Below are 136332 nucleotides of genomic sequence, written 5' to 3' on the forward strand. Positions count from 1 at the left end.
GAAAGAACCCAAAGCACCTGAACGATGAAGTAATAGTGAACAAAGTTGAAGGAGCGATCAGGTAGAAGTTGTAGGAGGACACCAAGGGAACTCCATGGAACTACTTGGTTTACTTATACTTGTACTGCTTTTGAATTACTTTAAATTCATATTGCATTGAGCTCTATTGGGCTCAAGCGTTTAATTGAAAATGAATTGAGCATCGTGTGAGAGGACCTGAACACATCTCACCCAGCAGTTTTTTGGTAATATACAGCTAATGTCAAAAAATTTTGGCCAATTATGTATTTCAATTGCATAGAAATGTTAATCCATTTGAATTACATAGTTTTAATATAAATTAACTATAAATTAACAAATTTGATGTGAAGCAAGTGATAAGACTTATAAATAGTAATAGTTATTTTATAAACCTGGCTACTGTGTGAGTACATTGAGTTTATTATCTAATTTTGCCCTCATTATTATAGTTTATAAATCTTATTACTTGCTTCACATTAAGTTTATTTCATTATTTTACATTAAAACTATGTAATTCAAATGGATGGAAATTTTCTATGCAATTGAGATACATTAAAAAAAAGTAAGTGTGAGTGTGGCCTAAAAAAAAATCTTTGAGTGTATTTTACAGTATGTAGCACAAATGTGGTCTGATGGCCTACATTTGAGCACAGGGTGGATGAATCATTGCAGTAGACCTGTACTGCAAAGCAAGTGGTACTTTTTTTTCTATTGCAGGGAAATTTCAGGCAGGGTTTAGTGGAAGAGGACAGCAAAATGCTGTGAAAACAGGAGGCACCACCTTCTCAGAAGCTTAGTGCGCCTAACAAGCAGCCTTGTCTTTAACTCGCAGCGCTCAGCCTGGTAAGTTCAAATGATCATTCACATTAAGTCTGCTCTTTACTCATGTACCCATTAAAAAAATGTACTGTGTGTTGTATGTATGTAAATACCTTGTAGTATATCTATATCTATAGCTATATCTATATCTATGTTTGTCTATATTTATCTCTACGTGGTTTCAGAGCAGCTGGTTTCACAGTGACTCAATTTTATATGTGTGGTTTTCCTATAGTATACAGTATCTCTGATAGTGTCACACTAATCCCGCAGTTGGTTTTGTGCCTTTTGGTACTCAGTGCTGAATTGATAATAATTTATAACGTACAGTTTTCAAATCGATGTAAATGCACTATATTAATTAAATTGTAATTTTCTCCAGGATAACAATAGTATTGTAAGAATACTACACTGCAAACTAAGAATGAGGGTAGTGTAATGAATGACAGACTGCTGAATCAGTTCAGAAAGATAGAGATCAGGAGTAACAGCGATAACTCTAACATAATATATAACTTATATAACAGGTTGACCTTTTCCACATAAACAAACATAAAACCTACACAATCCGTGGAACTTCCTGGGACTTTACCGGGAGTGTTTGAGCCCTGCCTTCTTTGTCTTAGCTCTTTAAACTGCAACTCTCACTTCCCTTTATACCAATCTGTTCAGTCAATTTCCTTGTCAGGAAACGTGTCAAGAAATCTTAGTTGCTGTAGAAAGTCAGTGTTCCTGAGAACATGAGCCATGCCTGAGAAATCTCATGGGACTTGAAATGTAACCTGTTTGCCTCCACAGACAAGGACTATGGTTGTGGCAGGCTGGATCTCCTTGCTGTTTGCTCTGCTGTCTCCGGCAATCGTTGTGGCACACAGTGAGTACTGATCATAATGACTCTTCAGAGTCCTTTACAGACTAAAAACAGCTTCTACTGTCAGGAATCATTTTTAAAACTAGAGTCTGGCTGCTTTACAGGACATGTATAACAAACATACATAACAACATTTGCTGATCCATAGCTTTGAGTATTTTCACTTCCAGTCAATAGGTGAAACTAAAAACCATGACTGATTTTAACCACATATTAAATGATTAGCTGGTGGTTGCAGCATAGGACTTGCCTTGTGTTACAAGGCTGCTTTTGCTGTTTATAACCTGTTAAACCAGCACTTGAGATCTTGGGTCGAGCATTAGTTGTTTCCTTCAAAAGTGAGATCTCCAGCAAATATTGCCGGTTTTTAGCATACATTTTTACAGATAATAAGATGAACTGTTTGTAACATGATTGTGACAATTAAAGCTTTCACAAATGTATCTATTATAAGTATAATGTGTCTATTTAATATTTATTAATGCCAAAGTGTCATTATGAAATAACAAAATATCACCACAAAAGCAGAGTAATCCACAAACATTACAATATGTGGATAATTTATCTTTGATTTAAAGAGAAACAAAATTCAAAGCTCTCAAATGGTCTCTGTGGCTTCTCCTCTAGTTTTAATATAAATTAACAAACTTAAAGTGAAGCAAGTAATAAGATTTGTTAATAGTACTAATAAACTCAAAATAACTGCATTCATTTTAACTGTTGGGTTGGGGCAAACAAATTGGCTTTATTAATAATTAATGCATAAACCTGGCTACTGTGTAGTGGAAGCACATTGAGTTTATTAGTACTATTACATAGTATTATGTAATTCAAATGGATGGCAATTTTCCATGCAATTCAAATACAAAAAATAAGTCCTGCATTTTGGCCTAAATCTATTTTGAGTGTACACTGACTTGTAATCAGGTGAATAGTGTTTCTGTCATTCCCACTCTGTGGGCTGTAAGTCTGTTCTTGTCCTGTAAAACTGCGTGCTCCAAAATGTGCTCCGGGTAAAATCACCCACGGAAAGTACGTAACACTTAGTCACACACCACCAACTATTTCACTGATTTTGGTGAAACTGGATCATATTTAATGGAGAAAATCTTTTCTGGTTTTGCCTCTGCAGTCCTGTGGCTTCTGTGCATTAACTTTCTGTGATTTACCGAATTCCTTCATAGAAAGTAAACTGCTGTCAGCTGTACATAATGTTAGCTAATACTAGCTCATTTTGTTAGCTGGGATAGCCAGACTGAGCTCCGAGCATCGGGGAGTGTTAGTGTTTGTACCATAGCCGTTTTGGACCATGGAAAAGAGGAGGTTTTTTAGGCCCTGGGGTTGGGCAAATGCTGATGGGACAGAAGCTGCTGTCATGCCAGAAACAGAGCTGTCGACAATGTGAAGAAAAAAGGAGTGAGTGACCCAGCAAGAGGCCACCAGATAAGAGTAAATGTGGGATTGACTTTTAGTCTTTGGTGAAATAAAAGGCTGAAAGAAAGATGTCAAGCTGGGCTTCTTGCTATTGAACTAGTAAGTAATATTAGCTGGCTGCTATGTCTTGTGTCATTGACCTTGGTTGATGCTTGGTGTTGTGGAGGAATTGCTGGTCAAAGGTCAATGGTGAGGTCAGGAAGGAAGAAAGTGTTCAGGAGCCTCTGATGTTGTATGCTGTATTATTTATTGACGCTTGGCCAAGGAGAATTAGAGACACTCTCAAAGTTCATCAGAAGTGCCTGAGTCAGTCTCACATTCTGCCGAACTCTTCCTGGTGGATAGACTTTAAACCCCAAGATAACACCACAAATACTGTAATTCATATGGTAGATAGAACTGATTAATACTTTTATAGCTCTGTTATTTTGTTTCAGAGGTGCAAACCCATTCGGTGGGGGCTGAAGGAAGATACTTTTTGTCAAAATCAGCTTTCACGTGGATTTTAACATGGGAACAGAATACAGGGAAAAGCTCAACGTAGGCTTAATGTAATCTTACTGTACTACAAAAGTAAGCAATAAATATGCAATATTAGTGTAATTTACTCTAAATGGCCAGTTACTCAGTTAATAAATAAAGTGAGTGGTTAATTTTCTCATTACTCAATGCAATCACACTTCTTTTTACATCCAATGGAGCTGCCCCTGCTACTAATCAGAAAGAATGGAAGTTTAAGACACTTGCATGTTGGCTTCACTTCACAGACCCAGTAGCTCTGTCCACTAATTATATCGTGTCAAAGTTTCCAGTGTGCCCACATGACAAACAGGACTCCTTTTTGTGTGTGTTTTCATTTTTGCCGTGTGCACCCTCATGCTAGGAACGCTGCATCAGGCAAAAACTTAATCTGCTCCAACATCCAGCTGAATTTCTCCAACATTTAAGTCATTTTGCAATCTCATTATATAAGTAAACAGAGACTTCAGTGTAAGTAAGTTCTGCGTCATTTACTTTCACACTTTTATGGTTATGGTTGAGTCTCCAGGAAGTCTCTTACCTGAAAGACGTCAGCATTGTGTCACAGAGGAAATTGCTTACTCGAATTGCTCACTCAGCTGTGAAGTTATACAATAAAAGACATCTTTACATGGGAGGCCAAAGCTAAAAATTTAATTTCCTTTGAAAACAATTATAGTAGTTTATTGCAGCTTGGCCATGTTTTTTTTTTTTTTTTTTTTTTCAGTCAACTGATGAACTGACAACTTCAACCCAAACCTCTCTGTCTCCGCAAGATCATTTTCATTCAGTCATAAAATGAAGGTCAACTACTGGCTGCCTGATGAATAATACAATGGTAGTCTTGTATCATCAGTAAGTAGAGTAAAGCATACAACATCAGTAACTGATAAAACATACAGAAATGTATAGTTCTGTAACTATACATTCATGTGATTACACAAGAAGTACAAAATCTTGCCAGAGGACAGAGGTACTTCTAGCAAGGTTTCACAAGTTTTGAAGCAGAAGGCCAAAATGGTAATCACAATTAATATTCAATTAATAGTGCAGTCAACTCAATTCTTGTAACTTTCAAAAATGCGGTAGAGAAGTTGAAACTTTACTGTGTGGAAAAGGGAGCACAGATGAGGCAGGAAACATAGACACGAGACAGAAAATGTGAACACTAGGCAAAAAACATAGACACAAAGTAGAAATTGGGGTCAAGAACACATGAAAAGTGAAATCAACTTGAACAAACTAGGAGCGGGGGTTAGCACATGCTATATAAGCAGTTTTGATATATGCTATGCCAGCAGTTTTAGAAAACCCAGCTCAAATAATTTGATTGGATACTAAGAATCATGTGATCTTGAAAATGGGTGGTACCAATTTTGCACTATTATAAAAGATGATGTTTTAAACAAACAAACAGTTTTTCTTCATGAACGAAATCTGGTTCTATATTCTGTAAAGAGAATAAAAACCTCTGCTGCACTCAGCTCTGAAGCTCTCAGGTGCCTTCTTTGAAGATAAGACTTAATTTATGAAATGTTGCAGGAGTCAGGACTTAGTCTCTGGCTCAAGATCCAGACTTCTGATACATAACAAGTGGCATGCTTAAAATTTGAGGAAAAATACCAGTTGACACAGAGCAGTTAATAATGGCTAAAATATCTGAAGCTGAAATACAGCTTAGTCTCATTTGTAGGGGCACATTCATTTGGATTTTTTTTTTTTTTGTATTGATTTATTGCCTCGGTGATCAAATAAAACACCTGTAAGAGCAACCGCCTGTCAATCAAAATGGCCACTCTGTTAATTATGCATACATTTACAATACCTGACGCCTTTATCCAAAGCTACTTGCAGAAAAGGCTGAATGCAACGACTGACGCTTACGCTGATGCTTCAGCAACTGCCCCTGCATAACTTAAAAGCCTAAATATAATTTAATCTGTTGAGCTAAATAGAAATTCAGCATCATTACAGTGGTCTTGAAGAAGTAAATTAGCTATAGAGCAAAACTGATTTTTGTACCAGACTGTAAACATTTATTTCTGCTGTGAAGTCGGACATTTTTAATATGGGGGCTTATGGAGATTGACTCGAGCTGTAGCAACATCAAGTGGCCATTTAAGGAACTGCAGTTTCTGGGACTTGCGCATTGACTTCACTTCACAGATGATCTCTTTTTGAAATCTTGAGTCAGAATGCTGGGCAGGGTCTTGCTGGGGGAACCAAAACCCATGGCTAAAAGCATGAAAATTAAGAACATTAAAAAATCTATTTACATCCCAACAAAAAAGCAATGAAAAGCTTTTCTGTTGGGATGTAATGTGTGCAAATGATTGCAGTCAACATATTATGTGCAAAATATACTATATCAAACCTATTAAACATCTCTGGCCCATGGCTGTATCTTTATGGGAAGTGTCATTTTTACCTTTACCCACCTGGGACTGTAATAGCGCTGCAACAACAGGGCTTCATCTTTACAATAGATACTTTATTGATCCCTTTGGTCTGAGCTCACTGCTGCTGCCAACAGTTTTTTTTGCTGTTTTAGCCAGCCATATATTATTGTCAGATGATGGGATCCGTGCTTGATATCTCTGGTCTGTGTTTCAAAGTCAATTCTTAATGTCAGTTCTAGATTTAGATTGCGTTGGCTTGATGAAACATCTTCAACCTGGTTCAGTTTGTCGGCCTCATTCAAGACACGTTTTTTCACTCACTGGCAAACTGCTGCAAACAAACAAGCTAGAAATACACATTTGCAGGTGGCAGTAGAATTAGCTGCCATACCTTGTGCTTGTTCTTTGCCTTTCTCTGTGCATAAGCATCCACCGCCATACTAATTCCCAGGGCTCATCTTGGTATTCTTTGGATTGGACTCCGGCCTTGTCATGCACCAACTATTTAACAACATCAACACTGCCTTCTGCTTTACTCTTGTTATTTCACTCTTTTCATCCACTGAAATATTTAATATTTATTTTTCCTAATTTGCTCCTTTCCACCAACTTACTCATAATGCTACAACATGGTTAAGTTAGCCCACCATTTGAAAAAGTTCTCATTATCCATTAGGATCATAATTGGTTAATAAACTACAGAAATATTAACACAAACACAACAAACAAAACTCTATTAACACTCATACAACCTATATGTTATACACTATAACCGACTTTAACTAACCTCAAAAAAACTCAAGCGGCTTTGCTCCAATGCAACATTATAATGTGTGCAGCAGTGCCACCATGTGGTGGTGAGAGTAAAAGCATGAGGATGTAGAACTCTAGACTCTCAAGACCTAGACCTACCTCTAAAGGAAATAGTAACATGCACTTTAAGCATGTTGTTACTGACAATGTTCTTACTTTTTTTATTTCTTAAATTAAAAAACAAAAACATAAAGTTCATAGCATTAGCCATCAACTAGTAGTTCATCTTTCTTTGGAGGTTGGAGGTGTGTGCTGTGCTGTACACTGTTTTACAGTTGAAAATAGGGACAGTGCCACTGAACAGTCATTTCACTGCACATTACTTTTTTTTGAAGTATGGGTAGTAAATGTTCACAGTCATTTTTAGATTTTCACTACGGGTTCCTTCATTTCAAAGCTTTTGTTGTCTTGTCTTGGACATAAACTGGAATTTGGGTTTAAAAAGAGAAGCATTTTCTTCTCTTAATTAATAATTAATGCTCTTTGATTCTTTTGAAAAAGTGGGGCAAAAAACATGGTGTTATAGCAATCTGTGCAACACTGCATGGAGCTACAGACCATACCTTATAACTTTCACCAATTCTGCAGATTCTTCTTTATTAGTCAATGTAGGGAAATGTTCCAGTTCAAAGTTTATGAATATATAATAATATAATAATATATAACTGGTCACATTGTGGTGCTCAGGGAGACACATGGACATGATTGAATTAAAATCAAATAAAGTGTTGTCTTACCAGAGAGAGGCTTTAAAATCAGAAAATCAATTTTTCTGTCCACTGTTCTGTTGCAGCAGCAATGCCATACATTCACTTCATATCTTAATGTTTTTGTTTTTTTTCCCCTGTGGGACTAAATGACAAATGACTGGTCTCTCCTTGCACTGTCACATTCAGGCCACAGTGAGGAGACAGAGACCTACCATGTAAGCATTGGCCACCTTTTTGTGCTGAGGTGCAGCATCCTTGATGCTTCTACCAAAGTGACCTGGAGCAGATGGGGAAGGGACAACCTGAGCCTGCCTGCTGGAGTGGAAGTCAGGGAGGGGTTATTGTGGTTTATACCCGTGCAGATGTCTCATAATGGATCCTACACCTGTGAGAAAAGGTATAGAAACACTTGTATGACTTTACTACATGATCTCAGTTGACCTGACCTGTAGCTGTCTCACTGTTTACCTGCTTCTCTTTAGGGACGGCACTGGATTATCGTGGATGAAGTTTTTTGTATCAGTGTCCAGTGAACAGTGTCCTGATGCACCTGAGACCATATCTATCTCCCAGAGAGTCAATGGAGGTCTTCCTTGCCAACAGAAAGAGATCTTGAATAGACTGAATAAAACAAGCACCATACGATGGATGAAGGTTGAACACGTGCTGTTTATGTGCCTTTCTTTATGTCTGTTTTTTTTATTAGGTATTTACTAGTTGTAACTACACTGGTCCAGTGAAAGGATGGCCACGGATCATACTGATGTCTTGTGACGTTTTATTTCTCTCTCTCTCTCTTTCTCATCATCAAACACCGTGAAAACTACAAAGAAATATGAATACAAACAGTTTCAGGTCTAAGATGTTTCAGGTGCTCAAACATGTTAACATAACAGAAAAGTAATCTCAGAAGAAATCACAGAAACATTTTACATCGCTCATATTTGTTTTGTCATATTGGTTTGTTTATTTTGTAGCCACAGCAACATAGGACCAGTGCATGCTGGGAAACAAAGTAAAAAATAATAATATCTGTATTAACAACGTAACCTTAGAAAAGAGGCTTGAAATATCTAACTTAACTTAAACAGTGCATTTTACAGTTAAATATCACCCTTTTAACAAACTCATTTATTACATTTGAATTCTTTTCAATGTCTTTATCAACTATGAATTGTACACCATGAAATAATATAAACAATCCTATGAAACCTGTCTCTAGGACAGTTACACTAGTTCAGTCTGATTTTTAGTACAAATAAAGTGTGCTGTTCATTTATTGTCCTCACACAGACTAACCAGTTATAAACCGAGCAGAGGGAAAAGAATGACGAGTAAACAGAAACATCTGTTGTAAACCTGTTGGCTTGATAAATGCAACTCTTGCACACATCAGGAACAGTGTTTCTGGAAAAAGTAAAAAAAGGGGATTTATGGGGGATTATGTCATGGCTCCCAGCTTGTTACAGTCTAATTTTTTGGAATGAATAATGAATCAGAGTCTGTGTTGTCGTTGTAGGATTGCAACCCTATTGAGCGGGAAGGAGAGCCTATCTCTGTGGATGAGGATGGCTTCGTGAGACTGCCTGCACTGACAGAGATGGATGCTGGGAAATACACCTGCCTGGTAGACATTAGCCTGGATGGCAAGAATTACACCTCTGCACGCAGCATTCAGCTGACTATTAATGATGGTATGTACTGTATGTTATGGAATTTTCTATCCTTAGGTTACACAAGTTTCCGTGTGGGCCTTGAGGTCCTCAGCAGTATTAATCGTTTGGCTTTGCTTAAGAACAGTAGGTGCCAGTCTATCTCAACACTGTGGTGGCCAGGGTCAAAGAGACCTATTGCTGCCTTCCTAGACATAATAGATAGCTGTTGTTGACGTTCCAATCTGCGTAAACAGACATCTGTGTCTCCAGACTAGAATATGCTGACAATAACACCTCCATGACTAAAAACATTCTCTTTGACTAATTCTGGGCGTATAGTATTTGTGGTGTTATCTTGGGGTTTAAAGTCGATCCACCAGGATGAGTCGGCAGAATGTGAGACCGACTCAGGCACTTCTGATGAACTATGAGAGTGTCTAATACAGCATAAGACATCAGAGGCTCCTGAACACTTTTTTCCTTCCTGACCTCACCATTGACCTTTGACTTCAGCAATTTCTCCAACACTGTAGATCACTTGAACACTTCATTCTTTATTGTTTTATTGTGATGTTTCATTGAATTCTCCTGATTTGACGTCAGAGTTAGTTATGATGTAATTATTTACATTATCTATAATGCCTTTTATCTGAAATATGTGTACATTTGTACATTTTTCTTACAGCTGCAGTAAATTTATCTTTGTCATTTTAGTTTTTTGGTACATTTTTAGTAGATTGCATTATGTATTCTTTTCTCTTGCATTGATCGTGTGTTTTTATTAATTACAGAATGTTTTCTGGCTCACTTACATTGGCTACCGGTTGTCTACAGAGTGGATTTAAGGATTTTACTGATTAATTTTAAAGCGAGGCCTTGCCCCAAGTTATTTAGTCGCACTTTTAGTGCCCTACATACCCTCTCACTCCCTGAGATCCTCAGATGCATCATTCCTGGTTGTTTCACAGCCCAAATATATCCACAGAGCCTTTGCAGAAAGAGCTCTAAAACTGTGGAATGACCTGCCTGAGGGGATCAGGGTTGCAGACTCTGTTTCAACTTTTAATTTGCTTTTAAAAACGTACTTTTATATAAAAAAAAAAAAGTATGTTCAATATCATATTTTTCTCTAATGTTTTATTGGTTATTCTTATTACTATGATTTGTTTTTATTGTGTTCTGGAATTATAAAGTAAGTAAGTATTGTAAAGCACTTTGTTTTTAAAGATGCTATATAAATAAAGTTAATTATTTTTATAGTTATAGGTTTTTTTGTGGATATCGAGCTGGTGCGCCCTCGACAGGAGGTGGTCATGGTTGAAGTAGGCAAGTACCACTTATATATACACATATAACCCATATTATAACCACTGTCACAGTGTACCGTACATCTGTCAGGTTTTAGTTTATTTGACATGGCAATCAAGAGAAAGTTTCCTGCAGAATTAATACAAGTTAAATGAAGGAGAACTTCACAGATGTCCTGAAACTGTATGCTTGAAAAGAATGCAGACTAGATTTGTAAAACAAGGAGATAACACCGACACCCGCAGTGGTCCTTCTGTCTGAAGGAAGATTTCAAGTTAGTATTCACATTCACACACACACACAGTCTTGTAGATGGCATAATAGGGTTTGAATAGACATTTCAGTGAGAAATAGTGTAAAATGTGTTGAATCAAAACTGCCTCCTCTTCAGCAGCAGTGAAGGAGAACCAAAAACAAACTTTTTAAACCAGTGGTCTGGTTACCAGATGATTAGAATGAATGATTAGTGTTCTTATGAGTACTACATGCTTTGACTTCTACAGGCCTATTTAATTCCTAATGCTAAATCAACTTTACAACAAATCCAGTGCAAGAATACTTTGTTTAACTTGAGCTTGTTTTGTGCATATTTGAAACAGTCTACCAACATGCAGGATTTCTTCATATTGTAATGCAGTCAAAGACATAACAGATGTCCAGTTTTACATAAAATCCTGTCTGATAATGAAGATCATTTTGAAACTGACATTTGCTATCAATTAATTGGGCTCAATAGATCTTTTGTCACAGCAGCCAGTTTGACATGAAATAGTAGGTAAACAGGTGTTACCAATGATACAACTGAGGATCTATTCAGATCAAAAAGGGTCAGGTTGCTGCTGTGGTGCATGTTGGCACATGCATCATAGGAAACACGTGTGACTATTTCATGCCAAAATGGCATGGCCAAAACTTTTTTCACCTGAATTTCATCAAACATGAAGATGTGTAGAGTGACAGTTGCTTTGTTTTTGTTTGCTTTTTCTAGGTCAAAGAGTGAAACTACAGTGTTTAGCCTACATAGGCTTCAGTGAGGACAGTGAGATTTCCGTGTATTGGACTATTGGCTCAGACTTCGTTGAAGAACACAAGGAACTTGTCGAGTCCAAGAGATAGTGAGTTTCTGTTTCATGTCATGCACATACATAGACATGGAAGATAAACACACAACTGGCTGTCCCACCTGTCCGCTCAAGGCAATCCAAACTTTTCTCGTTTGTTGTTCCCCGTCGGTGGTTCCTACCAGAGCAGGGTCGTCCCTCTGTACCTTTCAAAAACTCCTGAAGAGCCAGCTCTTCAGAGAGGACCTTCTCTCCTAGAACTACCCACAAATGGACATGATAAATCTACTCTTCTAAGAACTGTCATAGCACTTATTGCCGCACTAACGCTTTCTTATCACACTATATCTTGATTGTTCCCTTCTCTGTAAGTCGCTTTGGATAAAAGCGTCAGCTAAATGACTAAACACTGCACAAACTGAGTGTGGGTTAGCTGTTGCCACCATGAGTTCAGCAGCAGAGAGACACACAGAGGGATGACAGTTTACCACGTATTTATTCGATACACAATACACTATACAATGCTTGCCGACTGCCACGCTCTTGCTACTGTCTCGTCGTGTGTCTGTGTCCGTTCTCAGCTCCCCCCAGGTCCAGCACACTACTGTGTTAAAGAGGAAGAGTGATTAGACACCTGGTTACAGGTGTGCTAATCCCCTCACCTGGTGCTGCTCTCCCGAGCCCTGTCCACACCTCTGCAGCTGATGCACCACGCCCCCTACACCGCATTGCATTAGGCTGAAAGCCAATGAACAGCATTTGTTAGCCATTAAATCTACAGGGTTTTCCGCAGGGTTCTAAAAAGTATTAGAAGGTAGTGAATCAATTTGATGAAAATTAATTAATTAAATGTCTGATTGCAAAGTTTTTTTTTTTTTTTAAAGAATAGCATGTGATCATTTAGAGTTCACAGAGGCCATTTATGAGATCAATTTATATCCAAGGAGGGGGGTGATGTTTTCACTGGCAGATGTGACCCACACCAGGCCGGGATCTAAACACGGAGCATCGGTTGTCACAGAGCTGTGACGTCATTTTAAAAAACTGGGTTTGTCAAGTTTAGTCAACATGTGAGAACTCGTCTGACACAGAGTCTCCTGTTGTTGATTCATGTGTGAAACAACGCCTCTGCTGTGGACTCCGGCAATGTGACTTATCCTGGTTAGGGAAACGCCCTGAAACTCTGTAATGATTCTCAAGAAGTTTGTGCTTAGTGTGAGGCTACAACATCACTGAATACTGAAAAGTTCTGTACATGGTTAATTGCTGGAGTAAAACTTTAAAAAGTTTAATTTCATAGACTGAAAATTATATTGAAAAGAAAAGTTTACAAGCATCCTCCTGTAAGACACTGCTGGTCAAGTATACTTGATGTTTTCATTAGAGTGGAGCGGTGAACTCTTATGCATTGTCATTTCTTTAGCAGATATCAAGTAGCATAATTCAAATTATGTAGATGGATCTACACTGAAAACTAAAAACAGCCATCTACTCAATTTTATTGGTAAAACATTTTGACACTCACAAAATATTGAAAAAAAAAACTGCTAAGGAGGAAAAACTTGGTTATGGAAAATTTCAAAATCAAAATCACTTTCAAGGAGGAAAATCAAAAGGCTACAAAGCATTAACTAAAATCACTACTAGCAGAACAGTAGCAAACAAGAGTCCCCCAAAAGGTGGAGGCTAGACAATACTATAAAGAACAGTAACAAAACAACTCTCCTAAAAGGTGGAGGCTAGATAATACTACACACTAAACTAAATACTAGAAACCAAAAGCAAGTCTAAGAAAAAGTTACAACCAAAAATCACTCTTACGAGGCAGAAACAAAAACTCACGAACCAACAGATTTAGGCTATGAACAAGGCTTGGCGCAGGCTTGGGTGTACGAACAGAGACGAAACACTTTGGCACAGGACAAAGGGAGATGCAGACAGTATATACACAGCGTAATGGGGAACAGGTGGAAACAATCAGACCAGTAAGACAAAATGTAAAGTAGAAATTTTAGGTACATCTGTATAACTACATTTAGTAGCATGACTTAAAAAAATTGAGTAGATATATTCAAAATCATAAGTCAATGCAATAGTAGCTCTAAGTCAAAACCACTTAGACTAATGAGTACTGTAGATATAATTGAAATGCTAAGTAGATGTAACTGAAAACAAGACTATCATTCAACAAAATGAATCTGCTATATTTAATTAATGCTTTAACTGAATGTGACTTTAGTTATTCCGGTATCTAATTAAAATATCTAATTAAAACAAATTATAAAACAATTTATACATATTAACATTTTAATTAAACGTTTATTTTTCAAATTAGTTCAGTATGACATGTCAGTAAATCCTACTTGACAATTTAACAATGTCAACACTGTAAAAACAGTGAGATGGCTGTCTGCATACACTTAAAAAAGGCATACCTCAAAACAGAATCAATTCTTCAATCCTCCTGTCTGCTTCTCCAAACTAATGCCATCTACTGTAGATAACACACTGACGATGGATAAGTACATTATACAGTCTTGTTACCTAATACTCTCAGCACACAATAGCAAAACAAAAAACAAAAACAACAACAACAAAAAAGCCAGTAAACATTAAATGAAAACTGAGCTCAGCTTACATTATAACATAATAACAGTAAAATAATAAAGGTATTTTATTTAGCTCAACATTTAACCAAGTTTACTCTTGCCAATGAGTATGCTAAAAGGGTGAGTTGAACTCTGCATATGGCTGAAATTCACCAAATAACAGACACTTTACATTAATGTTATAGTTACACAACAGCAAACTATACCAGTCCATAATGCAATTGTGTTAGTATAGAAATCTCAACTCTTATGTAAACATTACAACAATACATCAGTTAAACAGGTATAGACGGGTATACCTTCATTATGACAGTATCATGCTGAACAGTAGTTGCAACTACATACGCAGGTAATTTTTCAGTCTCTGAACTTTGATCTAGCTCCAGCAGTACTTTTGGAAAAACACTGACAGCTGCCACTGACCTGCCACGGCAGCTGCTGCTGTTTTGGGCATTTGTTCTTATTTTTTATTTTATAAAAAATAGTCTTCAGTGTTGCATTAGACTCGCTGGCAGTAGCATTTCCATTATGTGATTTCTACATTAATTTGCAAGGTTTTCTTAATTCATCTCTTAACCTGCTGCAGGTGGCAGCCTCAGCCACCACATTACCTGCCGTAGCGGTTGCCGGTGTCTGGGGCAGCTGCCATTTGTGGCTGCGATAGCCTCTCTGTCTACGCCTAGCTTACGTGTTACCACAAGGGAAAACCCTGTAACATATAACAACATGGCTAGCTTCTCTGTCTATACTCACTTATTTTTGGGAAATATACTTAAATGATGTAAAATAAAAAAAAAAAAAAGTAAATTTAAGACAAAGATTTAGAAGGTATCAAAAAGGTATTAAATAGTTTTTAATTTAACCACAGGATTCTTGCATAAACCCGGATCTGGCAACCAGAACTTAAGCATAATCAAATTTAATCTAATCTTATCTTGACATAGGCTGCATACATTTTGCACTGATTGTAGTATCATTCAAAAAAACAAAACTCCTACTAGCTAAATGTTGCTAATTTAAATTTGAATAAAAGCATACATATCATTTTCATGACGTTCTTGTTCAACTGCCTAATTTTTTGAAACAGTTTGACTGATTGATTTGTCCTGTCCCTTTTAGTATTCACAACAGCGGCAAGGTGTTTGTCGAGTCCACTCTCTCCATCTCTAAAGTTCTTCCTAAGTTCCTGCGTGTCCGCTTTCAGTGCAAAGTACAGAGCCCAGCTGATGAGAAATTCGGCTATGTTTGGCTGCAAGAAGGTATTTCCTTATCTTCTTTTTTTATTCTATATTGTATTAAACTAAAACAGTAATATGCAGTAACATCAATTTCAATATTAATCCACAAAGGAAAAAAATTGTCAAATCTGTTTTGAACTCATGTCATAAAGACATTTTGGAATCAGATCTAACTTCAGCAAACAGTATACAGATTAAATCTTTTATCTTTTTATATTTGAAATGCTCACTCATAAGATTAAATTCATAAATATCACTGAAATTACAAAATCATAATGTTTCAGCAGCAATATTTTTGCATGCAGCCTTAGAGTTTTGAGAATTCTCAAAGTCTCCTGTTTGAGCAGTGGCTCTGTGCACAAAGCCAGGTCCACATCAAAAGTTAACTAATCTGCAAGGAGTCTTGAATTTAACACAGCAGCACCTTCGAGATGAACTTGAGCACTGACTTTGGGCCAAACATCAGTGTCGGACCTAACTGATGCTGTTGTGTCTGATTAGGAGAAAGTCCCTGCAGCTAAAGAAGAGGAGGCTGTTAAAGTAGCATGACCACCTGCACAATATTGTGTCGTTCCCTCTTTTTGCATGGACTCCACTAGACCTAATTAAACAGGATGCAATATGGTCCCAAGTCTCTCAAGACGTTTTAAAGTTCTAAAGGTTGCTTAGTTTATATTTTAGTACTTACGTAAAGTATGACAAACGTTGTGTTTGAAATGTGAAACAAATACACTATACACACTTCTTAGAGATTTCCACAGGATGGATCCTTTCTGAAACCCTCACTTGTTTATTGCAGTTTTGTTTATATGAACTTAAATGTTTAATTTAATTTGTTTTTCTTTCATCTTTGTCACCTCCTCTCTCCAAGTTGACCACAGTGCCTTCCACACACGTGTGGCTCTCTGCCTTGCGGCCTCTGTGGCTGTTCTGGCCCTGGCTGCTGCCTTCTTCTTATTTAAAGTAGATCTGGCGTTGGCTTACAGGAAACTGTTGCAACATTTTTCCAAACAACAAAGTATGTATTACCGTATTATGTGACAACCACAATGAAAACAGAAAAAGAAACCGTTTATGACGGCAAATGAAAAGAACAATATGCTGTTTTTTCTGCAGCTCCAGATGGGAAAGTCTATGATGCCTATGTGAGTTTTCTTCATTCCGACACCCTGAGTACAGCTGAGGCAGAGAGCTTTGCCCTGCAGATCCTTCCTGAACAGCTGGAGAAACAACACGGCTACTCCCTGTACATCAGAGGAAGGGACGACAGTCCAGGAGAAGGTCGGGAACATTATCCTTTTTCCATGTTGGATAGGTTTCTTTCCTCATGAAACATTTGCAAGGCCAATCTCTGTCTTTAACGAGTAGGTTCCTATACACAGCATATCTGCATGATGGATGCAGTTGGAAAAAAGGTGTATCTTATCACCAAACATCTACATATTATGTGTGTTTTTTTAAAGGGTTGTAACTCAAATACCAGTTTTGGTGTACAGTTGGTATTGCACATTTTACTCACAAATAATCAAAATTATGGATACTTACAGAGACTGTGTAAAACATGGACGTCACATCTCTGACCCACAAGTTTCTAAAGAGCCGTTGTGAAGCTCAGAGTGTAGTGGCTAACTATGCAAACTTGAGACTGACCTCTCTGGAAGCAATGTTGCATTACATTATTCGACAGGCATTTCTTTTTGTAATTTCAGTGATTTCAGAGAGAAGAAATGGCTTCTTGGAAGAAGCTAGAAATTAAGCCCAAAAATGCCATGTGGTACCAATACTAACACTTCCCCAGTGCATACTCTGGGCAGCCCGGCTAACAAACTGAGCTGACATTAGCTAATAACACTGGGGAACACAATTTTTGTTGAGTTAGGTCTGACAGCTGTTTTTAACTAATTTTTGGGTGTGGAATCCAAAACAGTCTGTGCAATGATCTTTTTGCTCTCGCCAAACCATGGGGATACCAAATGCCAACTTTTTACGTGTTCCTTTGGTCAACACCCGTAAACTCTCCACACACTGCTTGCACACTTTGTGAGGGGCCCATGGCTTGTCTTGATCACAGAGTTTTACTTTAAAATATAAAAACTATGCTTGTTTGACAAATGCACTGATGTTTGCTTTCCTCTGACTTGGAAAGGTGAAACTAGCACAAATATAGCAAAAGGAGTCAGGGTTGTTTAGGCATTTATGACGAGAAGTAGCGGGAGCAGACATGATCTGAAACAAAGAAAATATATACCTATGTAAATAAAACACTAAGATGGAATAGTTACAAGCTTTGAAAACTACAAAAACAGCATAAAACCAAATAGAACTTACAACAGTATGCCCATGGTTACAAGGTTAATTCCTACTATGCTAGCTTTCTGTTTGCAGATACTGATAGTACTGATCTATTGGGAGCTGCACACACCTCTCACCGCACTGTCTCAGTTGTGACTGCACAAACAAAAAACAAAAAAATTGACGTGCTAGAAAAAATTTTGGAATCACCATGCCAATTTTAGTTTTAATCAGAACAGAAACTATATTTTATGATACATCTTGTAATAATCTAAGTAAGTAATAAGTGATTGTTATTATTGGCGGCGTGATATGATGTATGACATGTTGGTGAGGTTTCAGTTGTCCTATTGTTGAGACGGACATTAAAGTATTCATGCTACACTAATTTAGTCAAAGTCAAGTTTATAGTTAAAGCTAAGAGTAACCAATAGTTGCACACTGGACCAGTTTAATCTAGATTCGTAGGGACGGTTAATGAATTGAATTGGACACCACCATGAGTAACCAGGACACAAAGTTAGGTTGTAGCAAAATTATTGTATAAACATAGCTTTGTAACATTTCACAACAGCAGACTGGTCTTTTACTCAATTAAATGTCTTTTGAATCTGGTGCACCAAAAAAAAAATTATATTTTCCCCCCAAAATGAAAGAGTTTAGTTCAAATCAATCGTCTCCTGAAATCCTTTTTCGCAATCCTACCACGCTGATAAAAGGGCAGATGAATAGTCCTCAATCCAGGTACTCAACATGGGTGGCTCGCCATCTCCCTCGTCAGGGAGAGAATTAAATCCAGTCCAGGATCCAGAATCCAGGGGTATCCAAAAAACCTAGCCTGTGTAGTATAACACGGCTTATAAACATATGCAAATATATTCCACTTTTTTTAACTGTACAGCTTTAACTTTATCAAAATCAATTTTAATACAACCTTAATCCATGAATTTAGGATAATTGTTGTACTGCAATTTTAACATATGAAATGTCAACTTTTACATTTTACAAACAACTTATTTAATGGCCATAAGCAAATGTAAAATAACTGAAATTGTAGATGATTATGAAAACCACTTACAGTTTAACATGAAATGCTCACTGTATTTGAATAATGCATGTAAGGAATATAGATTCCTGTCACAATACTGACACCTGTGGTCGTGCACACCAACAAGGGAGTAATTCACACAAGTTTCATAGTGTATAACCTTAGCTGGATAATTGCTTACTTTAAATGAAAAATGTAAATAATACATATATTCATACACAAATGTTTTTATTTGGCTCTACCATGAAAGAAATACTAAAACAGAACTTTCCACTACTGCTCAGTGGCTAAACACTTGGCTAATGTGGCCTTGTGAAAATAAAAGCATAAACAATGAACAGATGTCAGGTTTCTCCAACTCTTGCTTGTTGAATTAGTTTTTCTTCTTTTACGTGAGGTTTAATTAACGAACGTTTCACTCGCAATTTCAGCTTGTTTTCATTCATTCGCTCTGCGCCGTTGTCTCCCTCTGCACACGTTAGACTGTGTCTCTCTAACCTGAGCGAAAAGGCGCAACTTACTTCATTTTACACCAAAAGTAATTAATCATTCCTCCTGAACCAATTGCGTTATTTGTTATCAAGTTTTTTGCTTACTGACTGAAAATCAGACATCTGAGTTAAGATAAAATAATGACTTAAATACGAAATAGCCAATGTGGAAATAAAAGACAAGAAAATACATAATCTGTCACTGAAAGGAAATAATTTGTGATTTAGTAACACCTAATTTCCCAATGGGTTACACAGCATTACAAGAGCATTTCTGGTTCAAACCTGCTGGTGCAGGCTCCTATGTTAGTATGTACGCAAAATGTACCGATTCGGTGGAAGGACCCTTGTAGTGTAACTGTACTGGTTTTAGATATGATACCTAAACATAAAGCCTTTTATTTCCAGACAAATGTACTCTTTGAGACTTGATATGTTTACTAGGTTTAAAAAACTATTGGTGAAAGTTGTTTGTCCTGTTTAGAGATAATTACATTTGTTTTATTTACCTCTATTTTTTTCTTCTTGTTTGAGAGAACTGACTTCTTGGAAGTTTATCTTGCAGAAATATGTTTTTCTCATAGTGTGTTTCCTGTGTTTAATCTCTTACAGCGGTACATGATTACATTTCTGCTACACTGCGCCAATGCCGCAGACTGATAATAATCCTGTCGACTGAGGAAATATCTGCCGCTCATGGTGAAACAGAGGAAGAGCCATTATGTGATAACCAAGACAAGTTCTGCTATGAGCAGAAAATTGGCCTTTACGACGCTTTGACTCTGAACAACCTCCAAGTAATTCTTGTGGAAATCGGTGAGGAAAGACTTTGTGTAGCATCTGGAATCAACAACTCACTAGAAATTGCAAAGTAAATACATGAATGACATGCATTTTAATACATCTGAACAGTCTCCACTGCTTCAGAAGCAAACACATTATATTATCTATAGATTGAAATTTTGCTGCATACATCTAAGAAGTCCTTTGGCAAACTACATTTTCTTCTGTTATGATTATAATGCATCAGAGCAGTGAGTCTACTTGAATTCTCTTAAACGTGTACACTGTAGGAGAATAGATATGCTGATTATTATCTATTTGAGTCAGTCCAGCTGGCTAACAGCTGTGATCTACAGCAAAACTGGCATGAAAATTATAGTTTTAAACATAATGAAAGCATCCATCATATAAAATTCCATACAACATCCACCAAATCTCCCTGAAAACAGCTGTGCCATCTTGAGATGAGAAAACATTCTAAACCTTATCAGCTCAAATTACACCTTGCCAGCTCTGACTGCATGTGGTGTGCCACTATTTTTTTATTTTTTTATATGTTTTCTGGCCTACCCTTCATAAGAATATCTCACATTTTGGGAAATACACTTTCACAATTCACAATTTCGTCACTTTTCTTCAGAAAACCAGCAGCAGGTTAACTTATCTTAGCTGGACAGACCAGAAAAAGTTCTTTTGTCACATACAGTGAACAAAAAATAAGTTAAAAATAACATTTATGTTAACTGAAATACTGAATGCATAATGTTTTCTGCTGCTGTGAAAGGAGAAAAGGAAAGCTGATAGGGTGCTGATCTTCATCAATGTTCTTCCGCATCATGACTGTAGAGAAGCTCACTTCTTTATTTAATCCAGACCAAAAATGACTAGTTGTAATTTTACAGGTTTGGTGGTTTACTCTCTGTTTTTGAGCCGTGTAGGCTGCAAGTGTAGACATAAACATTTTACTCCACAGAGTTTCTAAGTTTGAGCAAAACTACACAGGAGGTCTGGATTGGGCAACATCCTAAAATTGCTTTACTGGTTATTGTGAAGGTTTGATAAGATAAATATGTTCATAACTTTATACCATAACATGCTTATTTGAATATAAAGTCATCATTCTTTTCTCTTTAACCAGATGGTCCGGTGGATTACAGTTGCCTGCCAGAGTCTCTGCGCTATATCAAGAGGACACAAGGATCTCTGAAGTGGAAGAAACCCTCCTCTGGAACCCACAAACTTAACAAAATGTGCTCAAACAGAAACTTTTGGAAGAATCTGAGGTACCGCATGCCCTCAGTGCCTGCAGGGAGACTCCAGACTATTGTCTAAACGACTCATTCCCTAACCTGTATCCTGACCCTCATTAGGGGTTCTCAAAGCTTCACAGATGGGTCTTGAATTTATGTGGTGTAAGACACCTTTGTAAATTCACAGTAGCCGTTGATCTCAACATTTTATTAATTTCTGGGAAGGCAACTAATGGAACTTGTTATTTTGGATTATTATGTAAGACATGAACTCGAACACTCTTGCACGTTCAAAACCGCATGTTCTCTCCATGTCTGGTTGGTATCTCTCCGGGTTCTCCAGCTTCCTCCCATGGTCCAAAGACATGCACCAAATAAGTGTCCCTGAATTACACTTCAATAACAGTTCTGTGGATAGAAATTGCATTAGAAAAGTATGTAGTTAGAGCTAATAGAGCAATGACCAAGTGTCAGGAAGTAGAAAACACTGAATTTGTCAAAGAAATAAACCCAATAAGCATGATTGTTAAAAAATATATACAACAGACAGGATTGTATGACTCTTTAAAACTCTCTAAAGCTGTATTCACAGGTTTTAAGATGTTAGGGTGCACAGCTAATTTCACACTGATCAAGGTCATCTGCTGGATTTTATCTGGGCACAGAACAAGAATACTTAACAAATAACACAGCTTTGTGCCACAGATAACAGATTTCAATCCTTTGCTCTCATCTCCTTGGTTTGATTTTAGTATTTTTGTACATTTATCTTTTCTTTCCCACCTTGGCAAATGTTTCATGATAGTGACAACAAGGTTCAAAGAAAGACCGAAAACCTTTCAAAAGTTGCTTCACCCGGTTTACAGTCCTTAGATAATGATCAGAACAGAGCGCCAGCATCTCTACAAACATGTTGTGAAAGAACATTGATAAAGATCAGCACACTTTCAGCTTCCCTTTTCTCCTTTCACACCAGCAGAAAACATTATGCACTCAGTGTTTCAGTTAACATAAATGTTTTTAACTTGTTTTTTGTTCTCTGTATGTGTTCAATATTTGACTACAGAACTTTTTCACAGCAGCCATTTTGACATGATATAGTAGGGTGATCACAGGTTATCAATGATACTAACTACTTGACTCCATTCGGGTCAAACAGAGTCAGGGTGCTACTGTGGTGCATATTGATGGAAAGGGAGTTTTTCTCACAGTCATATTCCTGACACCACTTTCTAATTTTGTATTTATTATGGTTGGCATGCTTTAATCGTATTACCTGGAATTCACCCTGATACAGATAAGCCAATGGGTGTTTGGGGACCTGCCAAGTTCTGCCTTTTTATGGAAAACAACCAGACTCAGTCTTAAGTGTTTTGATTATTCCATTCAGAAATAAAATAAAATACTGACATTTTCCAAGCCGTTGTTCAAGTTTGTGCGATCCAGTCTGTTTTTGGGTTCAGAAGACTGCCAAACCTAACAGTCCCAAAAGTATTTCCTGGTGAATAGCCAAGAACAGTGATTGTGCACAGCTTCCCTAAATCTCATCAAAGTGATGTAACCTGTAATGTTTCAGATAATCAACACGAGTGAATCCGTACAACACGAAAACAAGACAGATTCAGCATTGGATGGATTTCCGGGAGTTGTGTTGTAAGGAGCCAAATGCAGCAATAATCAAGATGATAGAGATAGTTTATTTATGAGAAGTGTAATGTAATAAACATAATTACCTTATACAAACAAGCCCAAACTGGCATACTGAGATTGTTTTTTCCCTACTCAGAGGCTTGTTTTAAGGGGTGGAGTCTCTGCAATCAATCTCACATTCTTCCACCCATCTGCATATTGTTTGAGATTTCCTTTGAATGAATGTCAACTTGGTTGCCAGCTAATCCCAGCAGCCAAATTCCTGCTCATTACTGAACTGTCACTGGATTAGTCACTCATGTTGGGAGATAAAGTCTGGATTGCAGTTAGTGTTTCAGTTCAGCCCAAACACCTGAAGCAAAATGATCTGTCAGTGTGTGTGTGCAGATCAACTGTGGAGCTTCTTGCGAAAGTGGGACATATTTGTCTGTTCTCATGCATGTCCTTATCTGTTCACTCCAGATCAGTGTTTTGTTTTCCATTAGGCTCTTTAATGTAAGATTAATGGGCAGGTAGATCTAAAACCTGTGTATGAACTGTAGGTTTATGCCATTGTTGGTGAGAAGAGACTTGCAGAAACAGAAGGGGATACTGGGCTGCTGCCCACTAGTGGGACTGCAGACCGGACGGTACCTAGGGGACATGGACGCAGTGCTGCCTCACATGGACCTTACATGGGCATTTCCCCACTTCATGAGCCTCATGGCCTACAGCTCCCAGGTGTGCACAACGGTGTGGCGGAAGTTCTATCCCACCAAGGGACCCTACAGGGGGACTGGACTCTCCACCCAGAGGTGGTGGCAATGATTTGGAGCCAATATGGCAGAGTAGATTTCACCGTTGATACTCACTTATAGAGAGGAACAGCCTTCTGGGGCAGGATGCCATGGCTCATGCTGGACCAGTCTGCCTTCTATATGCCTTTCCTCCAATTCTGCTCATTTGTGTGGCACTGGTAAGAGTTCAACAGGGTAGCCACGGACTGCTACTAGTAGCCCCCAGTTGGTTCGGGAGGCCATCGTTTCCAGTGCTTCTAAAGCTACTCAAAGGGTGTTGTGGAGAAATTGCTGAAGTCAAAGGTTAATGTTGAGGTCAGTAGGGATTAATGCTGTACGTCTCCCCTGGACCGGGGGAGGGTGCCGGAGGGCCGACAACCCGGATCACCTGCCCGACCTCCATTAGTGGACACTCGCGGCGGAAGTGTCCGGGTTGCCCGCACCTCCAGCACTCCTGCCATGCTGCCCGAGGGACCCTCTGTGGGCTAAAAGCAGCGCCTGTAGCGGCTGGACCCTGTGGCGGAAGAGAAACAGAGGGGACATTAGTGCGAGGAGCAGGGGAGGGGCAAGCGGGTGTGTAATGTGGGGGACCGGGTACTGGCGCGGGTCTCTTGCGAGGTGCCAGGCTGGGACAGCCGGAGGACGCTGGCCGCGCCTCTGATGCCTGGCCCCGGGAGAGGACGTGTGACAACGCACCCACTCGAGGGTGCCAGCCGGCAGCCCCTCCACGAACTGTTCCAGTTCTTTCTCATTGTTGAAAAAGCTGACTCGCAGGAGTAAGTTGAAGGAAACATGATAAGAATCTGCAGGGCCATTTTCTGCAAGACACCTGCAGGTGCCATCTTCGTCCAAAAGGTGGCAGGGTCACAGAGAGATTCCTGCAGGGCAAGGTTTTCTTGAAGCTCAATTAGCTCTGACTGAAGAAAAGCAGCACTAGCCCAACAATAATATAAAAAAATGTAATCATCAAGTCTAATGTTACACTACAGTTCTGTAGTTTATCTGTACAGATTGGAGTCCATTAACAGACAAACATTTGTCTCCTCTATGAAACCTGGTCTGTATCTTCACTGTGCTGTATTCTTTTAAACTCTGATTAACTGTTTGTGGATCATCTGTTCTCTTCATCTCCATAACATGTGTCAGAGAGGGGCAGTACAGTGGTGCTCCCCGTTGCTTGTTAGTCGAGCAAATCAACCCCGTGAGAGGCAATCGAAGTGTCTATCGCTACCAAGAATTCTACCAAGATCTGACCAATCAGATGCCCCATCGCTACCAAGAATTGGGAAAACCTATCACGTCTCTCTGCACCAACCAAGATTTGACCAATCATAATCCGTAGAACTACCAAGGATGGCACAGAATGGCACTCCCTCCAAAAGCCGGCTCAAAAATTTAATCCGGACTGACATCGTAGTTTGAATATTATATGTTTACATAAGTTTACATTACACGCTAGCAGGGTAGTTCATGTGAGTGTAATGTGTGCATGTAATCTAGTTTATCAGTCATTTTCATATCATTAAAGTTATGGACAATTCTCCATTTGAACCATCCAGTTGAAACATAACAACACTTTCTGTCAGGCTGTCACTCAAAGATGTGCTAGCCTATTTTCTTGCCTATGCAATCACGTAAATAACACATAATAATAATAATGATAATTCATAATGGGCAAGCCATCTGGTAGTAAAATGGACGTTACCTAAACGACTGTACAAGATAGAAGTGATATAGACGACACTTTATGAATGAAATCCATGTTTCCATTTTATTTTATTGTTTTGTTTTATTTTTATTTTTATTTGAACATTCATTTAGCTAAAACAGACATTTATGGATCAGTCCATGTATTTGGGTTGTTTGCTGAGCATGCTAGGTCAGCCTCTGTGCATATAAATAGTTTAGTAGTATTAGAAGTTTTTTTAATAGTTTAGATTGGAGTTCAGGATACAACGGTTCAGAGGCTTTATTGTCATATGCAGAGATGCATAAGTTATCAATGCAATGAAAATATGAGTTTGCTGTCTCTGTCCTGTAGTATAATGATCTGAAATAAATATGTACGGACTGCATCCATGATGCTATATTGAAATAGATTACAAGAGTGCTAATTATGCTTATACAATATACACATAATTATGTGCAATATAAGAGGACACACATGTTTTGTTTACCATACAGAATGGATCCTACATTTAGGAGAAGAGGGGATGGTTGTGCCAGATTTAGAGGATGCAAAAAAGATGAAGTAAGAGAAAAGGTCATGGGCCTGAGCTCTGTCACAGCACAAAGTGAAAGAATCTGCGAGGAGGGCTGTCCTGCATCATGGTGGGGACCCCAGTAAAGAGCAACACCTCCTTGAGAGGAGAGTTTATAGGTATCGAATATCTATTTAGCTAAAATAATGCCGTCATCAAGGACTACAACATAAGAGGCCCCCACGACACTTGAGATGACGAGGACATCACAGTTGCAGAGGGGGAGTCTGGTTTGGAAGCAGTTCATATGGATGACCCAACTGTTCCCACCCAGGACACAATATGGCCTCCACAGCAATGCACTCCATCGGCCCTACCTCCAACAACTAGACCTCCAGCTGCTCTAACTGATGTCTACAGCACCATCACTTTAGCTTCACTCACAGCACCACCAATTTAACCCTCAGTAAACAGTTTTACTATTGCCACAATGAATGGTAAGTTTTCACTGAATTCTTAAAGGTGTCAGTGATTGTGATTTATAATTACAAATCACACGTTCATTACATGTGGCTGTCTCACTATAGAAGCAACAGCACTATTAATTTTCATTTGATGACAGTCTGTCTATTTTGTGAACCCCCTCAGTCAGATCATCACGAAGCGCAGGTACGGGTACCGATTCCGTAGTGGGGCAACAATCAGCCACCTGCTTTACATGGATGACATCAAGCTGTATGCCAGGAACGAGCAAGAAATAGACTCACTGATCCACACCACCAGGATCTACAGCGATGACATAGGGATGTTATTCGGATTGGACAAGTGTGACCGGATGGTCTCAAAGAGAGGCAAGATGATCCGGACTGAGGGGATTGACCTACCAGGGGGCAACATAGGTGATATCCAAGACAGCTACAAGTACCTTGGCATCCCACAGGCTAATGGAAACCATGAAGGGGCCACAAGGAAGTCAACCACAGCCAAATACCTCCAGAGAGTAAGGCAGGTCCTGAAAAGTCAGTTGAATGGTAAGAACAAGGTCCAAGCCATCAACATGTATGCACTACCAGTCATCAGATACCCCGCTGGCATCATAAACTGGCCAAAGGAGGAGATTGAAGCCACAGATATCAAGACTAGAAAGCTCCTCACCATGCATGGAGGGTTCCACCCCAAGTCCAGCACCCTGAGGCTATACACTAAGCGGAAAGAGGTAGGCCGAGGGCTAGTGAGTGTCAAGGCCATGAGGGTGCAGAGGAGGAGGAACAGACAACCTGGAGGGACAAAACCCTACATGGCATGTACCACCGTCAGATAGAGGAAGTGGCTGATATCAAGAAATCCTACCAGTGGCTGGATAATGCAGGACTGACAGACAGCACAGAGGCACTAATCATGGCAGCACAAGAACAGGCCATAAGCACAAGAGCCATAGAGGCCAGGATCAACCAGAGTAGATCAGACCCATGATGCAGACTGTGTAAAGAAGCCCCTGAGACAGTCCAGCACATAGTAGCAGGGTGTAAGATGCTAGCTGGATCAGCGTACATGGAGAGGCACAACCAAGTAGCTGGGATAGTATACAGGAACATCTGCAACCAGTATGGAATAGAAGTACCTAAATCCCGATGGGCCATACCACAGAAGGTGGCTGAGAACAACAGGGCCAAGGTTCTGTGGGATTTCAGCTTCCAGACTGACAAACAGGTCCTGGCTAACCAACCCGAACATAGTGGTGGTGGACAAAGAGCAGAAGAGGGAAGTGGTGATAGATGTGGCAATCCCAGCAGACGCCAACATCAGGAAGAAGGAACATGAGAAACTTGAGAAGTATCAAGGGTTGAAAGAGCAGCTGGAACGGATGTGGAAGGTCAAAGGTTGCGTGGTCCCCGTGGTAGTGGGGGCACTTGGGGCAGTAACCCCCAAACTGGGAGAGTGGCTCCAGCAAATCCCAGGAACAACATCTGAAGCCTCAGTCCAGAAGAGTGCGGTCCTAGGAACACTGAAGATACTGCGCAGAACCCTCAGACTCCCAGGCCTCTGGTAGAGGACACGACCTTGAGGATGACACGGATACCACCCAGCCGGGGTGCCATGAAGTCTGACGTCAGCGAAGTTTCATTCAATATATTCAAAGTTTCATTTCATATATTCAGACTTCATTCAATATATTTTATAATTCAAAAACACAATAGCAAATCGAATAACACAATAGCAAATCGAATAACAGAATAGCAAATCAAATAACACAACAGCAAATTCAATACGGAAAGGGTAGGTAACCTCGGGCGACATGAATCGCCGCTGATAGGACTGGTGGTCCTTTGAACCGGAAGTACATGGCTTACATGTTTTCAAAATATGAGCGCTCTTAGTGATAACGTACGCGCTGCTATTAAAGATTATTTTGATGCAGGACATGGATATGCCGCGATACTACAGAAGCGCATTGCATTCACTGGATAAAAAAAAAAAAAATGACACTTTAGGCCCAAGGAAAGGTGCCTCATTGGCCACTGCACTTAAAGTTAAAGTTAGAAAGATATTGGCACTTCCAGGATCAATAACTCTTAAGTGAAAGGTTGTTAAAACACAAAACACGCATATTGTCAACCGTAGTAAGACAGACAACAAGCAACAACCTAATGTTCATCAAAACAAGCCATCCTCTGAGCCATACCAACAACATTAGTGTTTACTAGGATTTTTCATAATTTCTGGGAATTTTTATTAGGAATATGAATCAACAACTTCAATATGATACAGTACTGCAGTAACGCTATCTACGCTTTAAAATCTAGTGCCCGACTACATCGGTTTGTACCACCAGTCCAATCAGCGATGATTCATGTCCCCCGAGGGTACCTACCCTTTCCGTTTTTGTTATTCGATTTGCTGTTGTGTTATTTGATTTGCTATTGTGTTTTTGAATTTGCTTTTGTGTTTTGCACTTCAGGGCCACCGTAGAAAAGGGAAGGAGACTGTGTGCATGTGTATCAATATGTGAATCTCTCCCTCTCTTTCTCACACACACACACACACACTCACACCTCTCTCTCTCTTTCTCTCTCTCTCTCTCTGTCTCTCACCGAGTTGAGCAATTGCAGAGAACATAAAGAAAGGAGACAGTCTGCAGTCTGACTGAACCGAATCGAGCTGTAAACACACACTTTCATGAGGTAAGCTTGCATGTTTATTTGAACTGATTAAACATAAAGCTTTACAGTGTTAATTAGGTGTCTGGGTGAAAAAAAAATAAGGGTAAAAGGTAACTTGGAAACTTACAGATGTGCGGGACAGCTGTATGAAGCAAACAGTCAAAGTCAAATAAAATGTTTTACACACTATATATTAAATTCTGTATTTATAATATTTAGATAATGTAAGACCTTGAAATCCAAATAATTTGGATGGGCAAAAGTAAAGGCAAGTTGGAAGTTTCAAAGTAGGTAGCACAGCATGCAAATATTTACCGCATTTAAATAAAATAACGAATGTAAAATTATGCAAAGGTTTATAGCACAGTGGCAGAGGAGGAGAACAGCCCTGCCAATGAGCAGAAAACTAAAAGAAGAAGAAATACAAAAAGTCTGGGATTTGCTTGTTTATTTTGCTTAGTGATTAGTTATTTGCACAGAGCCCAAGGCAATTATAACAGTAAAACATTTTAATCAATATTTTTCTATTAACCTCTTCAACTCCACTCCTCCTTATAATTTGGGTCTCCAATATATACCACATAGAAGTGTCAAAAATGTGGTGTCATATTAAATAATGAAATTGAAAAGGGCTGACAGATGTATATGATGGCCATTCCTATGCTCTGTTGGGGTTAATGATTTGTAGATTTGGTGAAAAATGTAACCAAAATCTATCCATAATCTATTATGTTTCATGATTGCTTGTATAGAGCATCAGAAAGAAACAGATATCAAGGCAGCTGTTTCTATGTCTATGATATGTCAGTGTCTAAATCTCCTGCTAATTTCTGTTTTTAATTATTAAGAATGACAAAATACCAAAAAGAAGCATTATGCAAGTAAGCAACATATAATAATGTAATAAATACAAACTAACAAGCAGGGTGAACTCACATCCTGTCCTGTCCTGTCACTGTTTCTCAGAATTTCCCATGTAACTAGTGTTGAAACTGTTTTGATCGTTTGTGGGGGTGTGATGGAGCACAGTTACAGGAACACCGTTGTGGTTAATGGTTTTTATCATTGAAGTTCTAATAACATGTTCAACATGAAGCATAATACCATTTAACTCGGAATATACTCTGTCTCTCTCAGAAAATGGATACTTCTCAACTTCTCATCCTCATCTTCCTGGTGATAACTCCAGCTGTATATTCCGGTAGGATACACATTATAATTAAGAAGAATACAAGGCATAGAAGAGTGTATTAAAGGATATGTTTATGTAATGGTAACCATTTAAGAATGAACACTCAAAGTGTCTTGCAGATACACTACCGGTGTAATGTAATGTTTTAGAACACCCCAGTTTTTCTAGTTTTGTATTGACATTCAAGCAGTCCAATGAATAGCTTGAAATTGTACAAAGGTAAGTGGTGAACTGCCAGAGGTTACCCAAAACTGAAAAATAATGTAAATTTCGGAATTATACAAAAAGGTTTTTTTATACACTAAGAAATGGGTTAACAACTTAAAGCTATTCTGCAGCAATGGAGGTTGATCAATTCCCACAGGTATCTCTAATTGATTTCATGATTTGTTTTTTAACTTCAGTTGTTTATTTGTTCTATGCTTTCATTTACAATGAGTACAATGAGACATTGAACTGCAGAATTTCAATAAAAAAACTGGTAAAATAGGGATGTTTTTTAAACCGGTTTTCTAAAGCTGAAGGCCCTCCTAAATAGACAGCCACTACTGTAAAATAATGGAGTTTAATAGCAGGATTAGACTGTGTGTATAAAGAACATGTTCTACAAAAATCTGCATATTTAGAGGAGACGAGGTCAATATAACGGTCATAGATTTTATCCCACCTGTATCTATGTTTTGAAATGAACAGTGTATTTACATTCCTTGTTAAGGAAGGAATGTGAATACGATTACAGAACACTGAAAAGATAAGACTGGAGATATTCTATTTTGTTTTATTCTTTTGATATTGGTATTTAATTTCTCAGTGCCACAGAGCTCCATTGTCCAATCAGCCACGCTGTTGCACTGGGTGACATTCTCCTTCATTACCATGAACGTACACACTGGAATCAATTTTCAGACAATCCTGCGTACATCATCCTGGAAATATTCATAGCATCAAATGTTTATTAATCCACAGCTGAAAATAGTTACCAATAAATCCACAATTTACTGTTTAAGTTACGTTTGCTAAAATTAAAGTGCTTCAAATGAAATCTTTAACAGTTATTATGTCTTCAGTGGGACGTAAATGGGTTGGGGTCGATTGCCACACATGGTAGAAAGGTTATAAAGTATTGAAAGACGGACTGATCTATTCTTAGTTTTGTTCTTTGGGCATGGGATTTGTTGTCAGTAACAAAAATATTAAATAAAAGTTATTACTTTAATTTGAAAAAGTACTGCAGAAAATCAAAATCGCAATAAATGTAGCCTCTATTTTCCTGGACATTTACATATCTGGGGACTCTGATCTCTGGTCTAAGCATCTTCTTCATTTCCAGAGACAACCAAGCCCCGATGTTGGAACTCTTCAATGGAGTCATTTAACCTTTCTGAAGGGGAAGCATTTTATTTTGTACATTCTGATCTGTATGATGTCAAAATCACTGATGACAAGATCACATGGTATAAAAATAATGCCCAGAATGATTCTGAGCAGATTTCCACTGATGAGAACAAGACGGTACATTATGTACACACACACATATATCATATAAATCATATAAATATAATATATTTATATATAATATGAAATAAATACAAAATAACAAGCAGGGTGAACTCACATCCTGCTCTCACTGTTTCTCAGAATTTCCCATGAAACTAGTGTTGAAACTGTTTTGATCGTTTGTGGGGGTGTGATGGAGTACAGTTACAGGAAGCAGTGTTGTGGTTGATGGTATTTATCAGTGAGGTACTGAAAATAGTTACCAATAAATCCACAATTTACTGTTTAAGTTTGCTAAAATTAAAGTGCTTCAAATGAAATCTTTAACAGTTATTATGTCTTCAGTGGGAACACTACGTAAATGGGTTGGGATCAAGTGCCACACATAGTAGAAAGGTTATAAAGTATTGAAAGACGGACTGATCTATTCTTAGTTTTGTTCTTTGGGCATGGCATTAACAGTTGTCAGTAACAAAAATATTAAATAGAAGCAGCACCAAAGCTACCTACTTTCTGTTAAACCTGTTATTTCTTTAGTATGCAAAAGTACTGCAGTAAATCAAGATTGCAATAATTGTGGCATCTTCTTCGTTTCCAGAGACAACCAAGCCCCAATGTTGGATCTCTTCCATGAAGACATTTAACCTTTCTGAAGGGGAAGCATTTTATTTTATACATGTTGATCTGTATGATGCCAAAATCACTGATGACGAGATCACATGGTACAAAAATTATGCCCAGAATGATTCTGAGCAGATTTCCACTGATGAGAACAAGACGGTACATTACCACGGCAAAGCACTCTTTTTCTTAAACCTCCGTCCTGAAAACTCTGGCTTTTACAGTGCACGGTAAGAATACTTCTCTCTAAAACATTGTGGCAGCTTTGGAAACTCAGGAAGATTACAGAGGACTGATAGAGAGAAAACAACAATCACCTGTAGCTCGATATCAGCAAAACCTGTAGGCTCATATTGGACTACAGTGGTTCAAATATTTGCGTTGTTGTAAAGATCATACTTCTTCTTTGGGCAATTCTAAAATGCATTTTTCCACTGAGATGATCCATTAACATGGTGATCTGAATCAGTTATTGCTTCTTTTCTAGGCGTGAAGGACCAGATGTCAGATGTCAGAACTTTCGTGTAAGAATTAACGTCTTCAAAGAAAAAAACAAAACGGAATTCCTCTATGGAGCAATTGAAAACAGTGACCGGAACAAAAAGGTCCCATGTCCAGAACCTGTCAGCGACACATGTAAAATGCTGAAAGGAAAACTGACTTGGGAGAAGGTATGGCCTAAATGTTTTTTTTTTTTTTGTAAATCTGTTGTTAAAATAGTTGCAGAGACCCAGCAACAAACTGCTATGGCTTCACTAGCTGATTAAGGGGAATGAGATGCAGGTGTGCTGGCATGTAACGACCAGCTGGCTGGATGTGGAGAGGGAATGGGAGATGATAGAACTAGCATGAAGGGACTATGGACAAAGATGTACAGTACATATATTATTATGATGAGCAAGTGGCCATTTATTTTTTTATTTTTTTAAAAACGAATGTCTATTAGACCAATAACAAGTCTATTAAACACCCATTTTGCAATGAGCCAGTGGTGTAAAATAGTAATAGTGCCACTTTGGTTATCAATGATCATCAATGTTTTTATGTTTTGGTAAATATAACCTTATCTCTGTTACTGTGACAGTGGCCTAAAGTACATAATATGATACATATAACACATTCTATTCAGGTCAAACAGAGTCAGGGTACTGCTGCGGTGCATGTCGGCTCACTGGAAAGTCTCTGCTGCACTAAATGAAACCTTAATTAGTATTACTGGTAACACCGGTGTTGACCCTACTATTTCATGTCAAAATGGCTGCTGTAAAAAAAGTCTTATGTTAAAGTATTATCTTTCCACTCTTTACATTTGTGCCCCCTTCTGCAGGACTTCAAACTTCTTCAAGGTCACGATGAAGCATCCTTGTGGATTTATAATGCTACCAAAGATGACGAGGGCATCTACACTTGCACTTGTACCTGGACACACAATCACAAGGTGTACAACTCATCAGGCTCCAAGAGGCTAATACATAAAGGTGAGAGAGCGTTTTCAGGTTTGTCATAGGCCTTCAGTTGCAATAATATCATGAGATGGCATATAAATAGCACCGCAGTTTTAAGGACATTTCATGTGTCAGGTTTATGTTTTGTAAGCTTGTTGCAAATAGAAATCTAAGAAATTGTATTTGTTGTGGATTTGCAGGAAAGAACAAAATCTAATAACAACATTGTCTTGTGGCTTTGGTTGTCATGGTAACAATAGTAAGATGATGAAACTTCCGTTATCATAATCAGGTAACCTCTGCTGTCATGGTAACACTGGTAAACATCTGATGCTTGTTGTTGGACCTTAGTTGTCAGATATCAGCGGTTTGTCACAATCCCTGCCATCTCATGCTGACACACAAGATAGAAAAGAAAAAAAGAAGTCATGAAGAGACAGAAAAGAATACATGAACAGCATTCTCGTAGGCATCCCTCTGCCTGTTTGTAATGTCATAACAACATATTGTTCTCTACAGCATAATTGCACCTTACACTAAAAACACATTAAACATTAAAAGCAATTTTAAAAAGGTGTGTTTTTGTCAGAGATTTGAAAGTGGGCAAGTCAGTACAGTCACGGATGTGTTTGGGGGGAGAGTTACAGAGGGAGGGGGCAGCTGCAGAGAAGGCTCTGTCGCCCCAGGTTCGGTGCTTGGTCCTGGGTGGAGGAGTCAGGAGGTTTGCATCAGATGAACGGAGACTGCGGGGCCTGGTTATGGAGGGCTTTGTGTGTGAGGAGGAGGATTTTGAACTGAATATGCTGTGGAACTGGGTGCCAGTGGAGTTTCTGAAGGACTGGAGTGATGTGATCACGGGTGCGGGTGTGGGTGAGCAGACAAGCAGCAGAGTTTTGGATGTACTGTAGTTTATTTAAAGTTTTGGATGGTGTGCCATAGAGGATGCTGTTGCAGAAGTCAATTCTGGAAGTGATGATGGGTTTCAGCGGTGGGGAAGGAGAGTGATGGGCGAAGTTGGGTTATGTTCTTGAGATATAAGAAGGCAGTTCTGGTGATTTGGTTTATGTGATGGTCAAAGGAGAGGTTATTGTCAAAGATGACTCCAAGGTTGCGACTGTGGGGGGATGGAGAAAGGGTGGAGTTGTCGATGTTGAGTTGTTATTAAAGAACATACACCTATATTTCATTTCTGCACATTACGATAAGTCCCAACAAGGTGGTCTAAGTAACTCTCCATTAACTGAATTATTAACATCAACTGCATATTTGTAACTCACACAATGCTTATCCTAGACAGCTCAGTGAATTATATACTGTATATTGTCACATTCAAGATGGGATACTGAGTGTGGTATTCAAGTTGTAAATTGCTTTGTAAAAATGTCTGCTATGTTTGTTTATTTGTTTTTTTGTCATTGACAATTCTACTTAACCCCTCTTTAACGGACTAGTAATCAGTGATCACATTTCCTTTCAGACATATTTGATCTGCAAATGACTTCCTCATGTTTCATGATTTGTGGGCCATTGTGTTTGGACAATAGTTCCGGACATTTTCAAGCATTAGTACTGATAATAACTTGGGTTAAAACACTGACCATTGTCAAGTTTGTTATGTAAGGAAACATATCAGTGCACTCATTGTTGTATGTTATTTGTACTTGCCTACAGATCTTACAGTCCACAGACTAGAAATCATCTCTCCGATAGAGAAGGAGTTATTTGCTGATGAAGGTAGGAAAACGTATGTGTTATAAAAAAAATAGTAATAGTAGTGTTCTTGCTTCAAATACTGTATCAACTAAACTACTCAAACAGTGTTTAGTAGTGTTGATTTTGAGTATTTTTGTTGAAACATGGAGAAGAAAATTAACTAAAATCCAAATAGAATAGACCAGAAGTGCAGACGGTGCATCCAGCTATTTGCTTGGCTCTAAGAACTAATAGAGTAAGTTGAAATTAGGTGAAATTGAATTTCACACCTTCATTTGGTTTGGTTCACTTTCACACTGCACTTTTTCACTCGCAAGGAGACCTGAGACCCATTTTTCAGGTGGACCAGAATTTGCTTGTTTGGTCCGCACCAGAGTTTAGATGAGCTTTCACACCTGCCCAAACAAACTGAACTATCCAAGGAAATTATTCATATATTCAGTGATATGATAGGTATCTCTTCTTCGGCTTTACTCGTACTGATGTTGCTCAGGAAGACCTAGGATATCTGTCTACATGGCCTCTGCACAAGAAGATTGCTGGTAGAATACCAGATAAGCAATCGATCAGATGTGTAAATGTCAAACTTATAAGTGAATACAAACATGCTTTTACACTGGACATAAAAGTTCACATAGACACAATACATCCTCACAGTAATTGTTACAAGATGTTCTGTAGCCCATTGAAATTACCAAAGTTTCTGTCAGCTCTAATAGGGTTGTTCTGATAGCAAACGGTATTGTAATAGTAATGGCACAGAGGGTTAAATGTCTCTAATTAAATGTGTTTTGATCTTTCTTTCAGGCTTTGAGATAAAACTGAACTGCTCAGTTTTCTGTGGAACTAACGTGGAACGTTACTGTAATACTAGCTGGCATGTTAATGGTAATCCTTTCAACCAGACTGTTGGATACTCCCAATCAAAAAAAACGTAAGCCCTCATCTGTGTGACTCATTGGTGGAGAAGCACATAAACACATCTCCACAAACACACTCAGTCAAACATTTGGTTTTCATTTGATAGCACATTATAATGAATTACATGCTGTAATGTAATGTGCTGTAATGTAATAGTCACGAAATATCTACTCAGTGCTCAAGAATGAATAGAATAGAATATCTTTATTTGTCATTATGCAATGCATAATGAAATTTAAGTGCAATACTCAGTGCAGGAGTAAAAAACAAATGTATACTATGTAAAAAAAAACATAGCATAAAACATAAACAAAACAGATAAAAGGGATAAAAACATGGAGAAATTAAAAACAAAAACAAACAATAAATAGCGCATACACCCACGTCCACATACATACATTTTATGAATTACTTACATGTGATCATTTAAAGCTGTGATGGCCTTTGCATAAAAAAACTGTTTTTTTAATCTGTTTGTATGTGTTTTCATTGTCCTGTATCACCTGCCGGAGGGTAACAGTAACAAGCAGCTTTTAGGAGAGGTGGTTTGCCAACAAATTAACTAACAAGCATGTTGGTGACCCAGGTGTATATGGCAGGGTAGTAGACTAATGAAGTGGACCTAGTGTTAGAATGTCAGATGCCAACGTGTTACCACACTTAGGAAAAAACAGAATTTCAGAGTGTGAGGGGGTCGGGTATTTCCTTGTTGCCCCCAGTGGGCTGCTGAGATGAATATCATTAGTTTTGCAAATACAAACTGAAACTTTGATCTGTATGATGGTGCAAGATAAAACTTTGTTTTTGCAAAGTATTCTGTGGATCCGCCACAAGTCTTAATGTGCAAAACTTTACAGCAATTAATCCAGTGGTTGTCAAGACATTTTACTTTGAACAAAAAATTTTAAGTGGCTGATGGAACTTGAGGAAAAGAAAGGGATCACAGTCAGTAGGATACATCTGATAGGATCCATATCTGTCTGTACCAAGTATTGTGGTAATTCTTTAAGAAAATGTTAAGATATTTTGAGATATTTTGCTGAATATCAGAAAGTGTGTTTGGAATGCCAGGGTAAAAGACCCCCTCATTACATCCAAAGTGGTGGATTGACTGACCCAGATGGGCTATGCTACTTCTATACTGCTATATATTCTACCTTGAATGTGACACTCAGCATAGTTTCCTGCTGCAGTACACCACTTTACTCTTTATATTGAAATATGATCTCTGTTTCTTTTATGAACCAAGTTCTGTGTGCTTTGTTAGGGTCGTCGAGAAGCCTTCAAAGAATACCATCTCTACTGCAATCCTGACCATCGAGAAAGTGTCTGCTAAAGATTTCCAGACTGAATTTAAATGTGCTGGCATGGGCTTTTATAAAACAACGTATCGAACATTAACTCTTAAGCGAAGAGGTCAGTGGCAGACTCATTGATTGCTGTCCAAGACTATATCAGGCTTTGTCTACACAGGCAATACTTGTTAGTTGAAAAAAAGAATCATTGTTGGTTTAAGTATTTGTATAGAATTTGATGTCAAAATTAAATAAACTGAATATTGCCATCCTTGTCTTTTAGCGATACACACTCACACACACAGACACACACACACACACACACACACACACACACACACACATATTTTCTTTTAAACTTCTTTTGTCTTTGTTTTTCAGAGTCAATAATTCCACTTGTCATTGGAGCAGTATGTGTGTTGTTGTTCTGTGTGTTTGCCGCCATTCTGATCAAGTTCTTCGCTATCGACCTTGCTCTCTTCTTCAGACCGTACTTCCCACTCAACAGTCAAAATAATGGTAATGAAGAATGTCTTTAATCGGTAGATCATGAAGAAAGAGTGTCAGTTTTTCTTCTTATGTTTTCACTGCACAGATCTTCACCTCTGGACAGTACCAGGCTCTCTAGCCTGCTCCTTATCTTTGCTTGTGGCTAGCAGCTCATTGCTACATTATACCTGAATTTACGATCCAACTGAAGTTGTATTGTGGATAATGTAGGCACGCCACGCTACATTTTTTGGCAGGTGTGCATGCCTGCCACACAATTTCTACAGTCTGCTATTATTTAAAACTCTTATGGACTTGGTTTGGCCTTCCTGGAGAGAAAGATATGTAGCATGTTCAAATTCATATCAGTTCCATTACAGCCTTTATAAACATAAATTGTATGTATATGTCAAAAACAGATTTCCTCACTAAAACATTCTTAATCTTACATAGATGTTATTTTGTTATTGCTGTTTCAAATCCTTTTCATTCATTTTTATTTATTTATTTATTTTAAAGATTATTTTTTGGGCCTTTTCAAGCTTTATTTGATAGAGACAGCTAAAGAGTGACAGGAATGTGGGGAAAGAGATGGGGAATGACATGCGGGAAAGAGCCACAGGTTGGATTCAAACCCTGCGAGAACTGGGCCTTTGCACATGGGGTGGATGCTGTACAAACTGAGCTAAACACCACCCTGTTAATCAATTTTTTTTTTTTTTTAACAAATGACAACCAATTGGTGATATTCACCCAATTGCCCAACCCTAGGTCCGAATGAACACACATTTGTATTCTCATATACAGCTCCTCTGGTCATACAATTAATATTTGTCAAGGCTGCACTGGGTTATAATGATCTCAGAACAGACTAATATTGACTCCACTAGGTTTTTTCATGTAGGTTTGTCCAGTGATTGGATTTAATTATGTCCATTTACTTGAGGACTGTACTTATGCTCACAAATTTAAGGCAAATGCAAGATTTTTCTTTTCCTCGTTATGTTGTATTTTTATTCTTTGTTCATGAAGCTGAAGTGCCCATGTCCATGAATTTGCGTGTATTTTCCAGATTCCAGGGTGTATGATGCCTACGTGGTCTATCAAATGCAGAACATGGACAAACTCACTGAAAACATGCTTGGTCAGTTCATCACAAACAATTTGCCCGCTGTCCTCGAGAAAAAATGTGGATATCGACTCTTCATCCATGGGAGGGATGACATACCCGGAGAAGGTCAGAATTTTTATTTGTGTGTGTGTGTGTGTGTGTGTGTGTGTGTGTGTATAGATATGGTGGCGCCTTTTAACTATTTGCACGTTGTATAGGTCATAGGTTACATGGTACAGCTAAAACTACATACCTTCATCAGGTAAGAAAAACATTGTAACAGTGCTGAAGCACAGAGAGAGAAACTAAATACGACACTCATTTTTGAAAGTCATATTAGAAACATAACTAAGAATGTTTTTAACATCTTAAGAATATTTCCAAAGTGCAACCGTGCAACTATTTTAAGCCTTTTGTCTGACCCCAAAGACCATCTGGAGCTGGTGGAGGACCGCATGAGGCAGAGCAGGAGGCTGATGGTCATCCTTACGCCTGGTTTAGGATCAGGGTCTGAGATCACAGACCAACATCCTGGCTTGCCTCAAAATTCAGTAATAGGAGGGTATGACTGGCAGGTAGGTCAATCCAGGGTTTAAATTAATTACTTAAACCCAATTTACATAAAAGTGATAAATCCTCAAAAGGACAATGGTCTGATTGAGATAAATACTTGCTCCACCCGTGCCGACAATTGAACAGCTGTTGATATATCCCCTTATTCTATTTAGTTCTTTGTTGTACTAATTAAGGCTCATTTCTCTTCATATATAATATATATTCAATCTTCTGTTTGCTGGTTTTTCTATTGTAACCTTTTTGTAGAGACTCATTGCCCGATTGAGTTAAAGTTGTGATCTAAAAAATTTAACGTATAACACAACAATTGATAAATGACCAAAACATAATTGTTACAAAAAAATTATAACATCTTATCAAAAGGTAAAAGAGATGTTTTAGTCATCATAGAACAGTTTGCTATCTCAACATGAGATGATGAAGTTGTATTTTTAAAAAATTAAGGCTAGAAAAACATTGCGAGTAACCATGGCCATTCTTGGATTGAATACTTTTTGTTATTTTGCAAAAGGGTTCCTTGACTCTGCCCTCCGCAGTTTTACTCAACCTGTTGGAACAAAAAAAAAAAAGTTCATGTTCATCATTTTTCAGGTTGGGCTTCACCATGCGCTGGTCCAGAGGGAAATTAGTGTTATTCTGATACAGCTGGGGGACACTGGACCAGAAGGATACACACACCTTCCACCTGGCTTGCAGCACCTGATTCGTAAGAGTGCCCCAATAAGGTGGCCAGAGGGTTCACACCGTGCTGTTGCATGGAACTCACGCTTCTGGAAGAGAGTGCGATACCTGATGCCTGCCACACCTGCCAAAAAATGTCTACAGTCTGCTGTTATTTAAAACTCTTATGGACTTGGTTTGGCCTTCCTGGAGTGATTTTGATGTCAGTTGTTAGAGACACTTTTTGTAAATATTATAGGTTATTGTGACTTATTACTTCATGTGTACGGTCACTCAGTCATTTATATTTGGCTTATCTTGCAGTTGCTTGTCTTTTGTGTTGACCCCAGGAAGACTAGCGACCATTTTTGTGGAAGCTAATGGAGATCCAAATAAAGAATAAAATATAAATTACTTACAGGGTAAAATAGGAAGAAAACAGGAAGAAAGTATAAATTAATCATAACATTAATGTGTGACATGAAAAAAGACATGACATGAAATATAACATTAAAGGCTTCTTTAAACTAGGTACAAATGGTCGCATGGTCACACGGTCACATATCATATGACCAGCCAGCTCTGGTTTATTTTGGTGTGTGTCCTCTCCATAAAACATCTGGCAAAAGTGGAGACATTTGGAGTTTATTTTAAAATGTTATCATGTAGATCTACATAATGCTTGCCAGCTTCTTTCTTTATTAGTATAATTTAAGTTTATTAATTTGTAGTTCATGTATCTTAGAAAATCTAACCACTAACTGTCAATTACCTATTGATGAGTTGGAGAGCTGATTTGTGTCTTAAGTCTTCTGGATCATATAAGGCTTCGATGAAGTGAAAATGTTTTCAGAGTTGATAACATGTTCAACTGTGTAAGGGTTCTTTACTATCAGTAGGTCAGCCTAGATCCTAGGTTGCCCTGTATATATAACAGAAAAGACATTCATGGATGAACTTATTTTGTGCCAACATGACTCTCATATGTTATACTGACTTAGCAACGTCTTTCTAACTTGGATCACAGTCCAAAGCAACTCACTGAGGTCCAAAGTAAACCAATTATTAATATACACTGTGAAATGTGTACTCTCAAGTAATAAATAATAAAAATAAATAAATCCATAAACACTTTGTTTGCACTAATTCCCTAGGATGAATTCTTGACTGTAACCAGACTCAATCAGCCAACACTCTAGTCTCTTGTCTGTTACCAGATTTCTATTGTTTACATCCTAAATCAGGAAAACACACTGTTTGTCATCATCTTATTGCAGTTACAATATGTATTGTGGCAATTGGCATATTCTGTCCATTCTCGGCTGTAATGTTATTTCTTTTCATTAACCACTACTGGCACCTAGTGGTAAAATACGGTATCGTCTTGCCTCTTATCAACGTCAATCAGGCAAGACGCAAACATGAATAACATAATTTAACCAAAACAAAAATTAATTAAATAACAATTAATTATCACTCCCTCCATGAGACACCAGTTCTCACTCTCTTAATTGCACTTCACCGTCATCAATCCACCATCAAAAATATACAAAACAAACATGCATTCATTTAACATAGACACTTTAGAAACTAAGTATAAATGACATGACATGATATATCCCTGCACAACAGGTAACAAAAATGTGTTCCCACCTAGTGAACAACACAAATAAATATTCATGAAAATAAAATCACAAAAATAATATATGTGAACAAAACATTAGAATAATTGGAAATAATATTCAGGGTCACAGGGTGGAAATATCAGTCTTTTTCTCTTATTATTATTATGATTATTATTGTTGTTGTTGTTTAATAGATTGCCATAGGAATAAAAAAGATTCTCACTAAATTATGAGCAAACACTGTTAGTTCACTCTGTCTGTCATGTGTTTGATGGTATTTTTGTCCGTTACCAAAGTAACTATCCGGTTTCCTGTTTCCTGTTTCCTGTTAGGCGCATTCTGGTGATGTTATGTTATGTTATGTTATGTTATGTTATGTTATGTTATGTTATGTTAAGTTATGTTATTTGGCACTCTCTGATTAGGTCATCATATTTTGTGAGTTTCCGCTCGTATGCCTCCTCCAGGCAGTCCTCCCATGGTACTGTTAGCTCCAGGAGCATGACTTGCTTGGTGGAGTCAGACACCAGCACTACGTCAGGTCTTAAGGTGGTTGGCACAATGCACTGTGGAAACTTGAGTTGCCTCCTAAGGTCCACCATTAGCTGCCAGTCCCCTGCAGAGGCCAGCATTCCTGCTGATGATTTCACAGGTGGTCCTGGCTGCTCTCTGCCAGCGCTGATGGATTCTGTAATGGTTTTGAGGACCTGATCATGCCTCTATCTATAATGCCCCTCTCCCAGTGCCTTGGTGCAGCAGCTTAGGATGTGCTCCACGTGTTTCATGCTTTGCGCAAAGTGGGCAGGCTGGTGACTCTGTCTTGCCCCATATATGAAGGTTTGACAGGCTTGGGAGCACATCATAAACTGCCTCGACGAGGAATTTGATCCGACTCTGCTCAGCCTTAAACAGCTCAGCCCAAGTAACTCTACACTCCATGGAGTTACTTGGGCTGTCGGTTCATTTATTTCAATAATTCACTTCAAAAAGTGAAACTCATATATTATATAGATTCATTACAGAGTGACATATTTCAAACGTGTATATTTCTTTTAATTTTGATAATTGTGACTTACAGCTGATGAAAACCCAAAATCCAGTATCTCAGAAAATTAGAATATTACATAAGAGTATAAGTCGAAATGTTGGCCTACTCAAAAATATCTTCATATTATCTTCATTAGGCACCCAATACTTGGTCAGGGCTTCTTTTGCATGAAATAATCATTGTTGTGGCAAGGAGGGGATCAGCCTGTGGCACTGCTGAGGTTGCTTTGATAGCGGCATTCAGCTCGTCTGCATTGTTAGGTCTTGTGTCTCTCATCTTCCTCTTGACAATACTCCTTGACAATACTGTACTGGGGTTCAGATCAGGCAACTTTGCTGGCCAATCAAGCATACTAATACTATGGTCATTAAACCAGGTATTGGTACTTTTGGCTCATTTAGCAGTTGCCAAGTCCTGCTGGAAAATGAAGTCAGCATCTCTATCAAGCTTGTCAGCAAAAGGAAGCATGAAGTGTTCTAAAAGTTCCTGGTAGACTTTGGACTTGATAAAACACAGTGGACCAACACAAGCAGATGACATGGCTCCCCAAATCAACACTGACTGTGGAAACTTCACAATGGACTTCAAGCTACTTTGATTCTGTGCCTCTCCACTGTTCCTTTAGACTGTGGGACCTTGATTTCCAAATGGAATGCAAAATTTACTTTCTTCTGATGAGAGGACTTTGAACCACTGAGCATCAGTCCAGTATTTTTCTTAGCTAGGTAAGACGCTTCTGACGTTCAGGAGTGGCTTGACACGAGGAATGAGAATGTTGTAGCCCATGTCCTGGATATGTTTGTGCGTGGTGGCTCTTCAGTGGAAGACTGACTGACTCCAGCCTCAGTCCACTCCTTGTGAATCTCCAACAAATTCTTGAATGATCGTTGCTTCACAATCCATTCAAGGCTGCGGTTTTCCCTGTTGCTTGTGCATCTTTTTCTACCACACTTTTTTCTTCCACTCAATTTTCTATTAATATACTTGAATACAGCACTCTGTGAACAACTAGCCTCTTTAGCAATGACCTTTTGTGGTTTACCCTCCTTGTGGAGGATGTCAATGATAATATCTTCGGTCAAGTTAACTGCAACCAGACTTAGAGAGTGTTTAAAGGCTCAGGAAACCTTCGCAGGTGTTTTAAGTCAATTAGTCAAAAGCTATATGGGTCTATTGCTGCTGGCTATCATCCGTGTGCTCGTGGGCACGGATTGTGAAACTGAGAGCATCTTCCGTAAAACCTGCACACTGGTTTGTATACCATACTATGTAAACTGATCCATGCATACAGTACAGCTATATTTGTTGTCCTCCTCATCTAGTCAGCGCCTAGACATGGAAAAGTAACACTGACCCACTGGACAACACCTAAAACAAGGTAATCTGTAAAGCAGGCTGACATCAGTGCTGCTGTGCTCTATACCAGCACTCATGGAGTGACTCTTATCCCAGTCAGATTACTTGTGTATGTTACTAATAAACAAATGTAATAACTTTAACCAACATCATCATCTCCATATGTCTGCTTAGTAATGAAAATAATACCACAGACAGTTCTCATGGTTTCTTGTGTGTTGTCATTATCATCGCATTGTTCTTTTTGTGTTTTGGTGATATAAATATAGTGATGTTCAATGAGTTACTGAGTACAAACATATGTAATCATTATAGAAACTGTTCTACATCTCCTACTGCACGCCAGGCTTTTGTCCAGAGGGTGACACGTGTCTCTGTGCCTAAGTGCCTGTTTGACAGATGCGGACTGTGGTCGCTAGGTGGAGACAGTCAGTCAGGTACGAGCTGGACATATTCACAAACCTGCACACACGTTGCGAGCGAGCAGCTGATTGTATGGTGTTTCCCGACTTTGTTCAAACAGGAACTTCACCAGCTGCTTTTCATTCAGACGGTGTATGATGGATGGAGCATTGAGGGCGGAATGGATGTCTTGTAAAGGTATGTAATGATCTGTCGTTCCTCTCTTACATATACATTAATGGTATGACATTTCAGACTTAAAATGAAATGCCACGAAATACATTTAGAGTGAAACGTTTTGGGGTTTTTTTACATTACGACGTGACAAATAAAACAGCAGGATGATAATGACTATATAGGACTCTTTAGGAGTTGCAAAGCATGGTTTGAATGGGTGAATACAATGTTATTATGCAGAAATGTTAGTCTAAACTGCCACAGACACACATACAACTGTAGTGATTTTTCTGTCATTATACAATATTATGAGTTTAAACTGTGACACATTTTAGTTACACTCTTACTGAACAAGTTCAATTTGCTTTGCTTTTCTCAAACACACACACACACACACACACACACACACACACACACACAGTGCTTGCTTATATGCAAGGTGGATATGATTGTTGCAACAGGGCAAGGGCTTTGACTGCTTACATGTCATCTCTGCCTGATTGATGCAGTCACTCACCACAGCTGACTCTGAAACACAGCAACTCACTTCCAGTGGACAGATGTGATGGATGATCATTCATCACGGATCAGTGACGCAAAGAAATGTCTTTAGTTTTTCCACACGGTGCTGCGGTTGTTAAGCTCAGTGATCTGTTGTGCCACTACATCTCGATATTTTGTAGGCACTTGGAAACATTTGGCCATGTCACTGTTTCATGCTCAGATCTCAGATATTGGTATATTTCAAGCAGGATTTGCTTTTGAGGAAAATTTCCTACATCCTTGCTTCTACTGATTGAGTGGTTGTTGCAGATTTTAATTGTAGGAAAACCTAACATTTTATGTAAGTTATGTTCTTTTCTGATTATTGTTTCAACACGGCATATCTGCTGTCTTAAAAGTCTATCTTGGCACCTGTGTGCACATGATGTAAGTAACTCCTTTATTGTACAGTGATGAAGCTTAATGTACACATAGAAATATAGGGCACTTCCTTTTTTCTGTATGTCACGTCACACAGACAAGTGTATATACAGTATATACTTCTCAGCTTCATGATGTTGTCACCTGGAATGGTTTTCCAGCTGTCTTGAAGGAGTTCCCATATATGCTGAGCATTGTTGGCTCTGTGGTCCAACCCATCCCAGATCATCTCAGTTGGGTTTAGCTCAGGTGATCTGATCCAGCACTCCATCACTTTCCTTCTTGATCAAAAATCCCTTACATAGCCTTGATCTCTGCATGTCAGACCATGACCTTCAGCACTCACTGGGGCGATTTGCAGCCAAGTGTGAAGCAGCCGGGACTAGGGACAGCACCTCCAAGTCTGAGGCCATGGTTCTCTGCCGAAATGGTGAAATGCTCCCTTCTGGTTGGGAGCGAGTTGCTGGCCCAAGTGAAGGAGTTCAAGTATCTCTGGGTCTTGTTCATGAGTGATGGGAAAATAGAGCGTGAGATGGACCGGCGGCTTGGTGCAGCATCTGCAGTACTTGGACTGTGTACCGGACTGTTGTGGGGAAGGGGGAACTGAGCCGGAAGGCAAAGCTCTCAATTTTCCAATTCATCTACGTTCCAACCCTCACTTATGGTCTTGAGCTTTGGGTAGTGACCGAAAGAATGACATTGCAGATACAAGCGGCCGAAATGAGCTTCCTCCAATGGGTGGCTGGGCTCAGCCTTAGAGATAGGGTAAGGCCCCTGCTCCTTTGCGTCGAAAGGAGCCAGCTCCCTGACTCCTTCTGACCTAAATGGAACTGAACCATAATTAGGATAATTGGTAACACCTTTGTGTACCTACTATTTCATGTCAAAATGGCTGCTGTGAAAAAGGTCTATTGGGTTATCTACTGTGTGCCAGCACTACTTCTGAACAACACAGCTGATGAAATCACACATTAAGAAGGCAAGAAATGACATGAATTAACTTTTGATGAGGCACGCCTGTTAATTGAAAACAATTCCAGGTGTCAACCTCATGAAACTGGTTGAGAGAATACGAAGAGTATGCAAAGCTGTCATCAAAGCAAAAAGTGGGTACTTTGAAGAAATTTTTCATTGGTTTACTATATTGTTTTATATATGTTCTTTCATAGTTGTGATGTCCTCAGTGTTAATTGACAGTGCAGAAAAGAAGAAAAACTTTGGACTGATGCTGTCCGCTGGTCTATGTTACATGACTGTAAATTCTGAGGAAACAACAACCAGTTTAGGGACTGGTTCCAATCAAAGTAGCTTACATTCACTTTGTGGGCATCTCGGAGGCAGATCACTCCAATTCCAGCAATCATAGGTCAGAAATCTATAAATCATGTGTCTAGTAATTTAAATTGATCCTTAATTTCCTATTAGTGATTATGGTAGATTCATTATTTCTTTTAGCAGTGCTGGAAAGTAACTCGCTAAAGTGCATTTCCCAACAACATCAAGATGCTTCTTACATAGAAATATATACTTAATAATAATTTAATAATCTCAAATATATACAGTCTAAAAATGTATTTACATGTACTAATACACTTCGGTAGGGCCATCGTTCACAATGGGTGCTTGCATGTTTGATATTGTAAGGACATTCTGAGGCTAAAACCCACTTTTAGGACTTTTACTTGTAGATAAGAAATATCATATATTGTGTTATTGATACATTTATTTAAATGGAAGATCTGAATAGTCTGAAATAGCCTGAGAAATTCAACAAATCAACAGTAGAAAATGGGAATCCAGCTATGGCAACGTGACATACTTTATTCTCACAGGCAGGTTGCTGTTCTTATTATTTTGGCAAATAGCTCTAATGTCTTTAAATAGACAAAATGTGAGGGGATACACTGACGTGTGAGTTCAGATGCTAGACTGTGTTGTCCATTTGCATCTGTGCATGCTCTGCATATGTCCCCATATGCCCTTTTACCCCCTTTGCCTGCTGCAGCGAGCTCTAGACATGACTGTGGACCGCCGGATGGGACTTGTGTGTGTGTGTGTGTGTGTGTGTGTGTGTGTGTGTGTGTGTGTGTTTGTAAATGTGCATGTGTCAGCAAGAGCAGGACAGCGGCACCGCTCCCTGCAAAAGAATGGGATGGCGGGGGGCGGGGGGGGGGGTTGCTGGATGACGTTTGGCCCGGCAGCTGGGAGCTGCTCCGATCTTTTGTTGCCCTGTGACCCGCTGACCCGGCACTCGCCCCGGTGTCACACACTCACACACACCTGCGCACAATCAGACACATGACTGCACATACGTACACACACACACACACACACACACACAAGCATGTGCCAGCATGTATGTAAATGTGGATATTTGCTAATACACACCACACACACACACACACACACACACACACACACACACACGGACGCAATGTGTTCAATAAGCCTGGCCCTGTGGGGACGATCTATCATGACTTAATCAGGGAGCTGTGAATTTGTGTGTGCATGTGTGTGTGTGTGTGTGTGTGTGTGTGTGTGTGTGTGCGTGTGTGTGTGTGTTTACCAAAAAAACATTTTACACTCACTTGAAGTGATTTTTACTTTTTAATGTGCTCACTTTTGTTTCCAATAAGTTGTGGTATACTGAACATTTAACTCACATAATTAGCTGTTTCCATCATGATCGCTCCACACAGATTTGAAATGACTGATTTCATGTCTTGTTGCAACATCATCTTGTGGCTCCCAATGATCCCATTTTCTGTACCCATATTACTAAAAATTCTGTTATAATCTGTGATATATTTGGTTGTAAGACAACTATAGTCCCTGTATATAGTATAGTGTATTATAGTGTAGTAGTCTCACTGAAAAACCTCTTGAAATCCCATCAATCCCATCTCAAATACATTTTTTAAATAGAAATGTTTTCACAATCAACTCTGAAGCTGGCAGAAGAAACGCAGAACTTTGTAGTTCATTGTTTTGTCATCTGAAAGACTTATTATACCGTATTTACTTGTTTGCTCTTTGGAAGGTTCAATGTAAGGACAAGAATCTGATGATCAGTAGATGTTTATTTATCAACCAAAAATTGCACATTTTGCAGATTACAGAAGGATTTGCTACTTGTCTGTGTTTCTACGTGAATAAAGATTAAATATATTTGGGATTTGGACTGTTAGTCAGAAAAATTCCCAATTTGCTGACATTTTATGGAGTAAACATTTAAATAAGACAGAATAATGATCCTTAGTTGCAATTCCAAAGATGCTGACCAGGTTGCTGTGGGCATTTTATTGTCCTGAGTTATGTGGTAAATCTCAGCAATGTGTCTTGCTTTGTGTGATTGCTGAATCACTCCATCACCATTACACCAAACACGAGCCTGCGCCAACAGCAGGTGGTGTGTGCTTGTGTGTGTGAGCACATGCTTTCATGCTGCCTCCTTGCCTTCTTACGTGACCCAGAGGGCACTGGGCCTAAGGCCAGCCTTTTGTGCCTTCAAAGTCCTCAGTGACCCCTGTCCCATCCCCCTCCACACACACACACACACACACACACACACACACACACACACACACACACACACACACACCATGTGGTCTGGTCTGGTCTGGTTTGTTTGGCTTCCCTCTCCATAGGTAGGAGCATGTGCGGGGGCTGTTAGTATAGCATTATGCTTGTTAAGTGTGTGTGTGTGTGAATAATACCAGCTGGACAACCTCTTCCTCTCCCTGCATCCAGCTCTCAGGTCTTGTTAAGGGCCTGGAGTAATCCCTGTTGCCTGGATCAGTGTTTATCCAGTGGGATGAAGGAAGAGCTGCTGCAGCCTCTGCTCCTGCTGTTTCTTTACTGACGCACATGCATCTATCCCTCTGCCTGGATTAACTTTACACCTCTCTCCTCCTCCTCATGTCCTTTCTCTTCTTCTTTCATCACTCAGTTGAATGTTGTTAGTTCAGTGTGAGAAGGGTTGGGCTGCACTTTAACTGTAATCACGCAAATTTCTGGATAAAATTGTTATGAAATGTGTGTCTTTGGGTTGATGGTTGTGTAATAGGGTCTTTTCTTTTTTTCTTTTTATCTATGGTGTCCCAATCTGAAGCACTGCTCATAGTGACAATGGTGCCTGATGATCTGTGATAATCCCCATTGCAGACTCATGAGTTTAATTTGAAAATGGACACAAAGATACAGATAAAAATGACAGTACGTATTTCTAAGATTATTGCACAATATAAATGGCTGAATAGGGAGATGAGCAAAAACCGGTCATGTAGACATGTAATAAACTATATTTATTGCTAGATTTGTTTAGTGCTGTTGGCACGCATTACCTCACAGGGCTGTCCTGTGAAGATGTGTTGGTTATGTGAATTGGAGACATATTTATTGATTTAACACGTAGTTAAGTTTCACCCAAAACAAGTAAAACTTTTATTTTATTTTGTTTTATTATATTTGTAGGACTGTATGAATCCATTCTGGAGCAAATTACAAATAACATCTGGACTTTAGTGGCACCCCACAGCGAAATGTTTTAATTTAAGGGAGAATTTAACATTTAATGAAGATACAAACCAAAGTGAGACAATTATGGACCACGTTAGTTGCAGATTAAAGAGAAGTTGATTTAAAAAAATACATGGATCCATTTTAGAAAATATTTTAACCACACACATGCATCAGTCAAACAAATAGACTATAACTGATAAGCTCAGAACTGTAATAACAAGCTTCACTGTCACGGCTGTGATCGTTCTGTCATATTTGGTGGCATTTCCATATGTTGCAGGTCAGACAAAACTTCGATTTATCTTGTGTAAACTGCAGCTACGCTGTGCTGTGCTGTGCTGTGCTGTGTTCAAGAGTCTTGGTAAGGTACAGGCAAGCGGCGGGGAGCAGGACACCTGTTCATCCTGCAACTAGAAGCAGATGGTCCACATGGCTCCTGCTCCCCAAGGGGAAAACCTGTCAGCTGAGCCCCAATTAAGGAGTCACTGCAAGTCAGAGAAGAGCAGGAGTGGGGGTAGCTGATAGAGAACAGAGGAAAATCAGTCAGATAATAAAATGAGTGTAATGTGAACTAATTGGATTTTGGAATTGCAATGCAGATACTGTTTGGTTTGTTAATATCCAAGATGTCCTTTTGTCCTCCTTTCATTTTGCAGTGATCTAGTGCCCACCACAGAAACGAATGACCCAAACTACATCGATTTATACTAGTACTTTTGTCATGAAGCTTCCCTGAAGGCTAATCTCTGTTAAGCAGTTTATATACTAGGCTCTTCTTAGTTTTGTTGTTTTGGTATTTACATTTTTTTTCTTACAAATTGTAAATGCCTGTGGGCTTACTCATGTGAGAAATGCTGGATATTAATAAAGTTGTGCAAATGTTAACTAAAAAGCCAAAATTAAAGTTGCCGTGTTTTAATCTAACAATACCTTCAAAACCAAACAAGTGTAAAAACATTAAAAGTGAAACATAATGACTGCTAAATCATGTAATAATGTCCAAATGATTTTGCATCTTTACATTATTACATTAGCTTGTAGATAGGGATTTTTTATATTAAAAATGAAATGTTTGTTGTGTTGTCTGGCTAAATATTATGTACACTTTGTGATGCAAGACAGATTTCAGAAAATATAAAGTGAAATAAAATCACAGAGAAAACACATCATTATGGTATGAATATCAAATTCAAAGATATTGTCACTACTGGAATTTAAGTTGGATTTTGAGAGATGAGAAAAACACTTTCCATGTATCTATGATTTACTCAGTATTTATGGTTATGGGCAACTTTTACTGTGAAAAAAGTCTCCTCTCTGTGTGTATTACCAAATGTAAATAGATTTTCCACAAATATGTATACTGTATGTAGTGGTTGTTTGGTATACCACCTCTTGCCCAATGCCGACTGGGATAGGCTCCATTTTCCCACAACCCTGAGGAGGATATACAGTTACAGAAAATTGATTGTGTTTGTTTATATAAATGTTGAGTGGTTGAATGTTTTTGTATGTATTTAGGGTTTTCTGTTGGTTTAGAGTGACATTTTGAAAAGCTTAAAATGATTTGTGTCTTTCCTTTTTTTAACACGGCTTGACCAAGCTTAAAATCATTTGCATCCAGTTGAATCCCTCAGCTGACTTCAGTAACAGTACTACAGCAGTGTTTGGTAACGAACGCAGAACAGGTTTGTGAATTTGCATATTTAAAGTGACATTTACTGACTTTAAATGAGTGCACAGCCCCGATAAGATTACAGTTGTGGCTTGAAACTAAAATGGGAACTGCACCCAATAGATTTGCATGGTTTTGCCAGGAGAGATGCTTGGCCTCTTTTTATATCGTAAATCAGTAGTTGATGATTTGATTGATTAAATTTGTGGTAACTTTCAGGAACATGAGTTGGGCTTGCCAAGGTGTGCATCAGCTTGCATTTTCACCTTCATCTTAAATTTATTGAAAGGTCTAAACCAAAAATTGTAGAGAGTGTGAGTGTAGTGCCCAGACAACTATTTAATGGTTCTGATGAAAGATATAATGGTGAAGTTGCTACATCAACATGCTACAATGTCTGCATGTTAGTGCCACTGTGAGCATGATGGTACAGCTTTGCGAAAGTACAGCCTTACTTTAAGATTGAGGCATTACTATTTACTTAAATGCATTACCACTAATATCTTGTGCATCTATTTGATTTCAAATTGATAGGTTGTTTTGGTATGTAGTCAAACCTGTTTTGTACAGTGCTCTTCTCTATTGAAGGAAACGTTTTGTTCTATCGACAGTGTGGGGGAAAAATAATAAACTTCCATTCTGAAGGTAAAATGCCCTAGTAAATGGAACTGTTTAAGTCCAGCCTGACAGGCAGCCAGTCTTTGTTTCTGACCTCCTCCGAGCCTAAAAGTAATTCCCCTGCTCACGATCTGAGGCCTTTGAAAAAGGGCTGCCATTTTTTCTTCCTTTTCTGTCTTTTCCTACTCTTTTCCTTTTCTGCCTCTTGTTAGTTTGAAGGCTTTTTCCCTTCACAGCTTCCTTCCCCACCTGCTAACTTTCCATCAGACACACACACACACACACACACACACACACACACACACACACACACACACACACACACACAGGCACATAAACTCCTAGCACCCATTTTGGAAGAACACACTATTTTTTAACATAATTCGTCTCATTGTCTGCGTCAAGCCAATCCCCCACCCATGAAACAAAGAGGTTGAAGGCGGCAGCCGTCCCCAGTGGGCCAGGTGTTCCGCAGGGCTCAATTCTGGGTCCTGTGGTTTTTTTCACTCGCTCTTTCTCCTCATGTATCTGTATTTGTTGTGTGTGTGAGTGTGTGCGTGTGTGAGTGTGCATGTGCACGTAATGGCCCTGAGCATGGTGTGTGTGTGTGCAGCTGCCCGCTGAGGGCCCTCCTTTGTGTCCCCCTCCCCACCATTGTCAACTCACGCCTTCTCGTCCATTCATGGCTCGAGCCAGCGGATGGGCTTGTTGTGGTGTTGTGTGTATGTGTGTCTGGGAGGTTTTTAGTTAGGGGGGGTTGAGGGGGTGGAGATATCCTAGCTTATCTTAGTGTCCCTTTTTATTGGTGGAGAGGTCGGTGAGTGGTGTGTGCACAAAATAAGCTTTGGTGAAGACAGGAAAGTGAGTTGTGTGTGTCCGTGGTCACATTTCTGTGTTCGTATTGGTCAGTAGGCAGAGTGAAGAGGGGATGGTAGATGCTTTACACTCCATCTGTTGTCAGTCACCCTGCTAAACCTTCAGCCTCAGGGCACTGCACTCTGCTTCTCAACCAAAAAAGGAGAACTTGAAGGCTGATCTCATAGGATTGCTGCTAAACTCAACCAGGAAACCAATTTTGCTCAGCCCCACTTGGATTGACAGCTTTACTTACTCCAACTTTCTAGTGGATACTGATTTTTTATTTTTATTTTTAAAAAGGAATTTTGTTATACATCTGGGCTTACTTTACTAGCACCGTTATTGGGAAATTCCCCCTGATGTTTCTGTGACTTTGTGCTTTGCTACTGGAATGACCAAAGGTAGCGTTTCAGGAGAGAAATTGTAGGAGTTGCTGTTTCTCTTGGAGCTGTGTGGTAAGTTTGTTTTCTGTTCTTGTGTTTTGGTTTAGTGTTAGCCTGAATTCTGCATTTTGTTGAAAACACTGTCGTCATGCTTTGTCATGGAATGCAGTGTTTTGACCTTCTCTGACATGACTCTCATGTAAAATATCTCACAGTGATAATTTTAACAGCCACAACAGCCTGATGTGACCAAAATACTCAAATGTGGCGTAGAGAAAGACATCCAAAGTTGTTTTAATGACTGTGTTATTTTAACTGAGATCTGATGTGTTAATCTGTTGAAAGTTGTAAATAATAGTGTGCATATAATGGTTATTAACACTAAAATTATTGAATTTATAGACAGAACATGCCTAAAGTCATAAAAGAATAGTTTTTGTTGTCAGATCAGCAGCTGGGTTCGCCCAGCTCTTTGGTTCAGAATGAAATCTGATAACTGTTGGATGCATTGCCATTGAATTTTCGATATTATGAATGTATTGTTCACTCTGAATGGTTTAAATGTTGATAGCAGCGAGTGTTCACTAGTGAAATTGAGACAGATAAAAAGTTCTTTGTGTGGTTTTCAGCCTGGGCTCTTTGGGGGATTCCTTGGGGTTCCCCACAACATGAGGAATAGTTTATTTCACTCCAGTATATTCACTCAAAACCAGTTAGAGAATAGTGTGTATAATGGTGTGAGTGGAAACAGAATGATCAATGACTCCATTCTCACCACTGTCTCTCCACATATGACATGCCTGCTCCTGGTTTTAGTTACCAACACAGAGGCAGAACCAGACATAACCAACTGAGAGTCTGCACAACTCAGAGGTGAAAGTGAGTGCTATACCCACAACCCCCTACCAAAAAGGTCACATGACAGACAGTGGTGATATGTATAACTGAGGATGAATCTGGACACCACCAGTTGCAGGAGAGAAGTAGGGGAGGGTGGAAAAGGATGCTTTCAGGGAGGTCCCCTGTGGCTTCAGCAGGCATCTGTTGCCCCTGCTGCCCATATATACCCCACCCCCACCCTCTACACCCCCTTTGTCCCCCCACCCCCTCCCAGCCGGTCACTGGTGTGGCAGACTGGCTCACTGCCAGGCTCAGCCAGCAAATGGCAGCCATGCAGCGGCCCTGTGGGACTGGTCAGGGTCTGGCCTCGAGGGAGCTCTTCCTTCCATACACCCCCAAGGGGACTAACCCTGGACCATGACACATACAGAGATACACAGAGTGCAAAGTAGTGCAGACAGGCTGGGTCACTGAGGTGGAGGCTGCAGCATCTGCTCACTATGGAGGGGATCCCCCTCCTCCAACTAAACACAGACTCACCAATAGAAATGATTTGGTGGATGAGTTTTTTTTCCTGATGATATATTTGTACAGGACACATTACAAAAATATTTTTAAAAACAAGATAATTAAAGAAAAGAAAAGAATTATCAACCAAAGGAACTGAAAGAATGTTTTTTTTTTAACCATTCGACATTATTGTGGTGCAGAGTTATTTATTTTTCTCTTCGAAATGTTAAAGAAAAAAATGGCGTGTCTGTAACCCACAAATCTGAATTTATTTGCAAATTTTAAATATCTTGTTTAATGGAAAGGTTGTTGAATGTCACTGAGTCAGAAAAAGTGCCAGTGCAGCTCATAGCGTACTATATTTATTATTGAAGTTCAGTGATACAAAATGACGCAATTCAGCATTTCTGTGGTTGGTATAAAGTTCAGATATGCAGAGAGCACCATTAATCATCAGAGGCTTGTTAAGACTATCTACGGTACTTTATCTATTAATGTCAATCAATACATGTAGAATCTTTTCAAACTAATATTCATAAAAATACCTTAATAAGTATGTAAACCCTTCTCGTGCAACTGTATATTACTGCATAGACAGTAGTCTGAATGGTTTTACTCTGCAGCTGAAGTCCAGGTCTAAAAAGAGACCGATCTAAGACTTTTTATTTATTTCAGGGATTTGTCTCGGCACTAATGTCAGTATTGTGTCAGTTTAGCATTAAAAAGCAAAAAGGTCGTTGCAATCAAATATTTTTGTTAGATTGTGAGGTTTTAGTTCCTATGTGAGTGAAATAACTTCTCAACTCCTTAGAAAAACAATTTTTAATTCTGAACAATAACATAGTAACATAATGTCATAGTACTTCTCTAGTGTCAGGTATTATCGATCCAAATCTAAAATAAGATCTGCTTAGACTCAGAAGTCTCAGTGGACAATAAAATCCACACTGACTGTTTAGACACATACAGCGCTCGACTGCTTCTGACTGGGTGATTTACACTTGCTGTGTCACTGTCACAGTTCTGATGACTCCTCAAAGATCCCGTCTGGTAACCTGTGACAAGGCTGGTGTGACCGCTGCATCACCAGGCATCATGTGTGTGTGTGTGTGTGTGTGTTGGTGGAGGTGAACGGGTTTAAAAAAAACCCAGCCTCCGTCTGTGCATGCTGCTCAGGCCAAGAGAACAATACTGCCGTCACAGGAGGACAGATTGGGTGGCAGCTGCATTGTTGAAGGACGGCAAGCCAGACACACTTCTTTCCCCCCACCCCCTGACACACACACACACAAAATCACACTCTCGCTCTTTCCTTTTGTGTCTTTTGTTGTTGGTGGATTAAATTATTCCAGCTCTCTTGTGGCATTCAGGGGGACAAACAGTGGCGCAGCAGCTTAGACGTCGGGGTCGGGACATTAAGAGGCCCCTGCTTTCCGGTGCATTTCCATCTGCAACACAATGAACAAAAGCTCAGATGACTGAACTAGATCCAAGGATAAAGAACAGTAAAAAGTTATTATCTGGTGACGTATGTGTGTGTATGTGTGTGTCCTAGGATAATCTGAGATTGGGCAGGAACACGCTTTTTTAAAGGGGTGCATGACAAGAGACCCCTCTTTGTTTCAACATATCTGCAGACATTCACAGAAGAAAAGGGACCATTAGGGGTTAATTCAAATTGCTACTATAGGGCAAAGTGAGAATCCTTCACGAAAGGCCCATAAATCCTGCCAGGGTGTCAGTGTTAGGGACTTGTTTACTAATGTTTTAATCTTTAGAGAATTTCATGATCAATTTCAAATACTGTAGTTTGAAAGCAAATCTAAACTGCGTTGATTGTCCAGTAAAAGAATTTTAAAGGACCGTACCAGTGATGCAAATGTTGATTGCAACAGTCGAATGGATCCTTTGTGATGGCAAAAAGCTCAGCAGAAACCTCCTGAAGGTTAAAACTAAGCATCATAGACATTTGGCTGACTAACTCAAATACAATATTCACTATATGATGCTGTTGTAAAAAGGAAAATGCCCAGTCTTCTAATATAACATGACTTACTATTTTTAGGCACGATTTCAATTTGGAATCTTATTTAAAGGTAAAAGGTATATATAGTATTTTCTCTAGGGATACACAATAATGATAAATTATCAGTCAATGATGGGGATCTTATTATGTATTATTCTGATAATGGAATTATAGCCGATAAATAGAGCCAATTACAGACCAATGATACTAATGAAGGTCCAGTTCCATTTATTATAGCAGAGCTTTTCCAGTGAGCCAACTTGCACCACAGCAGCACCCTGACTCTGTTTGACCTGAATGGAACAACCGTAATTTATCCCACTAAATCCTATACCTCGCATATACCACCAATTAGTTTAATTAGCTAATATTAGTCAATCTGGGCTTTTTGTCTCATTAATAAAATTGAGCTACTTGTTTCAAATGATAAGGCTGTGTTTATTTGTCATTTAAACTGTTTTTGGTATCAGTTTTATTACTCAAATATGAGGTTTGACTGACTGATTCTCAACTTTGGCAACCAGCACAGACAAGCTTGGTAAACATGCTAGAGAAGCGTCATGCACACCTTGGCAAGCCCAACTTATGTTCCTGAAACTCAGATGTACATAAACTAAAGGTTATGCACACAAGAAGCCAATTATTATCGGTTACCATCAGCTGTTGCTTTAGAAACATGCAACAAGCAAACATGACAAGGCTGGAGTTACTTGGAGTCACTTTAAAATCTGAAATTGAATTATGCTGTAACTGTAACTGAGTGCTTCAAACTCAGATGACAAATATGTGGCTGAAGTTTGAACAACTACATTTCAAAAGAGAAAAGTAACTGGACACACTCAGAAATCAGCTTTATCGTATAACTTATTTTTTCTTGTGAAAAACTTCTTGTAACTCCTTGTGTTTAGAAAATGGTTAGTATTACTTTGATTAGTGTGCCATGAATAATAAATAAGTTGCAAATATAAGTATATTCATGAGAATTCATTTCACACATGAACTAATGCTTGTATGCCGTTTATATCCAAGATGTTGTCCAGACCTGGCTATACTCAGTGTTATACGTTTGACAACTGGGCGAAGTTAATACATAAATACATTAGATCAACTATGCAGTCAGACAAGCTACAATTACACCAGTTTTATGATTGTGTGCTATGGTATTTCTTGGCTTGTCATGCTCTTATGAAAAGGTTTTTGTGTGAAGTAATTTGTCTGTCAGTTTGGCATCACTTGTTTATGGTTCAGGTTTCTGGTATTTTGCCTCCAGTCTAATTGATGTTTCTATGTTGACTGTGTTCTTCGCTGCTAAAATGCAAATCAGTAGAAGTGGAATGGCAGGTAAGGGAGGTTACAGCCTTTGACTTTCCGTCTTAACTCTTGCTGTGTTCCATTAAACTTCATAAAGCAATACTCATGTTGGTTTTTGTGCCACCATCACTGTTGCACACGCTGCATTGAGAATCTGGTATTAATAAATGTTCTAGTTATCCCAGTATGGTATTTTGAAATCTCAATATGTAAAGTGTGGTAAAGGTGAAGCTGGCACATCCTAAGGTCAGTGGAAGTGAAGCTACTTTGGGCTCTACGTATTTTTCCTTCACTGATGTAGAGGTTGTTTGTAGGTTTTTGCAGGGCTTGAAGAAGCAATGAATGGTGACCAACTAGATTTCCTGTTTTTTAAGGATGTGGCCACCTGGCTAAGATCTCATCGCAGTGTAAGCCAGAACTGTATAGATTTACGCCTTGCGTCAACATGTGTTTTTCCATATTCAAATAAGATATCTAGATATAGATCATATGGTGATACCAGGTGTTAACACAGGAAGTCATACATGCAGTTTAATGAAATCCATCCAATTATTGTCTCTGTATTAACAGACCTGCTAGATCGGACCCATTATTGCATTTTTTTTTTAGATTTCTGCATCTGTATGAATGTAACCTGTCAATTCTCGTGTCTCCCTCAAGCTTCACTCCCAGGACCAGTCAGTGAGCTGTTCACTACCAGCAGTAACAGTGGGGTCTGTCAGTTGCCCGGGAGGTCACGGAGGACGTGGAGCTGGATGTATGAGACGAATTCATGGGCGTGAAGGGCCATCTGGAGGATGGGACAGGCCACATCCTCAGCCTGGGGCTGGATCTGGACTACCTCCATGTAGAAGGTGCTGAGCGGCAGGGTGGCCTGAGCAGTGCATTAGGTGCTGGGAATATAGGGGTCCTACAGGTCAGAACTGGTGCCCCAAATAACAGCAGCAACAGTATTGGTAGTAGTAACACTAGTTTTAGTACTCATTCAAGTTATAGTAGCAGTAGTAGTTGCAGTAACTTTTCTGAGGAGAGTGCTGTCTCCGACAGTGATGATGAACGACTTCATATTGGGTCTCAAAACCCACACCAAGATCAGCCACCTCAGACACATCACCAAGGGCCCTCCTCAGTCTGTCAGACAGTCAGACTAGACCTCTCACAAAATAGATCCCCTGGAGAGCTCCCACAGCCAGAAACATCATCTCCTGCAGACCCTGTCACTGACTACCGCACCAAAGTGGAGTTTGCTCTCAAGCTGGGCTACTCCGAGGAGTTAGTGTTGCTGGTGCTGAGGAAACTGGGTCCAGACGCACTCATCAATGACATCCTTGGAGAGCTGGTCAAACTGGGAACCAAGACAGAGATGGAGCAGCAGGGAGGTTCAACTGTCTCACAGTTCACCTCCTCCTCTTTGTCATCCTCTTTGGCCTCGTCTTCCACCGCCTCCTCCTCTAACTCCTCTCTGGACTCCTGTCGGTTGCTGTGTCCGTCGCAGCTGCTGGAGGACAAAGAAAACCTTCGGCCTGTTGTGGTGGATGGAAGCAATGTAGCTATGAGGTAAGAAAGACAAGCTTTTGGAAACAACAGGTTTATGCTCTTTTGCCTTCTTCCTACATACACATACATGTTTTTGCTGAGTTCATAATAAAGGAGATTCTTAGGAGCGTGTAAACTGTGCTTGAATTCCATGCAGACCTTAGTCAGGGTCTCTTTGGCTTACCTGACTGTATGTGCGGTATTGGTGATCTTGAGTAACTAACGTTTCACAATGTTACCAAGTTCCTCTCTGACCTGTTTTTATGAGCAAAATCAAGAAATTAGTACAAGCTAAAATAGTACTAAACTAAATAATAACAGACCCAAGAGAGAAATTCCTGACTTGCGTATCAAATATTTCAACGACATATTCACACAAGTGCAATAAAGTGTGAGAGGACATGACTGTATCCATTTACCAAGCTCATGCTTTAGTATTACTGCAATGTATTTGTTCATCATGCAGGTATCGTTCAAACTCAACTTGAAAGGTAGTGACAGGTTCAGTCAACAACAGGTTCAAAGGTCTGAGATCGCACTTTGTTATTTTCACTTGCCTTCACATGGTCTTACTGTCTTTTTGCTGATGATAGAAACATGTTCTTGTGTGTTTTGCTGTGTATTCACACTTCTTTGACCTCCTTCTATAGTCATGGTTGTGTATATTGGCCAGGTGGCTGAGCTGTGATATATCTGGATAAAAGTCAGACATGTGAATCACATTTGTGGTTGTGAAGCAGACAAGTCTCTTCATGATGCCTTGGCCCCTCAGAATGAACCTCTTCACATTGCTGAGTACTGATTGCCTGAATCACCCATTTCTGATCGTTACATCCCCATTGACATCCCTTGTTTTAAATAATGCAAATAAGTGATATTAGATTGGCAACATTAAGTAGAAGTGGGTATTTCTGCAATTCTGCAGCTAGCTTACTTACTAGTCCATTAGTAAGAACCCCAGTTCATGAAGCTCTCACCAACGCCTTAAAGTTAATCCCAGATTTACTCAGTTTCTTCTCCTCTGTCCATAGAGGCTGCTGAGCCTGGTTTACAGGTTTACCGGCTTGCCCAGCTCCACTTCTGGGACCATCTGAAAATCTCCTTTTCCTGGTGGTCCAAAATGCAGAAGGAAAACATTTGAAAACAAATAGTCATAGTTGTATGTGCCATAAAGTGTTACAGTGAGTGTACCCAGAGCACAAAGTTACATAGTACACAAACAGCCGAACGGGGTGCAGAGTGGAAATGACAGAGACATTAGTTTAGAGATTTTAAATGTGTTTAAATCTTTAGACTTGTAGAAAAGTTACACAATGTTGCTTAAAATTTTGGTGGTGGGGCATCTGTTTTATTTGCATCACTGATTCTACTTTAACATCGTCCCTTTGCTCTTGCAGTCATGGAAATAAGGAAGTGTTTTCCTGTCAAGGCATCCAGCTGGCTGTTGATTGGTTCTTGGAGCGAGGTCACCGTGACATCACTGTTTTTGTCCCTGCCTGGAGAAAGGAACAGTCACGACCTGATGCTCTCATCACAGGTAACAGCTTTCAGTGATTATTTAAAGTCACGATGAAATGACACTGTTAACCACCAGCGCATTCCTAAATAATCTTGTCCTTTTTTGTATTTAACTGTATCACTTCTCTTTCTTCAGACCAAGAGATCCTACGGCGGCTAGAGAAAGAGAAGATCCTGGTCTTTACTCCATCTCGCCGTGTGCAAGGGCGCCGTGTGGTATGCTATGATGACCGCTTCATCGTCAAACTGGCCTATGAGTCGGACGGCATCATTGTTTCCAATGACAACTACCGTGACCTAGCCAATGAGAAGCCAGAGTGGAAGAAATTCATTGATGAGCGTCTGCTGATGTACTCCTTTGTAAACGACAAGTAAGCAACTCAAACTCAAATTCTAGGAAGGAAAGAAATGAGAAAAATAAGTTGCATTTTCCCTGCCAGATTTCACTAAGGGAAATTATTTAAAAAAACATTGGTAAAAAAAAATTGGCACCTTTTTTGTTAGATATAGGAAAATGTATGCAGTGATAGGCCAAAGAAGTCGATTGGCTGCTATACATTAAAACAAAAAGCTTTAACTTCTGTCCAAGGAAAGATGCTTTTTGTTTGACATCTGTCTACACCCCTGAAGAACACAAGCACATTTGCATAGTGCATTTTTGCAGGGAAATCATCTGACTCCTATATCCTGTTATATTGATCTTAGAATTTAAATACACAGTAAAAACACTGCGAAGAAGGATCTTGTGTGATCCAAATGTACGTGTTTGTATTCCTTGCTGCCAAACATTTAATCTTTATGAATGCTATGAGAGTTACTGAATTACTTCACCCTTCAGTGAAGAAATGAAAAGAGAAAAATTCAAGTTGTCTATTTTTATTTGTAATTTTTTGGGGGGATTTTTTGGTACATTTTTTTGTTTGTTTTAATGAAATCTATTAATTGTGTATTTAGGTTTATGCCACCAGATGACCCACTGGGACGCCATGGACCCAGTCTGGAAAACTTCTTGAGGAAGAGGCCCATAATTCCTGAACACAGGAAACAGCCATGTCCTTATGGGAAGAAGTGCACATACGGACACAAGTGCAAATTTTACCACCCTGAAAGGGGAAGCCAGCCCCAGCGTGCTGTAGCTGATGAGCTGCGTGCCAGTGCCAAAATTTCATCAGTAGCATCCAGAGGCCTGCTGGAAGATGCCCTGATGGTGAAGAGCCAAAGTTCTTGTCAACCAGGAGGAATGCCTGAGGCAGAGCAAAGTCGGGGCACTCCAAAGAAACAGCCTAACGTCAGCCCTCGGAACTCCTTCAATGACCTCCTGGAGGACAGGCTTCGGGTCCAGTCCAAAGTGGAGGGACGAAGGGGAAGTAACAGCAGCAGCAGCAGTAGCTCTAGCAGTAGTTTTCTAGGGCATCCTACTCTAGGGGGACTCCCTTTATCAGGAAGTCTGGACCGATGGGAGCACCCTGGGGGAAGTGGTGGAGGAAGCTCCAGGGTTGCTGGAGCCTCAGGACCAAGCCTGGCTGAAACTTACCACAGATGCGAGTCTCCTGATCTGGGCTACAGCTCAATGATAAAGACCTATTCTACCCTTAGTCTGGTAGTACCACAGAGTCCTGAATGCTTCTTCCCAGCTGATCTGCGAGCTGGATCACTACTGTCAGACTGTAGCAGTGAAGGCAGTGTCAGCTCAGACTCTTTCTCCCCTGACCCCTTGTTAGACGATGGCCCCAAGTGCCATCATCACCACCACCATCCTCACCACCATCATCACTGCTCTAGCCAGTACCCTCCTCATCCTGTAAGCCGTGTCCCTCCTGGTCTGGGCCAACATACACCCCACGGCTATCCTGTTTCTCAAGCACTGCGGAGACCACATGGTTTTGGCCTGGAAGACCCTCCATCTTCTGTTACCTCTCATGCATCTCCACGTCCCTTCAAGCCCACTTCAGCCTACATACAACCCCACCCTCAGCATCCTTTGCTGAGCAATTACCCAGTGGAATTTCAAACTCGCCCACCACGTCCACCCCAAACATCCACTGCTCATTCCCACTCTCAGAGCTCCCCTCTGGTGATGGGCTCCCTTTGGCAGGAAGGAGGGCTCCAGGACTCCCAAATGTACAAAGGGTCACCTCTTCTTTCCAGAAGAAACCACACTGGGCTAAACCCACAACCACAGCATCAGATGAACTGGGATCCCCATCCCCAGCAGTCTCCTAAGCCTTGCTATGATCTATTCACTTTCCATAGCCTTCCAGAAATCCACGAAAAGCCTTGGCACTCTCCTTGGGACAGACAAGCCCTTTCATCACCCCGTGGCATTTCAGCATCAAGTGTTCCACCACTTCCACAGCTGTCCCTTCCCTCCATCACTACCCACAAAAGCCACCTGCCGTCAGTGCCCCAGCACCAAGAGCCACCTGCCTTGGGTCATTACCAGGACCTTAGGGAGAGGGTGTTTGTTAACTTGTGCCGCATCTTCCCTCCAGATTTGGTGAGGATGGTGATGACCAGGAACCCTCATGTGATGGATGCTCAGGAGCTTGCAGCTGCGATATTAATGGAGAAATCACAGCGCGGTTCTTGAATTAAGCCAGACGTTACAGCTTCATCTTAACTGGTCGTGCTGCTGCAGGTTTATTCCTTGCAATCATCTTAATTATTAAAGTCATGTTGGACATAACCAAACCAAAAGCACAAGATATACTGTTAAGCTCCTTAAGCTGTTAATGAAGTTTACGGTAATTGCAGGGAAGTTGTCTCATTAATTTTAATGGTATTTTTGTAAAGGGAAATCCCCAAATTGCCATATGTTTTTATAAATATGCCTGCCGTTTCAGCACTTAAGATCAGGAGGTTTGGGTTTATTGTGCATGTTTGAGCAATTGGTTATGAGTAAAGAGACTGGTGTGCTGAGGGAGGCTTTTAATGTGTTTCAAGGGTGACAGTGTTGTTAATTTTAAATTAATTTATTTGTTACATTTTAAGTTATTTACATATTTTAAAGTTATTCTGTTTGGCACTTTTTTTGTTATTGTTGTGTTTCCTCCTTCCATCCCTCCACCTTTTTTTTTGGCAATCATATCAGAGTATAAGTGTAGCTCAAATTCATACTTCATACATTCCTACTGTATCTAAAGCTCAAATTAGCTCAGCAAGCAGATCTCTGTGTACTCACAGGTGGTGGATCAGATGCTGTGGTGAGGTATTATGGATTTCCCCTCAAAGGGAAGTGAAACTCAGTTGGCACCCACAAAAGAAGATAGCAAAAACTCCATTAGAAAACCCCGTGCTGTTTAGAGTGTATTTCCTCTGACAGGATAGCCCTGTCAGCTGACTTCACAGTTCTTCAGTTTTCAGTACTGAATTTCAAAACATCTGTATTTTTACACCTTTAAAAACATATCAAAAGTCTAAATCATATGAAGGTGACTTTTGGTCACCAGAAATGTTGAGGTGGAATGAGGAATTTTGGTATTATTTTAATTTTTAATTTAAAATGTGTGTTAATTTATTACCTTTTTATGTGTGTGAATGTCTGTGGTGCATGAGGCACAGGGTCTCCTTTGTCAGTTGGTGACACCACTAGGAGTGTTTAGGCACCTCAAACAGGGTATAACTCTTCTGTACCCTTCTGTTAAATACAGAGAGATCCACACCTCGGCAGTAAAATACAGGAACAGTGATGACAGAGAGTTTTTAGTTCTATGAACATTTCTCAGAAGCACTAATAATCTCATTGGTTAAATTAAAACTCAGTGGTTAAGTAAAGAAATTAAATTAAAAGTTAAAAGTAAAATAAAATATATAAGTTGTAATAACTTAATTTATTCAGTGATGACAGTAATAAGTGAATATGACTACTTTAAACTTGACTATATTAAGTTTTCTGTTTAAAAAAAAACAAACAATTTTCTCTTTTAAAGTACTTAACTTAGTCAGCTGTAAAGCATTTTTTGTAACTGCATTTATTGTATGAAATAATAAAATGCTTAATATTTATTTTTATCTCCACCAGTGGGATTATTTTAATATCTGAGGAACTGTTTGTGAAGCTAAAACTCTTGCCTGGTTAGCACAATATCTAGTTGCCAGATGACAGCTCTCTTTGTTGATACAAATTGTATCCTATAAACTTTTTAAACAAGATCATTGTTTTATGAGAACATGTGTAAACAAAAAAAAATATTTCGAGTTGAATATTTTGAGTATTTGTGGCAAACTTTGCCACCTTTGATACTAAAGCCTTTATTTATATGAGGGGGGGCTTTTTAATTGCCTTTTTTTTCCAAGTGCAGCAAATAGAAAGTCTCAAATGCACTTTTTTGGAAACAGTTAATGTTATTGTTTATATTGTCAGTGAACTGAAAGCATGGTACTGTGTAGCCCAAAAATATGAAACCTTGACCCTTGAGTAGAGGTTGAGTAAGCCCAGCCATGGTGAAAAGCACAAATTGAAAGTCACCGTGGTCAAAATAACAATGTGGTTAAAAGTCATTCATTAGTAATGACAAGTATTATCTATATGTGTTATGCTACACTCATAGAGCAGACATGGACTGTTAATGTGAGTGCAGTAAAAGGTTTTGATGAGCTTGGCTCAAAGCAAAACACATTTTTCAAATTTGTGCCCCAGGTTTGAAATCTTTTATGATGCCTTTTTCCATTAATCCAAAACCACAACATTTCTTTATTACTATCTTAAAGTGATCTTTCTTGAAAAGCTTTCTTGTCACGGGCTGTAATATAATCTTGTCTCAGGAACAAGTCCTCAGTAAATCCTGCCAGACCCATCAGACGGCTAAAAAGTCTGTCAGTTGGTTTACTTTTCTTTGACAGTCTCATGCCGCTGTTGTGGTGATGTAAGTCAGTCATAACTGAGGTGCTCGCACCCTGTCGGTTCAACTGGCACCGTGTGCCAGCGTTTGCTACAGGGTGCAGACACTACAACGGAATTAAACAAACCTCTAAATGTGTTAACATTCCTGTGGATAGTAAAAATCCTATTTAGTATATGAGGGCAAAAAATATTTTTCTATTATCATGAACTTGTTAAAGAGCTATTTTTCTAATTTTACATGTTTATCCACAAGAAGAGATTGTAGTCAATGTGAGTGTTGTTGAATATGGGGATGTCCACATTGCTAACTGTGCTAATGATATGATGTGTTTGGATATCACACAAATGTTACTTGACAGTGTTCAGACTGGATATGAACTAGCAAATTTCCACCTCGCTTTTATTCACATGAATTTGACTGTTTTTGTAGTCCAGGCGTTTTCTCAATGAACAGCAAATGTTGGCTGTAGCACACATCAGGCAAGTGTGTGCTGTGTAAAGTGTGTGACAGCTCAGATGCCCAACACTTGGCATGACAATAGCTGCACATTAGTCCCAACCCAATACTCAGAAATCTGTTTTTTGGTTGAGGATGCAACTTCACCAGTCAAGAGTTCAGCAATATTGAACTGTATGTGACGTTGAGATGTTTATTTGCCCCTTTGATTGCATAGAATGGAAATGAACAGTGTTGATTTCAAATTGACCTCTTGTTTTGTGTGGGGTTTAATTTTGGTGAGCTTTGACTGGTGAAGTAGTGTGACTGTGACATTCTCATGTTGCACCGTCATCAGTGGGTATTCCACAGTGAACTTAGTCCTGTTATCATTTAGTTTATTTAGTTCGCGTCACCTTAAATTTGCTTCATGTTCAGTCTGAACACACCTTTCAGAATATATGTGTGGATTTTGTCAATGACAGATAAAATTCAGATTTTGTTTGTTGCTTATTTGACTAAAATGGCCTCAAATGCAGTTATATTATTCAATGGGAAAGAAATATAAAATATCAACAATGTCACAGTTCATTCCCATCTTTATTTCGAATGTGCTTTAATACAGCTTCATTTGAGTGCCACCTCTTCAGGGATCAAAGCCAAGTAAAATGGTGTTTGTTGCTTTCCAATGGCTCCCCTTGCTCAGGTCATTGGTGGTTATATTAAACCAAAATAAAAAAGAAGGTATTATAAAGTATTTGACCGTTACTGCTGTTTCACTGTTTCCTGAGCGCACACGAAGCGTGCCATTCCAAAAGATGGCCCAGAGCTGTGCTGATTAAGCCCGGCCAAATAATGTTTCAAAAATGCCTACTTAATGCATGATCTGTAATACTAACAAATGGTATTGCTTTAATTTGATAGAGTTCTATATACAGGATGTGTTCAGCCCAAATACATGATCGATTTTTTTAGAAAAACAAAAAAAGAACAAATAAAAACAAACTTTGCTTTTATCTTCATGTCATTATTTGTGTTTCATGCAGTCTTTTTCCTTGTTTATTTTATGACACATGTTTTTTTGGAGTGGCTCTCTTCAGACGTTTATGCTACAGGGCCGTGGAACTGAACTGAGCTTTAGGCAATAAAACCCAAAATGAAAGCCTGAGAAACAAACCTGTCTTACGTTTTAGAGTCTGGGGAAACTGTGGCCAAATGTTGACTGTTCTTTTGTGTGTGATGTAAAAGTGAGCAATAAAAGCCCTACTCAAGCTTTCATGTGTTGTTGTGAGGTTTCTTATTGGCTCTTGAATAAGAGACAGGTCCTACTATATATTTCGGGTTGAGACTTCAGCTTGACGTCATTGAAATTACAAACATTTTGCTGCAGCATGTTTTAAAAAGTTACAGATAAAAGAAAACTACAAAAGTACCTCTATCTTATCAACTGTAAAAAACTAATGACACTGCAACTTTTCAACTTACAGTATATTTGCGAAATTTAGCTTTTCCCATGTGAAAATGTATTTATTTGCTCAAAATATTTTTTTTACTAAATGTTTTCATTATTATTTAATAAATAAATAATATTTCTTTATACTAAACCACAACAGACCTTTATTTTGACATGACAATAGTAGCTTCAACACAGGTGTCACCAGTGATACTAATTAAAGTTCTGTCCTTCTTAATAAGTATCATTGGAAACACCTGCGTTGAAGCTACTATTGGATGTCAAAATGGATGCTGTGAAAAAGGTCCATTGTCTGCATTAACATCTGCATAACCAGATGAAGTTGTACAGATAAATACGTTTAAACACGTTTTAATTTGTTTTATAAAACAAATGTTTGCTTTTTGACAAATAAATCTGCGTCTGACACGGCATCCTCTGTAAATAAACAAGCTCTACTGCGTCCAACCTCAGTCAGGACTCTTAAGATCATACCGTAGTTGCATTAGTTGGAAATATAAATTCATTCTTTATTGTGGGGCAAAATATATATTTGAACAAATGTCTCAATAGATGGAGAATGCCAGCACAGTAAGAATGTAAAAGAAGCAAATTTAGTTTGCATATGTGTCGCTCACGACTCTCAAAGTGAGCATCTGCAAACTGACAGCCATTCAAAGGAGACAATAGCTGATGCAACATCAACAGATCAATGACACTGACAGCACAACTGAACAGATTAACTTTCCCAACACAAAAAGACAAAAAGTAATACTAGATAGGAAGGAAATGAGACAAATAAGGCGTTTTTTTTTTTTAAACAAATTATTTAAATTGTTCAACTGATGACAAAAGAAGTGAAAGTAAGGTACAGATATTAAAGCTTTACGGACAAGCGTGCTGGCAACGTCGACGAGCTACAAATGGCCATTTTATTTTGTTGCGTAAAAGCACGATATCGGCCAATTCTGTCCAGTCATTTTGTCGTTTTGTCTGATGGCCCTGTTGTTTAATTACTATACATGCAAGCATTAAAACTGTCAGTGTTGGAGAAGGGAGAGGTCCATGTTTGACAGGGTATGCTGCTTGCTCTTTTTCTGACAGATTAAAAGACGTGTGCTTTGTTGGGGTGGTGGGAGGGGGCGGAGCTCTTAAAAGCAGGTAGCAGTGTGATTGACCAAACGCTGCTAGGCAGAGCTTTGGCGAGGCTGAAGCTACAAAGCCCGTTAGCCGTTTTTTTTCTCCTGGGGTAGAAAAAAAAGCAGGAGTTCCTGGGGTGGCAGCAGGTTTTTGGGCTTTACAAGGAAAGTGAGGCGTTGACATGGCAACGAGACAAACTGTCTCTCTTCATCGTTGTGTCCACCCTTCATCCCGGCTCACATGGACTCAAACTCATCAATACGCTGCTTGGTGTTGCCCTGGCGGATCTGACGCAGGGTTTTGTACTTGTCTCTGCCCGCTCTGACGTTCTCGGCGTGCAACATGTCGTTCTGGGTTTTCTTCGTATCATCCCGGGCCTCGGCCAACTCTGAACTCAGGGCCTGGACAGAGAACAGACACAGAGAGGGACGATGAGAGACAACAAAACATTACATCACAGTTCATGACTGAGACTCAACTGGACCAAGATGAGATTTTAAAAAAAAAGTTAAAAAAGGCCATGTTCTCATTTAGGTATCATAGTAGATTTAAGTATACTTGTGTAACAATGTAAAGAAATATATTTTATAGCACCTGTATGTACAGCTAATGTAATATTGCGTCACAGTACCAAGTAGCATCATGTCTACTAATGCGATCAGTAAAAACCAAATGGCTGCCGACACATTCTCGGTTCTGCTCGAGGTAAAGAAAATGAACCCTTGCACGGCTAAGTGCTTGTTCATGGTGGGAAGAGTAACAGTCTACACCTGCTCTACACTAAGTGTCATGAGATAACCTCTCTTATGATTTGGTGCAATATAAATAAAACTGAATTGAATGAAAAAGGGGTCAGTTTTGTCTGAGATGTCTCATGTTAAACATTTGGATTTCTAGTAAATCTTTACATTAAAGTTATGACTTGCAACAGGTCTTTAACTTTTGTCAAAATCGGATCAGCCTTGTGGATGTATGGAATAAAATAACAGACGCTCCCTTCCTGAGGTTGTGCAGTGTGGTTATTCTGTGTTAAAACTGATAGTGATAGATAGACCATTCCATAGCACACTGAATAGAATCACACTATCACTGTTATCGGAAAAACAAAAAACAAGTTTAATTTCTGTGCATTAAACACATTAACTCACATTAAATCGAAGAAACTAAAGCTGCCCACATTCCTATTTCCAGCAGCTTCATAGGAAAATCATTTTAGTACAGTATCTTCAAAAGAATCCAGTAAGAACTGAAGCCATGTCACAGAGTTTTATTAGATGCAAATGCAGCTGAATTATGAATAAACTGAGCCACACTTGATTTTTTTTTTTTCTACAATTGCATGTTTTGAGGAATCTTAAAAGTTGCATCACTGAAGTCAGACACCATGTGGTACAGCACGTCTTCCCTTTACTGACTGAAAATAATGAAGTTGTTGTTTCCATTTTTGCAAAATTATCTGTGATGAAAACTCATCTATATTTGGACCAAAAATCTTTGTTTTATTCATGAACTCATGGACTACTCTTTAGTAATAGCAAGTAATGTGCCTGAATTAACTTACTGCAATTTTATGATACTCAAAAAGTTATGTCTGTGATCACAAATGATTCTAATGAAAGGTTATAAATATTCCCTTCTGCACAAACAGGATTGGACTTGTAATTAGTCCCAAGAGAATTATGCACTGCTGCTCGACCTGTAACTGTTTCTTGACACGATCATTCTTCTGCGCCTCGGTCATTCGTTCCTCTTCACTGCGATGGCTGGTCACGCCCTCACTGAGCAGCTCGGCGCTTGCCTCGCTTGCTTCGTCCTGCTCATCGTGTTCTGGCGCCGGCGGGGCCATCATGGCCGTTTTTAGCTCCTCCCTGGTTTTCTCCAGGTCGTCTTGTGCTGACAGAGCCTGTAAAGAACACGCAGGAATGCTTATTGAGGGAAACAGTTTTATAGTTTTAGTTGTGTGATCCAGGACCAAACTGGGTCACAGGTTTTTAACCTCTTTTACAAAAGAATATAATTACATAAAGCCGTCTGTGCACTATATTTACCTCGAAACCTGCTTCCGTTGTACAGAAACAGACAAAACTGAACTGTATGACCAGAATGGAACTACTGAAATTACAGCATTTTTAATATTACACTACACTAAAATAATATATTAAAGAACTCTCTGAGGAAAAGTGTTGTCCCTTTATGTCATTTTTAGTCAGTCTCCACTAAGACTGTGATTCAGATTGAGATAGATTTTTCTGGTTTGACTCACATGGCTTTGTTTGACATGCATGCCTAGCTGCATCTTTTACTATTTTAAATAAATGTAAATCTTTTACAAAAAAAGTCGATCATCACATATTGTGCACAGAATAACTTTAATAAACCAGGAAACACTGTGAAAGAACCAAGTTTAAACTGTTGAGATTGTTATTTTACCATCTAACTCATCTCTTCCCCTTTATACTGTAGGAGCATAAAGAAGAACGAATCAAACTAATAGCAGCTTCTTTAAACTGTAACAAGTATATAAAAATACATATGACAAATTTATGATTTATCTTTAATTTATTGTTGCTTTGCCAAGAGTCATTCAGGAAGAATATTAAAAATGATCATCAGATCAACATGAAAATGATATATTGATTGGCTGATTATTTATGTGATGTGTGAACTTTTCTTTTCGACAATGTTACACTGCTAAAATGAATTGTTCTGTATTATGAGTAGTGCTAATGGGTCAGGCTTCTTTGTGTGTTAGTGTCACAGTAATAAAGGAGTATTCTTCCACAAACAAGGTTATCACAGTTTGGGTGTTGCTGTGTTTCCCTTTCTTTTGGTCTGTGTCATCACTAAATAAGCTGCAGCCACTTCTATACACACAGGTGAGAGAAAACACACTGAAAACACACACACACACACACACACACTTATATATAGAGGGGTTACGTTACTTTGTGTTGCCATTCCGTTGCCTCATCTTCCTTTTTCCTCTTGGCCTCCTCAAGCAGGGCGATTTTGGCGGTGAACTCTGCTAACTCAGCAGCCTGTTGAAAATAAAAGTCAGTGTGGCGTTGCGTAACTTTTTATATTTGATAAACTAGTAGTTTTGCTTGCACTGGTTTATTACATGAATGTGTGTAATTAAAAAAAATAAATATAAAAGCAGTGTCAAAAGTGTTTTGAAGGTATAAATTAAAAATGTTAAATGAGAAGTAGAATAAAAGGAAATAAAAAGACGGTTATATCTGATTCTTAGAATTTAATTTAGTCACCTATTGGTGATTAAAGAAACAATCATTGCTTTAACAAGCATAGCTTTTAGCACTAAAGTGAAGCAGTAAATGGATGGAGACAGAGTCTGTGATTTGTGGTTGACGTGTAACTGCACGTACCAGTTGCTCCTGGTTCTTCATCTGGTCTGCAGCTTGCTGAGCGAGCGCTGCCTTGGCCTCCTCGGCCGCTTGCCTCTCCTTCTCCAGCCGCTCTGCCTCCTCCTTTGCCCGCTTCCTCTCCTGCTCCAACTCCAGTGCCCTGCGAGTCTGCTCCTCAAGCTCTGCACACACACACACATGGAAATAAATGAGCTGCAGACCCTCTGTGTGATCAGTGAGGGCAGAGAGCTCGAGCCAAAATAAGTTTTGACAAATGCGCCTGTGTGTACACACAGAATTGGATTTATACGTTTCATTATGTGCTGCAGAACAAGTTTTGACCATGAATATGAACAAATTCATTGTCCTGGACGGGTGTGATCACAGATAAATGATACTAAATAAAGTTCCAGTGAGTCACGGTCCACTTTTTTTGGTGAGGTTCTGTTAAAACAGTTTTTTGTTTGACATTTAAATTATATATATCGGCTTATGAACATCTGTGTGTATTCTTTGAGAGATAGTTAAACGTGGGGTAATTGGACTTGGCTGTAGATCGATAAAGGCGTTTCAGTTCTCATCCAAGAGGCTTCTTCAGTTTTGACGGACTGTTGGGGAAACCCCGGTAATTTAGCCTTGGTGGGATTGTTAATCAGGCCGTTATTTCCACTTGATTTGTTTGTGTTCCTTGTTGTCGAACCATCTTGTGACACGTCTTGTAATGAACCATCTAAAAGGTGAAACATCTTCAAGGCTCTCCAACCAAGTCCAGTTGTACCAGATTTAACCTATACCAAAGAAAGACAACTTTATACATCTATGTTATTTTGAGATAAAGAAAATGATGAAATATAGTTTTGTTTTGTTTTTTAAATGTTTCAGATACTTCCAGGTACTTCTTGTTGCCATAAATGCTTCCACATTAAAGTTGTCAATGCCAGAATTTTAAACTTTGATACACTGACAGTATTAAAAAAGTGATTTTTTACAGCAAAAAAGAAAAAAGAATCCTAGGCACACAAAAAAGGATTATGTGTTTTCAAAAATAAACGGAAAAGGCCACTGAACACATAACGAGGAGCAGTTTCATTGTTTCATCAGCGCAGCCTTATTTTGAAAATGTAATTTATATGGCACAGAATCATAACATACGTTATCACACTTTGCACATAGATCAGGTCTAGACTATACTCTTAATATTATTTACAGAGACCCAACACTTTCCACCACCACCACCAAACCCAGCCCATGGCGGGCGGCCATCTGCTTTAGTATTGATATTTTCGTCAACCTTACATCGCGTCATGCTTTATTACCCATGGAGCCACAGTCTTTTTTTAGTTAAAGACATTTGCTTTCTGCATCTGATGAATTCCTACATTTTGCTACAATTATTTTTTAACTGAATTGACTAAAAAACTGGTAAAACAAAAAGATTTCATAGTTCATATCTTTCTTTAAAATCTCTCTGTGCTGTTTTATGACCTGTTTTGCAGTAAAAATGTGCAGCCTGGTACTACTTTGAAGCTGCTTGTCCCAGTCTGTGTTGGAGCCTCCACTTCATAGAAAACAGACAAAGAGAAAAGAGCGATAGTATGTTTAGGTTCCTGTAAAGAGGACATTTTGGGGATTTGAATGTTTTACATGCCTGACCTTTAAGTAACATCAGGTAAGGTTCTGTTGTTAATTATCTTTTGAAAACCTGGCAAACTAGTTGCAGTCTGCGAACAAACTCGGAGCTGTTTACACAGACTAAACAGACCTTTCAACTTTAGGAAATGTTTGAAATTTTAATAAGAGATTATAACTGTTCACAGGTGTTGTTCAGGTTTCTAAATAGTGTTGTAGTATTCAAAAATTATCCAACATAGATCAATATGAACACTTTGAAAAACAAGAGCTGGGTATGATTTGAATTTGTTATGTTAATGCAAGAATTCAGTTTTAGTTTCTGGTATCGAAACTTCTTTTGATACTTTCGACAAAAGAAGTTGTCAGATGCTTCATTTTGCCTAATCACAATCAGCTGTGTGAGAACTTTGCCTGAAAAAAAAAGAAAAAACAGGCAAGAATTATTCCAGAATGAGAATCGAACTAGAAACACTTGTTGAAAAGCTAAAAAAAAAAAAAAAAAAACACTCCCTCTCGAGGCCTAAGGCTGAATTTGGTCCTCACAAAGATGGAGGTACAGGAGCACATACTGTGCTGACTTGATGTCAGCGTGGTCGTACCTTTCTGAGCTCTGTGCGTCTGCTCTTCGATCTGCCTCAGCCTCTCGATCAGCTCGTCCTTCTCTCGCTCTATCCGCTCCTTCTCCTTCTCCGCATGCTCACGCTTCTTCTTCTCGTTCTCAAGCTGCGCCCTGTGGAAACAACACACAGCCAAACCACTGATTTATCTATTGATCATTTAAAGTCATACATCATAAACTTAACCTACAAGAAAACTCATAGAATGTTCACATTGAACCTGGTCTTATCGAGACTTTTGTCCCGATGCCGTGTTAGCCGTCTTCTTGCCATGTTTTCCTGCTTTACCTGGTCTCTTACAGTTTGTTGTGTGCATTTAAACAACTTAAAAATATGGAAACAATATGTTTTATTATTTTTTGCAAAACGTTTTTAGATATGCAGTTCCTCCAACATGTCCAGGCAAACGTATTTATGAGGCAAAAAAAAATGGTTGGTAACAAGTGAGACATTCGATGCCTTCAAATGAAACATAACACGCACACCCATTATACAAACACAATCAACAGAAAGAGAAATGACTGCAGTCTGCAAATGAATGACACTGACAAACACTGCAGCCTTATCGCTCACACTTATCATAGATGTACTATAACTGTCATAGTATTCTGCCTGTTATAATTGCTGTTATTATATTTGTACAGCACAATATATTCTTTTTTTTTTAAAGTTTTACACATTAATAAAAAGAGTAAAAATGTTTTCTAATGAAACAGCAGCAACACACATTTTTATAAATGCAACACTGCCCCCTACTGCTCACAAAGTTTATCGACGTACTTCCCCGTCACATATCTGCTCAAATTTCTTCATTCAAAGTAGTGCACACAGTGTGTGTTAGGGTTAGAAACACCAGTGGGAGCTAACCTGTGACACTATTTAAGGAGCAGAAAGCACTTTAATTAGCTGGCAAATGAAAGTCCAATCATTTATGTGAGTTTCAGTCACATATCCATCAGCTCTAACTACTAACTACTCTAACTACTTTGCAGGGTTGGGGGGTTAGAGATGACAGTGAGTGAGGGACCTGGATGAATCACCAGCCGATCACAGGACTGCAACTAAATGATTAGTTTTCCTAACCTCTTTTTAACGGCTAGCTCAGTGGAATGACAGCTACATGCTCCCACACCTCACACAAAGTGAAATTCACTGGGGTGACTGATTTTTAAATGAAGGACTTTGACTGATGATTTAAATTTATTATACTAATAAAAAGTAAGGAATCAGCTACGGGCAAAAAATCAGCAGAAAAGAAGGCAACTTTTTGAAGTGTGGCAGTGTCAGCATTCCAACTGTTACGATATGTAATATGCAGGAGTCTTCAATAAACAGGTGAACCATCATTTCCACCTGGAATAAATGACAGATGGTGCTTCCAAACCAACTTATAGCGCTGGCAAAGGAGAAGCAGCGAGTACTGTACCTCTCCATCTGTTTGTGGTGCTTCTCCTCTCTGGCCTGAGCCTTCATCTGCTGCACCTCGATGGTGTCGGGCTTCCTCCTCCTCATGTACAGCTCATGGTTGCCCATACATAACGCCAGGATACGCTTGTTGATCCGCAACCGAGGGGCGTAGAACACAAAGTCCTGGAGGAAACACAAACGATAGATGTGTTGGCGTAAAAAAACACATTAAAAAATATATATCCTCAATCACACATCACGCTTGCACTTACTGGAGCTTTCTTGTCGATGGGCTTGATGACAAACTTCTTGTCACTGAAGGAAATGTTTCTGATCTCACTCCAGGGAAAGCCGATCTTTGGTGACAACCTGAGACGAGATTAAAAAATGGATGAATTACTGACTTTATGTGTATAAGCACATGTGCATGCTTTCAAAGTATCAAAAATAAAAAAGGACTTTAAAATGTTGGGTGTCATCAACTGATGCTGTGCTGTTTAATACCAAAAGAGGGCACTGTTGTCAAACAATGCAATCTAGGGTTGTGGATGAGGTGAGAAAGCAGACAGTTCAGATTGTCTTAACACTTTTTTAAAATATATTTATATTTATCATCTGATGGGTGTGTGTGACGTACATTTAAAGATAAAGGAAACATATTTCATCTTTCATGGCTCTAATTTCAAAACCGTATTTACAGATTCAGACATGTAACCACATTCATATAAGATATATTTCTCCAAATAAATATAATGCAGTGACTGAAGTAAAGAAAAAAAGTGAGTCAACTGCAGCAGGGAATCTTCCTAAAATAAAATATGTGAGTGGGTGTTGTTGTCATTGACAGTAACTTCTCTTGTGGTTTCACTTTCTTCCTCTTAAATTTAAGTTTTCTGTTTCGATGTTCGAGGTCACATCAGCTACAACAGCAGTTCCCAACTGTTTGGTCTCACTTGAATAAAAAATGAATTTTGGGAAACTGAACAGAGTTTTCCTTACTGTTAATCATCTGGTGACCCCTCACCTTTATCTTGTGACCCACAGGTCGCTCACTGAACTAGAGCGACCAGATCAAATATGGTGAGATCAGATATGAAACCACCATGAATGAATCTAAGCAGCCTCAAGTATGTAACTATTGTGTGTCTGTGTGTTGGTTACTTGTCTTCATGCTCATAGATGTTGAGTCCTAGGGCGTCGACCCCCAGCCACAGCTCTGTGCCCTTCTTGTTTTTAATTTCAAAGTAGTTGACACCGTACATCTCCAGGTCCTGAGCTATCTTCAGGTACTCCATCATCGCATCCTCCCTGTACACACACACACACACACACATACAGGTACGAACAACATTAAACACTATGGATGAGCGAGTACAGCATTATCTGTATCTGTTTACCATATGAATTATCTGTATCTGTATCTGTATCTGTACTTTGAGTGGGTGGGGCCTAACCAGAAAATGGGTGGAGAGACAGAGAGAGAGAGAGAGAGAGTGTGTGTGTGTGTGTCTGTGTGCGTGTGTGTATAGCTTAATTTGTATACCACTACTACCTTTATTTTTTTTATTAAATACAGCAAGAAAGTGTCAGACACTGACGATTTAAAAAAGAAAAAGAAAAAAATCTCAGACAGGCGAGTCGCATTCTACCAAGCACCACGTCTGAACGAACCCACGTTTACCAGAACTCACCTGGTTAATAAGTAAGTACAAACCAAAGTAAAAACAAATGTGACGCTGAAGAAACCCTAAACGTTAACGGAAAAGCCCCACGAACCTGGGTGACTGAGGGAGAGACAGAGAGCTGTTCTGTGTGTGAGTGAGCAGAGCAGGATACAGCAACACAATACATGTGTATGTGTGTAGGGGATTGGCGCTGTGACTAGCCTATCACAGAACGCAGACACAGTCAGCTACCCAATGAGGATTTTCATTCAATCCGAGCACAGATATTGACTTGTATTACTCGTATAATACTCGTACTCGGCAAAAGTGCTTTATCCATACTGGATACTCATTTCAGCCGAGTATCCGGCTCAACTCTATTAAACATACAGATACACAAGGACAAGTCTTAAGAGATGATAATCCTCACCACCACACGCACACAGAGATGTACCTGAGCATGCTTCTGTGTTCCTCGTGCCACGTCTGTATTCTGTCCTCCCACTGCTCCTTCGTCAGCTTGTGTTGCTCTAGGACTCTAAAGGACACACACAAGAAAAAACAACGTATAATAAATACAACATTACTACAGTACATCCTCTCAGATGGCCTTCTGCACTTCATCACTTCCGAGGGTTACAGATTTCACTCATAATAGCATGCTGATAATCTATTTCCCGGGATAATGATGGTGTCAGCAATACACATTATATATATATATCACAATATTCATGATATTAAGAGGGTGGCTATAGCTCAGGAGGTAGCGCTGATTGTCCATTAATGGCAGGGTCCACCACAGCTCCTGAATGTCCTTAAAACTGATAATCAGGGCATGCTGCACTCAGTGTGTGTGTTGCCAGGCATTGCCATTTGTCAGGTATCATAGAAGTGCAGTCCATTTCATTTTTCACCATTGTAGTCTGAACATAAGTTAGAGGCTAGGGAATCACTTATTTCAATACAGGTCCTCTCAAGTATAGTATTCTGTTTATATATTTACTGTACCTCTGTGGCAGTAGCCGATCTGAGGCCAGGTAGCCAGGCTTGTGAAGGTCTTTGTTGTAATCTCCATACTTGGCCTGGACGGCGTAGGAGGCCACCAACACTGCAGTCTCTGGGGGACAGTAGTTCTCATCATTCAGAATGGCCTCCTTCACCTGTAGGGACACACAATCGGAAGACAAACCAGAAATGAATAAAAGAAAGAAAAGAAGGCAACCTTCCCAAACATTAAATGGCTGATACGTTACAGTCTAACATCAACAACAGGCAACATTTTGATTTAAATTAAGAAGTATCTGATCGAAGAATAATAACAAGCCTGAGCATGAAATTTAGTGGCAGCTTTAATCAACAGACAGATACCAAATTATCTCGTTAAGACCCAAAAATCGTGCTCTCACACATGAAGACAACAGCTGTAAGTCACTCAGCTCTCACAAAAAGTCCACCTTGTGTTAGTATTTGTTTGGTCGACCTTACTCGGTAATCTGTCAGATCTGTCTGTACCTGCAGGAAAAAGAGTTTCTGTGTGATCTCCTGGATGAGTTCCTCAGAAACATCTTCCGGGAAGAACTTTGCTCTGAACTTAAACTGCAGAGGATTCTCCTTCTTCACATCCTGCTGCGTCACCTGGAGAGAACACGCACACAACATTTCATCTCTTACCCTTCACATGTTTTTACAGTATGTAGTCTTGGGGAAATCAAACTTTCTCTTCATCTAAAATAAGATTAAAGAGACTTAAGTATATAGCAAATGTTGAATATTAAAGATGATACAAGTTGACTTCTGAGGCTGTTTATCAGGATGAAGTCTCAGCATGGTTTACTCTTTACAGACTTGCATAACTAAATTGTGAGAATGATTTATGGGTGGAAAGCCTTGATTGGTTGTGTTTGGGATCTCTCACCTTCTTGTTGAGTTTGAGCCACGTGGTGTAGCCTTTACTGTCTGTGTACTGCAGGCCGAAGAACCAGACCTCCCTCAGACCCACCGTCTTCACCACCTGAAACCACACAAATGAGTCTCAGCTGCTACAAGACTGCCAACGAAGCTCTTATAGCAAGGTTTGCAAATTTCTAATTGGATTTTTGATGAATAAAAACAACTTTTGTGAATCACAGAGTTTATGTGGTGAGATGATGAATGAAAGTCGGAGGGAAACCGCAGTTGTAAACCTCAATACCTGCGGCATGAGATAAAGGCTGTGCATCGTCCCAGTGGTGTCATCTATTGACAGTAATTACACAGAGGCAGTGTGAAATACTGATGATTAAACTGTGTCTGTCTTAACTTAAGAGACAGGTTATCATTGCTTTTATGCACACACAGATGCTGAATATCACACCAAATACAAGGAAAAGAACATCCAGGACACTGAGCAAAAGCATGTGAAAATCAGAGCAGAGTATAGAGACACTCAAACATCACAACATATGTGATCACTGAACATCTCATTCCAAAACCTTCAGCATTAATTTGCTCCACTCTTCCCACAGGCCTACTGACCCCCGGCTGCAGGGATTCGTTTGAGCATCGGTGAAGCCCAACACTGATGTTGAGTGATCAGGTTTGGTTCATGGTCTGTGTTCCAGTCCATCCCGAAGGTGTTGGTGTTGGATGCAGATAAGGTCAGAGCTCTGCAGGACAATGAGATTCTTCCAAACTACTTCCAAACTTTGTTTCTGGGCCTGGCTTTACAACACTGTGGTCTAAAATATCACTAACTGTATGCTGCTTAATTAAGACCTCCCTTTACAGATGGGCAATCTGGTCAATAGAAAGTAAGTAGGTAAGTGCACGCACCTGAACTACGTGAAGTACTTTGTCCAGTCACACGATTAATTTGTTCATGTAGCGCAAATACATTAGTCAATGAGGTTATGTGAAGTTTGGAAACTCCATGACCTCCACGATTCGCCCGAAAAGTAGATTTTAATCTAAAATTGTCAAATTTCCAACCCCTACTTATGTATCACTCCTATTCTATATAAATATGTACACATATGAGGACATTATGAGAAGTTGTCCACTTACTTTTGTCAAATGTGTGCTTTAATTTAGCAAAATAACAGCAGGAGATCACATCTTCTGAGGAAACCGCACTAGAACTGTGAAGTCACAGTTCATGACGCTTCAGTTTCCTGCCATTCTTCCATTCTCTCTTTTCCCATGTCGTTAACTCCTCTCTGTACTCTCTCAAACATGCTCACATGTTTTGTCATTCACAAACAGTCCCATTTACACAAAGCCGAAGACACACACACACACAGAGACAGAGAGAGTCCCTGAGGGGATGTGGACGCTTACTCAGTCTAATGTGATTTACACAGTCAATATGTTGGCACTCACTACCATATAATTAAGTCTCAGACACAGGAAGACATGCTCACACACACACACACACACGCACACACACACACACACACACACACACACACACACACACACACACACACACATTAAATACTCCTGTATCAAATAATCACAGACATAAACACGCAAAAACATAAACAAGCCTTCCAAAACATGTTGTTGCAATGGTTAACTGCACAATTGCACACACACACACACACATACGTGCGCGCATGGACACATGCAGGGCCTCCAGTGGGGCTGGGAATGCGGTATGCAGAGACAGCTATGCGGATGCTGAGACTCTGCATGCAGATTTGGAAGTGAAGCCTCAGAATGAGGATAAATGATTCTGATGAGAGAGAAGGAAGGAAAGAAGGAAACATAAAGTGGAGTGAAGAAGACTCCTTACTTTCATACTAGATGAAAACACTTCACACACACAACTTTAAAAGTTTGTGCGAGTTTTTGCTCCATCAAAGTGTTCATGTTCAGAGGCGGGCTTACATGCTGGTGTTTGGGTTAGCTTGATTAAAAAGCTTTCCTATCGCACTAAGGCCTTTTATCATAGTGTGTGTGTGTGTGTGTGTGTGTGTGTGTGTGTGTGTGTGTGAGAGAGAGAGAGAGAGAGAGAGAGAGAGAGAGCTTATGGGTGTTTATATTTAGATGGCCGCTTCTTTATCAATGGAGTCCTCTCTTCACTCACGTGGATCTGCACCATTTAAAAATGAAGCAGCTTTCAGGACCAAGCAGCTTCCTGCGTGACTCATTGTCACAGAGCTCAACATTCCCTCTGTGTGACCTCGACACACTGCAGTCAAATGATCACGGGGAGACGTGACCGCTTTCACACTAAACAGCGTGCACACTTGAGGGACATATTGTTGGCTGAAGCTGATCAGTTTTCGATACGAATACCGAGGCATCATGTTCAGCATTAGTAATGTATCCCGTCTCACTTGTTTGCGCTGCGTTCGCACCGTCCTCATCAGCTCGTGATGTATTCCTTTGGCATATGTCGAGTACAGTTCAACAGAACCTACGTGCCTGCTGGGAATCATTCTGTCTTTTTCGAGGAAGGGGGAATCTATTTTATCTACATCTATTTTTGGTTGATGACGAACACGTGAAACTTTACAGCGTCATCCGGCGCAGAGGTCTATCATTACTTCTACACCTGTCAGCTCTCCTCTCCATTCTCTTTTAGATAAGTCAATGGGCCTTGCACCTTCTCACACGTCCCCTACCTCCAGTCCAGTCTGGTTAGGATTAGGACAGAGTAATGCTTATTTTCCCTCTCCATTAACCTGTTACTAATTAAGGTTCCATCCCACCTTATTTAGTATCATAGGTAACAACAACATTGGTAACACCTGTGTTTACCTCCTATTTCATGTCAAAATGGTTCTTCAGGTACTTCGTGTAGTTCTTTGAAGTATTAAAAGTTCTTCATTCTTATTAGATCATTCTTATTAAAATTGTTCTCAATGCATGAATGAAAAAAAAGGACAAATGAATACAAAAACCCTTCCAACACATATTTAATGAGCGGTAATTCAGATAACTTTCATCTCAGCCTACCATATGTTTTACAGGACAAGCGACAACACTGCTTATTATCCGGTAAAAAGGGAAACAGTATGATCAATTCATCAAACACCAACATAACGTGCTGCCTTGTCTGAATCCAGGCTGACATGTGAAGCTCGGTATAGGGGAAACTGTGTTGCCCTCTAAAGCTGGGGAAACTGTCGTCAAAAAGGTAACGCAACGTTAATTATATAGAAGTGTAGCAGAGAAAGTGCAGATTAGGATGACTGTCAGTCGTTGCCAATTAAGATGGGAAACACAACTAATCCTGTCAGATGAAAAGGTACCATCCGAGTGACCACACCGTTTTTCTTGGAGGCAAGGTAAGAATTGACTGTAACAGTTGATGCTGCTGTCAAAAATGTGCTTGTTTTGGTAAGAACGTTATTTGGTGAGAAATAAATTCTGATCTGTGTCACTTTGCTTACGTAGAACTTAAGCTACACAATTACCTTAATGCTAGTTAACGTTAGCATTAGGTAAAGTGTGGAGATAAGAGCGTGAGAGGCATCATTCAGAATTGTGGTATAGTTATAGCTAAATATTAAAAACACAAAAGGCTACCTTTACAGTAAAAGATCGAAAAAGACTATCTGATATTCAACTACCACCTGCTAACCCACGTCATTAACATTAATTGGCAAGCTTAGCTAACGTTATTTCCCAAATGTAAGCATGCTAAAATGTATACTCCACTCATCTATCAAATATAAAGTGTCTGCAGACATGCTGCCTTCATACACCAACACTTGATGATATAGTCCAATAAGACAGCCTTAAGAGCTACTGTGCAATATGATCTCATATTTTAAGGCAATTCGCAGACAAAAGAGCAACAACAAAAAGACAGAACAGATCGTTCTTTCTTTCACTCTTCTTCCCTCTACGTCACCACAATCCCAACAAACCTTAGAGGCTCAAACAATGCTGAAAGCTGCCCTTTTACTTCCCAGACACATTCACACACAGACCCACACCATACACCCAACACTTAGATCCACTGTCCTCTAAAAGCTCCCAGTTTAGACAAAGAGAGACTTTGTGTGTCATCTTTGGACAGAACCAGTACAAATCCAAACCCAGCCAAGCACCCACTGGCACACACACACATATACACACACACATTCACTTTCAGTATTGCTTTTCATTATTGACGGATAACAAACAACGTGATTCTTCCAACAGGTCACAGAGTTCACTTTCAAATGCTGAATTCAAAGTTGAACTTTGACTCTCTTCTTCCATCTAGTGATAGATGCTGTAGAAACCTCACAAATCAAATCAGTCAGAAACATACATGTGTGAGCGTTATGTGTCTTACCTGATCAAAGAGCTGTTTGCCTGTCGTGTTGGGCTGGATGGCAAACTCCAGCTCAGCGTCCATGGTGGTGACGCGCACATTGATCTGAAGAAACGAAAAAAAAAAAAAGACTAAATGAATGCACCAATAAATCATATATTACATGTAATTAACTTAATATACATATATATATATATATATTGCAGTACGCAAAAGTGATGCAGCACAGGCGCACACACAGATATATACAGACATATTACATGTTATACAGGCCACAGTGTGAAGACAGAAAGAACCCAGCCTCGCCTGGAGTCTTTCCACTTCCTGGCAACATAAACTCCAAGACCACAAGTGGGATAACATCAGCTCCCTCATCAAGATTGTGGATGACCCCACCCATCCATGACAAACTTTTCAGAGACCCCCTGCCGGCAGGAGGCTGCGGTCCATCAGGACTGAAACCTCACACCACAAAAACTGTCAAAAAGTTTTTCCCAGGGGGTGTCGTTTATCTCAGTTATTAGAGCATCCGCCCCATGTACAAAGGCTCAGTCCTTGCAGCGTCGGCCCAGTGTTTGAATCCGACCTGTGGCTTTCATCCCCCATCTCTCTCTCCCAACATTCCTGTGTGTATATATGTATATATACACATCCCAGAGCCAACACGTTACATTAACGTAGGGTCTACTAACTCTATGCATTACATTAACACACACTTTTTTATATATTTTGGATTACTACGTCTCAAAAACTATCATGCACATTTAAACATCCTGCATACTGTAAACATTGTTCTGTACAGTTCCTTAATTAAATAAATTAAGGAACTAAATATTTGTACATAAACTAAATATTATGTACAAAGAATTCTCTTTATATTTATCTTCTAGTACTTTCAATTTTTAATTTTTATCTTATATTTTTTTATTTGTGTTTATGATTTGTAATGTTTATTATGCACCGAAACAAAAAAAACCATCAGGACAAATTCCTTGTGTCTGAAAACATACTCTAGTCAGAGGATTCTCAAGTATTTGTGCAATGAATGAGTCTGATTGAGTATGGAAAAATGTATCCTTCGTATTATCAATATGAGAAGTCCTGACACAAACAAACACACAAACAGATGTGCACATTCCTTGCACATTCACACAAAAAATGATGGTTACGGAAGAAAACAGTGTGAAACAAACCACAAAAAAATGGAAAAGAAGTGAAGCCTATGAACTACTGTGACTGCCTGCTGGTGGGACAGCCTGTGCAGGCTGTGTTATGTGTGTGTGTGCTCCTATCAGACTTCTATAAATATTCTTCACCCTCAGTGAACACACGTGGACACACACACACACACACACACACACCCTGTGTGTCCATGTAAGGCACATGCTGTACACGCTGCTCCTTCTGCCAGGAAGCAGCAGAGAGGAAGTTGTTTTCGCTTCGCTCTAATGAAGGGAAAACGATCAGGAACTCCACTTAGCTGTTCTGTAGGCTAACCGCAACCGCACCACTATGATAAAAGTTCCCACTCATTCATTTTTAATATAAAAAAATAAGCTGTGTATCATAACTGGGAGATGAGAGAAAAGAGAGTGGGCAATGCAGAGGGACTACAAAGACCACAGGCCATCTGAGTGAGACAGATCAAACACAACAGAACCAGGTCATTTTCAATAAGTGACGGCCAAATGGTTTGTCGAATAGAAGAGGTAAAGTGACTGGATGAAAGGTTGAACCAACAAGTACCACAGCATGAAATCAATGCAGCCCATCTGCTGATATTTCAGAAACTTTAATCTTAAAAGAAACTGTCTTCTAAACTAAGAACCATTGCTGAGATGAATACAGTAACTAATAAGCTCTTCATCCTTTTATCCTTTGTGAAATAAACTGAACTCAGTACAGGCGCATAATGCTGAATCATTCATGAGGATGTGATAAATAAACATTTTATTGACACTGGGAAGGCAGCAGAGGAGCCACTCTGCCGCACAAATAAGAAAACAGTGTGAGAAAGAGAGCCGGTGTAGAAATGGATTCAGGGAGCTGGATGGAGTCAGGTGTGACTTTCACAGCCAAATATGGGCATCTGCAAACTTTATCCAGGTCTGCTGCCACATCCACACTGCTGTTACTGTTTGAAACCTGAACTCTATAGAAGTTAACAACATTAACACAGTGCCATGTTTTAACAGTCATGAAATGTGTGTGTGTGTGTGTGTGTGTGTGTTTGCACGTCTATTATGTTGCAGCATTAAAAATCATTGAGATCATCGGTCTAATGAAAACCAAACCAGTGTCTCACGGTAATCCAATCCAAAGTATGCAATCATACATGTGTCTGTGTGCTGGTGTGTTGGTGTGTATGTGTGTGTATTCCTGTCCCGTTGGAGGTGTAATACATTAGACTGTTCTGTGGTGTTCTCTACTGCACTAGGCAAAGCCAGCTGCAGTGAAACCAACTGATACTGTCCTCGAGTAACCCTGAGAGAGAAAGAGAGAGAGAAAGGGGAGAAAAGGGTAACAATGGCACAGTAAAAGTTGTAACCCGCATTCTGTAGGGTGTGTGTGTGTTTGTGTGTGTGTGTTTGAGAAAAGGAGGGAGAGAGACAAAGACAGATAGACAGATAACGCCTGAGGTGAACAGAGTGCATCGATCATAAGAAAGCAGCGCTCATAGACAGCTCAACTGACCTGAAAAAAATAGACAAAGACCACACACTCACACACACAGAGGCACTCTTCCCCCAACCATACCCTCTGCTCACACACATACACACACACACACACCATGTTGTGCAGACAAAAGGCACTCTACCCCCAACCTAACCATACCCTCTGTACACACACACACATTTGAACAATATCCTGCAGCCAGAGTAACCGATGTTTATCTGTTTGATTGATGACTTTAAAATGAATTTATTATTACAATGGGAGCCAATGACCATATTGTAAATCAACTAATTGATGAATAGACCTTTGAATGACTCTCAACCTTAATCAGTATCATTGGTAACACCTGTGTTGACCCTACTGTTGGCTGCTGTGAAAAAAATCTGATGTCTACTGATGAACTGAGAGGAATCCTTACCTCCATTCTTTTGGGCGATGAAATGATGAACCGTGTCACCACATATCAAGATGATGTTCACCTCGATGCTTGTAGTGTAAGTGAAGTAAGGGAACATAACCATATGGTGGTGGGGTGTGTGTTTGTGTGTGTGACAGCAAGACAGACATCTGTGTGTACGTATGGGAGTGCGGCCATATGGTGAAAATGCACGATATGCACACACACAGTGCATGGCATTTCTCTGCAGACATACCGTTGCATGGCATGTGGCTCTGTGCTCAGGCTGATAAGGTTTCCATAGCGACGCCCTTGTGGTTGATTTTTAATGTCATTTTCTACAAAGACTTGTGGGTGTGGGACTTCACATAGGGTGACCTGGAGAGGCCTGACCCCACCTGGGATCTACGAATCAAACAATGAATCTAACAGTTGTTTTCATTTGGGTTCATTGATTACTCTTTTTCATCATGGTTTTGGGTGCCTTTGTTGCGTTTCCCGCCTTTTTTGATGATCAGTTCCATCCTGATTCATTTCACATGTGTTTCATCATCTTGCATTCACCTCTGTATTTAGTCTCTGTGTTTCTCAGCTTTATTTGGCTGGTCATCTGTGTTCTGGTCACCAGTTCTTTGTTCCGTCTTCCATGCCTGGGTTCTTGCTCAGTTTTGGACTTTTTTTGGACTGTTTGATTTCTTCTGTTTTTGCCTGCAGTCGCCTTTTTGTTATTGTGTTTTCCTTCCTGTTTGTAAGTTATTAACATTACCCTTTTAGTTCACCTTCATGTCTGCACTTGGATCATCTTCTTGAACTAAAATGTGACACTTCTTCACTTGAGAAAATACTGGAAAAAAAACATTATAATATACCAGAGCCAGCCCGCTGTTGACAATATGTTTACAGTGGAAAAGCAGCCATCTGTGACATTTTTAAGGCTATATGCTGATAGTATATAGCATTATAGTATCCTGACTATACATTATATTGTTTGGAATAAATCGAGACTAAAAACTAGAGTTGCTTTTTATTAAGGATGGAGGGGAGGAAGGAAAAACACTCTGCAGTTCTGTGTGCAGAGGTGAATAACATCAGCTTCCTTTGTGCAGTGCAGTAAGAAACACTCCTTTAATACAGTCTGCTATTGTCTGTGAGGGGAATTGTTCCAAGTGTGCATGTGTGTTTGAGTCTTTGTGCCTGCAGACACAGCACGGGGGTGGAGGGGTCTGACTGAGGCTACCTTCAGAGACATTTCAGACCAGTTCTTTTTGGGGTCAGTGGTTATGGTTAGATACATGAAATTAATGTACATCTATGAAATGGTTGTGTGTGTGTGACGACACAGATACAGACAGAGGGAAACATGTTGTAGCTGATAGCAACATAACGTTAGCAGATAAAAGAGACGGTCTGAGCCAGACTGATGACCACAGTCCTCTCTAAAACCCGTTTTGCTCATGTGTCAGAGGTTGTTGCCTCTACTTATACTACCTTCATAAGTGCTTCTACCGCTTTTGCAACTGCTACTACACCACTACTACAAACACTGCCATAAGACAAAAAAAAATGCAGGCCACAAGCAGAAATATATCAGCTACTCTGCTACAGTGGTGGTACGTGGAGCCTGGCAGATCAAGAGCAAAGTGTGTTTATAATTAAAGGGGGAAAGTGTTTCTCTGAGAAATACATTTTCCCTGTTGAAGTATTAAATTCTGCTTGGCTTGATGAAACAGTGCAAGCAGCTGGTCAAGTTGAGGTTGGAAGGTTTCCAGGACTCCTGAACTTGTCCTGCATACCAAAGTCATTTGTGAATTGCGTGAATGCGGTTAAGAAGTTAATTTTCTGATTCAGCTCAGGTTTACAGAGCGGCAGCAGATTTTCTGAAGCAGCAGCAGAGAGATAACCTCACACATATTGTTCAGTTAGGTTCAGCGGCATGACTGAGAAAACTGGTAAATATTTGGATGAAATCAGGTTGCTTAGTCACACATCAAAGCATGCAACAAATCCAAAACACGACTACTGGTACTACCACACTGCATGTTACACTAAGGCCGGTTTCAGGGAAATTAAGTCTGATTCAACTTTTGAGGAAAAACAAACCTGATGTCATCTTGTGGCAGCCAACAGACGCTCAGATCAGGCAAACCCTCCACAGTCAGCCTGATATGTGAGGCTAAAGCTGAAGCTATCTAGGTGGCCAGGGGTTTAGTCAGGGCCGGTTCGCCCAGGGCGGTTCGCCCAGGGCGCAAATGTGGCCAGGACCGGCGCTGGGTTTAGTCCATCAATCAGCCAGGGACTAAATTTTTACTGTGGTATTGCAAAGAGCCACATTATGCAAGAGTCACTGTCTCAGCATGCTTGGCATAGTGTTGGAACATCTGGGTTTGTTTTTTTTTTTGCCTGACTTTCCCAAGCCGCGATGGCCACCCCTGGACTAAACTCTGAAACTCTACCTGTTGTGTTCTGGCTTGGTTCAGTTCATGTACCAGCTTCTAAAGAGGCTGAGCAACATAGACAATGAATGAGCGAGGGAGTGCTGGTATCGAGAAAATCAGTTAATTAGGTAATAAAAATGCCCTCCTTCCACTGAGTTTATCACATTTTATGACCTCTTCAGTGAGGCCAGGGCTGAGTCACACAGCTTTGACCTACTGTGCAGCTTCCATAATCAACAGAGAGCAGAAATACTTATCCATGTTGAGGAGACACAGAATGTATTAGGATTTGAGTTGTTATAATTACACTGTTGTGCTGTGTAACCTTTTGAACAGATGATCTAGCCAATTCTTTGTTCACAAGGCTCTGGGGAAAATGAAGCGTGCATGTTTGTCTCCATTTTGCTGGCTGTTGTTTACCAGCTTCCCCCACCCCCCCATGCCTCCATGTTATTCATAACAAGTAATGACAGCTAAATAGTAGGCTAGTGTGTACAGGCAGAGGCCGCCCACGCAATACAGCCCACCTGTTGACTGTGTTTGTGTGTGTGAGAGAGTCTCAGACAGGCATAATTAAAAGCTGTTGGTAGCTAAGCTGGTTAACAGAGGCTTTGAAGGCCACCAGTGCCACGCTGCCTTCTTCACCTTTTCTCTTCTCTGTTTTCCGTCGTCATCTGCTCGTCCCACTCTTCTACTTTACATTTCCTCTCTGACGCACCTCCGCTGCTTTGTGTCCTCTACCTCTCTTTCTCTCTTCACCTCTCCTCTTTTTCCACTCAGATTTTTCCTCCTCCTCCAAAGCCACTTTTCAACTCCACTCTTCTATTCTAATGTCCTTAACATTTATCGGTCACGTTTTTTTAGCTTGTTCGTAACGGCTGCTTGACTCAAAAAGAGCTATCAAGGATGCATGACAGCAGATTCATCCATCCATAAGCACCACACACACACACACACACCCGTTACACAGAGATCTGTGGGCTGATTTGGATTGTAGGAGGAGGAGTTAGCATGGCAGCTTTGGCTTTAGCTATTGAGAAAAATAAAGTCATAAGCGGCACAAAAGTAATATGAATATTGCGTGTACTTCAAGAAGCAGCATGGAAACAGAACCCGTGTGCTTCTAAGTTATTTGTCTTGAACTTTCGATTACTATTTCATCAGACGCCGCTTGTGTGTAGCATCGGCGTAAATGTTATCTGATATATGCTGAGATAAAAACATTTTTCCTTCAATATAATGTAAGAAATGCTTCTGCTGAAAACAGAAGAGTGACAGGACGGTGAGGAGAGAGAGACCGGGGATGACAAAGGGAACACAGGTCGAATTCGAACCCCGGGCTGCTGCCTTTGTGATGTGCACACTCCACACCTTCTGAACTAACCGTCACGTCAAAGTTACAGGGCTGTCCACTTACTTTTGGCCACGTGGTTTATTTATTTCTGTACATCACGATGCTATAAATCACAATGTGAGGAGCTTGTTTTTTTTCCTGATGTTTTTTTAGTACATTCCAATAAAGCAGAGAGTCAATGTAGCCAAGGTTATGGAGAGGTGGAGGAGGGAGGAGGAGTGGTGAACTTCACACCCTCCCTCTAATTAGATTTAGTGACTTGGATAATTCCCATTATATAAATGAAAATGGCCCTCTGAAATATTTAAAGCCTCCAGTGCAGGCTTCTGCCCCCCATATCCCCCTTCACTAGCCCCCAGGGACACCATCACCAGGAGGGGCAACATGTGCAAAACGCAGCGATAAATCAATAATGTACGATGTCCCACTACATCTCACGCCCCGGATTATCAGGCCTGATGCACGCTTATATACACACACACACACACACACACACACACACTAAAAAATGTCAGCACCTGAACATGCTCAGATATAAAAAATAAAAGATATATTAACACATGCACACAACTTTTATTCATACAAATGCAAACACACACAGATCTACATTCTCACACACGCTCACAATGCCGTTGGGGAAACATACAGAGCAAAACATATAGGAAATCAATACATCTTCGAAAGAATGCTCCAGCACGAGTTAACCTCCCCAGGGTTGTTTGCTCTTCACTTCATTCTTCCTTTCTTTGTTCTCAGACTCTCTCTAAAGCATTGTTGAAACTCTGAAGGGGTAAGTCTGCTTCCAACTAAAGGACTTTCAGACCTGCATTCCTTTACATTAACCTTACAGTAATTATTATTGATATTAGTATGAATGGACACCCTTTGCAATCTTTCACATCTGAATTATGGAATATAAACGTAAATAATCACCAAGTGAATGATTAAAAAGGAAATGCTAAATGGACTGTACTTGCCTTTCTAATCGGCCAACCACTCAAGGCGCTTTTACATTACATGTCACACGTTCATTCACGCATTGGCTGCCATGCAAGGTGCCAACTGCTCAGAAGGCGACAATCAAATCCGACATGTACACTGGGTCAGTTTGAACTCATCTATTAAACTTACTTACATTTCATGTGGAGTGCAACACCTTACAGCCAAATTCAACCAGTGATAGATGGATGTGACGCATTCTTGGAGCTAATTATGGCATTCAATGTTTCAAACCCCACCAGAAGAGCCGTCGTCGGTTTCAGATGCGTCCCCGACAAGGGTCTCGACTCTTCTCTTCCAAAAATACGCGGATGTTCTATTTTTGACGGATGCCGCAAGCAGCACAAAACAGCTTGAGCTGACAGGAAGTCAGACACACAAATAGTATAGAGAATCTGGTTGATTTTCAAAATAAAACACCCCGTGCAAACTTTCAATCCAAAAAACAGCTAAAAGGTGTTTAACTACATAGCATATTTACATATTTAGAAGCATATAAACCATAGTAAATTACCAAATATGAGCAAGTTAACAAAGTCTGGGGTGGAAAAGCTCCTGGTGGGGTTTGAAGTCACATGGAGAATGGACCAAAACAGCGTTGTGGCCAACTTGACATCCCGGTGGGGTTGCAACACTAGAGCAGAAACTGAGCTTCGGTGTGTGCCCTTATCCACTTTTAACGATTACCACGTCTCATTTCTCACCATGAAGGCCACCTTAAACAGCTAAAGCACTTTTAAGGAATCCAGAAAACAAACTAGTTTGTTTCAAGCACTTTCAGCTCTTCCTTAACATGCTGAGTTATACACTTGTTGGAAATACATCATCAGGAAAATTTGAACACTGTCAAATGGACAAAGTAATATTATATTATAATGTATCTTTCTGCAATAGACCTTTTATTGCAGTGAGCCAACATGCACCACAGCAGCACCCTGACTCTGTTTGGCCTGAATAGAACGAAACCTTAATTAGTATCATGTGTAACATTTCTGTTTACCTACTATTTCATGTCAAAATGGCTGCTGTGAAAAACTCTTCAGACTGTCTGGTGTTGAGTTGTTGGTCCGTGGCCAACTTTACTGGTACACCCTCAATGATAAAACAAACAGAAGAATTCACTGCTTATCATGTCCTGATTTGGTTCCTTATAAAACACTTCACAGGAGCCACAACACTAACCGTTCCTCATGACCTTGATGAAGCCCTAATGTCAACCCATGCTGGTAAAACTGTCTTGATCTTGCTCCAAACCAAATAATGAACGTCTTTCAGTCCTTCAGACCTTGGGAAAAAAACGGACAATGACTGTAATTCTACTTGTGTTCAGAACCCTTGTGTGTCTATTAAAGCGTAACGTGCCGTTGAGCCCGATAATTAATCTGTATCAGTTTCAAAGGTGTTGCTCAGTACCTCACCCTCTTATTTGACCTCTCCCTAGAGAACAAGGTTTCCTACTGCTGTTGAGTAAAACTGCAGGAGGGTTAAAATAAAGAGGAAGGAAACATTTGTGTTGGGTTCAGTCGTGCACAACTTTCCTCACTGGTCATTCACATTCTCATTCTCTGAAACATATACGATCCAACTGCTACATTAATACATTTGCCTTCAGGACTGAAGAAGGTGAAAGTCAACGCTCTTGTTTCCAGTCAAAGGCGGTTAATAAAATTAGGATAGAAAATATCCCGTCTCTGGTGCAGCCCTGCGTGTCCAATGCATATTATTAACAATACATGAACAGCACGGTGAAATGTGAGGTAAAGATAAGATTGTTTCACAGCATTTCCTTCTCTTAATTTGATTATATCACCTCCTGTTTGTCCAGCATTCCCTTTCTGGTTGGCCTGTTGACAGAACCCCTTTTGTACAAACCCGCTTTGAACACCATGAAAGACATGAAATACCAGGGGACACCCATGTTATGTTAGGGGTGTATGTACACAACCAAACACCATTAAAACACTGCCTTGAGGAGGGTTACGGTCCAGACCAAATTCACTTTTTAATGGCTTGCCTGAGGCTTACTAGCTTATAGCCTGTCTCGCCTTTCAGGGAGACAACAGACTGTTTCTAAGTGGCTCCACAAAACAGAGACTCTTTATGGCTTTTGTGTGTGGTTTACTCACTCCACCTGGAAAATTGTCGATGTGTGTTTTTAGGTCTGTATGCTTTGTTATTGTGTTGCCTCCATATTGGCTACAAGCTAATGGAGCCCCAGCTAACTTACTTGTTGTGATTACAACGTGTGCCTTTAGGGGCAACTCAGCTCCGATTTGAAAAATGTGTGACATTTCAGTGTTTTCATGGCTAAAATCAGGCAGAGAATGCACAGATGAAGCAGTGAAAGGGCTGATGTGTTTACCGTGCAACTGCCAGGCTTAATGTCAAAGTATAGCCCGATGTAACCGGAGTGGGAGTTCCCCTCGAGGGCGGCCTGGGTGTCGTTTTTCTGGACTGCATATGAACAAAGTGCCTGTCACTCAGTCCTCTCACAAATCCTCTTTTATCCCTTTGTGTGCCCTTTTTTATTCCCTACGGTGTGTTTCGATAATCTGAGCTTCACTCGTCCGTACCAGACTTTCTCTTTTGCTTACTCTTTTCTGTCCACATGGGCTCTGCCTCTTATCTCGCTCCACATCCTTTCCCCAGCTGTTCCCCCCCGATTCAGTTCAGAGACTTCTCTGTAGCTAAATTTACAGAATGTAAATATGATGTACTCATGGTGTGAAAAGACTAACACCAGTTTAAATGACATAAATGTTTGAACTTCAGTCGATGGTCCAACATAACGCTCCTTTTGTGGTTAACATTTTACAACATTGATTTATGATGCAAGCTCAAACTGCACTAAACACAACATCTGTTTCATGCTGTCTTTGTATGTCTGTCTGTCATATTGATATTGTCTGTCTGTCTGCCTTTTCTCATCTTCCTCTCTCAATCCCTGTGACCTTCTCTCTCTCACTTCAGCTCCCATCATCCCCTCACTACTTTTTCAATCACATGTCCCTGGTCTCTTTCCAGGAACTGGGCCTAGCCTAATTCCCCATTACTGAGATTGATGGACTGGGGGGGCTCTGTACAATCGCTGGCTGGCTGTAGATAACTGTGTAAGCAACCAGCACGTACGGGCGGCAGGATTGTAAACACTCTGCAACTACAAGCTGTAGTTTTCACAGACCTTTTATCACTCTATTTTTAGCTGATGTGAGTTTTTGAATTCGGTGTAGGTTTACAGGCAGGGGTTGAGTTGCTTAAATATCGAAAGTGAGGCTGTTCAAATGGACTTTTTCTATCGATTGAAACAGATATTAATCCAAATAATCCTTGCTGATGTGGCTGGTTGTAATAATTCTGAATGCAGATGTTTTCCACCTTTTCATGCACCTTTAACACAGCTTTTATTATTCATATTCATTAATCACATCATGAAGCACAACAATTCAATGTTTTGCTGATAAGACTCCTGGAGTTTCTGTTCCGGCTTCCAAGGTTAAAATATAGTGATGGCAATGTAATAAATGGCTTCACAACCCTCAGACCATAATCCTGTTATTTAGGCTGTAACACAAACTCAGCCTGTATGCGTTTGTGTCAGAGCAACATGAAAGCTCCCACTGTCCTTCAGTCCAAAAATAGAGGAGAGAAAGCCCTCTTTGTGTCTGCTCTTTTCAATAGACAGGACAGATCCACAGAGTCACTGACTGTGTGAGTGTGTGTGTGCATGCGTCTTTTCCCAAAACTCTGTGCGCACTCCTGAAACATTATTTCTGACTGGCAGAGCTGGTGTCAGACTCAGGGCTCTCTTAAAAAACAGACAGAGCAGGTACGCCAGGCTGCACAATGGCTTATTTCTCTGTGTTTCTAACCTATTTCTTATCAGAGCCTGAAACCCATCCTGCACTTGCAGTTGACCTCTCTTCTAAGCCAAACTTTAACCTCCTGAGTACTATTTAACGAGGGCAAAAACAGCGAGCATTGTTTGAGCGGAGCTCAACAGTTATTGTAGCAGTTTGAACTAAACCGATGATCTGAGCTCAGATCAGTAAACAGCGGTTGTAAAAAGCCGACTTCATGTTGTCAGCTTTCTGCAGACTCTGGTCTGCAGAAAGCTGACAACCCCCCCTGTGTCTCCCAGTGTTAACATGATCACAAAGCTCTAATCTCCCACAGATGCTGCAGAGACTGCAGCAAGCTCACCAGCAATAATTCTCTTTAACAGGGAATCCTGTAACTGTAAATTTACGGCAACAACTCCCTGAAATTCTGCAATCTGATACTGAGGAATGCAGCAAAAAAAAAGGAGGAGAAATCTTTAGGAACAGCAGTGCAGGTAGTGACTCTCTGCATGAGGTATACAGGGATGGTGCTGTAACTCTGCCAGAATTCTGCAGTATGTTAGGTACTAACCGGTTTGGGCATCTTTCTCCTCTCTCTGCCCGTCCCCTGTAGCTAAAAAAAAAAGACGAAAGAAGTCGTCTTCTGTCTTCTGGCCTCCCTCCGGGGCAGCAGCGCCTGTGACACAAAAACAAATACACCAACGTCAGCAAACATATAAGACAAATATCAGATTCAGTTCACCCTCCAGGCTGTTGTGCAGCAGCAGCCTGTATCTCTCACTCTACGTCTGATCATCACTAACGAACAACACAATAACAGGAAACAATAAAAGGAAGGATTTAAAGGTTAACATGGGGAAAGAGAAAGAGCAGAGCGAGTTTGATTAAGATCGTATCAGAGACATGAGACATATAATAAAGAAAACGAATGGAAGACACTACGCAACTATTTCTAGTGTCCTCTGTCACACCCTCTTACAGACCAATCAAAGAGTTCAAAAAGGGGGAAAAAACAGTGTGGATGTGGGTGGATTCATTTTTCCTGTTGCGAAATGATCATTTAGTCATTTTGATCAAAAAAACATTCAGGTTACGATATCAAACAGAGAAAAGAAGTCCATAAGAAGCCCGAACGAGCAAATGATAAGAACTTTTGCTCCACAAAACATTACTCAAAACTTTAATCCATTATCGTCATTTGAGTGGGTGAGTTATTTAAAAATTCAGACTCAGTACAGTTGTCATGAACAGATAAAGCGAGAGCGAAAGAGCCCAAAAGCCTGTAAACATGTTTATTTCTGCTGTAAAGTGGCGTGACATTTTTGGCACGTCCGCACAGGCTTCACTTACAGCTACAGGGGTTACCGCTTGGTGTTTCCCCACTTGGAAAAACAACTGAGCCAATCAGAACTCAGTAGGTGGGCTTAAGAGTGGGGATGTCAATTACCAGTGCCATAAATCAGAAAGACAAATGAGCACAGAGAAACCTGGCCAAAAGAAAGGAAGCAAGTTTGAATGTGATGAACACGTTTACTGACGTCCATGTTGAAATAAGATGAAGCTGACAGGACAGATACATCAGTTACTGCTGGTTGATAAGACTTAACAGTGACTCAGTTTGATTATGAGGCTAAACCAAATAATCGGTTCATCACTCATGCAGTACTGAGAAACTTACAAGCTTCTACTGAGCTTCAGCTGAAAGAGAGAGAGAGACAGAAAAAGAGAGAGAGAGCTGCAGCAAGGACTGAGCCTGTACATGACACGCGTGTCCGCAAATTTCACTTGTTTTAAACACGTTATTGGATGTCACTCAAAATCAGGGATGTTGCATTCAGTTAAAGGTCGTGTGTACCGTCTGTTATCATGGGATATGTAAGATGGAAAAGCTAACGGTGCTAACGAGGCTACAGATGGAGTATGGAGAGTGTAGCATCACAGAGACGTGGCTGAATGAACTTAATTCGGACTCGCTGGTAACGACACACAGCTAAAGATCACAGGTCAGAGTCAGAACCGGGTCGCTGTGAGCCACCGTATCTTGAAACCTTAGACTATAATCGTACCATTAAAATCTAGAATTGTTGCAGCAGAAGTCATCTGGACGTCTACCAGCATGAGACACAACATGCTGAGTGGCAGTTTAGGAAAGACAAATGAGAAATCTAAAAGAAGAGAACGCGCAGTAACGGAGAGGACTGGGCCAGTAGCTGAGAGGAAGAACTCCAAAAATAGAGACCGAGAAATCATAGACAGAGAAATAGAAACTGCTTCTCTCCTTAGGTCTGACGTTTCTTTGAGGTTACCCTAACCTGCTTACTGTAAGTGATGATGGTTAGCTGGACAGTGTGTCTTCATCAAGAACCGCATGTCAGCTAAATGACTAGAATCTAAAATAGAGAGCAGTTGGTAGGTGTCCCATAGGTGCCAGATCTTTGTGATGCGTGAGGCCAGAAATAGACCTTTCTCAAGTGTCAGTGCAGAGAATTAAAGCAGGCTCAATCACAAGCTCAGGCCGAGGGCAGAAACAAACTGAAAACTAAGGTTACATGGTATGAGTGTAATACATCAGCCTCAGTTTGAACATCAACAGGCCTGATTCAAAGCATTTGTCAAACATTTCTTCAACATGTTTTAATTTCTGAAATGTTAAGCAGACTTGATGTGGTTTTGGTTTCGATGAGTTGTAAACTGGCACACAAACATTTAGTGTGGTTCGTGGTCAGTTCTAGGTCATGAAAAACAAGGCTTGGGTCTCGAAACTGTTTCTCAGTATGATTTCAGAGTGACTCGCCTCAGCGCTGCCCTCAGACAGTGATATGTGACCAACACGCCATCTCAATAAATCATTTCTCACACAAAGAAAACCGATGATTGTTTATTTGAGAGAGAAAAATGTAAATTTGAGGACTTTAGGTTCATAATTAATGCATGAGACTGCCTCAAGGTATTCATGTCAATACTGTGTTAGTTAAAACAATCAACAGTTTAAACAGTCACCATGACAAAGCACATTTACTGATTATAATCAGATCAACTGACTTTAAATAAACACACCGACTGCTACAGACAAGTTTGCGCTAGGCCTCTTATATTAATTTCCAGAATTCCGACTTCATAGCTATAGCTAATTTCCCCGATGTCAGCTGCAGTGAGTCTGACATTTTTAAATGTTGCACATAATTAACTGCACGGCAGCTTTAAATGACAGCTGCTCAAACAAGCCATCTGTAATGGCATCTACCTAAGCTTAATTGTCAGGTATGCCGATGATGCATGTCATTTTCGAGCTTCAAAATGACTCTAAGGGTGACATCTTGCATGTGTTGTCCATTCTTTATACTGTCAGTGGTTCTGTCTTTACGTCTCCTCCTCCACCGTGCTATCAGCTATAAACGGTTGTCAAGAAGACGGAAGAACACACACAAACATACGTGCACGCAAACAAACTAATTCCCCGCTGGCACGCTTCTCGGCAAGAAGGTTCATGGTTCGAGGGCCTTTCTGTGTGGAGTTTGCATGTTCTCCCCGTGTCTGCGTGGGCTCTATCTGAGTACTCACACAGTCCACTTTAATAGGTTTATCTGTGACTCTAAATTTCCTGTAGGTGTGAATGGTTGTTTGTCCGTATTTGTCAGCCCATTTTTTTTCTTCCAAAGGCTACAAAAATCCAGTAAAGTGCTGTTCATATTATTTGTTTATGTATCTTGTCTCTATTGTGAAAATGTGACATAATTTCTGTCAATTCTAAACTAACTTGTGTTCATGTAGGTCACAGATTTCTTAACTGTCCTACATGTTTCCACTTCCATCAGAGTCACATTCCAGTCAAAGAGGCACTACATATTTGAAACGTATTGAATATTCTTCAGGGCAAACTGCAAGTTTTATAATCACATCAAAGAGGACTATGAATACACTTCAAAAAAATGCCATGATTCGGCGCTGATTCTCTCTTTTAAAGTAGTCTTTGTGTACATTCACTTTGATGTGGGTCATATCCTACACATCAATGCACAGCTCCGTCAGACCTTCAGTCGTCATTGTGCCTACAGCTTCCTTCAGAGGCCAAATCCCCGAGGTGTGTATGAGGACAGGAGTGTGTCAAAGTGAACACTGCTGATCAGACCAACCTCACCCTCAAAGCACAAAAGCAGCTGAGCCATGATTAATTCTGACTGTCCTCTATAAAATTTCTACCTTCACGCTCCAAACAGTTCATACACAGTGAATGATGTTGTCATTTTTATTCTAAACAGTGAAGTTCACTAAAGCTGCAACAATTAGTCGACTAATTGATTATTAAATTATTAATTACACTTTTGAGAATTGATTCATCGCTTTAAGTCATTTTTTAAGAAAAATTCTCTGATTTCAGCTCCTCAAACTTTTCTCTTTAGTCCTGTCTGACAGTAAACTTAATATCTTTGTGTTGTTAAGAAAATACTTATCAACATTTTCTGACATTTTTTGGACCAAAGAAGAAGAAGAAAATGAATGACAGATTAACTGATCATTTAAATAATCCTTTGCTACAGCCATTATTATGATAACAAACTTCAGAAGACTATAGAATATGAATCAATGTTTCGGGTTAAAGACATTCATGAATTCAAGAAGGCATTATTTAGACTGACTAAAACTGCAAATACACAGCCTGTGGTTAGCATGCCGCTGCCCTTCACCTCTGTATCTTTTCTTGTCCTAGGTCTTAATATTACACCTTATCATGTGTGAGATAGTGATGAGGAGAATAGTACGCCGATGAGAGAAAAAGGAGAGAGTCATCGAGGGGAGAGACACATAAGAATTCAAGCTCGCCCTGACCCATATACCTGCAGCCAGGAGATAGCTGAAGACACTGAATACTAAAATAACTGATAGACCTACAGCCGTTGAAGTCATGCCTGCATTATTCCATGCTTATATTTTATAATATTCAGAGTAAGACTAATATATTCTGGATAAACTTCTACACTTCCAATTTCGTCTGTGCTATTGCTTCAGGTCCGACAGCCACCAGATCGATAACATCGGTTTAGTTCACCATCGGACAAGGTGAAAGTGATTAGCATCTACAAAATGTAATAGATTTAAATGCTCCGGGCTTTATGGAAACACATGACCCCCATGGCCTGCACACACACATACACACACCCACACACACACACACACACACAAGGGTGACCTTTAATGTGTGATGTAGCTGAAAGCGTCCAGGACTTTCTGCTGTTTTTGCAGCCCGCTGCCTCGTAAACTGGTGGGTATAAGCCTTTCGGAGAAATTCAAGTGAAACCAGAGAGTCGCTCTCAAGAGGAAGCAGCTTCCAGGTCACCATTCATGCAGAAAGAAACTGTGCTCTCCGTGCACATTACACTCTTTGATCTCGCTCTTGTTTTGCGCAGATTCACACACACTTTTACAGAGTGTCCCGTGACCCTGCCTCACAGACTCCTGCATCCCTGCTTATTGCCACTAATGGGTGCATTAGTGGCAATAATCAGCGACAAGTGGGCTTGTGTTGGGTACCACTGAGACTGGATACTATTCTGATTGTGCTCATTAAGTCTGACTCTGGTTCTGATTCATGGCATATCCTTTGAGCATGATAATTAACACAATTATATTTTTTTCAAAATCAAAAAGTCAAAAAGCTATACTGTGTCTCTGGTTAAAATGTGAACTAAATGTGGCGAAATGTTGAATACTGACTGTTTGTGTTTGTTTTCACTCGAGTTGCTAATGATGACTGGATCTTGGTTATTATGATCCCAAAACTGCTCTCTTGTTGTTTTCTGCTGAAATTTAGAGTCTGGCATGTGGCTCGCTTCTTTCTCTGCTTGTCATCTTTCATTTTGAGTTCTTTTGTTTTACTTTGTGGATCTTTAATCCTTGCACAAATGAATAAGTTGTTTCTTTTCTTCAGTGAAATCTTGATGGCTGCTAAACATTGTTTTGGTTGACAGGTTGAGGTTTAGCAGCTTAGCTGTGTGTGTGTGTGTGTGTGTGTGTGTGTGTGTGTGTGTGTATTCTTGTGATTTTGTTCAATCAATGTGGCATCTTCACAAATATATTGTAAAGATGAGAGAAATCTAGAAATGGCATCTTCACAAATATATTGTAAAGATGAGAGAAATCTAGAAAAAAATCCATCCATGTTAAAATGTGTCTTCTTCAATAGACAAACATTTTATGTTATGTCTGTTTGCAGAGGCTAAAGAAGGTCCTGCTCTAAGTGCCAGAGAAGACACACACACACACACACATACTGGCATACACACAACTTACAACAGCTGTCATAACAACAGGAAATTGTACCAACTGCTTTTCTTGACAACAAGACTTTGCTTGTAGAAGAGGAGAGGAGCCAACTGATTCCTCAACAAGTGTAAGGAGGAGGAGGAGCAGCACAAATGTCCTGTTCAGGGTGTGACCTGTAAACCCACAAACAAACACGGCCACTTTAAATGACATTTTATTGCTACTCTGGTGCCACTCACAAGACTTTATACCAAATGTGCTGTGTGCAGAGATTATTTTCTGAGTATAACTTCCTGACAGGTGAAACACGCAGGCGGAATAGTTATGAGACATTCAGGAACATACCAGTCTGGATCTTCACAGGAATCCAAGTTCACCTAAACTAACACGTAATGAGTCCTGTCGGCACATATCAACACATGATGCACTCGAGCTGTAACAACAGTAGTGGTTCCACAGTACATAAATGAAAGAAGAAATAGACCGCAGCCTGCCTCACCTGGAGAAACCACAAACACTACTATTTCCTACCATGTATTTTACCTTCCATTCATTAACACTCATTCTGTATTTTACTATAGTGCCATTCATTCATTTCAAAATCATTTTCTGAATCATCCCCAGTGTATTACACGGAAAATAAAGTCATGAGCTTGTTAAGTTTGTGTTGCCATCAATAACGGGAACAACTTTTCATCACATAATTGACGCAGGTAAATGGCAGGACTAAGCTGTCTCTTTTGTCAGTGAACTGTAGCAACATCTTAAAAGTCTAGAGGGTTAAAAAAAAAAAAAAATCAAGAAGTCAATGTGTTTCAACAGCTGTTGAAATTAGTTGAATTCTGGGATAATTTAATGATAATCATCCATCCTGTCTGCTCTTGCATGGAGCTGACACTCGTCCAGACTTTCAACATCAAAATAAATAGGCTGATGTTCGCCCAAGAACACTTGAGACCACGACTACTCAAGAACAGTCAAGACCCACATCTGAATAACATTTTTTTTTCTCCTCTGGCATCTTGTCTGTCAGAATATGTCACATCCCAGGTGACTTCCTGCTGTTTTTCAGAAAAGCCGTGCAGGAGTGATACAGATACACAAGAAAAAGAAAGTGAAAGAAGCCAAACAGAAGACAGCGTGATAAACGTGAGATCCTAAAAGTGAGAGACGGAAAGAGAAACCAGAGAGTGTCTGTCAGTGAACCTGGCTGTGATGTGGGTTGTGAAACTAAAACGTTTGCTCCCTCTCATCGACTGATACGAACCTGCACTGTATCTCTTAGAGCCGCATTGACTAATTATTTTTATTATCGATTCATCAATGAATTATCAGTATCAGGTATTGTTGTTCTTAGATTTGGTCAGAAACATACTTTTATTGAATAGAAAAGAAAATGCTGAATACTAAGTTTCGATATCAGTACCCAACATTCTCTATATATATAAAAAAGAACTGTTAAATGTGGTTATCAAACATTTGTGACAAAGACATGTAATAGAAGCAGGACATTTTACAGATAAAACAATGAACATTTAACTAAAGATGTCCAGAACAGAACATAATTAATACATCTAAACAGACACAGTACGGTAAACATGTGTTATCAATGAGAGTAATTAAGACGAGATTCACAGGCAGTATCTCATCTTTGCTCTTAAACAGAATGAGGGCACTGCTTTCTGGTTCACATCTCTTAGCAGAGCCTCTCTTACATGACTGTTGACCCATCAATCATGTTTTATTTTTTGGCAATAGCTCACGAAAAAAAAAATGGGATGACACTTGGTCTGTATTCCTCAAACTCATTACTGAAGAAGAAAAAGAAAATAGGGTGAAGACAATTTAGTAGTAGTTTAGTATGAGCCAGGGTGTCATGATATATTGATACAGACAACTGTGACATTTTCAGTAAATGACTGATATCATGTTATCAATACATACATGGTGATCCAGTTCCTCTTAAATCATTCCTGTTTCTGATTTTGAGAATTACACTTTAACACTGTAGGTTGACAATGCCTGCCAGTGTTAACAGCTGAGTGTAATAATCACACATTAAAAATTAAAAATGAATTTGGCCCAAGCATCTTTTTCTGCATTATGTTCTGTAAAACACGGGGCATCAGGTTTTAAGTACCACTTAGATTCAGCTAAGCCATCTGATTTGATAACTCAAGTGAGTGTTAACCTAATTACTTAAACTCTGCATTTTAATGTCCATTGCAGTGCAGAGCATCATCCTGGTTCAGCTTTGACCTACTGTACTTACTACTAATACATGCATGCACTTTCATCAAGCAGTGAATGGTACATTCACTTCTGTTTGATCCTTGGGGTTTAACTGGTATGTGGCCACAAAATAAGAGCCAATTTCAAACATTAATGCTGTAAATGTGAACTAAGCACAAAGCAATTGACAAAAAAAGAGAGAGAAAGACAACATAGATACAAATGTCCTCGGCATGGAGAGCTGATGTGGCATCACAACCAGCACAGAGACATTGTAGACCAGTTCCAGACAGTCTCACAGTAGCAGCTGGTGTGTGAAGAAATCGCGGAGATTCAGCCAGCTTCACATGCCGAATCTGAGGCCAATTGTGGCGACTTGCTTCCTCGATTAACATGCTTCATTTGAATTCGTTTTTTTGCATACAGTAAAGCATGTCCTACAATGTGGGTGTTTGTTAAAGATCCTAGGCTTCTTTTGCATTCTAACTTATAAATTTCCAATATCCTTTTTTTTAAAATTGAAAATAGATATAAATCATTTTAAAGATGAACTCTAGAGATTTCTAGTAACCAACAGGAGTGAGTTTAAACCTGCACTAAGGCTGCATAACAGCACAAAAACAACATTAACAGCCTCTGTTCCTCAGTCATTCAAACAAACGTGCAGACGTTCTCCTGTTCTGATCTGCAGCCATGAGATTATTCAACAGGTTACAAAAAAAATAGCGCTGCTGTGGGAAATCTAAAACCAGCCGTCAAAGGTATCTCGTGTCATGATGCAGAGCCTCTTTCTCAAATGAGTTGTAATTTGGTCCCCATGGGGGGCGGGGCCGAAAGGACGAGGAGGATTTGAGTGACAGGGACATGAGCCAATAGGATGTCTTCCTTTGTCGTAGTGGGCGGCCAATCAGAGACGCTTAACTTCTGTGACGCCGACGGAGCATCTGTTTGTGCCAGATGGGGCGCGCGAGCATCAACGTGTGGGCGCGTTATTCAGAACCGACGTTTACGTGCAAAAGCCGAACTAGCGCGCGACCCACGCGGTGTATTTCGGCGTGGTTTCCAGGACGCGGGGTAGACTCACTTGAACTCAGCCAAAACTAGCGTAGTTACGAGGGGAAACCGAGTTTACATACCATTCAAGAACCAGACCCACCTCCCTTTTTACCGTAGCATCACGTATCAGTTATTCACATGATGAAAGCGAGCCGGTTGTTTGGCTCGCGGTTGCATATGTCACTCATGTGGCGGCAGGCGCAAACAAATAGCGGAATATGAATGGACCACAGGTATTTCTCCTGACCACGAGAAGCCATAAATATCAACAGCAGAATAAATAAAATAATAAAAAAAGAGAGGGGGCCATGACAGCTCCGCTGTAACGACGTGCTAAGTCTGTATTAGCAGCTCTGCTGTTTGTTGTAGAAAGAAAGGCGCGTCGTCAGCAGCGGCAGCAGGACCCGCTAGAAAAGTTGCAAACGGTCGCAAGAAACATTGTTTCCGCCCCGAGCTTTTACAAAAGAGCGGCAGGCACGGAGCCCTCCGACACAACAAAACACCAACACTGCACCGAGGACGGGCATGAGCGACGCTCCGTCCGGTGACAGCGGGGAAACAGGAGGCTCTAATAAATGCCCTTTAATGAAGTGGCTGCTGTGGGATGCAGACACCCAATATGACAGGCGGTTTGTGCACCACCTTCGTGTCATTCTGTTGAAAAGAAAACAGGACAAGCATCTAATTACCCTGACTCCTAATGCAAGCCCTGTTCTGTTACATAACATTCAAACTGACACACAGCACCTCGGCGCAAAGTGACACCGGTTCACTCACCCGTCCTGAAGTCGCCAAAAAAAATAAGAGAGCCACACGTCTCCTTTAACCTGTCTGTCACATATGTCTGTGCAAACACAGAAGTTGTAACGGGTCGTTAAACGTTACCCGCTCCGCAGCCCGGAGAGCCAAACACCCGCCTCCCCTTCCCCTCCGTCCCCGCACATTTGAACGGCTTAAATGAAGACAGCAGCAGCAGAAGAAGAAGAGGTGAAGGCGAACAAACTCACCTCTAACGCCCGGCTGCGCTGAGGATGTGTCCAACTGTCACCCCTCCTCCAGCCGGCAGCACTACTTTATATATCCACCAGCGAGTAAAAATAGAGCGGTTCACCTTCCCGTCCTCTGCGCCTGTTTACCGGACACGGTGCGTGCCCAGAGTGAGCACCGATACAGGCTTCGGTAGCTGCCGGAGACTCCTCCGCCAGGCTCCCACGACCGGAGAAGAGGTACAGACAGTCAATATGGCTGACGAACTTACCGTACCGAGGCGTGGTGAGCTGAGTCCTGCAGATTCACCCCCACCTCCACCAACCCCTCCTCTCCTCCTTCACCCCGTGACTGGAACTCTGCAGAGCAGCCTTGCAAACCAGGGGTCCCAAACTTTATCACAGCCATACCTCAGAGGCTCCTTGAAAGCGTTCTGATAGTTCCCCACTGACACTTAACTTACTCTATGGGGCTTTCAAAGTGACTATATTGTCTATAACACTCAGGGTCAGGGTCAGGCTGATCCTTTGGTGTGAAGAGGTGACAAGAGACGAGATAGGAGAGAGATACTTTTATAATCCCTCTCAACGGGGAAATTCTTTTTTTCCACGTTTTTTTTTAATTTACATGCATTTTTTTAACTCCAAACACACATACAGTACAAGTACACATGCATTTTTTTAACTCCAAACACACATACAGTACAAGTACAAGGCTCATAGACATACACATGTGGAGAGAGATGGTGGAGTGATGGGCAGCCAGGCAGAGGAGGGGGGTCGGTGCCTTGCTCAAAGGCAACTTGGCGGTGCCCAGGAGGTGAGCTGGCACCTCTCCAGTTACCAGTCCACCTTCCATATTTTCGGTCCATGCTGGACTTGAGCCGGCCACCCCAAGCCAAGTCTTTTATGGACTGAGCTACTACCACCCCAACAGAGACAAACAACACTTTCCAAATACAGTTTTGTTTTGACAGTGAAATCTCTCACTGTGTAACTGATGCAAGTAAAATAAAAAAGTTAAACTTCCATGAAGTTCTACCTCATGTTGCTTGGGACTGGGTGTAGAGGATGTCTCTGTCTGCCTCTAATCTATACAGTCCTTCACTGATCAAAATCAATCAGCAAACAAAGATCAGCTTCACTGTGAAATTAAGCTGTGAAACAGTAACCACAAAAAATTAAATTTCTCCCAAAATGTGCCTGTTAAAAATAAGCAGTATTTATTACGGCACGCCGAAATTTTTATGATGTTTGAAGTGTGTGTGTTAGCTTTAGTTATTTCTCGATCAGCTAATGGACTGTATTGGAATTGCAAGTTATTGTGTGGGAAAATCAATGTAATGTAGAGGTGGCAAACATGATAATGTGACATCTCCATCTTATATCCATATTCTTCCTTATGGTGAGAGGTGGTTTTACAACAATGACATTACAATAAATCATATACTTAGCTAATGCATGTCTCATAATGAATTAATGCCTCGATGAATGCAGGATGCGTCATGATATGCTCTTGTTCATCACTAACAAACGGTGATTCACTATGACTTTATGTGTCACAATAGATCATTCGTTTAAAAAATGTTCATTGATTCATTAATTGATATGAGATCCAGTTACAGTAGATACTGTAACTTTGTTACAGACCTCTGCGTGAACATTCAGGTACTGTGATAAACGTGTTCCTACCAGGAGATGCATAACGGGCTCAATAACCAGGAATGTACCTCAAACAAGATATTTTCAACGTGACCTTTAAATCCAAGGAACCCTTTGTATGTTAGAGACTGGTGTAAACATTACACAGACTATCTGTCCTGCGAAGTATCCTCATGTTTTCATTTTATGAAACTTCGTCTGGCATAATCATTCTCAGAAGAAAGGCATGGCACATTAGAGTTTTGCAAAGTAATTTGCAAAGACCACAGGCTGCTTTACGACATGCCTCCCCATGTCATGAGGACAACAACAACAAGAAATGAAACCAACATGTCAAACAGAGAATTTAACTCCAGAGTGGCACTGAAACTAGAATTCCTGTGACATTTCACTGTCATAATAAATGAATTCATTGAAAGGGTATGTTCAGTATACAAATATATTTCCCACACTTGTCTCTGGAGTTTTCTGTCCGCCTCATTAGGCTATATTGCCCTTCTCCATCTCCTGAAAAAGCTCTCCATTCATTGCTGCCTGTAAATGAAGGCTTTATGAAAATAGCGGTGTTGTGAAACAGAGCCTGTGTTGGTAGTGAGGAGGAGAGATGTGTCATCTTTGAGCTGTGAGTCACTGGCATTGCAGCTTGCCTCAACCTGAAGTCATAAGGAGAAAAACACACCAGGACACCACCACCAGTAATCTGGATTATGCTGTGCACGCTCACTTAGGCTGATGTCGTTTTGGAAAATTTAAGAGTAAAAACAATCTGATAAGAATCAATTAGCAGATAGCCCCACACTACATATGTATTTCATATATATTAACAGAGGTTGTTTCACCCTCAGATATGGCTATTAAAGGTCCAGTGTGTAAGATCTATTGGCAGAAATGGAATATAATATCCATAAGTATGTTTTCAATATGTATATATGAGTATACTCACCTGAAAATAAGAAAATGAGCCCTCCATATTTACTGAGAGAGTGGTCCCCTTCCATGGAGTCCACCATGTTTCTACAGTATCCCAGAACAGACGAGCCAAACACTGCCTCTCTAGATTTTCTTACATGTTGGGAAGGAGAGGGTGAGGCGTGGTATTCAATATTCAGTTGGTTGCAATCTGCACTAAATCTTATACGCTGGACTTTTAAGGAGTTGTAAGAGTTCTTTTAATACACCAGTGCCAATATGTGATAAGCCTAATACTGTTGATATGACAGCCAGGCTCTACATTGAATATTGATGATTTTGAATGATTTTTTAATAAGCATAAAATAATTCATCTTTTATCCATCTCTCATTTTGCTCGCACAATATTCATGACAATCCTCACAACATATAACACGTTTATGTATTTCCAGATCAGAGATTGTCTAGAGTGTGTGTCAATGCTGGTTCATTGAGAATAATCTGTGGTTCACTGCCGCGTTAGATGCCAACCGCTTGATCATGAGGAGAAAGAGAAAGATGTCAGTTGAAAATGGAGGTCAGATTATAATGACAGATCTCTTGGGAGGCTGATTCAGCTCATTTCAGTTTGCATCTGGCCTATTTTGATATCACTGACATACATGTGAAACATTGAGAGGAAAATGGACAATGCTGCATGGCCAAAATATGAAACGGATTACCAAGATGATTAAATATGTGTACCCGTAAATGTCTTTCCTCTCTTTTGTTTAAACACCCACAGTATTATCGTGTTGTGACAGAGAGGATGCAGCCAAGGACAATGTGTGTGATATTGTACATTCTTCTGGCTGCTGCTTTGAGAAAAGGTCTCAGGTTCAACCTGGCAACAGCTGATGTTGATAACATTATCAGTGTCTCAGAGTTAAACATGTATACATCTCACCGTGTTCTCTGCAGGAAAATGTCAGCTCAACGCCTTACACATTTTCATATTATTCACATTCCTCCCACATTTGGTTCCTCTTCTGTTTCTCGCGTCTCCAAGGCCACGTCCTCTCACTTTCACTCCCCAGTGTGTTTTCAGTCAACAGCCTTTACAAGTAATGTAGTACATTAAATGGGATTACAGTAATCTTATGGCTACAGTCCAGTTACACAGATGGTTCCGGTAACACAAATGAAGTGAAGTCTTGTAAGCCTTTTGCAAATTTAGCTAATGATTCTGAAAGCCTTGTTGAGTTTCAGGAGATTTTGTGCCATCCAACAGCCTTGGGTCAGCAGGTCTCAGGGGGAGGTATATCTGTGTGCCATCTGTATAGAAATGAAAAGAAACATTGTGGCGTTCAGTGATAGGGCCAAGAGGGAGCATCTAAATAGAAAATGAAATCGGACCTAAATTTGAACCCTGAGGTACACCACAGGTAATGTGGGCTGAAGAGGATGAATACCGAGACGGTTCTTTCTAAAAGGTAAGAGTAAAACCAACCAAGTGCAGCGTCCTTGATGCCCACCCAGGTTTTAAGACGTTCAACTAAAATAGTGTAAACATATGATATGCAAACAAATTCCTTTCATAAGCAGTTTCAATTTTGTAACTTTGTTGTTAAGTTATTAAATGTGATAGGTTGTTGGTTGAATATTTGATTCCATCCATTTTCTTTTGAGATTTTATACAAAGCACTCTGGATTGTGTGTATAAAAGGTGCTAGACAATTTTTTTTTTTTGCTTGATTGATTGAGTTATTATAGTGTGCCTGACATTATCTTACAGTTATAGTATATAACTATAATAATGTAATTTTAAATTTTCATGGGTGCTGCTTCTTTCACAGGTTGTTTATGTTGTACAACACTGACCCCTTATGGTCACTTATGGATATGACAGCAGTTTGTTCATCTCCAGGGCAACACGAAATACAAAGGCACTATCTCATCTTTGTTGATGTGGATGAACACACCGCTTTCTGTTTCACAACAAAGCATCTCTAATCTGTCTCTTAGCCCATTAGTCATCATCACACATGAAATGGAATGACTCTCTATCTGTGTTCCTAAAAATCATTTAGGAGTACGGAAGACAAAGAAGCTCCACTAGGTCAAAGATAATAGACCTTTTTTCACAGCAGCCATTTTGACATGACAGAGTCAACACAGATGTTATCAATGATACAAAATTAGGTTCTGTTTCATGTTTTGCAACAGAGACTTTCCAGCGAGCCAACATGAACCACAGCAGCACCCTGACTCTGTTTGACCTGAATGGAACTGAACCTTCATTAGTATCACTGGTAACACTATGATATTTTGATAAACAATAAACATGACATTTACAATGAATGACTGATATTATGTTAGTAATACACATTATGATAATCCAGCACCTCTTAAATAATTTCTGTTTCTGACTTTGTGATTCACACTTTGGTGAAACATAGTATGTGGCCAGCTGAGTGTAAAATTAAAGATGAATTTGACTATTTTGACTGAATCCAATTCAAACTCCTCTTCTGCTGCGGGACACTACAAAACTATATGCTTGTATTCTTTAGGTGAAGCTGACCTGCAGACACATCATACTTATCAGATGGTACTTTCCATCTGGAGTCATGAAACCACTAGAGGGTGTAGCTTGTAGTTTATTTCAAAGTTCCAATCAGATGTGCTCCTTAACCCCAACCATCATATTTTTTAAAACATTCAATGAGATTGTTCCTTCTCCCTAGTGCAACTTTGTCCCTGATAAATGTTTGTAAAACCAAAAATGCAATCCTCATTTTTAAAAAAACACAAGGAAATTTAGGGAGAGTAGACATAAGTATGCAAAGTGAAGTAAAAAAATGACGAATGACAAAGTGTAGAGTATCTTCTGATAGTGCGCATATACTTTTTGTTGTATTACAAATTTGCCCTTTTTAGTAACTTCTAAAATGAACTCCATCAATCTATTGCTTAAATTGTTGGCAGTGTTCAATCTGACAGATCCTTCTGGAAGACCACTCACATCTGGAGTTGACAAAACAGAGCTCAGTAAAGATTTGCTCATGACTGTAGCTGTAAGTTCTTGGTATGAAATCAAATCTTTGAACTGTCCCGTTTGATTAGCAAGCAAGAAAGAAAAGGTTACTTCATGTTGACTTCTGGTTCAGGCTAATCTTCCCATGTGATGATTATTGTTGCCAGTCTACAGGTCCTTCTCTTCCTGGAGGAAATATCAAGCTGAGACCCGTATGCACTCATTCACCTCCGTCTGTGTTCACAAACGTTAGAGCTAAAGAGCAAAGTTAACATTCAGCCCAAACTCTATTTAACTCACACTGACACCAGAAATGACTTTTACGAAGGATATTTGATGAACAAAGTAGCATCGTGAAGCATGAAGGTTCACCCACCAGTCACACATGATGACATCAGGATGACACTGTTGTTCATATCAGTCCCTGTGATCCATGCGACTCATGGACAAATTGACCTTTTGGTTATAGCAGAGCAGATTTAACTGAGGAGCATTCGGTATGTATTGTAGAACAAGGTTACAATTCAGAATCTACTTATAGACAGCAGTGCTGAACTGATTAGTTTATTAATCAATCAGTCAATTGAAAGAAAATTATTTGTTTTTAAATTGCTTTGTTAGATCCCACCTGCTGACAGGTGCCGTGAGATAGGATGCCACTATTTTATCTGCTACTACATGTTATTTACTCATATTTGATGCATTTATCAATATCTATAATACAATAATATTTTTATAATAGCATTTGTGTTCATTTAATATTTACATTTAGTCATTTAGCTGGCATGTTTATCCAAAGCGACTTACAAAAAAGAGAAACAATCAAGGCAGAATTCTGTATGCCTCAAATATCATAACTCAACAACAACAACATTATGGGTGAACATTACTGTGGGGTGACACTTTTGATTCTCAGTCCACCCCATAAAATGATGTATCAGAGGGAAACTCGGGTCTAAAAACTGGATTTGTTTCCATTGTGGCCACATGAGAGCAGCAAACCACCACGGGGTGTTTTATACACCACTGCTGGATCCTTTGTCGTCTTAACTATTAAACAAAGTGCGGAAAAGATTAATCTTGTTTAACCATGTTTGCACGTCGCATTCTTTGTCTATTGATTCCATGAAGTTTTAAGCAAACAGAGGGTTCTCTTGTTTGATAGGAGAGTCAATACAGCACTCTGTTCACATTCTGTCCTCAATATGAGGTACTTCACAGTACAGTACAGCTCACAAAAGCCAATGTGTTTGCATATGGAGGTGGTCTGACATTGAATGTTGGTGACTGAATGCTCTATGACCACAATTGCACTTGTGGCATTCATACAAACTAAGACACTGTGAATGATTTATAGTACAGCTGTAAACTTGTTCTAACCTCAGAACACCTTTTACATATTGTATGGTTTTCACGATATCTCCTTTGTTCAACAGTGCAGTACAACAGCCACAGGACCTGCTGTTGCAGTTTAGTTTTCTGTTGGTGGCACTCTTGTCTTTCTCCCTTTAGCTTTTCATGCTATTTTGTCTGTTTATACAAAATGAAGAAATCACTCCTTGTTTTGCACAAAAAAGCGGAAGTGTTGTTCCTCTGTGCCACAGACCTCTGTTGTTAAATGAGCCATCTCGTAATAAGCACACTGTAATTTGTTGGTGAACAGCAGACTTCAGTCAAATCAATGAACCACACAACATGTACATTACTGAAGCCAGTCAGGAGAAGAAAACTGTCAGGAGAAAACAATTTTACCGTCACTGAAAGCCTTCAGTGTCGTTCTTTGCTCTGCCACCAGTGAAGAAATACTCTCCAGTTCTGATATAACTGATGCTATAACAGCATCTATACTAATGTCCTTAGCAGATGCTATAACTGTTGTTGAGAAAACAGGCACTTAAGCAATGCCGACATCTCATGCCTTATGCCATATAGCCACCAATAGTTCCCTCACAGGGCGCTGAAGTGTAGTCCGGAGGATTCTTGGGTGTTGGAAATACAGTGGATTAATCCACTGCTGAATATTACATTATTCAGCACGCACCTGTTTACCAAAATTACTTGAATATTGATATCTGAAAAATTCATGAAGATGCATGTCATCGTTAGGAACAAATAGTTTGGGGTTGCCTTACATATGAAAATGTATTGACGTTGGTGCTTGTAAGATCAACTTTATCGCCATTGCACAAAGTACGAGTACTGACACAATGAAAGTCAGTTTAGCATCTAATGAGAAGCGGTTAGATTATTTTTGATTTTCTCTAATGATTATTTTATTCACACTTTTTTTGCAGACACACAATTTAATAGAGTAAATAAATATCTTCCATGCATTTTTGGCTTTATGCACACAGCACCCAGATGAACGTTCAGTTCATGTAAAGAGGCTCGCATGACCACCTGTCTTCTTAGTGCATTACAACATGCAACATTATTAACACAGTAAAATGAATACAGTAAGTTATACGAAGCATGTGCAGCATGTACAGTACAATTGTAGGTGTAAGTGTAATTATAGAGTGCGGCTGTGAAGATATGAGGATATGAAGACACAATGTCAGATATGTGGAGTATACACAGTAGCATATGAATAAGCTATAGATAAATAGAGTATGACAGTATAAATATGTAAGGGAAAGAAAGACTTTTCTGCTTTTCGTTAGCCAGCGGCAGCCCATTTAACAAAGTTATTATGTGTATCCGTCACCTTGCTACCTCATACCTTCAGTTCTGGACTTTATAATATTGCTGTTGGAGGGACATTACTGCTGCCCACCACCTCACAGAAAACAGGCAAAGAAAGTAAACCAGTTTTTATTCATTTGCCTCAACAAGATATTTTTAAGAGATACAGGTTTATCCTTCGCTCCGTATATCATCTGGACTCAGTTTGTCTTGTAAATGTCAGTTACTTACTAGCTCTGGCAATCAGACCAAAACAGACTTGGATAGTCAACACACAGTTTGGCTCTGCATGCATGGTGACGTGATGTTTTCAGCAGTGTAGAGCAGAGACAGGGCAACAAGCCACCAGTGCTCCTGAATGCCAAATGAAATATTATTCAGGTGGAATAATGCGCTGCAGGCTGTAAAAAAAATGTAACTCAATCAAATAATGGACCTAATTTTGATAAGAATAGTATTTATAATTCTTGTTATTGTTATGACTGTAGCGAAGCCTATTTTGATGTAAAACAGGGACAGAAATCAAAGTGGCCTGGTGTTCCCTGTGTGGTTCAGTTGCCGGCATGTTGAAAGGACATTGTTTCTCCACATGAGGTATTGTAGGATTTAATCGTTACAGTTTTACTCACATGCAGCACCATCAGTCTCAGTGACATGTGGCACGTGTCGCCTCCAGCCAAGGACCCTCAGTGTTTCCATGGCTTTATATGGTGGAATCACAACATCAAAGAGGGCCAGGAACAGAGAGGTGAGGGGAAGATGGAAGGGCCGCACGAGGGAAGGAAGACAAAATGCAAGATGAGGATGAAATGGAAAGTGACAAGAAGCAGAGCAAGAAATGCAGTAATTCAACATACTGTGGCTTTTTGAGACATGTATCCAAGAGATATTAATAGCTGAGATCTAAAATTGCAAAAACACACGTAGTAAGCTGATCAAACTCAGTCTGTTTGTTACGTGTTATGATGTGATGTTTGGGTAATAAATGTATTGTTCTTTAATTTTCTCAGCCCGTTTGTCTAACCCAACCTGTCTGACTGCTCGTAAATCCTGCTACATTTGACTTCTTTTCAGCCACGTTCTGATAATATTATGAAAAGAAAAACTACAAAACCAAGACCCAAGTTGTGATAACTTACCCTTGCTTACCAGTGTCATTAGTTTTAGAGACTGAGGGACACAAACAGTGACTAGTTCAAATTTGCAGAGTATATAATAGTAAGTTCTAAAGACACATTTCAGCTGCTGGTATATTCACTTTCAGAATATCAGTATTGGCCTTCAAAAACATTCACTATTTATGTTACCAAGGTCATGTGCTCGTCATGTCCTCACAAACCACTCTGCCTCACTGTCCTGCTGCAGCTCTGACCTATTTTGGTATTGGGATGATTCTTTCCTGGGAATCTTCAGGCAGAGCAAGACCGAGAGAGAGAGAGAGAGAGAGAGAGAGAGAGGACCTTGTTCAACTCTAAAGTCAAAGTCAGCACTTTGTTTGAACCTACTTGCCCTATTACAGTGTGTGTTTGTCCTCTTACTCATTAGATCTATCATACTTTGATGCAGGTCAGTACATACAAGTATAATTTTGACTGAGTAGATTTAATGTCTCGTATGTTTTAGGTCCTTGGCTTAAATTCTGATTAGATCTTGATACTGAAAATGTTTGGTTAACTCATGCTTTCAAGGGATACTCATGCTCACAGCATAAGGATGTAAACAATGTTTTTGTACACAGGTTATAATATTTCCCTCTGGTAAACATAGAAGATACTGAGCTCAGACTGCCAGTAAACTCCATTAGAAATATGACTGCAGACATAAACACTATTTTTGTTTACAGTTGTTTAAAAAAATGGTATCATTGTGTAAATATTTGTTAAGTGTGGTCGGATATCTGTCATGTTTGCTTCATATTTTCCTAAGCCACTCATACACAGATGCACACGATAATTAGACTTTCATCACAAACTGTTTGTTTTTCAGTGTCTGAAAATACCCTGTGCTCCAGACTAGAAGAAAATGTCCCACTACAGCAGTGATTCTCAAAGTGAGTGCAAAGTCCAAGGATTTTTCATATTGTTATTTATTTTATGATAACACATATTAAAGCAACATTACATAGAAATTGGTATTTTGAGATTTAGCGCAGTTAAACCCCCAGTTTCAGAGTGCAATCCCACTGTGGAAAATATGGGCAGCTGTACACGTGTTTCTGTTATGATTATATTATTTATGATCCAAAATTGACTCTTAACAAAGTTGTCGACTTGCTAAACATCAGTCAAGGTCAACAACACAATAGATAGCAGCCTGCTAATGTTGCTTACTAGTCCAACAGCAAAAAGCCCAGCTCAGTCTTTCAGACTTTTATTTCAGATGATATTAAGGCTTAAAGTTGCACATAATTAACAACCTGTAAGTGCCATTACAGATGGCTTATTAGAGCACCCAGCTGTTATTCGGCCCGCCTCAGGTCTGCTAATGATCCACGTCTTTGCTCATATATAGATTAGCCAGGAGGTGAGAGAAGCAGTACATCCAACATGGCGGTGGCCAGCTCCACATATTTTTGGCTTTAACAGTGCTTTAGAAACCTACTGGTGACAGCACTCAGGCTCTGTCCATTCTTTATACTGTCATTAGTCTGAATCCTCAGAATGAGCCTTCAAAATAAAAGCCCCTAGTAGGGGTCAGGTGAATATTTTCTTTTTTTTTCAAAAAGTTGTAGAAACCTTACCAAAACTTCCCCAAAACTCTTCCAAACTTTTCCAACAAAATTCACGCACTGGGATCAGCTCCAATCCCCTGCAACCCTGATCAATTAGCGGTTACGGAAATTTAGTGGAAAGGTTATATAATATAATGATATTAAATGTAGAATTGCATCCAATAGTCAGTAAGCATTACATTTCCTTGCTGGAGATCAGACATGAGAGAGAATGAGAGCTTTTGCAAAATTCTCAGAAATAAACAGACCCCATGCAATGTGCTAAAGCTAATACTTTTCTCTGGGTGATCTTTTATTGCTCCACAGGCAATCCATCCATTGTTTCTTTGGCCATTCTTTTGACAAGAGGGTTCATTATTTACATGTCACTTCTACAGTTGACTTGGCATCCGTATAAATACTGCAGACCTTTGAGTTTGCATTGTCTATACTGTGTTTGCATTTTTTCCCAAAATCCCCATGATAAAAATCTAGGCTTGCTACCAAGTGTGTGAGTCTGAAACTGAAAACATAAAACTGCAACTGAAAAAAATGAAAATATGGAAGTGAAAAATGAAAGTCAAAATATTTCTCAAATTGAATCAAACTTATATATAAACTAAAAACATTTTCAGGATGAAAAACTTTTGACATGATTTGGCTCCATGGTTGATAATGTAGTTTCATTTCCATTCAGTTAAATGAAGGCAAGCTGAATGTTCACTGTGAATTTTACTTTGCCTCAAATGAAAGTTTTCCTGTGTTCTTCCACCAGAGTTCAAACCACTTTAACCGTTGACCTCATTGCCAGCCTCCTACAGGACGACCTCTTCTCAACCCTGCCAGAACTCAACGCTTTGATGCTTTTAACAAAGACAAGAGTGCCTTTTGAACTTGACAGCTCTTTCACTCTGCGTCTTCCTTTCCATCTGGTTTTCTCTCTGTTTCTTCTAGTTCTTTCCTCCTCCTCATTTTGTTTATGCTTGTCTCAAATGATCCACAATTTATATTAAAAACATTCCTCAACTCCTCTGCAACCTCCCTCCTGCAGAGAAAACATGTGCCGTTGTTAATTCAGAATACTTATATTCTGCACTAGATTTCACGGAACGCTGAATTTGTTTCCTCGAGTCAGATTTTTTTCCATTTTGTAACACATCACATGGGAGCAGCAGGAGGTGATACATCGAGCATGTGCTTCTATCATATCCAACATGGCAGATGTTAAACTAGGAGTGATGCCGTCAGAGGGCCTCATTTGGCCCCGCACAGCAACACATAAGCTGGAAAGAAAGGTGGGAGTTAAAGTGATTCATGTCACTGGAACGGCAACTTGTCTTTGTGAATGACCTCTGATAGATATATAGTGTCTAGTGAGAAAATTTTTAATTAATAAATGTATTCCTGTTTGCACACAGCTTGCCCTGCCAAACAGATATTGACTGAATCAAAATATCAGGTTGGGGGTGGGCCCGGGTGAGGCCATCTACCCTCCCTCCATCATGGTTACTTTATGGAGATATTTCCCTCTGACATCCTTCAGCTGCTCTTTCTCCACTCTTGACAAGTTTTCCTGATGGTTTTTGTTGCCAGGCTACCTGGACGGTCAGTCCAGAGCACTGCAGGAGTGTTAATGTTTGTACCATTGGTGTTATGGCCCAGAGGGGAGGGGGAGAATTTCAGGTGCAGGGCACATGCAGATGTTGGTGGCTACTTGAGCAGATGTCATGAACCGGAGCTGGGCAAGCACGCAGTGTAACTGGGTTCAACTGCCTCTATGGATATAATGACAGAGACAAAAGACTGAAGAGGACATTGATGGAGGAAGCTAAGGAGAGAGTGACAGAGCAAGAAGCAACCAGACGAGTAAATCTGACTGACTTTTAGTCGCTGGTGAGAGCTTGGTGAAATACAAGACTTGTTTGGCTGTTAGTAATGTTGTTGACTAGCTAGTTTTTGATCATAATAAGTACACATGTAAAATTGCCCATATTTCAGTCAGTGGTATTGCATTCTGAAATAGGGTGCATCCCAAAAATACGGAATTCGATTTAATGTTGCTTGCAGTGCTGTTGTCTTGATGTCACAATAGATTTTTGAGCCAGTTTGACATGAAACAGTAGGTAAATGTAGGTTACCAATGATGCAGTCTTTTATTCCGTTATTGGATTGGTGTAGGGCTATGCTCTTAGATCTTGAGTGACAGCCTGCAAACAGGGCCCCTCTGCAAGTGAGATTGCCAGTCATAGGGCAAGGTAAGGGTCTGGCTGCACTTCACTTCATTTCATTTATCATGTAGCAGTGTAAATTTTAATATCCCCTTAAAAGTCTAAATCTTTTAATTTAAAAAAACATTTTATTTGCAATTTCTTTTTATGAATTTGTGCCATGGATTATGAATTTGCTCCTCAACTATCCTCTGCATGTCCCTGTTCAGAGGAAATCACAGTATACACATTCAAAACTTTCCCAAGCCCCCAAATCTGGAAATATAATCGTTTGTTAACTTGCACAGGTTTACCTTCCTCTATTCCTCTTCTGATTAAGATGTTTTTCCTCCTGCATCAAATCAGCAGTAAAACTGATGTTTTCCTGTGATGTACAATCTTGCACTCTTAGAGTAAAGTCAATACAAATTTTGAATAATCTTCATATTTTGGTAAGACAATGATAATGAGAATACAGTGGTCCCTCGTTTATCGCGGGGGATACGTTCTAAAAATAACCCGCAATAAACGAAATCCGCGAAGTAAGTTTTACAATTATTATACATGTTTTAAGGCTGTAAAACCCCTAACCACACACCTTTATACACTTTTTTCAGACAGGCATTAACATTTTCTCACATTTCTCTCTTATTTAAACACTCTCAAAGCTCAAACTTTTGCAGTTTTGACAAAAATAAGTACAATACTGTATTAGTAAATGAAACCCAAGATAAAAACCTGTTTTCAAGGCCAAACATTTTTAACAAATTTTAATTTTAATGATCAGTCTATGAGGTTTGACACATAAGAAATTATTACAGTAACTCACTCGTATTTCACAGTTCCTCTGACAGTGCCAAAAACAATGCGCGTTCATACTGTACAGTACGCTGTAAAAAAAAAGCATGCAAAATTACACACAAAAAATCCACGAAACAGCGAATCCGCGAAAAGTGAACCGTGTTATAGTGAGGGACAACTGTACTGGATACTGGAAGACATTTCATATCAGCAGCTTTGAGAAAATCCAAGTCAGTCGCGATCAACACTTTTTGTGGCCAAATACATTTCAATAAAGAGAAATGGCTGGTGGAATTTAAATGCTTTGCTATTCATCTCTTTCTCTATTCGTCAAACGTTTTGACGTCGTTCAGAGGTCGTCTTGTCTGACGAAGGGAGGAAGTTGTGAGAGGAATGTTGGGTTTGTCAGACCAAACAGGGAGTGCTCTGGTCAGGGATGTGGGTGGCTTGGTTTCTGGATGACCTCTCTACATGCATGCTTCTCCTACTTGATTCTTGCTTTCCAATTGGTGCAGGATCTAAGACCCAAAGGAAAGTTGTTGTTGATGTGCTGGTAGCATACTGCAGTTGAGTTACTTGTATTTATTTCACTTTGTGACACAACCCTACATTCCTGCAGCCCAAAATTACAGTAACTTGCAAAGTAGGACACCTCAAGTTAAAATCAAAACAAGGTAACTCATTGGTGAAAGACTGAGCTCGAAGGGGACAGCGTCATCTGTAGTGGCAACTGTAGCTGCTTCAACTTGTGTACAGTTTCATTGAGAAAATAAGGAAATTCTGGGTAACTCTATTATTAACATTACGATGAAGGCTAAAGAGTGAAGTGTCACATTTAGAGCTGGACCCAAATGCAGTTACAAAAGGTAACTTTAACTTCTGAGGCAGGTTGGTGAACACAAACAAAACCCATAAATCCAAGAAATCAAGAATCCATAAAAAAGATTAAATAAACAGAAGTCCAACAAACAAAAATCTAGAACTGAGAAAAACTAGGAACAGGAGTACGGACACATTGAGAAGCACTAAGACAAATGAAAGCAGGACTGTGGAACTTGGTTATGTTCTAAGGAAGAAATAAATACTCATGACACACACAGCAAATCACTTCTGTGGAGACTCCTTTTTCACCTCTGAATATTTCTGCATGTTGTATAAATACATATTTAGATTATAAATCAAAGATTAAGATATTCATACATACAGAGTTTTGAACACAGTGTCCCTGATAGCAAAACCAAATGTGGCGTCCAGATGGGACACAGTGTTATTGTGGCTGGACACGGTGGACCTGGACTATGAGCCACACACACACACACACACACACACACACACACACACACACACACACACGGATAAACATGTTGATAATCTAAATTTCGGCAGCAAATAGGCTGGTGAATAACAGCTGGTCATACCAGTCCCTCCCCTGACAACTGCTGGGCTGTGAGCCAATAGAAAAGCAGAAAGCGGGTTAGAATGGTAGATTATATTCCCATCAGTGATGAAGAACCAGGCCGAATTGGACAAAGCCTCTTAGAGCCACTTACAGTGATTATAATAATATAATATGAGGGTATTTGTAAATCAAATTGCTCTGAGGGATTTATTGAACTGATAGAAAAATGGAAATTGTTTCTCTTACTATGGAAGCTGCTGAAGGTTCAACCGGTAACATGCTAACTATAGTTAAAAAATCCTGCATTCTCAGTGTCCACTTGGATGTGTAGACATTTCATTATTGACAGTAGCCACAGTCTACAGGTTACATGACGTCCTGAGACCCAGCATCTTACATTTGGATCCATTAGCAATCAACAATTAACAAATAGCTATGAATCAATGAAAACAGTTTGATGAATATTATGGCTGGCATATTTGCAACAAACCTAGAGATGTTTGTGTCTATATTACATGCACACATTTTTTTATTTTACCATCATGACTGGTGTTATGTAACCATGATGTCATCCACAAACTTGTACTTAACAGCCAGCTTGGGAACCTTAAGGCCTTGGTGGAGGGGTGCACTGTTCTTTCTTCTTTATTTCTGAAAATAATATTCTACTGAATTGGAGCAGTCCACTAAGTTACATCACTAATTACATAAGATATGTAATTTATACTGTATCCAAAGTGACCTTTAGGCATAACAACAACATGTCAAATTGGTCCAATTGTTAATAAAGTCCTGGCAGAGGAAGATCGTAGAATTCAGGCAAGAAATCTGACTCTTATTCCTGAGTGTGACTCTAAACAGAGGAGAGAGGTGAAGGTGAAGAGTGAAGGAAAGTTCAGAAAGGAACATATTATTATGTAGCGTGAAAGTTCGAGTTGGTGCAGTGACCAGACCAGAAATGGTTGGACTTGGATGTGTTTTTGACCCTGGCTTCCAATCCCCAAATAGTTCACTGTGAAATTAAAAGAATATAGTAGGTCTGACAAAAATTCAGTCATCAGTATGTTTAAATTTCCTCTGATTCCTAATTCATAAATAAAGATTCATGGTGTATCCTTCTCTGTTTTAAAGACATCCGTACAAAAGGTTAAAGATCAAGTTCCATCATTAGCAATGACTGGAGTTGAGTTTAGTGTGAACATCTAAAGGCATTCCAGTGTCATGGGATGAAAATTAATCGTTACAGTTATACTGTACCATGCCCAGAACACCTCTAAAGGAAGGCACCCAGGGGCCATCCCAATGAGATGCTCGAAACCGCTCGCTCCTTTTGATGCGAAAGAGCAGTGGCTCTACTCCGAGCTCCCTCCAGATGTCCGAGCACCTAACTCTATCTCTAAGGCTGACCCCAGCAACCCGACATTTGAGCCACTTGTTTCCGTGATCTCATTCTTACTATCCCTACTCAAAGCTTTTGACCATTAGTGAGAATTTCAAATGTAAATGGACTGTAAAATCGAGGGCTTTGTCTTCCAGCTAAAACACATCAGATTTTCAATTTCATTTATTTCAGAGAGATTTCCATTAGCTAGTGTTTTAACAACAAAACAGCACTACAGTCAGTTGACTAAGAATAGTCAACATTTTCCAAATGCAAATCAGACACATGGATCATTAAGGAGGCAGAAACAGATTAACAGAGATTAGATGTTAACTCTGCAGAGGCATAGATAAATCACATTTACCAGGACCTTCTGGGAATTCTTAAGATGTTCCCATGTGGGATGCATTGTACCATCACTCCAACTTATTCTTGGTCTGCCTTTTGGTCCGTTGACAGCTGGATTTGCCCAAAGTACTTTCAGAAGAAGACATGCTTATCAGTACCATTTCAGAGCTTATTATCATCGGTGATGTTGCAGGTTTTGATACTCCCTTGTACACAGCTACGGTTGCACAAGCGAAGTAGACCTCCAATATTGCTTTCAGACAGTGTGTTGTATCACCTAAAGCCAGCTCTGAGTCACTTCTTTGGAAGCAGCACAGAACACACATTTATATTTTGGCCTTATCAAAAGTAGATATGCTAAGGAACTATAAGATTGTAAGTGTGAGTGTAATAAATTAGGAAGCTTATGTAAGGAGGGTTGGAGGTTATGAATATAATGGCCACCCATGACCAGGTAATAAGAAGGAAAACACACACTGTACTCTAACTCCCAGCCATGGCTTCAACTATACCCCACATGACTGCCAAGTTCTTCCTCTGAGGTCATGCTGTTGAATCACATCCCACGGACTCATGCAAACACATTATTATAGTCAACAGAGCATATTGCAAATATAATAAGATTTTGAGATTATACATCCACTCATCTATCTAGGTCCACTTCGCTTTAATCCTCAAATCATAGTCTTTATTTACTCCAACGGAAGGGGAGAGATGTTTTCCCTGTTTGAAAGTACATTATGTTATCATATTATATAATATTTCACTAAGACTGTGCCATGTGTCCTGATCTACACCAGTTTTAACATGCTATTAATGCTCTTTGTCACTGTCAAGTGGTGACATTATATGTTCAGTGGAGGTTGGGTTTGGGTTGTTGGGGGTCACAGTGCATTATATAATGCATTTATGTGAGTGCGTGTCATGTCTGCGTCATATCAAAAGGTGCAGTTGGTAATAAGGGGTAATAACCGAGACGAATGGTTTTTGTGGTGTAAATTACACACTGACTGAACAGGGCAGTGTCCAAAAAATGAGTTACATCAGGCATTATGACTGACCTGACTAGTAGTTTAGTATCTGTTTCTAACAAAAAATGTGCCTGGAGCACTCTTGTAGAAACAAAATCCTTCTATGTCCTTGGTAACCGTATGTTGCTCACACAAACAGGCGTGCACGCACTTGTAAGCATTCAAATATTCACACACACCATGACAGTCAGAGAACAGAACAGTCTATGGATGGCAAAATATGCAGCGCATTTTAAAAGGGATAAATAATCTGCAGACTGCTGCATGATGTCCAAAATGGCAAGATGTCCAACACATGCAGTAATCTATAAAAAGGAACAAAAGAGAACGTTTTATTCCTTCAACATGAAAAACTTTGACCTGCCATCAAACATGACTCACATCCGTGTCAGTCATCAGAGAGCGACATGGGGTGTACAGTAGGTGTTGATGGGGGAGAACTATGTGCTTTTGAAGCCTTGATGTTGGGTAGGGGGACAAAACTGGTTCTTGATGTCTTCCACTTTAGTCATAGGTCATGGCAGCACCCCCAACCTCACCTGCCATTTCCTCCCCCTTCCATTTTCCCTTCCATATCTGATGCAAGTGCACCCGAAATTTATTTTTTTATTGCTCCACACAAACAAACTCTTTCACTTTCTCTACTACCAAAGGCTGGTTGGATAAAAATTCAGAGCTTAGCATGAGACAACATCAAGAACAAGGACACTTCCGCAACCTGACATGGGACCATTTAAAGGGCAGCTCAAAAGTTTAACAGAAAAAACAAACTAAACAAGCTGACCAGACTTTTACTGTGTTAAGAGGATATTCAGCTTTAAAGGAGTGACATGCACTGCCCTTTGCAGAATATTGGTGGTGCATTGGACCTGCTATATATCCACACTTGATCCCAATTTGCAAATTGATTGAGTTTGCCCTGTCTTGTTCCTTTTCGGCTATCATAATCCAGATTTGAGAAGCTGGGGTTAATTTAAGAAAGTTTAACCTAATTTAACTTTTGCTAGAATGCAATGCAATGTCCAGCAAAACACTGTGTTGGTCAGTCAAATATGTGCTACTTTTATTTCACAAACTTTGCAATGAAATATAAAATAGTTGTAAATTCCTGTCTCGTATTATGATGAACTGCTATGCAGTGTGTTCTGAGTTATACATCTGTTACTCAAACTGATATCCTGGATCATATCCATGTTTTCAATCTGAACACCCACTAACTATCATAAGCAGCACAGTCTTTCCTTGCCATCCAATTGGTGCAGGCATGTCAGGCATTCATAGTGAATTATAATGCATTCTAGGGGGATGCTATAGCCCCGTCAAAAATCTGTGTAGCCCCAGTTATCTGTCACCTTTGCACGTGAAACATTTTTGCCATTGCCTTGTGGTCACTTGTATTAGGCCTAACTATTTTGTTGAATATTCTTTGGCTAAATTCAGTTAAAACTACTTTTATATCGGACATGCTTGTGCTGTGCATCATAGCTGCTTTTATTAAAAGAAACGTGAACCTCCTTATAAAGTAACTGAAGTCATGAAAATCAATTATTTTCTTAGCACCCCCACGTATCGGTCAAGCCCCCCCATAACACCGGGAGAGAAAAAATCCTGGCACCGTGCCTGTCTAAACATAATCAAAACTTGAAAGGAAAAAACTATTGTGCTGGTTGAAACAGCATCGTCTTGCTCTTGTAGTTTACCTTTTATTTTTTACCTATTTTTGAAAAAAAGTTAGCTAACCCTCAATTTCAAGTTCACTAGTAGGTAGTGCCATCAACTGAATGTTTTAGGTTGAGAAAAGTTTGGAAAATGCTTTGGGTATATGCTGAAGTAAATAAAGCCACTGGGCATGGGGAGACAAACATAGCTTATATTATATATCAAATTATTTATAAATTAACATAGTAATTAAATGAAAAAGACTTGCTGTATTTGATCACACTGGTTTGTAGAAATGTACCTAAAAACTGTACTTACTTAAATGCTGTATCTTGAAGTGTTATTCTCTCTGTTAATCTAAATACATATGAATGTAGGATATTGTGTTCTTTTATTATTATTATTATTATTATAAAAGATTAACATTAACATCTTGAACATATTTTTAGGATTTAAGAACCCAGCGTGAAGGGATTCCCCAAGGAATATTCAGGGGTTCCCCTGTTAGAGTGGGGAGAAAAAAAAAAGTATCTTCAAAGCATTTTGGCATTTATTCCACCGGGAACATGGATGAGAGTGCTGGTGGTGGTAACAAAGGTGGAGATGAAAGTCTGGCTGAATCCGTACGTTTCTTTTAATGCCAGCAAAGGTCAGGCTCATGTGCCCTCCCACCCGCCTCCACTGGTACACACATGAAAGTGACACAAACACAAAAGCGTACACAGCGGCATGTGATTTAACAACAGGGAAGCCATCCTGAGGTTTCCTCATGTTGGGACTGAAATGTGAATGTAGGTGTGACCCTGTGTGTGCAAGTATACAAGTATATGCCTGTTAATACAAACATGAGTATATGTACATCATAATAATAATCAGTTGTATAATAGAGGAATTGTTGAGCAGAGTCAAGGAGAGTAACTTTAATGGGGCTGACAGCTTGGTTCACAGACAGTAGTGCAATAGAAATAGCAAAAATAATCAAGACAAAAAATAAACATATTGGACCACAAAATGTACAAAAATGCACTACAATGCAATAAAATCAAGAATGACTATTATTGTGGGTCTGGGTTAAGATTAGATTTTTGTATCTCGGAATAGTTAAAAGGTTAAAAGGAAATGTCAACTATGTTACCCATCAAGTGTAACAGTTGACAGTGAATAACACTGTTGTCAGGGTTTACTGGGTTTATGCTTATTAAGTCAGTTGATTAAAAAACATTAACTTGATTAAATTGTTACTACACAGACATTAAATGATAATATATAAAAGTGTAAAAAGGTAGTAAATACATAAATGCATGATTTGAGTGATACTTATCAGGGAAGAAGTCAGCTGATCTGAAACCATTCATTAACTATTGTTATTAAATTTACATACATGACTGTAATTACATAGTAATTAGGGTACATAAAACATGATTTGAATGATACAGGGAATAATTCAACAATATTATCCATACACTGAATAAATCCTTACACTCTAACTAGACTTAACGACATCATTAGAAATATTTTCCATTCCACCCTATAGCCTACTTATATTAACAAACAATGGTTTCATGGATCATTTTGATATGTTTCGGTGATTTGAAATGACAGTTCCCTGATGACATATGTAATTTTATCATTTTTATCAATTATGCTATACACTAAACATTACTAAACAGAGTCATTTCTGGTCTAGAGAGATGAGGTTATCTGCTGATGAGAAGCAGCTCCAGTACACGGCTTGGTGTGATGATAATCTTGAGAAAAGGGCTGCATATTTAAAGAAACAATAAGAAGAGTGGCATGAGGACAGACGGCTAGGGAAGGTGAAGACAGTTCAAGCCTTGAGTGAGAGGGAGATGAGAAGAAAGAAAAAAGTACTGGAGAAAAGCCCAATGCCAGGCCAGAGAAAGAAAGAAAGTGATACCCCTCCTCTCCACCCCAGAGTCCTGACAATGAGCCTCGGATGTCAAGGTAATTTAATGAACAAAAAATGCTTTAGACAATAGATTTGATTATGCAATAATGGTCAAAAGAGTAAAGTCTTGTCATCCTTAATTTGTTCATTAAGCATAAATGATGAACACATGATCAACAAAGAGTGTATCATTTTGTATGTATGTGTTTAATTTCAGACAGCGTATTGCTGGAAGGAAGAACGTAAAGAGGAAGGGGGGTCCAGATTATACAGGAAGGTTCAGGCTCTGAAGGAAAAACTTAAACAAGAGAAAAGAAAAAACCCAAAATTCAGAAAAAGAATTGCAAGACAACAGCAAGATTCAGAGTCACCCAGATGAAAAACCTGGCACCTGTTAGGGAGGGTTAGAGAGAAGTGCACAAAATGTTTTCCACCATGCTCTGGTGGACAACATATGCACACACACAAGTACACTTTGAGCAAACACAAAAAAAAATAGGCAGGTAATTACAGCTGCAGTGTCAGGAAAGATATAACTTCAAGAAAAGAATTCAGGAGACCCATCAACCCAGCTATTTCTTGAAAACATCAAAAGCACAGTGAGTCCTCCGTCCTCTCTAACAAAGTGAAGTACAGATCCCTATGCTACAAACTGTACAACAAAGTAAATATACACTAAGTAAATATACTAAGTTTGTTCACCCATTTGTCACCACTCAAACATTGTAGGGATTCAAGGCAAGGAAATCCAGGATTTTTTTCTCGTGTTTCATTTCTAAGTATGTTAAATTGTTTCTGATACTCAAGTAACAAATTCTCTAATTCTGTAACTATTTGTGTGCAGAATTATTATGCAACTATAACCGAGCCAAAAGAGGCCTCAGCTAAAACTTTAAATAGAAAAGTCTGACGCCACCTTGGGACTTTTACCCAAAGATCTACTTTGAGATAGGATCATTTCAAGAATGTGCTGTTAGAGGACACAGGCAAGTCCACACAAATTAAAAATCAGAGATGTGCTGTTTATGAAAAATAAATACAATGGTCCCTCGTTTATCGTGGGGGATACGTTCTAAGAATAACCCGCAATAGACGAAATCCACAAAGTAATCAGCTTTATTTTTTACAATTATTATACATTTTAAGGCTGTAAAACCCCTAACCACACACTTTTATACACTTTTCTCAGACAGGCATTAACATTCTCACATTTCTCTCTTATTTAAACACTTCTCCCTTAGCCAATCACACACAATGCGCGTTCATACTGTACAGTACGCTGTAAAAAAAAGCATGCAAAATTACACTAAAAAAATCCACGACAACAGCGAAGCCGCGAAAGGTGAACCGCGTTATAGTGAGGGACAACTGTCAACATGAATGTTGTCATGTTCCAAAATGGGGCCATGTTCTTGAGTGTCAACGTGTTCCAGAATGTTCCCATGTTTCAGCATGTTTGCATGTTCCTGAATTTTGTCATCTTCTACAATGTTGGCATGTTCATCCTGACGATGATAACATCCTGGCGCTGTTTCAAACCCCACCAGAAGTGCTGCAGATGTGGGTTTCCACCGAAAATACACGGCTGTATCGAGCAGGTCAAGGTGGCCAAAAGCCAGACACAGAAACAGCATAAGGAATTTGTTTGATTTTCAAAATAAATCACCCTGTGCAATCTTCCTGATTAAAGTTTCAGCCAAAAGGAAAACTACATTGCATATTTAAATTGCTCTGCTTGTCAAACACTCCTTGTGGGGTTTGAAGTCACATGGTGTATGGACAAGTCTGTAGTAAAATAAAATTATATATGAGGATATTTATATCAACCAAATGGCAGGTATTGTCAGAAGATGATTGGCTGCAGACACAGCTCAACACTGCAACACTGGATCCTGAGTCTTTCAACTTTACACTGATCAACAAAGACAATGCACATCTGCAGTTATTACTCTGGTTCCCATTCTGTGCTGGTCCAGCATAAAGTAGAACAAATCACAACAGGATAAGGGGTTCAGTTCCCACTGGGGTATCTCCAACTAAAGATAACTGCACCATACATGAACGCCATGTGCTTTTGATAAACTTCAAGATACATATGAACGTTCTCATGTCTGTTATTATGTTTGTAGAGTAGGTCAAGCAGCTGAACTGTCTACCTCTGATCTGCAATGCACCTCTAGCATCTAGAGCAGACTTCATTTTGTGCTTTTTTCTATTTCTGCACCAAAATCATATGTTTGGAGTATCAGTCACATTTGCACTTTCTAAAGGTGACTCTGAAAATTATGTATTATATTGAAACAGAAGCAGCTTTTTTGTTTGGAGTGTTATGTCTAAGATAGATGGATGTTGAGACTAACCTGACTATAGCTGCCATCCTCCAAAAAGGGTAAAGCTTTAAACTTTTAGGAGCCACCTTTCAGGCCTCTAGGCAGCATTTGATACTTGAAACATTGGTTTCTAGTGGAGTATTTGTTTGTTTCGTTGCCCTTTTTCTGTCTGAAGGCTTGTTGCTGGCTTTACAGGTGCAGTTCACACTGTCTGGCAACAGAAAAGTTTGCTTTTGTTTTCAGAAGGATTTTAAGGGAGTTTCTAGGGATGCTTGGCTTCTCAGCAAGATTCTTTTGCCAGTTCATAGCTCAATACTCACTCACAAATTTCAGTCAAAACAGCAATTAGTCATGTTTTCCTCCCTACAGTACACTGTTGACCCACTCCAAAAAGCATGTAACTCCCCGCACACGGACCCTGGCAATATTCTCACATATTGTTTTTCTTACATACATTCTGCAGCTTTGGCTAAACAATTATGTTGCGATGAAAAGCAGTTACCTCCCTCCTTTAAGCCCCACAGGACCCTACATCTGATGTCGATTAAGTTTCCATGTGCAAAATATCACGAAATAATGGCACTGACATAGAAGTATCTGCGTGCCAACTTGCGTCCCATTTTGCAATCCTATCCCATGTGATGGAGGTAGCTGCTATAAAAAACCACACATATTACTGCATTGTTTCTTCCAAAGCTGGAACCCACAACATTTGATTGTGTGGTGTTTTATGGGACTCTGTGGAGGTAGAGAGCCATTTGAAGAAAAACATTTCAGTCTTTTGTTTGACATTTTTACATGTAAATACCACAAATTGGAGGCGCAGCATAGAAGAATTTAAGACCTCCAACAAAGTTCAGTTGCATAACAGGAACGAAGATTTATGTGGCAGCACACAGAGGACTGAAGGAAGTGTGACGCAGAGAGAACGACACCTGTAAGAGAGACAGTGAGGAAGAAATATGGGTAGTGTTGAGTGTGAGAGAGCATATCAGTTAGAGGTCACCAATTTAATTTAATTGCAATCACAATCCCCTTTTTTTTTCTTTTTATAGTCCATTTTTCCAATCTCACCCTTAAACACAATTATTATTATTACACAATTGCATGACTTTGATTTGTAGTAATCAGAAGCCAAAAGGTAATCATAAAATAAATCTTTTCAAGCAGCTCAATTTTATTGTATACATCACTCAAGAAAGAGCTACAAGAAGTAACTCGTCCACTGAGCAATAAAATCTAGTTGGCTACATTACTATTGGTTTGTTGACATAGCATGGTTCTGCTAGTTAGTGAGATTATGGGAAGTTTGCATGCAGAAGTAAGAGGACATTAAACATGCCTGAAAAGTAGATTGTGGACATCTTGATCTTTTCTCACGTCCCTCTCCCCAACAACGAATTTCAGCTCGTCCTGGGTGATCCTTGTCCTTTCAGTGGGTTCTGGGTTTTCCCCAGATTCCCTCCTCCAAATGAAGGAACACAGGAGGCATCCTAATCAGATGTCCGAACGACCTAAGCTGGGTCCCAGCCACTCTGCGGAGGAAGCTCATTTTGGCCACCTGTATTTGTGATCTTGTTCACTACCCCCACTACCCATAGAAGAGGGTTGGAACGCAACAATGGACTGGAAAGTTGAGAGCTTTGCCTTCTAGCTTAATTCTTTCTTCCCAAAATGGTCCGGTATAATGAGTTGCTGCCCTGTACCTGGGGTCTTGTTCATGAGGGATGGGAAAATGGATTGTGAGATGGACCAGCAGGTTGGTGTGGTGGTACTATATAAATGTAAATAAGTGGACTTTTGTGTTTTCTGTCTGTTTGAGTGCGGCCACTATAAGTCTGTGTATATGTGAAAATCACTGTGCATTCACTTGGACTAAAATGCTAAAATGGCAAAAAGACAAGTTGCTGTTATCTTAGAATTTCTAAACAGTCACTAAAGCTTGGTGTTTGTTCCCCTCAGAGCTGGCCTGGCCACTGCTTAAAGTGCACACACCCACACAAAGTCTTCCAACATTAGATGGACTTTTCCTCTTATCTACAAAGCCTGGAGTCTCCATTGGATTCCTGCCTACCGTTCCCTTTTGAACAAATATTCCCAATCCTCTCAGTGCAGTTTACACACTCGCGCACACTGATAATACACACATTTTTGCTTGCCAGCTTTTGCTTCCCACATTTATCAATGAGCCTTGGATGCTCATGACCCTGCCGGTTCATATTCCTTGGACTACATTTGATAGGAACGAACCACTGCAGACTGGGAACACCCCACAAGAGCTGCAGTTCTGGAGATGCTCTGACCCAGTTGTCTAACCATCACAATTTGGCTCTGGTCAAAGTCATTCAAATCCTTACGCTTGTCCATTTATGCTGCTTGTAACGCATCACTTACTGCCTAATATATTCCACTTACTGACAGGTGCCATGATATTGAGATAATCAGTGCTATTCACGTCACCTGTCAGTGGTGAGAAAAGGTAAAGGAAAATAAAACTCCTTCCTTCAGCTGCTCTAACAGTCACCCTTTCTGCTATTTTTACTGAATCCAGCCAATCTGATGGAATACAAACACCAAAGCACACTTTTGTAATGTTGTAATGTTTAGTTTACAACAAGTTTTTAACTGCCGAGCAACCTGCTTCCCTGAGGATCATCAGGCCAGTGGAACCACATCAGAAAACATGTATATCTTCATGTCATGTCCTGGTGGAAAATATGAGGTGAATGAGAAACAGCAGTGCACGAATGTGAAGGCTTTAAATGATTCCGTCTATATTTCTGCTGGTTTTGACATCCCAGAATGCCTTTTAAAAATATGAGTCAACCATGACTGCTGACTTGTTGAGTGAGCTGTGTGTTAATGGCTTCTGAGAAGATTATAAATTAAGGTTAGAGAAACAATTACAAGGCTACAGTTTATGCTTGTGTTAGTAAATTTTGCTCTCGAAGTTTCCTTGCAGTAAATATACATATCAGAACGCACTCATAACTCAAAGCTTCTTAAGCAAAGTTTTCTGGTATGCTTCAGTCTGCAGTTAGAGGGGAACCGGCAGGGTTCCTCCAAGAAGCCCTCGATAATTTATTAAGAGTTGTGTAATCCCCTAACTTCTTCAGCCTTAGAAACCCGAGGTCATACAGACAGGCATTGTTCAAACAAAGCTTAAAATTCTAGTAGATCTCAATTTTTCAAAACATAAAGGCATAAAATGATTCAAATCTTTACAGCAGGTACATTGGATAATTTATGTATAAACGTTCCAGAGATGATTTTTTCCTCTCTCCATTTTTAGCTCTTTTTCCTAAGGATTATGAAATTGAATAATATTCTTAAAGGGGAGACAAAAACTTCTTTCACCAGTTTAAATTGTCTTCTTTAAAACAACAAGTTACATTTCCTTATCCAATGAACTTTCTCTTTTGTTCATAAACAAAATCTTTTACTTTTTGTTGTTTTCTTCAGTGACCACCCGAAAACAATGTGAAGGTGTCACTCTTAGCAATGAACTTACAGATAATTTCACCTAAATCTGCAGAACCCTCATGTTTACAGAACTTTATAACAAGCTTAAGCACATCAAGTTGTCCGGTCAGCAACTTTACTGCTTCACTGCTCTCATTTGACCACCGTTTTCAGAGAATGTTATAATAAACGAAAGTGGAGCCAACATTCAAACACCAGCTGCAGAACAGAATAAGTTTGAACAGTTTATTGGAACCAAAGAGATGATAGGATGAGGACTTGAAATGAGAGAACAGTGCAGGGCTGGTGGTGGGGGGGAAAAAAACTGTAGAAGCAGGTGATAATCAGGTGAGCGATAGACCAGGGGCCACGCCCAGTGACACAAGCAAGGCGCACGGACATATAAGGAGGGGCCAATGGGAAGAACTAGGAAGGCAGGAGGCAAAAACCTCTATTATAACAGAGAGGAGGCTCTAAAAACTTGCTGTACACTCCCTACTGATCATTCAATGTCACACAGACAGTTAGTGAGCTAACTCTTATAGCTAACTTAAAGAGTATATAACATAACTGGAGGTGGCCAGAGACCAAAAAGAGAGAAAAAGGTGAACAAACCACCTGTCACATTTGCTGGTACTGGCATGGACAACCCAAAAGCATGACTCTGAGGCAGAAAAGTTTAAGGGAAGATCCATTTACTCAGTCTAAGGAACAGGCAGGGACAAAACCAGGAGATCAAACAGGCAAACAAATCCGACAAGGGGCAGGCAGGTATCCGAAGTCCAAGACAGGCAAAACAGGGTGAGAACAAGAAGTCAAAAACTGGAATTACTGGAGAGCTTGGCAAAAACTACACAAGACAACCTGGCAGGGATCAAGTGGAAATGGACTAGTATATATACAGTGAGGGGCTAATGAGCAAATGGACTGCATGTGATGGGCGGGGAAAATGAGCTGATTGCATGGAAGAAAGATGGGATCTGAAATGACAGGAGAATTAGTAATGAGACATGGAACCAATTCAGACAAACAGACTTTAAATGAATGTTGTAACAAGCAGGTCAAGAGTATATTGTACCCACTGGTTTAGTGAGGTGGAACTAAATGGATTTTTTTCATGTATATAAATTATGTTTTTTGTCAGTAAAGTATCTCATCTTTCATGGTTTATGGGTTTTAATGTTATTCCATTTTCAACATAGAATTAATGTGTGCAATCATTTTTTTATTGATGTATTGAATAAACCTATTTCACTGCAGCCATTTTAACATAAAGTACTAGGGTTAACACCGATGTTATGCTATTAATTATACTAATTATGGCTCTGTTCCATTCAGGTCAAACAGTGTCAGGGTGGAACCTTAATTAGTATCACTGACAACACCTGCGTTGTCATAGAAGACATATTGCCTCTTTCATGGTGCTTCATGCCATTTTTCAATTGTTAAAAACTGAGCATAACATTACTTAGGTCATAGTTGCACTACCTGATTGGCATGAACTGCTTTATTCTTTCTTCACCATCACTGGCTCATTAATCAGCTTTTTGCCTACTGCTGTAGCTATATGACTGGTAACATCCAACCATATTTATACATGCATATATTGTCATGCTTCCCGTCATTTTCCCCTTTCACTGTGTCTCTCTTTGTATATTCTGGGCGTGGCCTCCAATTTCGCTCTGTTGTAAATTCTTCTGTATTTCCTTTTTTTGTTTTTACCATTTTGACTAATCTTCATCTGCCATCTTTCTGCCACATCCAGTCCTCTGTTTGCTTCCACAAATGCACTTTTGGACTCATGTCACCACCAGCCCTGCTCCA

At 39.7% G+C, this 136332-nt stretch overlaps 4 protein-coding genes and 1 long non-coding RNA gene across 8 annotated transcripts; 4 read left to right on the top strand and 1 right to left on the bottom strand.

Annotated features, from left to right (window-relative positions):
* Positions 1–762: 762 nt before the first annotated feature.
* Positions 763–22735, top strand: il1rl2 (interleukin 1 receptor-like 2). The gene is made up of 12 exons (XM_019277077.2): positions 763–864; positions 1639–1714; positions 7773–7983; positions 8069–8240; positions 9106–9280; positions 10502–10567; positions 11538–11664; positions 15339–15478; positions 16329–16475; positions 16574–16738; positions 19901–20104; positions 21210–22735. The coding sequence occupies exons 2-12, from the start codon at positions 1648–1650 to the stop codon at positions 21401–21403; spliced, it is 1668 nt and encodes a 555-aa protein (XP_019132622.2). The 5' UTR covers positions 763–864; positions 1639–1647; the 3' UTR covers positions 21404–22735.
* A 6265-nt stretch (positions 22736–29000) lies between these two features.
* il1rl1 (interleukin 1 receptor-like 1) lies at positions 29001–42463 on the top strand. Its single transcript, XM_027291337.1, has 12 exons — positions 29001–29130; positions 30247–30310; positions 32397–32649; positions 32907–33090; positions 33747–33897; positions 35536–35598; positions 36385–36511; positions 37766–37914; positions 38175–38312; positions 39355–39519; positions 39823–39968; positions 40561–42463. The coding sequence occupies exons 2-12, from the start codon at positions 30250–30252 to the stop codon at positions 40807–40809; spliced, it is 1686 nt and encodes a 561-aa protein (XP_027147138.1). The 5' UTR covers positions 29001–29130; positions 30247–30249; the 3' UTR covers positions 40810–42463.
* A 2583-nt stretch (positions 42464–45046) lies between these two features.
* LOC104928678 (probable ribonuclease ZC3H12C) lies at positions 45047–69066 on the top strand. Of its 2 annotated transcripts, XM_019277065.2 has the most exons (6): positions 45047–45095; positions 45182–45258; positions 59564–60460; positions 61837–61976; positions 62094–62328; positions 62912–69066. In XM_019277065.2, the coding sequence occupies exons 3-6, from the start codon at positions 59676–59678 to the stop codon at positions 64545–64547; spliced, it is 2796 nt and encodes a 931-aa protein (XP_019132610.1). In that variant the 5' UTR covers positions 45047–45095; positions 45182–45258; positions 59564–59675; the 3' UTR covers positions 64548–69066. The 2 variants fall into 2 exon arrangements, with proteins under 2 accessions (XP_019132610.1, XP_010741320.2); XM_010743018.3 differs by lacking the exons at positions 45047–45095; positions 45182–45258 and adding an exon at positions 54249–54288.
* A 429-nt stretch (positions 69067–69495) lies between these two features.
* Positions 69496–107344, bottom strand: LOC104928670 (radixin). 3 transcript variants are annotated; one of them, XM_019277074.2, is made up of 15 exons: positions 107272–107344; positions 97036–97140; positions 84786–84869; positions 80430–80525; positions 80027–80149; positions 79523–79674; positions 78969–79052; positions 78012–78158; positions 77123–77219; positions 76870–77033; positions 75426–75556; positions 73216–73376; positions 72775–72867; positions 71526–71732; positions 69496–70230 (listed from the first exon to the last, which is right to left on the bottom strand). In XM_019277074.2, the coding sequence occupies exons 2-15, from the start codon at positions 97045–97047 to the stop codon at positions 70066–70068; spliced, it is 1716 nt and encodes a 571-aa protein (XP_019132619.1). In that variant the 5' UTR covers positions 97048–97140; positions 107272–107344; the 3' UTR covers positions 69496–70065. The 3 variants fall into 3 exon arrangements, with proteins under 3 accessions (XP_019132619.1, XP_010741309.1, XP_019132620.1); XM_010743007.3 differs by lacking the exon at positions 107272–107344 and adding an exon at positions 107021–107265; XM_019277075.2 differs by lacking the exon at positions 107272–107344 and adding an exon at positions 106791–106964.
* Positions 107345–110917: 3573 nt separating this feature from the next.
* On the top strand, positions 110918–118897 carry LOC113748135 (uncharacterized). Its single transcript, XR_003464152.1, has 3 exons — positions 110918–111042; positions 117258–117321; positions 118757–118897. It is a non-coding gene; the product is annotated as an uncharacterized LOC113748135 (long non-coding RNA).
* The last annotated feature ends 17435 nt before the right edge of the window (positions 118898–136332 follow it).

This window comes from Larimichthys crocea, chromosome XVIII (genome assembly GCF_000972845.2).
Source record: "Larimichthys crocea isolate SSNF chromosome XVIII, L_crocea_2.0, whole genome shotgun sequence".
Taxonomy (NCBI): Eukaryota; Metazoa; Chordata; class Actinopteri; family Sciaenidae; genus Larimichthys; species Larimichthys crocea.

What these genes read in the sequence shown, in the direction of transcription:
- LOC104928678 (XM_019277065.2), top strand. Translation starts at nt 59,676, where the DNA reads ATGGGCGTGAAGGGCCATCTGGAGGATGGGACAGGCCACATCCTCAGC. An exon ending in GGAAGCAATGTAGCTATGAG is followed by an intron (nt 60,461 to 61,836) that starts GTAAGAAAGACA and finishes TTGCTCTTGCAG; the next exon opens with TCATGGAAATAAGGAAGTGT. An exon ending in ACCTGATGCTCTCATCACAG is followed by an intron (nt 61,977 to 62,093) that starts GTAACAGCTTTC and finishes CTCTTTCTTCAG; the next exon opens with ACCAAGAGATCCTACGGCGG.
- il1rl2 (XM_019277077.2), top strand. Translation starts at nt 1,648, where the DNA reads ATGGTTGTGGCAGGCTGGATCTCCTTGCTGTTTGCTCTGCTGTCTCCG. An exon ending in TCAGCTGACTATTAATGATG is followed by an intron (nt 9,281 to 10,501) that starts GTATGTACTGTA and finishes TTATTTTTATAG; the next exon opens with TTATAGGTTTTTTTGTGGAT. An exon ending in ACATTTTTCCAAACAACAAA is followed by an intron (nt 16,476 to 16,573) that starts GTATGTATTACC and finishes TTTTTTCTGCAG; the next exon opens with CTCCAGATGGGAAAGTCTAT.
- il1rl1 (XM_027291337.1), top strand. Translation starts at nt 30,250, where the DNA reads ATGGATACTTCTCAACTTCTCATCCTCATCTTCCTGGTGATAACTCCA. An exon ending in ATTAACTCTTAAGCGAAGAG is followed by an intron (nt 37,915 to 38,174) that starts GTCAGTGGCAGA and finishes TTTGTTTTTCAG; the next exon opens with AGTCAATAATTCCACTTGTC. An exon ending in TAGGAGGGTATGACTGGCAG is followed by an intron (nt 39,969 to 40,560) that starts GTAGGTCAATCC and finishes ATCATTTTTCAG; the next exon opens with GTTGGGCTTCACCATGCGCT.
- LOC104928670 (XM_019277074.2), bottom strand. An exon ending in GCAAACAGCTCTTTGATCAG is followed by an intron (nt 80,526 to 84,785) that starts GTAAGACACATA and finishes GTGTGGTTTCAG; the next exon opens with GTGGTGAAGACGGTGGGTCT. An exon ending in AGAAACTCTTTTTCCTGCAG is followed by an intron (nt 79,675 to 80,026) that starts GTACAGACAGAT and finishes GTGTCCCTACAG; the next exon opens with GTGAAGGAGGCCATTCTGAA.